At 43.0% G+C, this 144,179-nt stretch overlaps 1 protein-coding gene across 1 annotated transcript; it reads right to left on the bottom strand.

The window, feature by feature from the left end:
- Positions 1–47,650: 47,650 nt before the first annotated feature.
- LOC137334464 (cadherin-related family member 3-like) lies at positions 47,651–138,683 on the bottom strand. Its single transcript, XM_067999144.1, has 19 exons — positions 138,637–138,683; positions 92,833–93,029; positions 82,781–82,946; positions 79,296–79,387; positions 78,071–78,168; positions 77,858–77,962; positions 76,532–76,680; positions 75,173–75,362; positions 68,874–69,039; positions 65,605–65,707; positions 64,564–64,662; positions 61,589–61,827; positions 59,884–60,055; positions 57,827–58,074; positions 56,349–56,524; positions 53,236–53,249; positions 53,094–53,134; positions 51,361–51,409; positions 47,651–48,650 (listed from the first exon to the last, which is right to left on the bottom strand). Exons 2-19 carry the CDS (start codon positions 92,851–92,853, stop codon positions 48,337–48,339), a joined length of 2,442 nt encoding a protein of 813 aa, XP_067855245.1. The 5' UTR covers positions 92,854–93,029; positions 138,637–138,683; the 3' UTR covers positions 47,651–48,336.
- Between the last annotated feature and the right edge of the window lie 5,496 nt (positions 138,684–144,179).

The following is a 144,179-nucleotide window of genomic DNA, read 5'->3' as shown; positions in this document are numbered from 1 at the left end:
GGACCTGATTTCTCCTCGTGCTGTTAGACATGAGTGCTTCTGAAGTAAGTTAAGTTTTAACTTCTGTTCTGTACACTCACTGTAATAATTGTAACTTATTGTGGTACTATCTTGATTTTTGGCTTTGATGTGGAGCAGACATGTTTAACCATAAAATACATGAAGTATCCTAGCAGCAGCAGCAGTGGTCAGGGTGATGTTGAATGGTATATACCAAGCATCTGGCTGATATGTTTTGTGATGATGTGGTGCATTGGACAATGGGCTGTAGATTTAAATATAAAAGTAATTGTTAGAAAACAGCACATTACTTCATATGATCTTCAGATAGTATCTGCCAGCTTGCCTGTATTTTGCTTTTCATCAGTTTGACTACCTTTCTGGTTGTAGTGTAAATAAAAGCTCCAGTATTTACCTTTATTGTGAAAAATGTTTGCCAACTCTTCACAGATTAACTTGACTCTTGTTTACCTCAACCCACCTTTGCACTGCCCAGAATATTCTACTGTGTTTAGTACAGGCAAATTGTCATGCAAGGTGATTTGCTAGGTTACAAAGCAGTGGAGATGTTACAAATGATGTGGCAGGTGATGAATGACTGTAGTTGTAGTTATATTTGTAACACATAAAAATTAACATGAGAAAACAAAAACTGCATTACAAATGCTTGTGTCACGACAGATATGCCATCTGTTTTGGTGTCACCTTTTCCCTGATGGTAAACGTGGTGCTAAGTTTGTGAAGCAAACTTTGCCAGGAACTAAGTTTCCCCAACCGCAAACAAATGAGATGATCGTTTTTAAAATGCAAATATGTGGTGCATGAAGACGAATGAGTTGATAGTTCTTTAAATGTAGCATTGCGTTCAGCTTGAGAGCTTAACACCTCAGTCAACAGAATGTATAGCAGCAGACCACTGAATATCTGAAGTATTGAACAAGTGACCTGACTGCAAACTCGTACATGACAAAATTCTGAGTGTTGTGCAGTAATTATTAATTGTCACCCATTTAGCCATTGAAGGGTTAGCACCCCAGTTCCGTTCATGCCATTGAAGCAGAATATCACCACAGACTATTGGTGTATTTCAAGAATGTTTTACATGTAGTTGTTTGGCTGCTTGCTCGGTGCAGACTGAGTTGTGATGCCTGATTTGGACTGATGAATCAGGGGTCTGGCATTTGACGTAGAATAGTCATGGTGTTCCAGTTTCCTTCATCTAACTTAAGTGACAGCTGTTTACATTAATGGTGCTTACTTGCCCCTCAGAATCCGATGCATTTAAAAAGGAGAGGGTTAATTACCATCAAAGTGCCTCACCCGAAGTGCTCTAAAGTAGAGCTTCAACTGGGAAGTCGTATGTTCCCACTTTACAGGCTCCACATTAACAGTGATGTAACCTAATGCTTTGTTTTGGCTTTAAAACCAAAATTCATTGATTTTTTTAAAATTCAAAATACTAGAATAGCAACTTGGGGCATCACCTTGTAAAGTATTATAATATTGTTAGATCACAATTAGGAACAGCATTGACCTCCTTATCCTTTGCTCTTTATATTTTCACCCTATTCCCTCCACATAGCCACTCATCTAAGGGGGTGGGGTGGGGTGGTGCTGGGGTTCTGAACAATGTGTTTGCCTCATTAGCTGTTATCAGTGACACTGCGTAATTGAACAGCAAAAAACATAGTTAAAGAACTTGCATTTATATAGCACTTTTCACCAGGACATCCCAAAGCACTTCACAGACAACGTAGCAGCCAATTTGTGCACAACATGATCCCACAACCAACACTAAGAGGAATGACCAGATAATCTGTTTGAGTGATGTTGGTTGAGGGATAAATACTGGCCAGGACACTGGGAGAACTCCCCTGCTCTTCCTCTTTGAATAGTAATTTTAGGTCCACCTGAGAGGACAGACAGGGCCTCAGTTTAACATCTCATCCAAAATACAGCACCTCCAACAGTACAGCACTCTCTAAGTGCTGCACTGAAGCGTCAACCTAGGTTATGACTTCACAACCCTGGAGAAGGGCTTGAACCCACGACCTTGTGACTCAACGCAAGAGTGGTACCAATAAGCCAAGACTGACTCCTTGGATTGATATGCTTCCTCGCCCAGGATGAAATGACTTCAACACCATCCAACAGCCTAGCCCAGCATTCATGATGCTTGTCCATGGGGATTAAATGAGCTGATGAGGAGGCAGCTCAGTGGCTTGCAGTCCTTTGATTGAGAGCTTAGGGTATATCACTTCATTTCTGTGATGGAGTAAACTATTTTAGGACAATGCACCTCTGGTAGCCGTCTGGTAAAAATGTTATTTGCATAATGCTAAATAATTTCACCCAAACCCCAAAGTTACAGGATTAGAATCTACAACTGTGGCAAATTTATAAAAAAGTGATCAGTTCTTAAATCTGAGTACCAATGCAAGCAATAAATATATTCGAAAAATGAGTTGCAATTCATAAAATGTTGACATCTGATCATAAAGCAATTCCTGACAGAATGACTGCTGCACTTTTGTCTGCTATCAGCACTATTAGGTGCACAATGGGTGAGTGCAGTGGATGTGGGAGGGTTTGTAAAATGTCCAACAGGAGATTGCCTTGTAATATTTGTTTTACTTTTACCGTGCAGTATATTGTGTGCTTGTAGGAAGCTCATTAGCAAATGCAAACATTCTGTCATTTAAATACTTTTTGGCAGATTATCAACTCTCCTTACAGAAACTGTCAGAGGCTGTCCATGGCTGTTGGCGATGCAGCTCTGAATATAGGCTTGTGTTGACTCAGCAGTGCAGTAGAAAAGAAATTCTGGACTCAACATAGGCAGATAGTTTTGCCCAAGAATTCTTCCCTTCTTACGTATATCCTCGTACAAAGCAGTGATTTTTCACTTCCGCTATGTGGGGGATGCTCTGCAATTAATGCCCCCAGGGCCCCCTTGTTAATGACTTGGAGAAAATGGTGACAGCTACACAAAAGGAAAACAGCGGCTATCATTTGCCGAAAACATTAAAAAGAAAAACAGAAATAACTTGCTAGTAAATCAACAAAATACTGAAACCTGATGACCAATGGACAGAACGCTGCTGGTCTTGTGGATCTCCAGAATCCACTCACAGGCCGCACGAGTCTAGGGACCCAACTTTGACTTAAAGTCTCTGATTTTTTTAAAGGCCCATCTCCTTACTTTATGTGGAAGTGTGTAATCGTTGGTGTCAAATAGCTTTGATTCATTAACCTTTAAGGACCTCCATTCCCGCGAGACAAGCATTTATAAAGACATTTTGGGGGAGCGTTGGGGAAAGAGGCATTAACCATTCCATAAAATAAAGAGGACAAACATGTTGCCCTCAATCTGGCCAGTGATTGTGCCTATGATCCATTCCAAGCACGTGGAACAACTGAGTCAGTAACAACAAGTAATGTGCTACATATCTGTTACTGCTCCCCCTCCCTTTCAAAACTGCTGTCATCACCCTTCCATAACCCTTCTGTCCTCATTAACTACTGCCCCATCTCTAATCTTCCTTTCCACTCAAATCCTTGAACATCTTGCCTCCTAATTCCATGCTCATATTTCTTTCAATTCCGTATTTGAATTTTAGCAACATAGAAATGGTCCTAACCTAGGTCAATTTTTGCGAGTGTGACCATGGTGCACTATCTCTCCTCAACCTCTCTGCAGCCTCCAACACAGTTGACCACACCAGCCTCCTGCAATGCCTTACCTCAGTTGTTCAGCTCGGTGAGACTGCCCTCTATTACTCAATACTCTTACCTATATGATCCTAGCCAGAGCAACCCCAGTATTGCTTCTCTTCTCACCCCACACCACCACCTTGAAAGTCCCCCAATGATCCATCATTGGGCCCTTCCTCTTCCTCATTTACTTTCTGCTTCTTGGCGATATAATCCACAGACATGGACATTGCTTCCATAGGTACATTGATGACACCCAGCTCTACCTCTTTGCCAACTCTCTTGGCCCCTCCACTGCCTTTGTGGTGTCTGACTGGTTGTCCAACTTTCAGTCTTGGATGGGCCACAATTTCCTCCAGCTAAACACTGGGAAGACCAAAGTCATTATCTTTGATCCTTGCCACAAATTCTGTACCTTTGCCTCAAACTTTATCCCCCTCCCTGCCACTCTTGGCCTGAACTAATCTGCTTGACACTGAGCTGAGTTTCTAACCCCATTTCCTCTCGATCACAAACACTGCCTACTTCCATCTCCATAATGTTGCAGGCCTCAGCCCATCTGCTGCTGAAACCCTCACTCATGTTTCTGTCACCTTCTGGCTTGATTACTCCAATGCTCTCCAGACTGGCCAGCCTCCCATTGTCCACCCTCCAAAACTTTGCTGCCTCTATCTTATCCCACATCAAGTTCTGCTCGCCCATAAAACTTTGCCCCCACCCCGTCCTCGCTGACATACACTAGTTCCTAGGTCTATTGTTCTGGACAAGGTGGAACAGCTTGTCTTGGTCTACATTACCTGTGCCCCTTTTTAGAATCCTAAAAATAACAGTTCAATCACCTCTAAACCTTCTCTTTCCCAGTGAGAACATGCCCAATTTATGTAATCGCTCATCATAACTAATCCCTCCACCCCTTCCATCGTTCCGGTTGTGCTCTGCTGTATCCTCTCAATAGCTGCAATATCCTTTCTGTACTGCGACGACCAAAACTGTACACAGTATTCCAAGTGCGGTCGCACCAATGACTTATAAAGTAGCAGAGATTACCTCACCATTTTGGCTCAGTATTGACCTTTTTAATACATCCCAACATCGCATTTGCTTTACTCACTGCCACCGAGCAATGTTGCGATAGCTTCAATTTATTGTCAATCAGCACCCCCAGATCGATTTCATTTTCATAATCAATGAATGAAAAACTACCATACAATTGTTTGCACCCTGACAGTACATGGCCTCATTTCCAAACTCTTCAGTACTTTACAAAAAAAAATAGCAACACAAGAACCAAGCCTCTTGCAAGCTGCACCAAAGCAGGCGTTTGTAGCAGAGCGTTCTAGCTGAGTGTTATTATGTGCCGACGCAGAAAAATAACACAAACAGCAGTGCCAAATCCACTGGGTGCTGTGAAGAAAGCATGAACGGAACTTCTGGAATGTGCTGAGGCAGGATGCTTAGAAGTCGAGTAAATCTACTTGCAGGCTTTTTGAGGGTAGACACAGTTGGGAGTCAATTTGGTTGAAGAATATAAAAGCAGGGCTAATCACCTTGGGTCCCGTTAGGGACTGACTCAGACTGTAGGTGAAATGTCTCCAAATTGAAGTGTCTTTTAAACCAGTAGAATGCAGCAGCTGTGATTATTGCAATATGTCAAGTCTAAACAATAAGGAAATATGAATTTCTCCCCAATTTCACGGAATGGATTTTTATTTCATTGAATGTACTGGTTGTAGTTTCATCAACTATACATCTTAATTACATAAAAAAATAAGTTCAGTAATAATGGGGCAGAATTTGCTCTCGAAATAACAGAGGAGCTCAACAGTACGCTCTGTTTTCAATGGCGAATCAAAGGAGCACGTCCCTGCACTTCCACATGCGCACGAAAATGCGGAAATGGTGAACTTGCTCCTATCAGTTGGCCGGCGATTTTACAGCTGCAAATTAAAGGACCATCGCACGCTACAATAATTAAAATCACTGAAAAATCACAAATTTGTTCATCTGCCCAGCTGGAAAGTAACTAATTAGGCCACCAAAAGGTACACTTAAAAATACCAGGTCTAAACTAAACTAAAATTGCAGTTAGTCTTAATGACTGCCAAAAAACTAAAAATTAACTTTGAAAAATGTGGAGTCTTATTTTACTCCTTTATTTTAATAGCTTTTGGTCATTTGTAACCTCATGGCCCGGCATATTCCTCACTCCACCATTACCAACAACCCTGGTTCAATGAGGAGTGTAGAAGAGCATGCCAGGAGCAGCACCAGGCGTACCTAATAATGAGGTGCCAACCTGGTGAAGCTACAACTCAGGACTACATGCATGCTAAACAGCGGAAGCAACATGCTATAGACAGAGCTAAGCGATTCCACAACCAACGGATCAGATCAAAGCTCTGCAGTCCTGCCACATCCAGTCGTGAATGGTGGTGGACAATTAAACAACTAACGGGAGGAGGAGGCTCTGCAAACATCCCCATCCTCAATGATGGCAGAATCCAGCACGTGAGTGCAAAAGACAAGGCTGAAGCGTTTGCAACCATCTTCAGCCAGAAGATATCCCCACTATCACAGAAGCCAGTCTTCAGCCAATTCGATTCACTCCACATGATATCAAGAAACGGCTGAGTGCACTGGATACAGCAAAGGCTATGGGCCCCGACAACATCCCGGCTGTAGTGCTGATGATTTGTGCTCCAGAACTAGCTGCGCCTCTAGTCAAACTGTTCCTGTACAGCTACAACACTGGCATCTAGCCGACAATGTGGAAAATTGCCCAGGTATGTCCTGTCCACAAAAAGCAGGACAAATCCAATCCGGCCAATTACCGCCCCATCAGTCTACTCTCAATCATCAGCAAAGTGATGGAAGGTGTCGTCGGCAGTGCTATCAAGCAGCACTTACTCACCAATAACCTGCTCACCGATGCTCAGTTTGGGTTCCGCCAGGACCACTCGGCTCCAGACCTCATTACAGCTTTGGTCCAAACATGGACAAAAGAGCTGAATTCCAGAGGCTGAGGTGAGAGTGACTGCCCTTGACTTCAAGGCAGCATTTGACCAAGTGTGGCACCAAGGAGCTCTAGTAAAATTGAAGTCAATGGGAATCAGGGGGAAAACGCTCCAGTGGCTGGAGTCGTACCTAGCACAAAGGAAGATGGTAGTGGTTGTTGGTGGCCAACCATCTTAGTTCCAGGACATTGCTGCAGGAGTTCCTCAAGGCAGTGTCCTAGGCCCAACCATCTTCAGCTGCTTCATCAGTGACCTTCCTTCCATCATAAGGTCAGAAGTGGGGATGTTCGCTGGTGATTGCACAGTGTTCACTTCCATTCGCAACCCCTCAGATAAGTAGCAAGTAACAATTGCGCCACACATGTGTCAGGCAATGACCTTCTCCAACAAGAGAGAGTCTGACAACCTCCCCTTGACATTTAACGGCATTACCATCGCCGAATCCCCCACCATCAACATCCTGGGAGTCACTATTGACCAAAAATTTAACTGGACCAGCCATATAAATATTGTGGCTACAAGAGCAGGTCAGAGGCTGGGTATTCTGCGGCGAGTGACTCACCTCCTGACTCCCCAAGGCCTTTCCACCATCTACAAGGCACAAGTCAGGAGTGTGATGGAATACTGTCCACTTGCCTGGATGAGTGCAGCTCCAACAACACTCGAGACCATCCAGGACAAAGCAGCCCGCTTGATTGGCACCCCATCAACCTCCCTAAACATTCACTCCCTTCACCACCGGCACACCGTGGCTGCAGTGTGTACCATCCACAGGATGCACTGCAACAACTCGCCAAGGCTCCTTCAACAGCACCTCCCAAACCCGTGACCTCTACCACCTAGAAGGACAAGAGCAGCAGGCACATGGGAACAACACCACCTGCACGTTCCCCTCCAAGTCACACACCATCCCGACTTGGAAATATATCTTCTCAAGGGCAATTAGGGATGGGCAATAAATGCTGGCCTTGCCAGCGATGCCCACATCCCATGAATGAATTTTTAAAAAATTAAATTTAAATTAAAAAAATTATTATTTTTAACTTTTCCTTTCTGTCTTTTTTTAATTTAATTCAATTATTTCTTTGGCTTTTTGCAAAAAAAAATTAAAATTTTTATCTGCAATGATTTCCAGAATACTAGCTTTTTAAATGAATGAAGTCTGCTTGCCTGCTTGTGGGTGTGACTTCTCTTCCTGACAGATCTTGTGGGCTTGTCTTGTATTCTCACAGACTGTCCCTTGCGCGTCAACTCACGCTGCTCAGAGGCTTTGTTGATTGTGCACAATTTTTTTAAAGTTCATTATCAAGCAAGTCGATGACACAGAGCCCGCAGTGAGTACGTTGGTTAATTTAATTTGCAGGAGCTGCAGGGAGCGTTGCCTCACCGCTCTGCACATGTTCTGGCCGAATGTGTCCTTAAACTCTTGTTCTGTGTCACTTACCACTTGGTTATAATAACTTGACGGAACTGAAACGTCCAAACTATTTAAATGACAACACAATACATCCAATCACTTTCATAGCAAAGTAGGCATTTTTATATATAATCTGCTAAAACTAACATTTTAGCATACTCTAGTGTACTAGTACTTTATATTTCCTGACCACTGCTTGTAGTGATCATTCAGCCATATGCATCAAATTTAATTTTCCAAAACCATTTACCATTTGCATTTGTGTTTTTTGCTCTTGGTTGTAACAATCAGCACGAGTTCAGTTGTAAGGATCAGGTTCGAAATGCTTTTTCAATAGCTCATGGGAATGTCTCTTAGATTAGAACCAATTAGTACTATTGACCTGCTTTGGTGATTAAAATGGGTTGATTTGTATTTTGAATCTTTTTTTTCCTCTGCCTGCTTTCCACAGGGTTCCTTTCCAAATTAAATGTCTGGCAGAATTTACTCTGCGCTTCCTTTACTATCTATCCTATCCATTACTATGCTTATTTCTACCACTGTTGCATTCCCCCCCATCCACCCTACCTTGTGCCCCTGAAACCCTTATCCAAGTCTCCTCACTCGGGTCCCATTCATAAACTGCAACTAGTTCAAATCTCTGCCGTCTGTATCATGTCCCACACTAAGACCTGGTTGGCCATCATTTCCATCCCTGCTGACCTACACTGGCTCTCTATCCCCCAACCCATTCAATTTTAAATCCTCATTGTGGTCTACAGATCCCATCATGGCCTCTCATTACCCTGTCTCTGCAACTTCCTATAGCCTTATTTCCCCTCTCATGCTCTGTTCTTCCAACTCTGACCTTATATGCATTACCCCCTTCTCCCCATCATTGGTGACAGAGTTTTCAGTCTCCTCAGCCCTTCTCTCGGGACCTCCCTCCCTAAATATCTTTGTCTCTGCACCTCTCCACTTTTTAAACATTACCTCAAACCCTATCTTTTTGACCAGTTTTTGGTCACCCCTTTTAACCTCTCCTTTCTACCTCAACATTGTTTCCTAACTGACGTCTATTTATGAAATGCAGTGGGATTTTTTTTAAACATTAAAGGTGCTATTTTTTTAATTCAGTCATGGGATGTGGGCGTCGCTGGCGAGGTCAGCATTTATTGCCCATCTCTAATTACCCTTGAGAAGGTGGTGGTGACGCAAGTTGTTGTTGATTATGAAGAAGAAGCATGGTGGACATTGTGCAAGGCTCTGAGGCAATCCTGAAGATTAACCAAAGAGACTTGGTGAAAACACTTTTTTTAAATCCTGCAATCTAACCGAATAACGAACCAAGAGAAAATCATTCTGATGAGTCGACCAGAAACATTAACTTGCCTTTTCTCTTTACACATACTGAATGATCTGTGTATCTCCAGCATTTTCTGTTCTTGTTCAGGGCTGAAATTGTGAATGACAGGCTGGCCAATTGGAACCTGGATTGCCAACATACACATGATGGTAGACCCAAGTGCTCAGATTGCCGACCTTTTGCTGGACAGGGCCAGCCTTATCCCCTGGTGTTTGGCCGAGTGGTCTGCTGCTCATACAGAAGCAAACTTTCTCACACCAACGGGTAAGTTGAATTTCACAGCTACAGAAGCCTGGTTTAGTCACTGGAAAACGTGGAATGACATTGTGTTCAGGTAGATTGAAAAGCTAATGCTATGGGCTTCTGATAAGTGAGGTTTTGTCAACCTTTTCATGTGAGTTCAATAAAGAGTTTTTGATTGTTACTGTTTGTAATAGACCCTGTGACTGTTCTACAAAGTTGTTTTAAATCAGCTGGATGTCTGATGTGCAGAAACCCATATCATATTTAAGAGTCCAAATAAGTAGAGGTTCTGTTCGTCCGTATGGAGTACATACCCTATACTTATAAGGAGACACTTACTTGAATCCAGAGAATTTACGTGCAGCTTTTTAAGAGCCAAGACGTAGGGATCCCAAGTGTGAATTGGGATATTGCTGGAGTTTAACCAGCTAAAATTGCGCAGCTTACCAACCTGGAGCACATATAAGCTTCCTACTGCTTATCCAGCTAGAAGATGAATAGAAAGAATCCTAGACCCCACCCCATGACATATTTACCCCTCCAGATCCCATTAATCAACTAGGCTGGTGGAACAGTTATTGAGCACCAACAGGTATCAGATTACCAAGTTTATTGAGCTTGGCTCAGGTATCAAATTACCAAGTCTGCCACTGAACGTTGACTTGCTTTCAATATCCCAATACCAGGATTGTGGAATTATGAAGTAGTTCGAACACCGGTTATGAAAGATCTTATGGCCGAGATCATTACACCTTCTCTCTTGGTGGATTCAGGTGCTCTGTGAAAATAAGTAGTGTCTGTGGGAAGAAAATTAAGATGCGCTGGTTGATAAGATACACTTTCTAAACTTTGCGGGTCCCTTTCATTTTAATTAAGACTGAGCATCTTGCATTAGCAAGGTATTAGCCGTTGGTAGTTCTTGCATTTGCATGGTCTGTACACCAGTGATTCTTGCCTTCATGCTGATTCTTTGGATAATACATCTTCATTTTCTTCTGACAGACATTGTTCATTCTCACAGAGCCCAGTGGAGTCGGAGTGCAATGGATTATGTCCTTCATTCCTGGTATTGCGTTGAGTTCTCTTGCAAGAGAAAGTGAGGCGTAACACTTTCATATTCCACAGGCAGCTTATGAAGAAAAATACAAGAGAGAAAGGCAGAAGATATTAATAGCCACTGCAGTGTTCTGTAGGCCCGATGATGGGTATGAGATAATGTCTGAAATGGAAGATTTCACACTGAGTTTTTATCCCATTTGTAGCTGTGTTTATATTGGTATCAGTGCAATGTTTGTGCCACCAGTTCTCGAAGCACAGGCCTCGGGATGCTTAGTGGCAATGCCAATGTTAAACCAACTAGATCCACTAAGGTCTTTTTTACTAGGTCTTGTAGGTTTACAACAGAGTTCTCAGCAGTTGTTGTTGGACCTGTGCTTCAGGAACCAAGAGTGCAAACCCTCAACTGAAACCAATACCAACATCACCAAAAACAGATATATTTCATGTACTTCATGGCTGTTTGTGGGACCTTGCTGTGTGCAAATTGGCTACTGCGTTTCCTACATTACAGCAGTGAAAAAACTTCAAAAGTACTTCATTGGCTGTGAAGCACTTTAGGATATCCTGCGAAAGCATGGACATTTCTTCGAAGTTCTGTACAAGGCAGTCATTTACATTTTCCCCTTCGGTTTGCAGCTTTTTCTCACTAGCGGATCTCCTGGACTGGTTTTGATCGCTTGAGGAAATTTACAGAGTATTTTTTTCCCTTATTGGCCCTGTGTTTTTTTTCTCTTTTTTGCCTCTCCCAGGAGATTACATGGCTGTGGGCGTGGGGGGAAGAAGTGTTTAGCCATGATGGCCCGGTCATCATAGTGTGGGGCAGGCTTGATGGACCAGCTGGCCTTTTCTTGCCTGTCAATTTTGTATGTTCATACGTCCATAGCTGTTGGATTGTGGAATGATCTGGTCCATGAATGTCTCGTCACTGCTGCATTCATTGCCTGCAATTGGCTGTCAGGAGTGTCATCTGGTGATTCTTATCCAACCTGGCCTGTGACAGCACTTACATGAAGCACTTTAATGGACCGAGAATTGACTGAGCTTGCCTGTCTGAGGCAATTGGACAAATGCCAAGAAATCATGGCCTTACACTTTGTGCTTCAGCAGATGGGTTCTCCTGCTTGCATTGCTGGGCTACTGGTGGAGCACAGTTTATATAGTGTCATTTCATTGAAGTTTGGCAAGATATTTTTCACTCTTGCCTGAAGAAATGCAAACACCTTTTTTTTTGACCTAGAAAAGTTTAATTCAATAGCTCACTCATAAATGGAACATTAAACTGCTCCAATGTACATCATGACTTCCCAAGTTCAGCTGTGCCATGAGAAGAACAGAGATTGAGCTCTTCCCTGCAGGGAGGGAGGGAGGGAACAGAAATGGCAGCGAAAGAAGTGGATGAGCAACGAACCTTCCAGTAACTGGATCCAGAGGTCCATTAATAGAGGCCTCAACCTGCTTAAAACAGGTTTTACCACATCGTTCACCTGAGGAAGGAGGTAGCCTCCGAAAGCTTGTGAATTTAAAATAAAATTGCTGGACTATAACTTGGTGTTGTAAAATTGTTTACAATTGTCAACCCCAGTCCATCACCGGCATCTCCACATCATGCTTAAAACAGGTTTGACATCTCAAATCGTGCTATATAGTCCTGTACACAGCACCACTCCATTGCAGTGATGTTCTCATGTCTGGAATGGTTGCAAGAAGATAAAACATTGGTGTCTTCCCAGTGGTGACAAAATATTGTTACAAACTTGATTTCTTCAACACAACAGCACCAGGGCGCAAATAAACTATTGTAATTTGCCTTTTTAAATAGGGGAGGGTAAAAGTTCAATTTCAATTGTATTATTAAATGGCTGATTTAGCTAAAACATAGTCCCTGAAATGACCCCATCAAATATTAGTTTATGAATGCTCAATGGGTTCGTCTGAAATTGCTCTCTGCTATCTTTAGCGGAGGCAGTTAACCTTGTACAATAACTGGATTATAGCCCCCAATTTTACATTTGGTACTTCGCAACAAAATTTCAGGGTCTTTTGAGTTTCAGAATTTCAGAGTACCCTTTGAGAAACTATTTGTGGAAATCTGCACAAAAAGCTGATGAAGATTTCCCTGGGGGCTGGGTGTGTGCCACATGGTGTAGAAGAGAGCCCTGCTCACCAGTGCCTGGAATTTCTACAGGCCTTCTCCCAATCTATTGTCATAATTTTGGTGGAAGATTACCGGACCCCCCGGTAAAACGGCGTGAGGGACTAACAGTGGCCGTTTATGCTGCTTCTTCCAAGGTCCAGCCGATCTTCTGCTGAAGTTATGGCAGTAGATCAAGAGAAAGTTGGTGGAAATTGTCCCCCACCCCCCACAACCAGCCTTCAATACTAGGGCCCATAAATATAAACAGTCAACACTAAATCCAATATGGAATTCAGGCAAAACTTCTTTTACCCATGGTTAGAATGTGGAACTTGTTACCACAAGGAGTAGTTAAGGTGAATAGCAATAATGCATTTTAGGGGAAGTTAGATAAGTACATGAGGGAAAAAGGAATAGAAGGTTATGCTGATAGGGTTAGATTAAATAGGGTGGGAGGAGGCTTGCATGGGCCAGTTGGGCTGAATGGCCTGTTTCTGTGCTGTAAATTCCATGTAGTTCTATGATCTTTGTGCAGTCCCCACCGCTTACAGTGGGCACATTGGTGTCGATGCGATTTGCCCGCTACACGCGGGAGCGCTGTAATCGAGGAAGCCCGTGCGAAAGTGTCGGGGCTGGGGTCCTCGAGTCCTGACAACTGAGATCCTGGAGCTGGTGGGCAACACAGCCTGAGACAACAAGAAGTTGTGCATCATCCCCCACAATGACGAGGAGCTCGACAAGCCGGCAAGGAGGCCTGGCTGGAATTCTAGAGGTCCCGGGGGGGGGGGAGGGGAGGGAGGGGGGGAGGGGGGGAGGGGAGGGAGGGGGGGAGGAGAGGGAGGGGGGGATCCAGAGGTGGCGGGGCTGCTGTTGCATATTTTAATTGGTACAAGCAGTTCCGATTACAGTCAGAGGGCGAGTTAATCGGGCCGAGTCCACACACTCACCTTTGGCACTGGTAACAGAAATGTTTGTCATGTGTCCATTTTAAACCCAATTGCAAAACAGAGCCTGGAATTTGTGACAGGAAATAGGGAATAACCGGAATGGTAAAGAGGTTGGGCAAACAGCTGCTCGAACTGCCCAAAATAGACGGTGCGCTTAACACAATTCAAGCGGCCCCTTTGTAATTGGCGCCAATGGTGATGGTGCCATTTGCCCGATATAAGCGGGGGATGGAGTAAATTGTTGGGAATGTACATACAAACTGTACTGCTGTAGCATGGACATCAATGGAAGTTGCACTCTGTACTACTTTTACAATTTACATTGCACAGAGTATTTTAGCTTGCACTTTAAAAAAATGACAACAGAGCAGATGTATAAGAACAGAATAGAAACTGAAAGTAATCAACACAGAATTTCAAAACATGATTTTTTTATTGTTATTGTTAAATAAGGATGCATGGTCTGTGCCAAGTTATCTGATCTCAGATGGTGAGAGAGTTGGGACACTATATTGATCCCATTGTGCCTAAACTGGGTGGGGGGATGGGGGGAAATCAGTCCTTTCTGATTCTCAGTGATCCCTGAAGAAAAATGTGTATAAGAATGAGATGAGGACAGGAATGACCCAGTATGTGGTGCTCCCCATAGTTAAATAGCATGCTGACACAAGAATGGGCTCTTGAGGGAGGTACCAGGACGGCTGCTGATACCAGTGGAACTACACCCACTGTGAATCAATGCCTTCTGAGGAGATGGGGAGAAATGAGAGGAAGAAAAAAAATGATACCTTCCCTTAGTGTCCAGTGTCTTTGTTAAGCTCTCATTTTAATTAGAATTGTTTTTGCTGCAATGTGGTTGTATATTATAGCACTGATCTGAGAACCAATGGATGTTGACAAACTTATCTTACTACTGGCATGAAGATTGGGCAGCACTTTGCGAGACCAATAGGAGGTTTCTCACACCAGAGGGCAGTGTGTGTTTCCGGGCCTTGAACACTTGCTTCTACAATTAGAGCCTCAGAGAGGCACAGGTTTGACCGGCCTAGCCAAGAAAAGTAGGAACCGTTCTTATCTACTGTATCTGCTGAAAAGTAAACAGTGTGGAGAAATAAACTGGGAGTGGGATGGAATAGCCAGAGAATAATAAAAGGAAACCTCTGTCAATTTGTGTTACATCCCAGGATATTCATTGAGGTGTCTGATGTTATGAAGTAACGGAGAGACTGAGGGGAAGAATCCCGGTCTGTACAGCATAACTGAAACCCCTGAATGTTTGTTCCCACGGCTGTGTCATCTGAAAGTCTCAAGGAATAAGACCTTGCCTGACAGTCAGATGGTTCATTATTGGCTGGAAATATATCAAATATGATCTGGAACAGAAGAGCATTCAGTGAGAATCTGTATTGCTTGCTGTAACTTTGTGAAAGACTGCTTGCATCTAAAGAGCATACTCAAGTTTGTCAAACTATTCAAATATTCTGGGACCAATTGCCAGCTGTGCTTTATATTACTCCTGTTGACAGCGATGGTAGTTTCAGCGCTGGTGGGACTTTTAGTGCATTGGACTAAGAATGTTTGAATTAGTCAGTGCATGGTTACTCAAAAGACCAATTAAACCATATTCGAGGGAGCAGATCTCATCTGAATTAAGCAAACTACCATTTTCCATATCTAAAGAATGTCCTAAAAGTCAGATTTGAAGCAAATTTTAAACTCTCTGTGTGTTGGTCTAATTCTCTCTTATTATTCTAAGTTTTGAATGTATCAAAATGCATGATCGATTTATGGTGAAGTTGCATACTTTCTGATGTATGTGAAATGTATTAACTACTATAATAAGCATGGTCTTATATGCACCGTAATGGAAATTGTATACCTTACTATTATATTTACGATTTACTTTTAACAAGGAGCACAAAGCATACTAATATCAACCCGCATCATAAGAAAACGAGGACTCAGAGCAAGTATGCTGGAAATAAAAATGAAAGTGCTCAACAGTCATCGCCCAACAGGACCTTTTTGCCTAACTCTGAAGTAACAAGTTCTCCTTCATTGAAGGGAAAGAACATAAGAAATAGGAGCAGGAAAAGACCATATGGCACCTCGAGCCTGCTCCGCCATTCACTAAGATCATGGCTGATCTTCTACCTCAACTCCACTTTCCTACCCTATCCCCATATCCCTTGATTCCCCTAGAGTCCAAATATCTATCGCTGTCAGTTTTGAATATACTCAACAACAGAGCATCCACAGTCCTCTTGGGTAGAGAATTCCATAGATTCACAAACCTCTGAATAAAGAAATTTCTCCTCATCTCAGTCCTAAACGGCCGATCCTATATCCTGAAACTATGACCCCTAGTTATAAACTCTCCAGCCAGAGGAAACAGCCTCTCAGAATCTACTATGTCAAGCCTTCTAAGAATTTTATACGTTTCAATAAGATAACCTCTCATCGAAACTCCAGAGAATATAGGCCCATTCTACTCATCTCTCCTCATAGGATGACCCTCTCATCCCAGGAATCCCAGCAGGAAAAATGGTAAAAAGTCAAAATTAAAGGCTCTTTATCTGAATGCATGGAGCATTCGTAACAAGATAGATGAATTAACGCACAAATAGAGATAAAAGGGTTTGACCTAATAGTCATTACAGAGACATGGTTCCAAAATGACCACAGTTGGGAACTAAATATTCCAGTGTACAGGGTACATGATACTTACAAAAGACAGGCAGAATGGAAAAGGAGGGGGTGTAGCCCTAATAATAGGATCTTGGCTCAGAAGATCAGGAAGTAGAATCAATATGGGTGGAAATTAGAAATAACAAGGGGCAGAAAACACTGGTGGGAGTCATTTATAGGCCCCTTAATTGTAGCAATACCGTTGGACAGAGTATTTAATCATGAAATAATGGGAACTTGTAACAAAGGAAATGCAGTCATCATGGGGGACTTTAATCTGCATATAGACTGGGCAAATCAAATTGGCAAAGGTAGTTTGGATGGTTTCTTAGAGCAATACATCATGGAACCAACCAGGGAACAGGCTGTTTTAGATCTTGTATTATGTAATGAGATAGGGTTAAATAGTAATCGAGTAATAAAAGAACTCTTGGGGAAGAGTGATCATGATATAATAGAACTTCACATTCAGTTTGAAAGTAACATACTTAAGTCAGAAACTAAAGACTTAAACTTAAATAAAGCCATTTACATAGGTATGAGGGGCAAGTTATCAAAGGTAGATTGGGAAATTAAATTGAAGGGTTTGACAGTTGAAAAGCCACGACAAACATTTAAAGAAATATTTCAATATTCTCAACAAATATACATTCCATTGAGAAATAAAAACTCCATGGGAAAAGTGATCCACCTGTGGCTAACTAAAGAAGTTAAGGAGAGTATTAGATTGAAAGAAGAGGCCTATAATGTTGCCAAGAAGAGTAATAAGCCTGGGGATTGGGAGAGTTTTAGAAACCAACAAAGGATGACCAAAAATTTGATAAAAAGGGAGAAAATAGAATATGAAAGTAAACTAGCCAGAAATATAAAAACGGATTGTAAGAGCTTCTACAAGTATGTAAAAAGGAAGAGATTAGCAAAAGTAAATGTTGGTCCCTTAGAGGCTGAGACAGGAGAAATTATAATGGGGAATCAGAAAATGGCAGAGACGCTAAACAAATATTTTTTATCTGCCTTCACAGTAGAAGACACAAAAAGCATACAAAAAATAATGGGGAACCAAGGGGCTAATGAGAGTGAGGAACTTAAAACCATCAATATCAGTAGAGAAAAAGTACTGGACAAACTAATGGGACTAAAAGCCAACAAATCTCCTGGACCTGATGGCCTCCATCCTAGAAAAGAGGTGGCTGCAGAGATAGCAGATGCATTGGTTATGATCTTCTAAAATTTTCTAGATTCTGGAACGGTCCCAGGTTGCAAATGTTACCCCATTATTCAAGAAGGGAGGGAGAGAGAAAACAGGGAACTACAGGCCAGTTAGCCTGACATTGGTCATCGGGAAAATGCTGGAATCCATTATTAAGGAAGTGGTAACAGGGCACTTAGAAAATCATAATATGATGAGGCAGAGTCAACATGGTTTTATGAAAGGGAAATAGTGTTTGACAAATCTGTTAGAGTTTTTAAGAATGAAACCAGCAGGGTAGATAAAGGGGAACCAGTAGATTTAGTATATTTGGATTTTCAAAAGGCATTCGATAAGGTGCCACATAAAAGGTTGTTACACAAGATAAGGGCTCATGGAGTTGGGATAATATATTAGCATGGATAGAGGATTGGTTAAAGGACAGAAAACAGAGAATAGGGATAAACAGGTCATTCTCAGGTTGGCAGGCTGTAACTAGTGGGGTGCCGCAAGGATCGGTGCTTGGGCCTCAGCTATTTATAATCTATATTAATGACTTAGATGAAGGGACTGAGTGTAATGTATCCAAGTTTGCTGATGATACAAAGCTAGGTGGGAAAGTAAGCTGTGAGGAGGACACAAAGAGTTTGCAAAGGGATATAGACAGATTAAGTGAGTGGGTAAGAAGGTGGCAGATGGAGTATAATGTGGGGAAATGTGAAGTTGTTCACTTTGGTAGGAAGAATAGAAAAACAGAATATTTTAAAATGTTGAGAAACTATTAAATGTTGGTGTTCAGAGAGACTTGGGTGTCCTCGTACAAGAAACACAAAAATTTGGTACGCAGGTACAGCAGACAATTAGGAAAGCAAATGGCATGTTGGCCTTTATTACAAGGGGATTGGAATACAAGAGTAAGGAAGTCTTACTACAGTTGTACAGGGCTTTAATGAGACCTCATCTGGACTACTGCGTACAGTTTGGTCTCCTTATCTAAGGAAGGATATACTTGCCTTGGAGGCGGTACAACGAAGGTTCACTAGATTAATTCCTGGGATGAGAGGGTTGTCCTATGAGGAGAGGTTGAGTAGAATGGGTCTATTCTCTCTGGAGTTTAGAAGAATGAGAGGTGATCTCATTGAAACATATATTAGGGGGCTTGACAGGGTAGATGCTGAGAGATTGTTTCCCCTGGCTAGAGAGTCTAGAACTAGGGGGCATAGTTGCGGGATAAGGGATCGGCCATTCAAGACTGAGTTGAGGAGAAATTTCTTCACGCAGAGGGTTGTGAATCTTTGGAATTCTCTACCACAGAGGGCTGTGGATGCTGAGTCATTGAATGTATTCAAGGCTGAGATGGATAGATTTTTGGACTCTAGTGGAATCAAGGGATATGGGATCGGGTGAGAAAGTGGAGTTGAGGTCAAAGATCAGCCATGATCTTATTGAATGGTGGAGGAGGCTCGAGGGACCGTATGGCCTACTCCTGCTCTTATATCTTATGTTCTTATGAATCAATCTAGTGAGCCTTTGTTGGACTGCCTCTAAGGCAAGTATATCCTTCCTTGGATAAGGAGACCAAAACTGTACACAGTACTCGAAGTGTGGTCTCACCAAAGCCGTATATAATTTCAGCAAGACTTCCTTACTTTTATACTCCAACCCTCTTGCAATAAAGGCTAACATACCATTTGTTTTCCTAAGGGCCTAGATGAAGAACATCAAGAACAGGGGTAGGCCATTCAGCCCCTTGAGCCTCTTCTGCCATTCAATTAGATCACGGCTGATCTGTACCTCAACTCTATTTACCCGCATTGGTGAAAGAGTTTTAGCAACTCTTCTTTGACAAATATAAAATGTCTGTCACTGGATTGTTTATTTTAAATTTATATTTTTAAAATTCATGAAGGTTGACCTTTGGGAAGTATAATCATTGAAAGGAAGTGGGATGCTGCTGCCACAGTCCTTCTGCTCACCCCCCAGCCTTTGCCGTTACTAATGCTGATGGCACTGTATTCCCTCCCTTCGGTCCCTGATGACACTGCCCTCCCAATCACCAATGCCGTAGGATTAGTGATAGCGATGCAATTACTGCAAATTTAATTACAGTGACTAGATATTTTCTTCTTCACAATTTTATGTAAACCTCCCATTGTGCAAACCAATTTACGTAAGGTCGATAGAGAAAACTAATGACTCGGCAAATCCTCATTAGTAAAAATGAGCTAGCCTTGTAAAATCTCATGCGGTCAGCTCTCTGTGTTACTTGTCCAGCTTGCACGTGATTGCTCCACTCCCAGAAGGATTGTGGTGGGACCGAATAATTAGCCCTGCAATGTCAACAGTATTCACTGTTTCAATAAAAGTGTGCAAAATAAGAAATCAAAAGATAAAAGGTGTTACTGGCAGGATATTTCTCCAGCCATCAGTTCAAAATATAAGCAACATTCGAACAGACTTGTCGGTCGGGTGGTGAGCCTGTGAATGGCTACACTCTGGGATTATGAATACTGCCCCATGGAAAATCTACTCAGTGAATATTTACGAACTCAACACGTTTGCCAGTGTTGCTTGCAGCGAGGTAGCACCTATCCTTTAAATTTCTTAAGTGCGTGGCTCTGCTTTAACTGCAAGCAGTTGCCCTTTAATAGCTACTGACTCTTAAAAGGCTGCTGCTCATGGTTGGAGTAGGAAAACATGTTCAATTTGGGCAGTGACACATTTTACTGGCAGAGACGTGCTAGTGCCGTCCCTGAAGAAAATGGAGCCTTCTGTGTATCTCAGGTCTTTGTACCCGAGGAACCAGTTACAGCAGCCATAGCAACTTTACAGCACCAGCACCTCCAACAACCTGCTCTCTTGGGATATACTGTGCCGCCTACACCATATTGTGTAGTCCTTGTATAATGGGTTCGTAAAAATAACCATTAAGACCGTAAGAAATACAAAGTATTTCAGAACAGCAGAATTGTTCGAACTAATCTCTGCAGAAATGAACAAATAGCTTTCCCCAGGAAACAGCAATGCTTCTGACTAGCCATGAAGCAAGTGTTGATGAAGCAAGACATTGGTTTACACTCCACCGCTTGGGCAAACATGACAGATAGTCAACACATTCAACTGCTCCTCTCCTCTGGTACTTTATTTCTGATATAGGTTATTGCCATTCATCAGTCTGGGCTTCAACCTCTGTTACCAGTCCTCCACCTATGGTCCCTTTGGTCACCTGCTAACCGGACCACCCTGTCCACTAACCCCTCCTACCTCCACCATCAGCACCACTGGGAAAGTGTCCTTGTACACAAATCACAGAAAGTTAACATGCAGGTGCAGCAAGCAATTAGGAAGGCAAATGGTATGTTGGCCTTTATTGCAAGGGGGTTGGAGTATAAGAGTAAGGAGGTCTTGCTGCAATTATATAGGGCTCTGATGAGGCCGCACTTGGAGTACTGTGTACAACTTTGGTCTCCTTACCTAAGGAAGGATATACTTGCCTTAGAGCGGGTCCAATGAAGGTTCACTAGATTGATTTCTGGGATGAGAATTTTATCCTTTGAGGAGAGATTGAGTAGAATGGGCCTGTATTCTCTGGAGTTTAGAAGAATGAGAGGTGATCTTATTGAAATGTATAAAATTCTTAGAGGGCTTGACAGGGTAGATGCTGAGAGGTTCTTCCCCCTGGCTGGAGAATCTGGAACTAGGGGTCTAATCTAAAGATAGGAGGTCGGCCGTTTAGGACCGAGATGAGGGAGAATTTCTTCACTCGGAGGTTTGTGAATCTTTGGAATTCTCTACCCCGGAGGGCTGTGGATGCTCAGTTGTTGAGAATACTCAAGATTGAGATCAATAGATTTTTGGACATTAAGGGAATCAAGGGATATGGGGATAGGGCAGGAAAGTGGAGTTGAAGTAGAAGATCAGCCATGATCTTATTGAACGGCGGAGCAGGCTCGAGGGGCCATATGGCCTATTCCTTCTCCTATTTCTCATGTTCTTATGTAGATCAGCAATGAGCAGAGTGTGTATCAAAGTAGTGTCATCTCATTCTGTAGCACTGAGCAATAGAATCATAGAAAGTTCAGTACAGGAAGTGGCAATCAGCCTATTATGACTGTATCAGTTCCACATCAGAGCTATCTAGTGCGATCCCATTTCCCTGTGTTTTTTTTCCCTGCACCTTCAGTACTTTTCCTCTCCAACTGTTTAATTCCCTCATAAATGCTGCAAGTGGGTCAGCTTATAATTGCCACTTGATGCCGTGGATTCTATATTCTACATGAAAAAAATCTCCTAACCTTTATGCTGTCAGTATTAATGTTGAGTTTATGCCCTTTGTTACTGATACAGCAAGCAGTGGAAATAATCTTGCTCTATTTATCCCCTCAAACTTTTGGAAACCTTGGACATTTCCATGAGATCCTCCTTAACCTTCTGATTGCTAATGAATACAGCGATAGTTATTCAAGTCTCTCATCATCCTCTCATCCCTAGTATCCTATTAAATCCACATTGTACCATTTCCATGGCTCCAATATCCTCCCTGCTTTGTTTTAATTCTCCACTATTTTATAATGGTAAGTGAGGACTTGCAGGAATACAGTAACGTAAGAGAATACATTGCAGCTGAGTAAAGCACTTAACCGTTGCAAGTTCTGAAACACTGAAAATGGGAGGAAATTTATTTACAGGAATGGTTGTAATATATACACCCTCACAATATCCAGGAAGAAAATAAATCATACAGAAATAGTTGCATTAATTAATAATTCACTGACACTAACGATTATATTGTCACTAATGTAATAATGCAGAAGACTCTGAAATTCCCTTTCATACACTTGGAAGAAATCACAAAACCAAAGACTAAAATTCACTTCCTTCCTTGGTCAATCGGTAGCCCATCAAGAGAACTGGTAATGCAAATGAAATATTACAACTTAACCAGTTGTGGCATGTTAATTGGAACGTTCCGCACACAGTAAAGGTGGCACTGATCTAACTGGTCAAATGATATTGCACGTAGTATCACATACTGCTTCACCTCAAGAAGAATCAGGTGCCTATCAACCAATAAAGCACTTTTGAAATGCAGTCACTTGTAATGTAGGAAAGGCAGCAGCCAATTTACAGACAGCAAGATCCCACAAACAGCAATGAGATGATAATCGGATATTTTCGTGATGTTAGTTGAGGGATAAATATTGGCCATTAGAGAGAAATCCTCTGCTCTTCTTTGAAAGAGTGCCATGGGATGTTATTCGTCCAACTGAGAGGGCAGACAGGGCCTCCAGCTTAATGTCTCTGGAGTGGGACTTGAACCCACAACCTTCTGACTTTGAGGTAAGAGTGCTACCACTGAACCAAGGCTGGCACTTAAATGACGTGGCCAAGATTAAAAGTACGTTTATATAGTACCTTATCACATCCTCAGGGCATCTCAAAGCACTTCACAACCAATGGATTGCTTTTGAAATGCAGTTGTTACATGGGCAAAAGCAGCAACCAATTTGCACACAGCCAAGCCCCAGTGAATGAATGAATGAACAGATAATCTGTCTTTGGTTGAGGGAGGAATGTTGACCAGGACACCAGGAGAACTCCCTACTCCTACTCTCCTTCAAGGAGAGGATTCTTTTCAACGTCCATCTGAGTAAGCAGACAGTGCCTCGATCTGACGTCTCATCTGAAAGATGGGACTCCCTCAGTATTGCACTGAAACATCAGCCTGGATTATGTGTTTAGTTCTGTAGTGGAGCTTGAACTCAGCCTTCTGATTCAGAGAGGAGAGTGCCACCAACTGAGCCAAGCTGACCCTCCCTGTTGGACATCTGGGTACAAACCCATGAAGGGAGCAAACACGGTACTTTGGTGCCCTAACATTTTGCACCATCATGGTGACTCCAATCTTTAACTTTTTTTTAAACCACTGATGCTGATTTGTATGAAAAGCCAGTGTCATTTGTATTCATTCTAATTCTGTTGGTTTTGAGAGAGCCCCTGAAGCGATGCAATAATCTGCACAGGATATTTAAAGGACTCATTTTGACCAGAAAATGCTTGGTATTATTTTTGATTTTGTGATGGGGGATAAGAACCAGTAGTGGTGGGGTTTGCTATTGTTGGGATTTATATCTTCGTGCTATGTAAACAAATGGGGAGAAGAAAAAATTATTTTTTTTATTTATCGTTCATGGGATGTGGGCGTCGCTGACGAGGCCGGCATTTATTGCCCATCCCTAATTGCCCTTGAGAAGGTGGTGGTGAGCCGCCTTCTTGAACCGCTGCAGTCCGTGTGGTGAAGGTTCTCCCACAGTGCTGTTAGGAAGGGAGTTCCAGGATTTTGACCCAGCGACCATGAAGGAACGGCGATATATTTCCGAGTCGGGATGGTGTGTGACTTGGAGGGGAACGTGCAGATGGTGTTGTTCCCATGTACCTGCTGCTCTTGTCCTTCTAGGTGGTAGAGGTCACGGGTTTGGGAGGTGCTGTCGAAGAAGCCTTGGCGAGTTGCTGCAGTGCATCCTGTAGATGGTACACACTGCAGGAATGGTGCGCAGGTGGTGAAGGGAGTGAATGTTTAGGGTGGTGGATGGGGTGCCAATCAAGCGAGCTGCTTTGTCCTGGATGGTGTCGAGCTTCTTGAGTGTTGTTGGAGCTGCACTCATCCAGGCAAGTGGAGAGTATTCCATCACACTCCTGACTTGTGCCTTGTAGATGTTGGAAAGGCTTTGGGGAGTCAGGAGGTGAGTCACTCGCCGCAGAATATCCAGCCTCTGACCTGCTCTAGTAGCCACAGTATTTATATGGCTGGTCCAGTAAGTTTCTGGTCAATGGTGAACCCCAGGATGTTGATGGTGGGGGATTCGGCGATGGTAATGCCGTTGAATGTCAAGGGGAGGTGGTTAGACTGTCTCTTGTTGGAGATGGTCATTGCCTGGCACTTGTCTGGTGCGACAAAAATTGCCTCTTTTTCTTGGATACTGTGAGAGAAAGCCCACTCGACGTTTTATATTTGAAAGCAGCAACCGTCACATACGGCAACCAGGACCTCCCGACCCCACCAAGCTGCCAGCACACACTCGATTTTAACCCCCCTCGCCCAATAGGAACGGTGTGCCCAGCAGGCCGAGTCGACTTACTGGCTTCAGGTCGCTGCGTTCTCGTCCGACGTTAGTTGTAAAAAATTACTTCTGCCAGAACTCCTTGTGGGCCAGGAGGAGCAGGAGTGCTCCCCCTCACTCCACCCCCCAACCCCACAAAGAGTTCTTGGGCCTCCCCAGGCCCGGCCTCCCCATGATCATGGTGGGAACATCCACCCTGATCGCCCCCAGACCCCTCCTCCCACTGACTCCCAAGGACAGTGCCCAAGGATCACCGGCTGCAGCCTTCTGCTGCCAAATGCCTGCTCCTGCCCACCGGCCAGGTAGTGGATCTGGCCCAGTGTTGGACAGGACTCCGGAAACTTTGTGGTAATAAGTCCCAACTGTTAAGATTGGCAGAGCCTCCACATCCCCGGACTCTCTGGGTGCACCGCCCGCTTCTAAAATCAGGGGCCAGAGAATCGAGACTGTAGTGCATCTGTGACTGAGGCTGTGTCTAAATCATTGTGTAACAGCTCACTTTACTGAACATACCTGTATACTTGGGGGGGTTTTCACTGAGGTCTTCCACAATGATTGTTACTGTGGTCCTGTCTGTGCAGCCTCCGACAGGCCTGTTTCAAACATCTATGTCTAATTTCACCATTCCATCCCACGAGGATTTTTAAAAAATCAATGAAGTTTTTAACAGTTCTGCTTAGAGCCAGTGATGTAAGCACTTTTTGATTGGTTTCTGAAAAATAAATAGTGTTTTCCTTACCAACTGCAGCTCAATACATACAATTACATAGTTTCACAATTCAGAAACAAGCCATTCGGCCCAACAGGTCTAAACGGTGTTTATGCTCCACACGAACCTCCTCCCATCTTACTTCATCTAATCCTATTGACATATCCTCTATTCCTTTCTCCCTCATGTGTTTATCTAGCTTCCCCATAAATGCATCTATGCGATTCGCCTCAACTACTCCTGTGGTAGCAAGTTCCACATTCTAATCACTCTCTGGGTAATATTCCATTATTAGTCCTCTCCTTCCCCCTATCCCTCTTTGCCAACCCATGTCTATGAAGCAGCAAAAATACCTGAAAATAGTTTTCCTATTGAACCTTACCTGAAAAAAAATTCAAAAGTTCATGCTCTAGCTTCTTTTGAAATCATTTGACTCAAAAATCAAAGATAAAGATGTTGGGCTGGAAAACAGTTAATTTCAGTTGGATGAAATGGGATCTAATCCAAGTTAATTGTTTGGAAAAAGTGGCAGATCAAACAAGGACCAGCAGTGGGAGATATTTAGAAATGGAATTGGGCCAAAGAACTGGAGGGTGGTGGATTTTAAAGAAAAAAAAACCTAAAAAATTAGTTCTGGAGTCCATTATATGAGATTAAATTAACAAACACTTAGAAAGGCATGAACAGTCAATATTGATTTGCAGGTGGCATGTCTGCTTGATTAATTTTATTGAATTTTTTTGAGGAAATCAGATTGTATAGATGAAGGGAATGCAGTGAATGTTGTGTATATGGATTTTCAGAAGACAGTTGATAAGGTGCCATGAAATAAGTTTGTTACAAAAATTAAAGCACTTTATTAAAGGGAAGGTAGTTGCACAGATAGAATGGTAGCGCAGGGACAGAAAGCAGAGCGGTGGTAAATGGATGTTTTTTGGATCAGTGGGATGTGTTTAATGAAGTGCTCCAGGGATCTGTACTGGGACCTCTTTTTTTTTTGTTTTCCATTTATATAAATGATTTGAACATCGGCACAAAAGGAATGATATTGAAGTTTGCTAATGATACTGAATTGAGGGGCATAGCAAATGGTGAGGAAGAATACAAGACACAGACAGACTACCAGAGTGGACAAATAGTTGGCAGACACAGCTCAACACAGAGAAATGCGACATCGTATGTTTTGGGGAAAAGGACAGTGAATAGAAGTATACCCTAGATAGTAAAAGAAGAGAATTCTCGGGTTGCAGATACATAGACCTTCAAAGGTGGGGGTGTAGGTAGAAAAGGCCAGAACAAAGGCAAATGAGATTCTGGGATATATAGGGATATTAAATATAAAACCAAGACATTGATTTAGGCCATGGTTGGAGCATTGCACGTAATTCCAGGAATCCTATTATAAAAAGTATATTAGACTATAAAAAGACTGCAGTGAAGATTCACAGGAATGATATCAAGAATGAGAGATTATAGTTATGAAGAAAGACTCAAAAAATTGGTGCTTTTTCCACTGGAACAGAGAAGGTTAATGGAGGAGCTAATAGAGCTTTTCAAAATTATAACAGGTCTTGGGAAAGATTTGAGATAGATTGCTTCTGCTGGTACGTGAATTGGTAACAAGGGAGCATAAATTCCGGATTATCACTGGAAGAATGAAGAGTGAAATTAGAAGATTATTTTCACACAGAGGGTTATTAGAACATGGAATGCTTTACCACATGTGCATAGGTTATTGGTGCATAGGATATAACATAATTTAAAAGCTAATTGGATAAGTATTTTGAAAAGAAAGAATGCGGGGAATTTCAGGGAAATGGGATTCGAATAATTAGCTCCAGTTGAAGAGTTAGAACTGGCACATGCACGATGGACCAAATGGCCGCCTTCTGTGCTGGAATTTCTATGACTCTATGCATTAGCAAGTGCTTAGAGAATGAAGTTTTGTGTTGTGTCTTGGAGGAAGCAACAACGGTAGAAGTAAATTTGCAATACTTAAAGACTAAAGATGGGTGGGTTGTCATTCATATTGAGTGTGATAACTCTAAGAGTGCCAACAACAGCCTCACTGTTGAGATGTGGTTGTGAAAAAAATACAAAACATCCATGTATCTTACACATTTATTAGATTAAAGCATCTGAATTATTAATCAAGGGTAAGCTATCTGTACCTGTGTTCAGATTCTTTCTCCTAATCGATCATCTGAGCAGGTCAGAGGCTGGGTATTCTGCGGCAAGTGACTCAGCTCCTGACTTCCCAAAGCCTTTCCACCATCTGCAAGGCACAAGTCAGGAGTGTGATGGAATACCCTCCACTTGCCTGGATGAGTGCAGCTCCAACAACACTCAAGAAGCTCGACACCATCCAGGACAAGGTGGCCTGTTTGATTGGCACCCCTTCCACCACCCTAAACATTCACTCCCTTCACCACCGGCGCACCGTGGCTGCAGTGTGTACCATCCACAGGATGCACTGCAGCAACTCGCCAAGGCTTCTTCAACAGCACCTCCCAAACCCGCGACCTCTACCACCTAGAAGGACAAGGGCAGCAGGCACATGGGAGCAACACCATCTGTACGTTCCCCTCCGAGTCACACACCATTCCGACTTGGAAATATATCGCCGTTTCTTCATTGTCACTGGGACAAAATCCTGGAACTCCCTACCTAACAGCACTGTGGGAGAACCTTCACCACACGGACTGCAGCAGTTCAAGAAGGCGGCTCACCACCACCTTCTCAAGGGCAATTAGGGATGGGCAATAAATGCCGGCCTTGCCAGCGACGCCCACATCCCATCAACAAATATTTTAAAAATCTGTGTTAAATGAATTATCCTACAATGAGTAATATCAAGCAATAATGTAGAGTTGACTGAAAACAAAGGGGAAAAGAAGAAACGTATTGTGTTGTAATGCACTGACATTTAAAAAAACAACTTGAGGGTTAAGAAAATAAAAGATCACAAGATCAAACCTGTAGCCAATTTAGGGTCAACATAACCTAAATGTTTGGTACTCCAAATTACTGGGGTATAAAGATAATGAGAGCCAGCTTTCTTCAGAGTGTTACAAAACTGTTAGCACGAGATTGAGGTTTTGTTGCAAATTGCTGCCCAAGCAGTATGTCAACATAATCTCAACTAGTCTGTTCTGATGAAATTTCAATGTCCAAAATGTTAACTTACCTTTTCCCTTTCAAATGCTGATCAATTGTTGTGCATTTTCCAGTGTTTTCTGGCTTTTTAAAAGCCTATTTACATTTGACTAGTGAAGTTAAGCCTTGTATTGTGAGACCCTTGCACACCTTCACTTGTATGATATTGGTGCAGTTTAGTTCTGACTGTGTGCCCTCTGCTGCTATCTCAGTGCATCACTTTTCATTGGTTACTTTAGACCCTCTGGATTCTCCTTTGGAGCTGTTGAAAAATCAGGCACTTATACTTGTGTAAATGATCAACTGCTAAATTCTCTGGAATTAAAATACTTGCAACTGTGAGGAAACACAATCCAAGATTATGTGAGAATGAATCTGCATATCAACAAGTGAAAGCTCTAAACAATTGCTTTTGGCCCTCACAATAAATTCTGTTCCCCTGCCATTGACTCCATTCTCCCTTTTGGCTGCATGGTCAGGCTGAACCAGACAATGAAACTTGGCATTATGCTTCAAACCCCACATCCTATCCATCGTTTACTTCCACCGACCCAACATTTTTCTCCCATGGCCCTAGTTCAGCCCCACTATAACTGACACCTTCAACAATGCATTTGTCACCTCCAGACTCAACTTTTCCAATGTTCTCATTGCTAGCTTTCCATCTTCCTCCCTTCATAAAGTCCAACTTATCCAAAACTCGTCCATTTGTATCCTGTTCCATACTAAGTCCCGAAAATCCATCATCCCACTGACCTACATTGGCTCTCTGGCCCCCATGGATTGAATTTAAATCCTCACCCTCATCTTCCAATCCGTCCACATCCTCGTCTCACCCTATCACTGCAACCATCTTTAGGCTTACATCCTTGCAACACCATTCGGTCCTCAGACTTTGGCCGGTTATGCCTTCACCCAATCTTTAGAGGGATAGGCTTTGGCCGCCTCAACCCTATTCTCCAAAACTCACTTCCTCAATCTCTCCATCTCTCAGTCTACTGTCGCCACCTTTAAAAACGTTCTGAAAATCCATTTTGTTGACCAAGTTTTTATACTCTCCTAGTGACAAGTGGATTAATCATTTAAAACATTTTGAAAAAAAAATTGAAAACAGACAACGATGCGCTTTTCTTTGTGACTCACTGTACACTTCTATAAAATCAAGGTATCATGACTGTTACCTGGGAAGTGGGCATTCACGTGCATGATGCTATTTTGATGGTCACAGACAATCTCCATGATGGTGGCATAATCAGTCCATGCAGTTCATGAAGGCACATGAGTGCTGCCAATGATGTTCTGGATTTTGGGAGTGGGGAAGTGGAGAGGGGAAATTGCGGTGCCCTCTCATTCTGCTGACAGTTGCCCAGGGGAAAAATTATATTGTTTCCCCAGTGAACAACATCTCAATCACCTGATTGACACATCTGCCAACTGTAGATTGGCTGATATATCTGTGACAGCTTGAAATGAACCAGAACCATAAAAGGTCATGGCTGTGGTGACCTTGACAGCTGCTGGCAGTGTCATTTCTGTGGTGGGTTTGGCGGGAGGTCAGTTTTGCAGTAGACAGCAGAACTCTGTCACTGCCTTCCAAGTGAAGCACAGCCTGTGGAGGCCAGATTCCTCTCTGACCTGCCAAGATACATGTGCCTTTGCCTATCGATAAAAGTCCATGGGTAACGGTCGATATGGACAGTCCATCTCAGGCATAGCCTCGCTTGCCTGGTATCTCTCCTTTCCTTTTCATCTTCTAAATAACATGGAAACAATGGAATTCCCATTGGAGTGCCCATATTGTAAATTATAATTGCAACTAAAAATATCTTGGCTTAAAACATTTAAAAATAATCTTGCAAAAAAAAATGCTGCCAAAATAACCGGTACCATAAATCCATAAAGATAGCAGTTTAAATGTTCAGCAATTTGTATCCCTTTAAATGCTGACTTCCTGTCACTGCAGAATGGCCCTTCCTCGAATACCTGCTTTATATTGGCAAGATTAGCACACTGCTTTATTATTGAGAATCATGGGCAATTATGCATGCGCTTATCTGCATCTTATTGGACCTGATTTTAACGTGGTATTGAAGCTCTTGCCTGCTTCAATAGCTTCAATACCAATCTCTTGAGTGATTTTAATCGTATTTAGCTCCTCCCCCCGTAACAGGGGGGAGGAGCTAAATACGATTAAAATCACTCAAGAGATGGTACTCAGTAAAATAATGGGACTCAAGGCGGATAAATCCCCTGGACCTGATGGCTTCCATCCTAGGGTCTTGAGGGAAGTGGCAGTAGGGATTGTGGATGCTTTGGTGATAGTTTTCCAAAATTCCCTGGACTCAGGAGAGGTCCCGGCAGATTGGAAAACTGCTAATGTAACACCGTTATTTAAAAAGGGTATACAGGCAGGAAGTGAATGGGTGACCACCAGGAAGAGTAAGAGATGCAGGCAGGTAGTGCAGGGGTCCCCTGTGGCCATCCCCCTCTCAAACAGATATGCCACTTTGGATGCTGTTGGGGGGGATGACTTATCAGGGGAAGGCAGCAGCAGCCAACTTCCTGGCACCACGGGTAGCTCTGCTGCACAGGCTGGGAGGAAAAAGAGTGGCAGAGCTATAGTGATAGGGGACTCAATTGTAAGGGGAATAGACAGGCGTTTCTGCGGCCGCAACCGAGACTCCAGGATGGTGTGTTGCCTCCCTGGTGCAAGGATCAAGGATGTCTCGGAGCGGCTACAGAACATTTTGGAGGGGGAGGGCGAACAGCCAGCTGTCGTGGTGCACATAGGCACCAATGATATAGGTAAAAAAGGGGATGAGGTCCTAAAAGCAGAATATAGGGAGTTAGGAGGTAAATTAAAAAATAGGACCTCAAAGGTAGTAATCTCAGGATTGCTGCCAGTGCCACGTGCTAGTCAGAGTAGAAATAGGAGGATATTTCAAATGAATACGTGGCTAGAGGAATGGTGCAAGGGGGAGGGATTCAAATTCCTGGGACACTGGAAACGGTTCTGGGGGAGGTGGGACCAGTACAAACCGGACGGTCTGCACCTGGGCAGGGCCGGGACCGCTGTCCTAGGAGGAGTGTTTGCTAGTGCTGTTGGGGAGGGTTTAAACTAAAGTGGCAGGGGGTTGGGAACCTGAGCAGGGAGAGAGAGGAAAGCGTAACAGGAAGGGACAGAAGGTATGGAGTAATAGGTAAAGTGTTAAAAAAGGAAAAAGCAGGAACTAAGCGTCACAAAACAGATTTGAAAGTTCTTTATCTGAATGCACGTAGCATTCGTAATAAAATGGACGAGTTAACGGCACAAATAACTACGTATGGGTATGATCTTGTGGCCATTACAGAAACATGGCTGCAGGGTGACAACGACTGGGAATTAAATATGCCAGGGTATTTAACAATCAGGAAGGACAGGCAGGAAGGAAGGGGAGGTGGGGTGGCTATGTTAATAAAGGAAGGAATCACTGTAATACAGAGAAATGATATTGGGACAAAGCATCAAGATAATGAAACAGTTTGGGTGGAGATAAGGAATAATAAGGGAAAAAAAACATTAGTGGGCGTAGTATATAGGCCTCCTAATAGTTGCAACTCTGCTGGAAGAAGTATTAATCAGGAGATAGTCGGGGCATGTAATAAGGGAACAGCCATAATTATGGGGGATTTTAATTATCATATTAACTGGACAAATCAAATTGGGCAGAGCAGCCTTGAGGACGAGTTCATTGAGTGCATCAGGGATGGATTTCTTGAGCAGTATGTAACTGATCCTACAAGGGGGCAGGCAACCTTGGACCTGGTCCTGTGTAATGAGTCAGGATTAATTAATAATGTCCTAGTTAAGGATCCCCTTGGAACGAGCGACCACAACATGGTTGAATTCCATATCCAATTAGAGGGTGAGAAGGTTGATTCTCAAACAAGCGTACTGAGCTTGAATAAAGGAGACTATGATGGTATGAGAGCGGAATTGATTAAAGTGGACTGGGAAAATAGATTAAAGGGTAAGACGGTACATGAGCAGTGGTGTTCATTTAGGGAGTTATTTTACAACTTTCAAAATAAATATATTCCACTGAGGAAAAAAGGGTGTAAAAGAAATGACAGCCACCCGTGGCTAAGTAAAGAAATCAAGGATAGTATCCGACTAAAAACAAGGACATATAAGGTAGCCAAACTTAGTGGGAGGATAGAAGATTGGGAATTCTTCAAAAGACAGCAAAAAGTAACTAAAGGATTGATTAAGAAAGGGAAGTTAGATTATGAAAAGAAATTAGCAAAAAATATAAAAACAGATAGCAAGAGTTTCTATAGTTATATAAAAAGAAAAAGGGTGGCTAAGGCAAACATAGGTCCCTTAGAGGATGAGACCGGGAAATTAATGGTGGGAAACATGGAGATGGCAAAAATGCTGAACAAATATTTTGTTTCAGTCTTTACAGTAGAGGACACTAAGAATATCCCAACACTGGACAAACAGGGGACTCTCGGGGGGGAGGAGCTAAATACGATTAAAATCACTCAAGAGATGGTACTCAGTAAAATAATGGGACTCAAGGCGGATAAATCCCCTGGACCTGATGGCTTCCATCCTAGGGTCTTGAGGGAAGTGGCAGTAGGGATTGTGGATGCTTTGGTGATAGTTTTCCAAAATTCCCTGGACTCAGGAGAGGTCCCGGCAGATTGGAAAACTGCTAATGTAACACCGTTATTTAAAAAGGGTAGTAGGCAGAAGGCTGGAAATTATAGGCCAGTTAGCTTAACATCTGTGGTGGGTAAAATTTTGGAGTCTATTATTAAGGAGACAGTAACGGAACATTTAGATAAGCATAATTTAATAGGACAAAGTCAGCATGGCTTTATGAAGGGGAAGTCATGTCTGACAAATTTGCTTGAGTTCTTCGAGGATATAACGTATAGGGTGGATAAAGGGGAACCAGTGGACGTAGTGTATTTAGACTTCCAGAAGGCATTCGACAAGGTGCCACATAAAAGATTATTACTTAAGATAAAAAATCACGGGATTGGGGGTAATATTCTGGCATGGGTGGAGGATTGGTTATCAAACAGGAAGCAGAGAGTTGGGATAAATGGTTCATTTTCGGACTGGCAACCAGTAACCAGTGGTGTTCCACAGGGGTCGGTGCTGGGTCCCCAACTCTTTACAATCTATATTAACGATTTGGAGGAGGGGACCGAGTGCAACATATCAAAATTTGCAGATGATACAAAGATGGGAGGGAAAGTAGAGAGTGAGGAGGACATAAAAAACCTGCAAGGGGATATAGACAGGCTGGGTGAGTGGGCGGAGATTTGGCAGATGCAATATAATATTGGAAAATGTGAGGTTATGCACTTTGGCAGGAAAAATCAGAGAGCAAGTTATTTTCTTAATGGCGAGAGACTGGAAAGTACTGCAGTACAAAGGGATCTGGGGGTCCTAGTGCAAGAAAATCAAAAAGTTGGTATGCAGGTGCAGCAGGTGATCAAGAAAGCCAACGGAATGTTGGCTTTTATTGCTAGGGGGATAGAATATAAAAACAGGGAGGTATTGCTGCAGTTATATAGGGTATTGGTGAGACCGCACCTGGAATACTGCATACAGTTTTGGTCTCCATACTTAAGAAAAGACATACTTGCTCTCGAGGCAGTACAAAGAAGGTTCACTCGGTTAATCCCGGGGATGAGGGGGCGGACATATGAGGAGAGGTTGAGTAGATTGGGACTCTACTCATTGGAGTTCAGAAGAATGAGAGGCGATCTTATTGAAACATATAAGATTGTGAAGGATCTTGATCGGGTGGATGCAGTAAGGATGTTCCCAAAGATGGGTGAAACTAGAACTAGGGGGCATAATCTTAGAATAAGGGGCTGCTCTTTCAAAACTGAGATGAGGAGAAACTTCTTCACTCAGAGGGTGGTAGGTCTGTGGAATTTGCTGCCCCAGGAAGCTGTGGAAGCTACATCATTAGATAAATTTAAAACAGAAATAGACAGTTTCCTAGAAGTAAAGGGAATTAGGGGTTATGGGGAGCGGGCAGGAAATTGGACATGAAGCTGAGTTCGGATCGGTCAATGCCCTGTGGGTGGCGGAGAGGGCCCAGGGGCTATGTGGCCGGGTCCTGCTCCGACTTCTTGTGTTCTTTAGATTTGTGGTTGGGATCAAATCAGCCATGATCTTATTGAATGGCGGAGCAGGCTCGAGGGGCCGATTGGCCTACTCCTGCTCCAATTTCTTATGTTCTTATGTTCTTTAGTGAGAGTTTTCTCTGTTTATCTTACAACTCCCCTCCCCACAGTAATGTCTTGTGCTTCATTATGGGCGGAGGCCTAACAATCGAGTTTGTCGCCCATTTTCCTAACCCTCTCCTCCGCCATTTCTGTGCCACCACTGGCATTTGCAAACAATAAATTATATGCTGCTGTCTCGACTTCTGACATGGCTGAGCAGGACTCACTAATAATTCGTGAGCTGTGATTTCCTGCTCCCTGTGATTCCACTGATCATTAATGTCATTGGCTGGATCCATTTCTTTGTCGCGTGTGGTTTCGTAAAAGTAGTGCCATGTGATTATGGACCCTTGTGGATTCTTTTTATGGAGAAAAATGGCTAACAATGCAGGTAACCAAGATTAAAAAGACTAAGGGAAGATGAGGCAAGTTGGTGACATCAAGCTTGCATTTATAGAAAAACTAAAGATTGGAAGAGGAAGGAAAGAGAAAGGGGTTTAAGGAGCTCCACAGTTTTGAAGTCCCAGTTGAAATCTGGAATTCTCTCCCCCAAAAGGCTGTGGATGCTGGAACAATTGGAGCTTTCAAGAATGAGATAGAAAGATTTTTGTTAGGTAAAGATATCAAGGGACATGGAGCAAAGGTGGGTAAAAGGAGTTGAGGTACAAGTCAGCCATGATCTAATTGCATGGTGGAGCAAGCTTGATAGGCTGAATGGCCTACTCTCGGTACTATGTTACTGGGAAAGAATAAGTTAAAGTAGAAGACAATCAGAGAATCAGAGAATCATACAGCACAGAAGGAGGCCACTTGGCCCATCATGCCTGTGCCTGTCCTTTGAAAGTGCTATCCAATTAGACCCACTCCGCTGCTCTTTCCCCATAGCCCTGCAAATGTTTCCTTTTCAAGTATTTATCCAGTTCTCTTTCGAAAGTTATCATTGAATTTGCTTCCACCTCCCTTTCGGGCAGTGCATTTCAGATCATGACAACTTGCTGCGTAAAAATATTTCTCCTCATCGCCCATCTGGTTCTTTTGCAAATTATCTTAAATCTGCATCCATTGGTTACCGACCCTCCTGCCAGTGTTTCTCCCTATCCACTATATCAAAACCTCTCATAATTTTGAACACCTCTATTAAATCTCCACTTAACCTTCTGTGCTCTGAGGAGAACAACCCCAGCTTCTTTAATCTCTCCACATAACTGAAATACCCCATCCCTGGTACCATCCTGGTAAATCTCTGCACCCTCTCTAAGGCCTTGACATCCTTCATAAAGTGTGGTGCCCAGAATTGGACACAATACTCCAGCTGAGGCCTAACCGGTGATTTATAAAGGTTTAGCATAACTTTCTTGATTTTGTACTCTATGCCTCTATTAATAAAGCCCAGGATCCTGTTTGCTTTTTTAATAGCCTTATCAACTTGTCCTAAACAATGTTTAGAGTCTTTCAGAAAATCACGGGCATGCTGTTGTGTTTTTCCGCCCTTTTGAAATCGATGTTCCCTGCCATCCATGCACACTCAGAAAATGACCAACTGATCTCCATACAGTGAAGACGCAGGAAAGGCCATGTAAGATTTTGGTGACCCGGCACCTTGCAAGATCCCACATTAGAACTCAGTGTTTTTCAGCAGGTTTCTTGGGGTTCCTAACCAATCAAGGACAGAGTGTGAAATGAGCCCACAATCAGTTTGGTTGAAAGTGATAATGTGACTTAAATTACAATACAATGAGAGTAACGTCTTTCTTCAAAAAACAGATCAAATGTCTATTCTCAGCAATAACTTGAGTCAAACCTGTGGTCAGGCTGGTAAAGGACCGGGAGATAGGTTTAGCATGTTCAATGCTAACTGAAAACACTTCACTTTTATAAAAGATTCAAATAAGTAGACCAATCACGCAGTTGTTTTATTTAAAGTTTAAATAAGTTTGTACATAAATTTCTAATTACCTGAGGTAAGCAAAGAGTTCTGAATAGAAAAGAGACATGAACCCCCATTACTACTGTCTTATCAATTTGATATTTATTTCCAATTTGTTTACAGTTGCCCTCATTTCAAAAAGCACAACATACTTATAAAACCATTGATAAGAAAATATCAACCAAGCAACACTTAATTCACTATTTTGATCTTAATCTAGGTGATTAAACTCAGTGCCTGGATTATGCTGAAAAATATACAGCAAATGATGGGCGGTCCTGTCACAATAAAACACCAACAACTTGATCTATAAAGCAACATCATGTAAAAGAAAACTTCTCTGTGTTTAATAAGGCAGGAATGGTGAACATTAAAAGGGTGAAAAAGAAAAATTTAAGACAGAAGAGTTAGGGGATAGAAAGCTTTTGGAAACAGGGATGCAGGAAAAGAAAGAACATGCATTTATATAACACCTTTCACTAACTCAGGACAAAAATGTTTCACAGCCACGGGAACAGAGCGGGGAAGCAGTTAAAATGGAGTGGCTCTGTCTCCCACTTCATTCCCATTTTGATGCTTCTGGTTTTGGCGGTGCATGAGACTCCCACTGGGTTCTGCTGGGGCCTCATTAATAAATGTGAATCGGGGTTCCATTGTCGTACATGGGATGGTAACCGACTCCTGAGCAGAGCGCTCACCCCGCCAGATAAAGCAGTCGAGAAGCCAGCGAGACCTGCTAGGGTTAGTTGGGCCAGGAGGAACAAGAGTGCTCCTCCAGGGTCCACAAGGAAACTCCGAGTTCCTGGCACCCCGGGCTTACTCGCCATCCCCCAAATCACGGGACCCTTTCAACACCTCCCATCCGGGACATAAGTTATAGCCAGCAGCGCTTTTCCCACTGACGGTGGGCAGCCTGTAGACCGCCCAATCGTGGTCTCCCCCCGCCCCCCGCAGCCCCCGCGGGCCTTCTTTCAATCCCGCCAGTCAGCTGCCGCTTTCCGCCAGAAAGGCCCAAGCAGCTGATTGGCAGGATTGAAACAAGGCCTGCAGTTCAAATCTGCTGAACCTCTGACCTGATCTTTGATCTGTTTAATACTGAAGACTATGGGTTATACTTAGCTGACGCGAGGACTTGCAAGCATCTGCCAGACAGCCCAGAAATCTTTCACATCATGTAGAGAAACTGTAAGATCTGCACTTCCATGGACATCTTTAATATAAATTGATTGCTTTGAGTTTAAAAATTCAGGACAGCTCGAACTCTGACCATAACCTAAAATATTAAAATAGTTTTAATCATCTATTTAATAGATGTAATCATCAGTTTGGAAATTTTAAACAGATTCTTAACATTAAATGGACAGTAAAAAGCTATGTTAGTAAATAACTCCAGCAGTGATTCAGGGAAAAGAATTGTGACATTATCATGCCCAAAACTTAGAAGGTTTTGCTTCTGATAAAAATGAAAGGAAGTAACATGGAGTGAAACCTACTTGTAAAATCAGGCAGGCTACGTAATAAAGAATGTACAATTTAAAATGGCAAAATTTAAATTAACTTTCAGAAATTGTGACCTTAAAAGCAGTTAGTCACTGGACTAGGGTGGTGACCTATTAAAACGTGTACAGTATGTATTCCTGAGAGGTTAAAGAATGAGGTGTTTTAATTTTAGTCCATTGAAGGGATTCGCAAAATTTCACATGTCCCCCACCCCGCCGAAGATTTTATTGGAGTTATTAAAGAAACCCTGGTGTGACTGTGTTTTTAAAAAATCCAGGATCTTTCAAAATGGCTGCGGTCAGACTCATGGCCTAAAAAAAAGCCTGCAGCATTTCTCTAACAACTTGGCAGGCTTCGTGTCTCAGACAGGTTTCCTTGCACAATGCAGGTGCATTCAAGCCCTGAGGCAAGCCATCAACATGGCCGGCCAACACATCAAAATTCAAGCAGGAAGTGATCGCAGGACAAAAGGTGAACCATCAAGGTACATTCGGAACAATGGTAAAGCAGTTATGGAACAGATCGATACAGGAACCGGCCATTATGTAAATGGGCCAGAAATGAGGTCCTTTGTCTTAAAGCAGTTATGAAACTCAGCAATACAGGAACCGGCCATTAATGTAAATGGGCCAGAGATGGGGTCCTTTGTCTTACGTTTCGTGCTTAAATCAAACAATGAAGCAAGCTGATGAGGTACGAAAAAAACCTGTTACCAAGAGGGTATAACTGGGCCTCCCAGTATCTCTCTCTCCTCTCTTCTCTCTTCGCCTGGTGGCCGGTGGTCCTGTCTGCTTGCTCGCAACCAAGAAGGAAGGCCATCCAAAAACCTCGCAACCACATGTCGACGGCAGCAGCAGGGAACAGAGGCCAGGCCTTTTCATCTGTTTCACCGGTGAGCATTAATTTTCTGGCCGCCACAAGACAACCTATCTAGGTATAAGGGTGGGGGTTAAAGGGATATTGCTAAAATTGTGATTTTAGAATTTTCCCTCGATGTGTCCGTTTCTTCCACCCCGATAAGTGTAAGACTGTATTGTATCTATAGCGATTTCTTTATCTTCTGTATAATACTGTTTACCTTGTAGTTTTTAGTTTTCTTATTAATAAACATTGGTTTTCCTTGTACCAATCCACTGGTCTGTTAGTCTGTCTTTGTTACCGCCCGATAAGTCCTCAGCTCAGAATCAGGAAGGGGTAAGCGATTCGCAACCGCACTGCGGGAAGGGCAGCTCAGGAAAGCATAACTGGCTGACCTATTATAAGCCCGAGAAACAGTAATAAAAACCCCTTACACCATTGACTGATACTGCTGGTTGGTTGATTGCACCCTTTTGTTAACAAAGCAAGTGCCAGCATTGTCAATCATGGTGGTGTTGTCTTTCTCTGCTGGCTCCACGATCGCCTGGAAGGACTTAACATAGACCGACTGACACCACCACTTACATCATTAGTGGGTTTTTTTGAGAGCTTGTTGTCCTCTTTCTCCCGATTGTTCTTCACTTGTTCCCTTTCTCCCACCTTGGGCCTGCTGCGTTGTTTGAGAGGACCAGGCCCTGGGCAAAGCTGCTGTGGCTGTCGAGGGATGTGGGACAATTGCTCATTTGACATTTCTCATCCCATTTTTAGTTTTCTTTTCTCTGTCATCAAAGCCCAAGACCTCAGGAGGACGGGAGTCAACTGTCCCGGCTAACATCAACCAATTCCGCACAGATTCGATCCAACCCGCAACATTCCTGCTCTGTGTAATCCAGCCACAAACTACATAAACCTGCTGAACCACTTTTCTGGCCAACAGACAATGGGGTAATTTTGACTTTGGGGGATATGTAGAACGGGTGATAACGAGTCAGCAGCCCGTTTTACATCACATTGAAGTCAAGAAAATCGAGAGAGATGTGAAACGGGCTGCAGATTCACAATCACCCATTTTACACTATCCCACAAAGTCAAGGTCTACCCCAGTAAATAATTGGCCTCAAAGTCCATTTAATATTGCCCAACACAGCTTGCCCAACAGTACAATGGATAGTGAGGAAATTCAGGGCCAAGAAGCTTTAAAATGAACCCATTTTATTGTTTTGAAGTCTGGGGGAGTGAAGTTGACCGAGCTTGAAACAGGCTCATAGCAAATCGGCAGCTCTATGAGCACGTATTGCACTGCTGACCTAGACTAGTTTCACCCCCTACGTTTGCAGGACTGTGTTATATCGGGGCCAATTCCATAAAGTAAACCATTCATAAAGGGAATGATTGGCTCCCATTTAGTTTATGGAATTATCCTCTATATGGTACCAGCAATGGTGTTGAGTTATATACACAATGCATATGCTGCTTTTCTTAACTCACTGCTTTCCTGTGTATTTATAACTGTAGCAGTGACCAGTGTTTTCAATTCAGAATCAGTTAAAGATTTACACAAGCAATCATGCATGTGACTGACTGATTAAATATTTGATTCTCCTACACCCCCCAGTGGCTCTTTCTAAGAATGTTACAAAGAAGTCTTTTTAAAAAGTATATATATATATATATTTTACAAGTATGTGGATTCCTTAAGCATCTCTTCACACTCTGGAATGAGGTGGGGTTGGGGGGAGACTACTGTATTTGTGGTGGGTGTTTAAAATAAGGGGGGCCACAAGGCATTGTCTCTTCTGGACAACTACGTATTGTCCATATGATTGGGTAAATTAAGGGGCACATTGGGGAAAATACCTGATTGGATGTGTTTTGCCGCAGTTCTGTTCTTTTGTGGCATAACTGGAGGGGCCTGAGACTTTGTTAGTGTAGAAGCAAGAGGAACGAGAAGCAGACACACCTTCTACCCAGAATGGAACGGATAATATATAATTCTTGTTCTGTACTGTTGACTACTGCTTAGACACACGCATGTGTTGATCCTTGTATGAAGTTAATAAAGTTTCACCAAATCCAATTGGGGTCAAGTCCAATCATTCTGACACCTTCCATACAATATTGCTGGTGTTTCCATGGTGCTGAAGTGTGGCATTTTCACCCGCGTCACACATCATTTCAGCAGATAACCAATATGCAGTAACCAAGGAAGGAAAACGCACGTAATGATCAGAAACAACTGCACACTTTGCTTTCCGTCTTACCATTTTACCAACAAACGCACAAAAATGTTAAAGTACACATGCATACGCAATTGAGATCACATGCCTCACGATGGTGTCTATTACTCATTTTTCATTTACTAATCAGTGCTGAAAAATTCAGCTCCTTGAGGGTTTAAGCAAAACCTGTTTCCACCTTTTACCTTCTAGTGGAAAGAGATAGCTGGGCTGTTTACTGAATAGGCCAACTATATTGGATGTTCTATCATACCCTTCATCTTGTAATGGGATGTGTTTTAGCATTTTTTTGTTTTCAATTGTCATAAATGTCACTCCGCTTCTTTCATCATCAGAAACATACATGTAAACCGTTTCATCCCCAAACCTCAGCATCTTACCAAAAGAATTAAGGATGGGAGCGGGAGTACGCATAAGAAGCAAAGTTCACAGAAGTACGAGTTGAAAGATTGCTTGAATTTTCCTGGTTTGACAACATTACCCATATTCAAAGAATAATGATCACAAGGACAACTAAATAGTTCATCTTTCGATAACAACGTACATTTATATATCGCCTTTAACAAAGTAAAACATCCCAAGATGCTTCACAGGAGTGTAATCAGACAAAAATTAACACCGAGCCAAAGAAGGAGGCATTTGGACAGGTGACCAAAAGCTTGGTTAAAGAGGTAGGTTTTAAGGAGGGTCTTAAAGGCGGAGAGGTATGGTGAGGGAATTCCAGAGCTTAGGGCCTAGACAGGATGACCACAAATGGTGGGGTGAAAGAAGTGGGGGATGCACAAGAGGCCAGAGATGGAGGAACACAGAGTTCTCAGAGGGTGGTAGGGCTGGAGGAGGTTATAGAGATTGGGAGGATCGAGGCCATAAAGGGATTTGAACATCATTAATACAGAAATGGCACACTGAACTGGATTCTCCAATCCATAGGCAAGGTGAAAGACCCATGGTGATTCCTTTGATGCCAGCTGCAACCAAATTTAAATGTCGAAATTTTTACCCAGTAGACAACTGTAAGGAAATATAGATTTCACACAAATGTGCGAGGAATTCAAAGGGTTAGACTTAACGGGGTTATGAGTGAGAAACAACAGGAACCAGCCTTCGTGCAGAAATACTCTTGGTTAAAAACATACAACCGTGCTATCTGAGGCAAAAACAGTGACACAAAGGATGAGTCTGTATGTCCGAACATGTTGCTAAGCAACTATATTCCAGAATCAAGGAAGAACGATTGATGGGCTCCTAAAAGTGCTGGTAAAGGGACCATCTATAAGTGGCTTATATTTGCTGCAGTGAAAAGGGGAGCAAGGGGTTAACTCGATGCATAAGTAGCCAGTCCTTACTCAGAATCAGGGTAGAAGACAGGAAAAGAAAGTACCAGGCGGGTAAACGAGAACAAGAATACGTGCATGAAGGAACGGGGAACGAGGTCGCGGCTTCTACCCAAAGGACAACGCGGTAATATAATTCCCAATTTTGCTTTGTAAACTACTGCTTAAATACTGTAAGGTATTGATTCTTACTTGTGCTAAATAAAGTCATGTGGTTACTAACCATTATGGTGTCAGTCTCAAACATTGAACAGAAAGTCAAAATTGACTACACATTGCATGTTATGGTGATCACTCTTTTACAATTGCCGCCACGGAGCACTTGGCAGGAAGTCCACACAAAACAGTAAGTGGGACATTTTCTTTCAATTTATTTCTCTTGGCCCCATTGACTGCCATTGAAATTCATCCAGACTATTTCGCTGTAATTTGGGACCTTCAACAAAGGGTGGACTGTGATGTTATATGTGTGACATTGCATGCTTTTAAAGAATTCATTACCAACAAACTCCTAACTTGTGCAGTATATTACTGACATTTCAACAAATTCATGGGCTTTAATTTTATTTGGTGTTTCCACGTCTAGTTGCAGCAATACCACTTGGGCATAATTTGGCCCCAGCCCGAGTTGTACCCCCCTGAGATCACTGAGCTTTCTGTAGAAAGTGAGGGAGGGGCTGAGCGACAATAGCAATGTGTGGCCATGTGCCCTTTATTTGTCTGATGTAAATTATATGTTAAAGCTCAGTAATTTTATGGACATGCCAATCACAGATTGTATTATAAACATTGATGTTGGTTTTCTGCAAAACTCTTAATATGTAAATATGATCCTATGTTGTAAAACTGGTTGCCTTTTTATAACCAGCAATCACAATTTACCCACCTCCTCTAAAATCTGAAAGATGATTGCTGTACCTCTACCAATTCCTAGGCTAAATTATCTCATTTTTAGACATTCATTGATTGAGGTTGTATGTTTTCAAGCTTTTCTTTGAATATGTAAGGCACATGTAAAGGGGAGTATTTTGGGGCTGAAGAGTGTTCCAGAACCTCTTATTGGGAATTTCCCTTAAATCTGCAGCTCGCTAATAAAGCTGGTTAAAATCTATAGTAACAACAAACAATGACCAGGTCAGGTTCAGGTAGTACTCAGTATTACTGACCATCAGCAATTGAGGTATGTTGAAAAAGAAAAATAAACAGATATTGTAATGTGTGCCTGCTGATTACTAATCAATAGTAATTTTTATTTTAATTGGCTCTCGAACTAATCCCAGTTTAAATAAGATCTATAAAAAGTGATTATCTGGAATATATTAAGACTAATGAATTACAGAAAGAAACACAAAGCCTATTTAAAGCCCACAGAAAAGCAGAGTTCCAGACCATGTTTTAAAATTCCATCTATGTTTGTTCCATTCACGAAGAAGGTCTTCGCAAATCCTCATTGTTTGAGTAACAAATGTAACAACAACTTGCATTTATACAGCACTTTTAACGTAGTGAAACGATCCAAGGCATTTCACAGGAGTGTTAACAGACAAAAGTTGACACTGAGCCACATAAGGAGACATTAGGATAAGTGGTCAAACAGGTAGGTTTTAAGGAGTGTCTTAAAGGAGGAGAGAGCGGTAGAGAGGCAGAGGTGTTTAGGGATAATTACACAACTCACTTCAACAATGAATAAAAATCACAGCTTAAAATGTTCTCCATCAATGTTTTTTGTTGCTGCAATTACATAACTAGCGGTGATTTTTAATTCACTAGTGACATTTCACTCGGTTAACATGCTTTTCAGAACTCATAGAAACGTCAGTTCACAATTGGCGTACTGCCAGATCGATTATGGTGACTTGATCAAATGAATTCACATCATCTAGTGATCCAGCTCCCAAGATGAACCCCCAGCAATTAGCAGAGCTATTTACCACAAATTAAAACTTCAGTTATTTGTTCATCCAGGGTCTCGACATGAACCCGTTTGTTTATTTTTTAACCTCTTTGTTAAAATAGTGGGGAAAAAATTAATACAAATATTTTAATGTGTTCATTATAATATAACATCACAAAGCACAATTTTGACAACAGGTCTCCAAATGCTATTCCATCATTCATTTCAGTGTAGCACCAAGGTGCATATAAAATTATTGAAAATGGATTTTATTGTTAAAAAAAGTACTAAGGGCAAGCATTCTCTAGTTTAAAAAACCCAACAGTTGAAACTAATTCAAAAAGCTGCTTTAAATACAATTTGTAATCAAGTGAAGAACTCAAGCATTTACATCTCTGCTTTTGTACAGCAGATAATTTATCGTAAAGAAGTGTGCAACTAAAACTGAATTTACCTCTTCCTCCAAGAATTGTAACTATGAACAGCACTTTCAAAGGATTAATCATTCCATGTGTGTCGATGCTGTAGAACTCCAGTTGCCAGTTTCTGGGTTATGTCTCTGGTTGATGTAAAGTACCTAAAGTTCTAAGTACAACGATTTCAAAAACAAATCCTAGTTTATCATGTTTCTCATATCTTTAATCATTAACCGTGAAATTTATTAACTGGACACCTTTTAAATCAGTGCATGCTGTGATAAGGTAACTACACAATACAGCACTGGATGGCATTCCCAGGTCAAGTCTTTTGTCCCATGTTATCAGCCAGTATAATACTGCTAGCTGGTGCATTAGTGCCCTGCTTTCACCTCTTTTAGTAAACCCATTGGAGCACTGAGGTGTCTGCCCCATGTTAATCATTTTACTCTGATATAAATCTTTGTGATTCTATGAACCTCTTTAAAATTGATGGCTAGTTGGCCAGGCAATCCTTAGCCAATAAGGGCCAGTTACAAGAAGTACTTTACAGTACTCCATTATTTTATCAATGCAACAGTGGCAGTGAATCAGCAAAGTATAATATTAAACATCTCTTCCTTCTCTAACTTGTGCCAGCATCATTGCCACATCAGCGCCTGAACAATTAGAAGGTCGCCTTTAGTTCCTCTTCCAAGAACCTGCTCAGCTGCTTAAATAGGAAAATTTCACCCTTGCTCTGACCCCCTTCCCGAATTTTGGAAGTCTTCTTTCATCAGGGAAGGTGCTATCAACTATTGGTATTGATTACTGGAATAAGGCGATTGGATTGCCTTCACTTGTTCACTGCCCTGGAAATTCCTGGCGCCCTGATCTGCCAACGTTAAGAGTGGAACTTATGCCGGGCGAAATTGGAGGAGGCTTGTCCAGTCAGAAATTCTGGGGTCAGCTGATTTAAATAATGCTGGCAGGACAAGGGCAGGCGTTCCAGCAACAGGGGGCTAAATAAGCAGGGGGAGCCCAAAAAATTCAGGAAGGGGGCAGAGCAAGGGCAAAATTTTCCTATTTAAACGGCTGAGCAGGTTCTTGGAAGAGGAAGTGAAATGGCTGGAGCTAAAGGCGAGCTTCTAATTGTTCAGAGGCTGATGTGGCAATGCTGCTGGCACAAATTAGAGAAGAGATGCCATTATTGGAAAATCAGGGAAGATGATTATGGGGTCTCCCATCAAATCGATGGATGAATCATAGCTGTTGTGGGTGCGCTGATGGGAGATGATGTACATATACGGCTACACATATCATGGTGGAAGCCAGATGGGGTGGATAGATGGGTTGCCTTGCATGCCAGACACTTAGCAGCCAGATCTCGAAAGCTCATGGCCTCATTCATTCAAATCAACCCGGGAGAGCAACAGCATGTCCAATATGGAAGGTGGTGGTTGTGGCTGCAAGTGGGATCTCCATAACCTGTAGAAACGCCTTGCAGTGTCAGAAGAAATTTAGTGACCTCACAATGGCTGTTAGTCATCTGAAGACACTCTTACCTCACACAACTTGCAACAACTGGTATATGTTTGCACTGTTTGTTATAAAATGAAAGAAATCATTGCACAATTTGCACAATACTGCAGCTCGATTATGTGCACATTGTAAGTACTCCAGAGTATCTGTCTTTTCACAGTAACTATACTTGTACAATCAGCCATGTCAGAAGTCCCTAGTACCCAGCCCTACCTTGGACGGTTACCATCATTAGGGATTTTGTGAAGCAGACTAAGTTGTTGAAATGTCAGGCCATGGACAATTTTGTTCCAATTCCAAAATGGCTCCATAATTGCATGCAGCAGAATTGAATTTACATCTTGCAGACAATGCTGAAGTAAAGATGACATCCAAGCTGTCCAAGATGTCCTACGATGAGTTGAGTACCTCTCGCATGCTGGCGCACAGTAAACTCCACCGCCATCCCAGTCATGGCCATGGACAATTTTGTTCCAATTCCAATATGGCTCCATAATTGTGTGCTTCACATGACTAACAGGGCACATAACTGAATCACCAGAGAGGCATATGGGTATTCTCTAAGCACAATAGTCAAGAACTCCCAAAGGATGCAGATGTGGAAATGAAACCAGATGTTGTTGAGTGGAGGTGTAAGACATGTCAACCATGGATGATGATCTCACAGCTCCTGCCATGAAGAGAAGGATGCTAGCAGAGCATTAGACACATATGGAGGTTTTGCGTGGCCTCTCCCAATGTGTATATTAAATGGCTGGGATGGCGGTGGAGCTTGCTGTGCACCAGCATGTGAGAGGTGCTCAACTCATTGTAGGACAGCTTGGATGTCATCTTGCCTTTACTTCAGCCTTGTATGCATAGTTCATGTCTATCTCTGTTTCCCACAAAGAGTAGTTTGGAATGCTATAGCAATTGTGTCAGACCTATAAATGCAGTTGTGGATTCCGTATGAAACTTTTGTTTGTGTGATTGATTATAAAATGCCTCGAGAAAAGCAAATGAGGGACTTTTTCTGAAGAATCAATGGAGATTAATAACCCAGAAGACTTAAATAATGTCAAGAAATGCAATAAATAAAGTGTTCCTGCAAAGTCACAGTAAATCTTTTAATATGTACACTGAATACTATTCAGAAGTCATGAAACCGAAGAGTTTCTCAACTTTGTTAATGCTAAATTGTTACATAAACATTCTGTTCGATTTCTGAAGAGCACATTTTGACACATGCAAGGCATTTACAATAATCAGTCCTACGTGTTTAAACATTTTAAACTCTGTAACCATAGCCAGGAGACAATGTGAAACTGAGTTTCACTTCAAACAAATTTCACTGTACAACTGAAATAAATGTACATTATTTTTGGTCTGTTGCTTATGCAACATTGACATCAAAATTGCTGTTTTGTATTGGATGGATTCCTCTGAAATAACTACTGAAGGAAGACCCTCTACAACATTATTTTATTAAGCATGAGATTATAATATATATTGCTGGGGGAGGTGGGGCTGGGGCGAACAGCCAGCCCGCATGCCAGTGATACAGGAGGCCCCAGAGAGATTTTAGTTCCAGGGCTACATTTTAATATGGAAGGTCGGGCAACCAAGCAAAGATAGCCACACAATTTTAATTTAATTTGCAAAATACTATATTAATTTTACTCTCATTTCAGCAAAACTTATACATTAGCCAAAGAATTTTGAGCTTGAGGTGGCTCTGGTATTTGTGGTGCAACTTTGGTCTGTTTTCCAAGCTTTGAAGGAGTTTTTGGAGGAGTTTGGTCATTGGGTGTCTTCTGCTGTGCATTCTGGGCCGCATCGACATCCTTCAGGTGACTGTTTTGAGTCAAAGTTGTCCCGTTGATTTTGTCGGTACTGGGTCTAAAATTCAGAGTTTCAGCAGCAGCATTCCCGTAATCATTCAGGGGCAACTTTGTATCCTTCCAACGTCTAGCTCCAGAGTTTGTACTATATTGATATACATTGCCTGTGACTGAAACATTAAGTAAATATTCAATATCAACAGGTTTTTAAAAAGGCCACGAATACTGTTGAGTGCATGAATTCGTTTTTGTGGGTTGTGCACTAAAACCAAATAACTCCTTAAACTTTCATCTGATTCTAATTTACCTGGTTTGAAAATATTGGGTCATGGCGGCGGGAAGTGAGCGGGTGGGATGGATTTGTGGGTGTGAAACCCGGAAGGTAAGTGGGCGAGTCACGGAGGCCAATCAATGGCGCTTCCGAGTTTCGCGCACGCCAGCCAGCCTGGTAGCCTGTCGGCAATGAGAGGAACTGCACATCAGAGAGGGGGGCGGGAGAAAAAGAGAGAGAGATCACCGGGCTTTGGGAAACATTGGAGATCGGAGGGGGAAAGTGAAGGGGGGGGGGTTGTCTTCCAGCCGACATCGGTGGGGGGAGGTGTCGTCCAGCTGACATCAGAGATCAGGCGCTCCAGGCAGCATTGGTTTTAAGATTTTATGTTTGTTAACTTTTTTTAGCATGGAAAATGTCATTTTATTTAATTTATTTACTGTATTGTTCATTGATCCCGTCCTTCCCATCTGCTTTCACCTGGTGTGAATCTGAAATGATGGGAATCTCAAACAGGTAAGGTTAAAATCATTTTAAGTGCCCAATACACAAAATATAAAGTATTTTAAGTATCTCAATTAGATACATTGCCCCTTTAAGTATCGGCCCACCGGATTTAAGTGGGGACCGGACTTCCTGGTGACTGCTGTGCACACGTACACAGATCTGCCTGGGTCTAATGCAAAAATGGGCGGGTTGGAGCCGGGATATCTGCCCGCTTCTAAAAACATCGATTTTGTTTGCCCCCCGCCCCCCGCCCCCCGCCCCCAACCCACCTGATCTTGAGGGCTAAAATCATGCCTTTTATGTCAATTTTTTTTTTATTATTCGTTCTCAGGATGTGAGCGTCACTGGCAAGGCTGGCATTTATTGCGCATCCCCAGTTGCCCTGAGATGATAGTGGTGGGCCGCCTTCTTGAGGTTTGATACGACTGAGTGGCTTACAAGGCCCCTTCAGAATATCAGTTAAGAGTCAACCACATTGATGTGGGACTTGTTCTGCAACCATGTCAATCTTCCTTGAACTGATTTTTAATTCAGGCACACAAATCATCAGGATTAAATAATATTTATGAAAGGTGGTGAAATGGGCCTCCAGATTTCAAATAATAATATCGGAGGACATTTTCAGAAAGTCAGACATAAAGGCTCATCACCTGCTGAAATAGGCCAGGATTCCTGTTCCAATTATTGTTCCTGCCTGGACAATAAGCTTTTAAATTTGAATGTTACACTTTACTGTCGGTGGTATTTAGCCACCTTGAAATCTGAAATAAGGAGCACTGCTAACAGAAAGGTTAAGTAGAATTATCAGATCCAGCATATGAATCTGGCCTGGATGCAATTTAAAAATAAAGATCTTGCCTCAGATTCTGCCAAATCCAGCTGGAGGGAATTATTGCTCCCTTCATTGGGCATCAAAATAGTTTTAAGTTGCTCCAGTCACCACTTCACTTTGTAATTCTGAAAATCATTGGAAGCAGATGGAAATTACAGAACTCCCACTGCCCCCTCCCCCCATATAAACCTGAACAATTAGCAGGAACAGCAAGGAATTGCCCCACCTGTAGGCATGTTGTTGAAAATCTCACTCGGGAAAAGGACAGACACACCTGGTTGAACTTCAAGCAGTAAGTAATCCAACAGTCTGAAAATTCTCTTCCAAGGGCCCAAAATGACAAGGAGTGATGTTTAATTCTGTGACAACTGTGTTGTTTGATTTTTTTTCCCCTTACTAAACATCTTCAAAGGTCAACATTTTCAGAAGGAAAGTGACATAATTTGGATTTGTTTAGTTGTCTGAAAAGTATGATGGTGGAAGGCAGGTAAAATATGGGGTAATACAGCCTTAATGTCAAGTAAGCAGTCCTGCAGTGAGAGAGAGCAAGATGTTCCTCACACCACTGAAGGGCATGGAGTAGGTCATGATTCAGCGATTGCACTGAGAAGAATTGAGACTGTGTGTATTTTTAAAATGTTTTTCATGGGATGTGGGCGTCGCTGATGAGGCCGGCATTTATTGCCCATCCCTAATTGCCCTTGAGAAGGTGGTGGTGAGCCGCCTTCTTGAACCGCTGCAGTCCGTGTGGTGAAGGTTCTCCCAAAGTGCTGTTAGGAAGGGAGCTCCAGGATTTTGACCCAGCGACGATGAAGGAACGGCGATATATTTCCAAGTTGGGATGGTGTGTGACATGAAGTGGAATGTGCAGGTGGAGTTGTTCCCATGTACCATGTAGGGAGGGAGTGAGACTTGAAGGAAGTCAAATGTTGATTAAGTCCATGCCAGGCTTTGCTTTCATGCTTGTGGAGAATAGTTTGAAGGGGGAGTCTTGCAACGAGAGAGAGAAATAGAAGGCCTGATTTGAGGGAAAGGTTCTCTGAGGAGACTATCAATGGCAAGAGTTGCTTGGATTGAAGGCTGAAACAGTAATAAGAGAAGCAATGAGCAGAATGAAAGCAGAGGGACAGTACAAGAAACCAAGATGGGTCCCAACATAAAAAGGAAAAGAAAGGCAGGGAGGAAACTAGCAGCTGATATTTTACCCAGAAAAATACCATGGCCCATGTACATTTATAACCGTGAAAAAGTATTAAAGATGTCCATTTACCTGGATCCACAGCTTCTCCATCAAAGATTGTATTGCATGTGATCATTTCCTGAAATGCACAGAACATTCAGTGGGCTGACATTTTATGTGTTAGTCTCTCATGCTGCAGCCTGTGGTAAGCACAGGATTTGAGAACATGGTGATCGGGGACAGGGGTAGGGAGGCTGTGAAAATGTATGTCTCTACTCGCCACCATTTATATTAAAAATATGGCAAGTTATACCCTCCATAGGAAAGTCTGAGGCAAGGGTTTCCACATAGGTTTGTACCATGGAACCTCAGGGCTACGTATAAAGTTCAAATCCATATACCTATCAATTTACATATATTTAATGATACATCTCATTAATTTGCATAGATGTAACAAATCTTGGTGTTCTGACTTAGTATTTATCTGCCAATGAAACAACTGCTCAAAAATAGCCTTTTCCAAACTTCTAAGCCTACAAAATGAAAACAGGACAAACTATCAAATAACAAATATGTGCACTAATAGGACTGACTTTGCTTGGGCTTCCATGAGCTGACTGCCAGGATTCAGGGGCTACAGATGGTCCTGGAGCTGCAGGTTGGAGAGCTCTGGTCGAGGGGTGTGTCTCCTATAAACAAGTTTCACAACACAACCACATCTTCTGGCGTTGTTTTTTCTTTAAAGGTCATTTAGCTGTGGCTCAGTGGTAGCACTCTCGCCTCTGAGTCAGAAAATTCAAGTCCCACCTCAGGAACTTGAGCACAACATCGAGGCTGACACTTCAGAGCAGTACTGAGAGAGTACTGCACTGTCGGAGGTGCTATCTTCCGGATGAGACATTAAACCCAGGCCCCCTCAGGTGGAAGTAAAAGATCCCATGGCACTATTCGAAGGAGAGCAGGGGAGTTCTCCCTGGTGTCCTGGCCAATATTTATCCCTCAACCAACTTCATTAAAAAGAGATTATCTGGTCACTTATTGTTTGTGGGACCTTGCTGTGTGCAAATTGGCTACCGCAATTCCTACATTACAACAGTGACGACATTTCAAAACTACTTCATTGGCTGTAAAGCACTATAGGACACCCTGAAGTTGTGAAAGGTGCTGTATAAATGCAAGTTCTTTTTAAAATTTCTTTTAGCAGCAGGAGAATGGGAATCAGTGGAATAGTGTTCGTTAAGGATCATTGCAGAGATGACTGCAATGCTATGTGGAGAGGGTACAGAATGTTGCAGTACATGCTCAAAGCCTTTGGGAAACAGAATTTAGAAATCGAGTCATAAATGCTCCAAGATTTTATTGTGATCTGGGTAAAACCCTAACAAAGGAAAGTTGTGCAATGTGCAGTGTTTTGCCTGGTTTCACTGGCACTTGTCTGCACTTATCTGCAAACTGGAAAGGGTGGGGGGGAGGGGGAGAAGGAGAAGGGAGGTGGATATATTAGGCACAGATTTGGAAGCAGAGCCTTGTGGCTACTTGGCATCCACTTGAGTTCGTCCAGGTTTCAGACTTGTGTTGGTAAATTCACAGTCCTGTTGGAGTTCATTATGTTTCAGCTTCGAAAGGACCTTGGAAACAAAATACTGAGTGTCAGACTTCTAGAGTGAATTTGGTGTAATTAGCAAATCAAATTATCATTTGGAGCTCTAAACCAGCCAAGAGATTCCCAGAGGAGATGGTCACATGAGGAAGTGTAAAGCAGCCAGATTTTTGAATACCATGTGCAAAAAATATTGTTATCTGCTGGTCATTTGGAAACTCACCACAATCACACTGTGCTTCTTCTTCTTCTTCTTCTTGGGTTCTATATTTAACAAAGGAAAAGTTCACTTACTCCATTGCAATGAGAAAAAACTATAAGTTCCAATCACACTGAAAAACATCGAGAAAGTTGGAAGCACTCACCTTGTTCTTCTATCCTGGAACAAGAAAGGGGAAAAAAATGATTGAATTAACTTCTACCATTTTCAAAGATTTCATCAATAGAATTTTAAGGCAAACATTCAGTTTATTTTTGGTCTATTCTGTTTAAATTGGGTAACAAAATCTGGTGCAATTACCTCTTTTTAGTAATTATTTTTCCAGTCTGTTAAACGATGGTAAGTTAAAATTCGTACAAATATATGAAACAATTGACTTTCCCATAAAATCTTCCAGTGCAAATTAAATTGCCACAACTTGTACAGACAAATTTCTTAGGAATTCACAGGGTGATATTCTTAATAGTGTGTGACAAATGATGAAAGTTGACTGATACAGTGAAAGAATGCGCCTGTTCTAAAACCACTTCACAGTTTGACATAACTTATCTACAGTTCAACCCTTTTAATGCGATGCCATCCTTATCCAACTGTTTACATTAACCAAACGCTGCAGAAGGTGTGGATTATATTGTGGCTGAAATTGTTCAGCATTCATTTCTGAATGTATTCTTTTAGTATAAAAATAGAGGCCCTTTAACTTGTCTATGCAGATCCATCCAAGTTGATCCCACTCCATATTCAGCAATGTGATTTGTTGCAGTGAAACAAAGAGCAATATTTACATGGTAATTAGTTATGTATCAATATTTTCTCTGTTAAAGTATAAATACATTTTTACTATGTTTCGCTCTTTGAAAGCATCTCTGTGGCCCAACAAATTTCTGACTTTTGACATTATTTTATGCCTCCATATGTACTTTAGGGCTGTATTTCCTGCCTCAGCACACTTTACCTCAAGAACATAAGAAGGAGGCCATACGGCCCCTCGAGCCTGCTCCGGCATTCAATAAGATCATGGCTGATCTTCTACCTCAACTCCACTTTCCCACCCTATCCCTTGATTCTCCTAGTGTCCAAAAATCTATCGATCTCAGTCTTGAATATACTCAACAACTGAGCATCCACAGCCCTCTGGGGTAGAGAATTCCAAAGATTCACAACCCTCTGAGTGAAGACATTTTTCCTCATCTCTGTCCGAAATGGCCGACCTTGAGACCATGACCCCCAGTTTTAAACTCTCCAGCCAGCGGAAACAGCCTCTCAGCATCTACCCTGTCAAGCCCTTTAAGAATTTTACGTGTTTCAATGCGATCATCTCTCATTCTTCTTAGCTCCAGAGAATATAGGCCCATTCTACTCAATCTCTCCTCATAGGACAACCCTCTCATCCCAGAAATCAATCCAGTGAACCTTCGTTGGACTGCTTCTAAGGCAAGTATATCCTTCCTTAGGGAAGGAGACCAAAACTGGTAGTCCAGGTGTGGTCTCACCAGAGCCCCATATAATTGCAGCAAGACCTCCTTACTCTTATACTCCAACCCCCTTGCAATAAAGGCTAACATACCATTTGCCTTCCTAATTACTTGCTGGTTAACTTTCTGTGATTCGTGTACTAGGACACCAAAATCCCTATGAGTACCAACATTTCTTAGTCTCTCACCTTTTAAAAAATATTCTGCTTTTCTATTCTTCCTACCAAAGTGGATAATTTCACATTTTCCCACATTATACTCCATCTGCCACCTTTTTGCCCACTCACTTAACCTGTCTATATCCCTTTGCAGACTCTTTACGTCCTCCTCACAGTTTACTTTCCCACCTAGCTTTGTATCGTCAACAAACTTGGATACATTACACTCGGTCCCCTCATCTAAATCATTAATATATATTGTAAACAGCTGAGGCCCAAGCACTGATCCTTGTGGCAACTCACTAGTTATAACCTGCCAACCCAAAAATTACCCATTTATTCCTACTCTCTGTTTTCTGTCTGTTAACTAATCCTCAATCCATGCTAACATATTACCCCCAATCCCATGAGTCCTAATCTTGTGTGGCACCTTATTGAATGCCTTTGAAAAACCTCAAAGCATATTGGAACAGAATTGAGCTCTATATGTGGCATTGTTGGCGAAGTATGTGGCAAACAAGTCATTTGCTTAAGAGTGGTTCTCCAAATGCAGGAACTGAATTGTACACATGTACCATAACTTATAATGTTCAAATATATATTTCAATAGACAGGGAATGTCTGTTTACATGATGCTGGTGTCTGTTGTGCAACACAAAAGAATGTATGGCTCCATATTCCTGATTTGTAATTTGAGAAAGAGCAGGCCCCACATTAAGGGGAACTGTTGTGAAATCTGCCTGCAGGTTAAGATATCCTGTGATGTTATGCACTACCAGTTAAACAACCAGACATTTGTAATAAGACAATGAGAGGTGATTTATCATCTACCTTTGTAAATTATTGCATTTGTTAAGAATTTAAAAATAACGAAACCTTCACTTTGAACGCTCAGCATGAGCATTAAGCATTCTTGCGTCAAGTATAACCAGATTTAGGCACAGCAACAAGTCCCTTCTATTCTCTCCCAGCAAGTCTCAACCCCAACTTTAGATGGATATCTTGGACCATTGCCATTTCCCACACCAGCAGGGGAAAAAAAAGCTTTTTAGCCATCGTCTCAGCTGGAATCTAACACAATGCAACCTGACTAGAGAAATGGGAAGGTTGCATGATATTAGTAATCAATTTGTTAACATGTTTGTCTGAAATTTCTTTGTCTGGTATTTTAACAAAGGCCTTTGGCTGTGAAAAGATTTCCGCGTTAGTGCTTCATTAATAACATTGCACAGCATGACTTCAACATGCCCATGTAGACCTAAGGAGGCCTTCTCCCTTTTATAACCGGATAAAAGCATGGCTAATTAAGATGGCTTCGTGTAAACTATTTAATTTTACCCTTACTAACTTCAACAGAATTTTGTGGAACCGTGGGATTTTAGACTAAGGGGCTCCTTTTGTGTGCTGTTCAACGGTTACCAACCACTTTACAGTCGTGTGTGAAAGACTTTTAAATAAACGTGTTAAATAAACGTGCGCTACCAGAGAAAATTAAACCCATAGGAGTGTAAATAAACTGCTGTCAAAGGATGAGTTGTAAGTGGATTACTGAAATAAGATGTAAAGAATACTTGGATTGACTGGAATGAACCGGTCTGATGAGCAGAGTGATGATTGTAACTTACAGTGGCTTTTTCTTGATTTTTGACTTTGGCATGGAGCGGATATATTTAGCCAAAAGATGCGTTAAATATCCCAGCATTCCGAGCAGCAATAAACAACACAAGGTGATAAGGAATGGTATGTACCAAGCATCTGCTTGATAGGTGTTCTGAGATAGCCTGATATATGTTATATTGGGCTGTGAACAAACAGAAATGAAACTCTTAGTGAGAAACCACTGATGACTTGAAATAAATGGTTTGTTTATTCTCATTGTTTTTGCATCCTTCGTGTTCAGTATGAGATTGTCGCCATGGTAATTAAATGGAACACAGGTAAGCATTGAAGCAGGAGCTAAAAGTTTCCTAAGAAGCAAGAATATTCTAGGGAGGAGTGTTATAATTTAAGTGAGAGGATCTGTTTGCACCAATCACCAGTGTGAATCTGACCATTAAGTTGTAGGTTCTTTTCAGATACTTTCAGTTTCATTTGATTGATTTCAGGTTTGTGTTGGGGTCAATCAACAACCAAATTCTGAAACTGCTGTAAAAACAGAAAATGCCAGAAATACACAGCAGGTCCCTCAGCATCTGATGAAGATCTCTTACTGAAATGCTAACCCATCGTTTCTCTTTTTTTTAGATGATGATGAATCTGCTGTGCATTTTATTTTAAATTTCTAGTATTTGAATTGTGAATAGACATTCTAAGATTAATTGTGCAATACAAATACAATATGTATGAGTTTAATTCAGTTGGTAGTATTTTCTGTGGCAAAAAGATCAGGTTGCTTGATCCTGATATTTTAACTCCCCCACCTCCCCTGACCTTCTCCTACCCGTCAGGTGGCGGGGGGGGGGGGGCGGAGGGATGGTTAAAATCGAGGCCGTTAACTCTATTTCTCTCTGCACAGATGCTGCCTTATCTGCTGAGTGTTTTCAGCGTTTTCTGTTTTTATTTCAGGTTTCCAGCATCTGCAGTATTTGCTTCTGTTTAAATGTATTTTTCTGATTTACTTCACTGGAAAAGGGAAATACTTATTTTCTACAAACCAATCCAAAGCATTGACTTCATATTCCCAGGGCAGTTCTCTTACAAACATCTTTCTAAATCCATTCAGTGAAGGCACGCACCCTACCTCCACTTGCACACCCCAGCATCTCCTTACATCAATGTAATGGTCAACTCACTGTGACCAACATCATTGCAGATCTGCTAGTATAGCAATGTAAACTAGTGGAAAAAATTCCAGTGTTCTAATTAGTCGAATAACTGAACATGGACACGTCTGTGGTTCTAAAATTACATCCCACTGAGAGCAGGAAATTTAAACACTAACTTTTCATTGTTTGAATAGTTGGAGCAAGGAGCTGGGATTCTGAATCAGAGACAGATTCATGACTAAAGGAAGAATAACTGTTTTTAGAGGCTTTATTTTGTTTTGCTATTGATGCTTCACTCCCATAAGGTATATCGCCTGTGGATACTCTGATGTACTTACTGTTGTGGTTGTTTCTTGAGTACTGGGTGTAGGGATAATAACTCTGATGTTGATCCTTACTCTCCCTGTTTGTATGACCTTCCTCTCTGTGCTCCCAGTCAGTAGGTTGTCATCAGTTATTTGAACAATGAGTTTATAATCTGTGACTTTGTCAACACCATGAGTATAATCAAAAGGAAGTGCAAGTATCAGCTTAGTGATGTTGGATCCAGCATTGGGAGAAAGTCTGAAGTGGTTGTTGATATTACCTGATACAGAAAGTGACCTGATTAAAGTCGTTTACTGACAAACAACAATTACAAAAACTCTTTTAAGGCCTTGTATTCCAAAAGGTAACTCATCCTACACTTTTAAGTTGCACATTTATGATTATGGTTCACATAATCGAAAATGGTTATTTTCTATCATTTTTTTCAATCAGTACTTCAGACACCGTTTAAGGTTTTAAACAGAAAAGCCAACAGCTAGCTCTTCTCATTGCAAAACAACATTAAAAACTCGATGCTTTTGACAGCCATTATTCTGAAGGAGTTGGCATAATGCTACTAGGGTTGGGATAGGATTCATTGCTCCTAACTTTGCCTTTGATGTTGTACAGACATGTGAGCATTTGTTTTCAACATTTTTGAAAACATAGACGAGCAGACACAAGCCCAAAATTAAATGTTAGAATGTCGAAATTGTGCTACCCGAAAACGATGAATTGATCGATCACTCTACTTGTACAGAATTAGCTTATTAAAAATTCACGATCTATCTCAACATCAGCTATTGATGTCATTGCCATTAGCAAGACTATAGTAACCCCATCAAACAGAGTGGATCAGCAAAGAAGCATGTATGGTGCAATTCTTCTGTACTAAGACTTTTGAAAGGCCTGACAGGCCATTCTACCTTTCAGGCTCCTTTATGATTGTATTAATCTGTGCAAAGCTGGCACCAGGATCTGCACTTTAGATCATCAAAGATAATTGGTTGATCTTTTCGGGTTTCAGCCTTCAGTTTGGAGGTCCTAAAATTTTACATATTCATTGTCAAAAGCTTGATATCAATCCCCTTAACTTAGGGCCAAGTGTAAGCAAGGTGACCACGTTCTCTCTTCCTGTCATTTAAATCACCAAGGAACAAATACAAACTTAATGACTGGAAATGTAGTAAACATTGAGGAGGATAGTAGCTGATTTCAGATGGCATAGACAGACTGGTGAAATGGGCAGACACATAGCAGATGAAATTTAATGCAGAGAAGTGTGGTAAGAAGAATGAGGAGAGGAATTATAAACTAAATGGTACAATTTTAAAGGGTGTGCAGGAACAGACAGACCTGGAGGTGTACGTACACAAGTCTTTGAAGGTGGCAGGACAAGTTGAGAAGGCTGTTAAAAAGGCCTATGCGATCCTTGGCTTTATAAATAGTGGCATAAAGTATAAAAACAAGGAAGTTACGCTAAGTCTTTATAAAACATTAGGCCCCAGCTGGAGTAATGTGTCCAATTCTGGGCACCACACTTTAGGAAGGATGTCAAGGCCGTAGAGGAGATTTACTAGAATGGTACCAGGGTTGAAAGACTTCAGTTACGTGGAGGGACGAGAGAATCTGGGATTGTTCTCCTTAGAACAGAGAAGGTTAAGAGGAGATTTGATAGAGGTGTTCAAAATCATGAATGGTTTTGATAGAGTAAATAAAGAAAAACTGTTTCCAGTGGCAGAAGGGTCGGTAACCAGAGGACACAGATTTAAGGTAATTGGCAAAAGAACCAGATGCGATTTTTACGCAATGAGTTGTTATGATCTGGAATGCGCTATTTGAAAGGGCGATGAAAGCAGATTCAATAATAACTTTCGAAAGGGAACTGGATAAATACTTAAAGGGGAAAAATTTTCAGGGGAGTGGGACTAATTGAATAGCTCTTTCAAAGAGCTGGCACAGGCACGATTAGCTGAATGGCCTCCTTCTGTGCTGTATCATTCTATGATTTTAAGTACACCTTGAAGAGACGTGTCCAAATCAAGATAGAAAAACAAGAATGGTTCCACCAGGCTATTCATTGACGTACCTAAAGTTATGGAGTAACGGAGAGACTGAGGGGAAGAATCCCGGTCTGTACAGGATAACTGAAACCCCTGAATGTTTGTTCCCACAGCTATGTCATCAAAAATCACCAGTGAATAAAACTTTGGCTGACATTCAGGTGGTTCATCATTGGTTGGAAGAATACTGACTGTGACCTAGAACAGAACAGTATCTAATTAGCAAGAAAATACATGGTTTCCTGAATTACCTCAAATATCGATCCCCTTTGTCCTAAGCTGCCTCGTGCTTAGGTACAGTGCCAAGGGATCAAGTGCCCTCCAGTAACCCACCCACGTGGCTGTTCATCTTTGAATTTAGACCGTAAATGTCTCTTTGATGGGAATTCATCAAAGCTAACCCCCGATCTTGTCCTCACGCACTGTCTACCATGTAAGCTTTCTGGTAAGGAGTCACTACGTTGCAATCAGGAGTGGGGAACCCTTACTGAATTTTTAGCCTTCTCTCCAGCCCAGGGAAATTAAGTCAATGTAGCACCCCTACCAGTGCCGTGGCCAAGATCATTCAACTTAGCACACGACAGAGATCGAACTGGGACATTCCTTTTTGATATGGTTCATGCTGAATTACCTGGTCAGCCACAGGGACAACAATTATTTCCTCCATTAATTGAAATACCAGATGAAAGTGCACTTTTACAAAAGACTGCACACCCTTCAAAAAGTTCATGAAACATGGGTACAAATTTCCGTGGGGGTTCTCCTGTTTACGCTGTTTCTCCGAGGTTTCCACAGCTCCCCCACTGTAGTTACAGGAGGATCCTGCAAATATTCACCCCCTGTAGTGTTTAATTTAGTGGGTTAATTTTCTTCCCTTATCTATTCAATTACTTTGGATGTTGGAAGGAAGATTTTCAATGGAAGTAGTTGAGAATTATTACAGCAGGTTTTGTGCCTGCTGCTTTAACCAAACACTGACTGCATGGCATAGTGCAGTGATCAGCTGATTTTAAACCAACTCTATTTAGGCGAGTTCCTAAAGAAAGATTTGCATTTATATAGCGCCTTTTGTGACCTCCGGATGTCCCAAAGCGCTTTACAGCCAATGAAGTACTTTTTGAGTGTAGTCACTGTTATAATGGAGGAAATGCGGCAGCCAGTTTTCACACAGCAAGGTCCCACAATCAGCAATGAGTAGCTTATATCGGTGAGGGAAAGGGTGGAAAATCGTGCAAGAAAACAAGGGCTGCTGGATCAGGGAGAGATGGGAAGTGACTTGTCAATGTCATTCCTTTATAGCCCTGTAGGAGTTGTATGATTTGGATAGCTACCCCCCTCTGGCAGTGCAGCATTCTGGCTCCACCACGTGTTTCATCTCGCAATTTGATCAAGAATTTGTATTGCAAATATGCCAGGCAAATTCCTGTGGTGTGTTAAACTTAACTTCCTCAATTAATGCCTTCACAATGTCAGCCAATGTCAATGGTGAAACGAGAGGTGTTTTAAAATTGCATGGCTCAGTAACTGAGTACAAAATTGTCTTCCTGGTACTGAGAGAAAATTGTAAACCCAGCAGTGAAAGAGTTTAAAAAATATATATATTCTGCTGAATATTTCAGCGTTGGATTAATTTTCTTGTTAAAATTCAAAACCATGACCCCGATATCTAGTTAATGTTTATTGCAACATGTCTCGCAGGTGAACGAACCTTTAGTATTAGAAACTACTTACAGTAGTTGTAGCAGCTTTTGGATCATCAGGATCTATTTCAACAGCCTGCACTGTAAGGAAATATTGGGCAGTTGCCTCATAGTCTGGTTGGGCCACAAGGTGTATTTCCCCTGAGGTTGGGTTAATCCAAAACAACTGACTGTAGCTCAGTGTGCTTCCCCCTCCTATAAGTGAGTAAATGAGTTCAAGGACAGGAAAATCTTTGTCTTCTGCAAGCACTTGTCCAACCTTTGTTCCTACTGGAAAGGAAAGAACAGAGAAGCAGTTATTAGATAACATTGTACAGTTACACTATTGTGCTGGCACTGTTGCTAATTTCACTACATTCAATCTGCCTATCTCTATACCTCTTCCAACCCTGCAACTTTCCGAGAAATCTGCGTTTCGCCAACCCTGACCTCCTGTCCACCCCCCACTCCCTTCGCCCCACCATTGGCAGCCATGCCTTCAGCCGTCTAGGCCTTAGACTCTGGAATTCCCTCCCCAAACCTCTCTGCCTCTCCACCTCTCTCTCCTCCTTTTAAGGCGTTCCTTAAAACACACCTCTTCGACCAAGCTTTTGGTCACCTGTCCTAATGTCTGATTATACTCCTGTGAAGTGCCTTGAGATGTTTTACTACGTTAAAGACATTATATAAATGCAAGTTGTTGATCTCCTTTGAAATGCGCATCGGCAGTGCTTCCGGGAATAGTTAATGATGCCCCAAGAAAATGTGGAATATCACAATGGAGAAGGCATGTTACTTCCATTTTTTTTCATTTCTGAAGATTTTCCCAATCTGGGTCTTTCACAGTTGATTGAGCAGTCATTATTCACCATACCAGTCTGTTACATTGTGTACAATCATGTCATTTTCTGTTTGAAGGTTTCTATGCTCCCAATTTTTCCATTTTCATATGTGTGCACTCAGTGCAACATGACACAAATTGTTAACATGGAGTGTTGTAATCATGTTGTGCTAAAATCAACGTTAACTTATTCGTTTTACAAATTCCATTTCTCCATTCTAAGAGGACCGGAAAATATCAGCCATTGAAGGAGATCTACAGATCAAGATCAGATCAATAACAAATTGCAATTTTTCCTCTAGGGACTATTATAATGGCAGCAAAAATTTGGTTCAAATATAACAACATTCTCTTTTATTTAAACTAATATAATCGTTCTGATACTTTGCGTTAACTTATTGCCGGTTTTTAACATATTAGTCAGCTGATTGGTTACAAAACCAAACCACCCAATGAAATAGTTAGAACTAAGACATCCAGCAGCTTGGGATATTGTGAATGTAAATGAGACACTTCTCCATTTCCAAGATAAATTGGAAACGAGAGAGAACCTTATCTAATAAAATTAAATTCTTACAATGTTCATTTGGTTACTGTGCGCTGATAAATGATTTTATGCTTGGGTGTTGTTAGATCAGTTTTTGGATCAGTTAAGGATCAAAAGTGGTTAGACTGGATCTGTGTGATGGAGTGAGCAGGATGGCATTTCTTTGTTCCTTGTATTCTAATGTCTTTTAGCTATGGGTTGCAAACTATAAACAAATGATGAGCTTCACCATGAATTCCTTGAGATAGTAAGTCATGGTTGACCACATGCTGCTTTTTACCTTGGGGTCTAATGAGGCACGTAATTGTCTGAATGGTAATGATAAGAGAGCCCAGGTTTGCTGAAGATAAACTGTGTACAACACCACATGGAGATTTGTTAGAATGGCCTGGAATTTCCTGGAGTGTAAGAGCTATGCTGCGCCATTTTCATCCCGACGAAATTCACGTGTAACTGATTTATGATGGTTTCATGCCAAACCGGGGAATGAGCTCAAATGGTAGAGCGCTCGTTTAGCATTTTTGTTAGGCAAGGGCATTAAGGGTTACGGAACTAAAGCGAGTAGATGGAGTTAAAATACAGATCAGCCGTGATCTAATTGAATGGCAATTGTAAACAATTTTACAACACCAAGTTATAGTCCAGCAATTTTATTTGAAATTCACAAGCTTTCGGAGGCTTCCTCCTTCCTCTGGTGAATGCCGTGGAAATGACAGATAACATTTGTTCGCTGGTGGGGTAACGTGTAGCGTGACATGAACCCAAGATCCTGGTTGAGGCCGTCCTCATGGGTGCGGAACTTGGTTATCAATTTCTGCTTGACGATTTTGCGTTGTCTTGTGTCTCGAAGGCCGCCTTGGAGTACGCTTACCCGAAGGTCGGTGGCTGAATGTCCTTGACTGCTGAAGTGTTCCCCGACTGGGAGGGAACCCTCCTGTCTGGCGATTGTTGCGCGGTGTCCGTTCATCCGTTGTCGCAGCGTCTGCATGGTCTTGCCAATGTACCATGCTCTGGGGCATCCTTTCCTGCTGAATGGCCTACTCCTATTCCTATGAACTGCGAATTTGCGCCCCTCTCTAATTACATCCACCCAAACCCCACTTGGCTCATTAACGTAGTCCCGGCCCATGCAAAAGGTCAGAGAATGCGAGTTTCCTGCATTGATGCCAATTTACCAATTTTGTCTAAATTTATGCCCAAAATTTTGGGGACCCAAAGTCACTATTTCTAGCATATTGTAGCACTTCTTTATTTCTCCTTATTGAATCCTGCACTCTGTTTTCTATATATTTGAATGCTTTTTTTATGGCATCAGAATCTGTTGCATTAAAAAGAGAAAAGCTTCCACAATTGTATTTTCTTAAACATTTTGTGCTTAATGTGCATAAATGATGGTTTGATTGTTTCAAACTTTAATTTGCATCACAAAAAGATAAAGAGGGACCTTAAAGAAGGAAGGTGGCTTGTGTCCCACTCTTTCCTCAGGCCCCGATTTGATTTCGCTGATTTTCTGCTTGTTTTACGCCAATTTTTATCACTGGGCTGTTTAAGCAATGTCTTGTGCTCACTTGAACCTTAACCAGAAAAGGAATAACTGAACGAGATGGTTTTACCTCAGTGCCGTTGGAGGTTTACTTACTTTCACTGAATTCGGATATGTTGAAAGTATAAGACGTCTGGGTGAAGGATGGACGAAATTCGTTTACTGGCATGACTGTGATGTACACAGTCACTGTATCTAGATGAGGTAAATTAGACACACGTCATGTCACTTGGAAAATGACCATTCGATTAATAGTTTCCTATGTAATATTTCATCAGAAAGTGCATTGGCTCTTTATGGTCAAACTCTGCTTAATGTTATTGTTTCAGTAAAGCAGATAACTTTAAGAACATTTTTGTCTTTAATTTTGTTATTACTGTAATGTTTGCTTCTAATAATAATATACCTAGAAAACCAACATTAAAAGAAACCAAAAAGACTTGGCTGGAAATCACTTAAATCTAAATATTTTCTTTAGTTCCTAAAATATAAAATTAAAAATTCTTTTCCCTACCAATAATATTGAATGAATGAATCACTAACACGATCAGATGAGTTCCCAGCCAAAAGGTAATTTGAAAAAAAAATTCTTAAAAATGAATTGAAAGGATAACATACATGAGTAATTGATTTCTAACCACATTCTACAGTTTTATTTTAAGTCAATCTGCTTCTACCACCCTTTCAGGCAATGCATTCCAGATCATATCAACTCGTTACATAAACAAATGTCTCCTCATCTCCCCTCTGATTCTATTGCCAATTATCTTAAATTTGTGTCCTCTAGTTACCAACCCTCCTGCCAGTGGAAATAGTTTCTCCTTATTTACTCTATCAAAACCCCTCTATTAAATCTTCCCTTCTCCTTCTCTACTCTACTCTAAGGAGAACAATCCCAGCTTCTCTAGTCTCACCACATAAAAAATAACTTTTCAAAAAAATTTCTAACCCTGTAAATCAGAATTGTAGATGTGTACAGAATTGTTGAAACTCAATAAACTCACCTTACTGGAATTTCTTTCCTAAACTGTGAAATTAATATTTCAATATTTAAAGGCTTCAAAGAGAAAACAAAGTCCTTTTTTAACTCAGAAAATGAAACTTGTTCCTTTTTGAATCCTTAAGGTAGTCATTTACCTTGGTAATGTGGTGGTGCAATATCAGTGACAACTACTGACATCACATAGACATTGTCATCATCAAGAGTAGTAACAGCTTCAAAGTCCAGGTCTCCAATAACCTACCAGAACAGAAGGGTGCTTTAGTTGTAATGGTGACATCAGCACCACCAAGAAATAGCTGAACAACTAAATAGAAGTGCCTTGTGCTTGAATTTTTGAGTTTGATATACTGTACATACTGTTCAAAAATGTTATCTTCATGAACTTCCTGTTTACAAAACCTTGAGTCCTGTCATTTTTTGTCACATTTTTGTGTCAATACTTATATCCACATTGGAACTAATGATCAGCACCAGATAGTAGGCACGAGATAATGTAAACCATGGCAAACTATTCCACCTTGTTCAGAACAGTAGAACCAGAGGACACAGCCTGCGCTTGAAGGGGATAAATTCAAATAATCCGCAGAAACAACGGCCCCGATATTTGCGGGGAGGGAGCGCAACTTGTAGCGGCCGGGGAATGCGGAGGTCCTGCCGAATTTAACAGCAGGACCTCATTTGAATTTTCTTTTCTCTGTTTCCCGGCCAGCAGCTGGCCAGATTGAGAGACTGACTGGCTGGCTGTTGGGTGGGTAGGCCTACGGCACAAGGCTTGGGAGAGTAGGGAGGGAGAGATGCGGGGGGGTGGGGGGAGGGAGAGATGAGGGGGGGGCAGAAAGAGATTGTGGGGTAGGGGGAGAGATCGTGGGCCGGCATCGGATATTGGATTAAGGGGAGGTGCATAGAGATCGCGGTGGGGGTTGGATCGAATTGTGGGGGGCGGGCGGGGCGGGGGGTGGATTGGAGCAAGGGAGGTTGGATCGGGGGGGGGGGGATAGCACGACAGGTTAGCTTGGGGGGGGTCTGGGGGGAAGCATTCCTGCTCCTTCTGGCCCACAAGCAGTGCTATAAAAAGCACTTACCTGCTGGATCTGGCAGTTCTCTCTCCCCTTCAGCTACCAGGTTCCCCGAGTCCTGGGAAGCCCAGCCTGCAGCCGTTAAATCTAAACGGCTGCTAAAATCTGAGGCACACAGTCTCACTAACATGTTTAAATTACTGATCCGCCTCTCGAGAGCAGGTTACTCGCCCGCCCTCCAACCCGCCCCAGTTAAACCAGAAGTAAACGCTTTCGCAGCAGGTTGGGGTCAGGTTTCACATTTTCAAGGGAGTGCTTTGTCATTTCAGGATCCAGAACCAGGTGTAATAAAATTTTAAATGTTGCACAAGGTCTATTCCACCTTTTCAAAGCTATGTATGTTTGTCTTTATAAGGGAAAGCAATGCTGGGAAGAAAATAGAACCCGATCCCATCTGACAGCATACTGCCCCCCCAATAAAAGTATCCTGGAAAAGAACCCCTTGGTCATACCTTCAGAATGTGGCCTTTGGCCATTTCTCTTCCCAAATATGAAAGCAGATATATTCTTGCAGCTTGGCAATTTCCAGAATAGTGTGTTGGTGGTTGATCTAATCGAGGTGTTTAAATGATAAAAGGATTCGATAGGGTAGCTACAGAGAAACTATTTCACTGGTGGGGGAATCTAGAACCAGGGGCATAATTTTAAAATTAGAGCTAGGCCATTTGGGAGTGAAATTGGGGAACAGTTTTTTCTGGAACTCAAAAGGCTTTGGATACCGGATCAATTGAAATTTGCAAGACAGGGATCGATATATTTTTGTGAAGTAAGGGTATCAAGAGATATGGAGCAAAGGCGGGTAAATAGAGTTGAGGTACAGATCAGCCATGATCTAACTGAATGGTGGAACAGGCTCAAGGGACTGAATGGCCAAAGGCCACCATTCTGAAGGTATAACCAAGGGGTTCTTTTCCAGGATACCTTTGTTGGGGGGCAGTGTGCTGTCAGATGGGATCAGGTTCTATTCTCTTCTCAGCAGTGCTTTCCCTTATAAAGACAAACACACATAGCTTTGAAAAAGTGGAATATGTCTCGGGCATTGGTGGGAGTTTGAACTGTTCCCATAAACTAATGGATCTCTTGGGCTGCAGAAAGAATGTCCTGGTAAAAAGCTACTTTCTCTCGAAAGGAAAATGTGCCACCATTAACAAGATGATTTGTTCCATACTGGAGCAGAGTTGATTGGAGCAGTTCACTCCCACAGCATTGAACGAGGGTTCTTACAACCATAGTATGTAATGGACCCACCTACTTCTTGAGTATGTCCTCTTGCAACACTTGAAGAGGGAGAAGGAGGCTTTTAGTTTAAGCGTATGATTTTGTTCAATATGTTTCTTCACTTTTTTTTTAATTAGAATATTAAATAGGGTGGGCTCGTGTTGCAGTGTGTTGTTACAGTGGATGTCAGCACTGCAGTGCGGCAGTGGTGTTTTTAGTCTTGGTTGTTCCAGGAACTGATCCTACGCACAACTTTTTCATTGAGGTAATAAACTGATTATTATAGTGTGTTTTTAAAAAACAAACCATACCCTTCATTGTAGTAAGAAGATAATCTATCCCGAGAGAAAACCACTTGACCTTTCAACCTGCCCATCCGATTATTCTTTCTTTCTTTTCAACTTCACTTGTCGAAAACAAAAGATATGCTTAAAGCTATTTTAGTTTTTTGTTGGTTTTTTTTCTCCCTCGATTCCTCTTTGCTGGGGTATGGTTGCACAGGTGCCTGCACCCCCATGGTACCTTGCCCAGGTGGCACGTGAGAGCCAAGACAATGGGGGGGGGGGTCATAATAACCAAATCCAATCAGATCTTCACCTCGTGTGGTAGATCTTGACTTTGTATGAAGTGTAAAAGTGAAGTCAATGGAAATAATGGGGAGAGGTGTAAAATGGGCTGCCGACTCGCTATCACCTGTTTTACATTATCGCACAAAGTCAAGATCTACCTCCATGTCCTGAAATGCATCCATTCATATTCTCTGCTGAAACAGTGATCAGGAGCAGGAACTCCAGCTGATTTTCACCCCTCCCCCCACCGCCCTTCCCCAAGTCGGTGGACACTGATGCCAAATGTAGTGCTCCTACCTCTGTCTTGGTTGAAACTCACTAAGGCAGAATATACCTTTCCCGCGGACCGTGGATCAGTAACACACCATGCGGTGCCTTTACCAGTGAGCCATCAGGCAAGCTTTGCTGGGTTGTCACAGAAATAGATCTGGTTTTTTTTTGAAGGATCATTTTTCCTATAAAGTCATTATTTACTAACTTGATAGAATGGCTGATTTGGAATTTATTTAGTATGAATGCTGAAAAGTGAAACTCTCATACCACAATAGTACTATTATTCTTCCCATCCAAAGCAAATCTTACACCAGTTTTGAGACCAGGTTGAAGTGAGATAGTGAACTGGCTGTTTGCAAGATCCACATCATTGTCTTTGCAGGATATGGTAACAATCGTTGTACCCTTTTCAATTGTTTCTGGTACCTGAATACTAAACAAAGGACAAAATGAGCAGTTGTCGTTTTCAGAAATTCTAATTTTAAGATCCTTATGAATTTCCTTGATTTATATCTTATCTCTGATATTACTAACCTTGAATAATAGTTTTTGTATAGTGGATGGCATTAAAAACGAGGCGCAGCCAGACACAAACGAACATGGACAGGCATTTCACAAAATGGACCCGAGCGATCAAAGGAACTTGCAAAAACACTTGCAGAGATTGTACTGGAGTACAAGGGCCATCAGATTTTCCATAGCATATTGCATGTTCCAGTTCACAAGTAATGGTTAACTCTGCATATAAGAGAATGGAATTCCAGGCAAAAATACTGTCTGGGACAGAATTCAAAGGCCGAGATGTGAAATTTCGCTGATGGCCTTTTGGTTCGATGTTTGGATTAATATTGAAAGTTGAGGTGCTGGTGTAGCAGACCTTTCAGTTATGGCATATATTTGAGAGTCTAACAACAGTTCTGGCAACTTTTATGGAGCTGCAGTCATGATCTTGGAAAGAACTGACAGCCTGCCGTGTCTCTTGATGGGGGGCCAATAATGAGGTCCCATAGTGCGGTTGGTGAGACTGCTGCTCTTTCAGTCCTTTATGTTCCTACAGCGCTTTTAGCTGACATCCCACTAGAAAGTGAGTTCAGCAAGTTAACATAATTTAGCAGTGTTCCTGGCACACATCCAATGGTGCGCTCAGAGTAAAGACGTGGGCTATCCGAAGTCAGTAGCTGTAAAAGGGCCCTTGCCCTAATCTTGGCTCGCACCAAGTCCCAATCATCCATCACCCCTGTGCTTGCTGACCTACATTGGCTCCTGGTCCAGCAATGCCTCAAACTTAACATTCTAATCCTTCAAATCCCTCCATGGACTCACCCCTCCCCACCTCAGTAACCTCCTCCAGCCCTACAAACCTTCAAGAACTCCAATTCTGGCCTCTTTAGCATGCCTGATTTCCTTCACCCATCTATTGGCAACCGTGCCTTTAGCCTTCTAGGCCCTAAGCTCTGGAATTCCCTCCCTAAATCTCTCATGCCCCCCTCCCCCCTTTAATACACTTCTTAAAAACTACCTCCGTCACCTGCCCTAATATCTTATGTGGCTCGGTGTCAAATTTTGTTTCATAATCGCTCCTGTGAAACGCCTTGGGACATTTTACTATGTTAAAGGCGCTATGTAAATGCAAACTGCTGTTATTGTTGTAGTAGACTTTTAAGCTGTCCTGCTATTGAAGATGGAGAAATGGCTCCACCAAAGGAGCAGTGCTTTTTTTGAAGATGTAGTCTTGGAGGTTCTGCTGCAGGTGGTCCTCCTGCAGAGGAGTGTTACTATTTGGAGTGGAGGGACCTTCTCAAATCACATCAGTTCAGCCTGGATGGAGGTTACAGAAAGGGTGAATGTAGCCTCCAATATGCTCCATTGTGGGATCACTTGAAGAAATTTTCAGACCTCTGAAAGATTGCCAAGGTAAGTGTGCTCGTATTTGCCTGATTTACAATATTACCTTACAATGCATGCCAGCAGTGCTACCCTGTTAGGTTGCCGCAGCATCACATAGGAATCGTAAACTCGAATCTGGCAACTGTTCATCTGCTTTCCAAATGCACAGGCATGCCAGTGTTTTTGCAGGATACTCTGTATTGCTGCCATACAAATACACCTGCACTGCTGCCTGTTAAATCTTGCAAGCTACAGACATGAGGCAAGCTGCTGGCATGTTGCATGTTCATAGACTCTCATAAGGTGGCTGGTGGGTTGTGCAACTTGAGTGACAGACACACCTGCTCTTATATTCCTTACACTAACATCTGTCCCTTTTCTATCTAAGAACAAGGAAAAGCTGCAAATTTGAAATAAAAACTGAAACTGTTGGAAATACGCAGGGGGTCAGTCAGCATGTGAGAAGAGAAAAGACTGGGTATGACTTTACTAGTAAGGAGCCTACATCGATTCTGATGAAGGATACACATATTATAATCTCATAACCTGTCTTTTCCCATTACGAATGTGCTATATACTTCTAGTATTTTCTGCTTTTATTTCTCTTTTTTAAAAATCCTCTTGTAAAAGGGAAGTGCATATAACAGGTGCCAGCAAATGTGAAATGAAGGGATCCTGCACACTTAAGATTTCTGGCTGCTTATGAGGAGAGGAGACTCCAGATTCTGGACCTGTAGACAATAGTGAGAGTAGTGGAGGTAGAAGGCCTCCGAACCTCACATTAGTACCATTATTTACTTTTTATTCTTGATCTTACCTACTCAAGGTGTCGGCCTTGGCTCAGAGGTAGCACTCTCATCTCTGAGTCAGAAGGTTGTGGGTTCAAGTCCCACGCGAGAGAGTTGAGCACATAATCTAGGCTGACACTTTAGTGAAGTATTGAGGGAGTGCTGCACTGTCAGAGGTGCCATCTTTGAGGTGGACGTAAAAGATCCCACGATGCTATTCAAAGAAGAGCTAGTGAATTCTCCCCGGTGTCCTAGCTATTATTTATCCCTCAACCAACATCACTAAAAACACTATGAATGCCTTGACTGGAGTTACAGAAACATTGGACTCCAACCTTGACCATGTTGGGGAATCAGAGTTAGACAGCCGTAACACAGGGCTTCAACAACCTCACGGTTACACAGCAACTACTCTCTGGACATGCTGAGGGACTTCCCAGCAGCAACAAAATACTGGAGCTTGCAAGATAATAATGTCTCTCGGGATGATGTCACATCTATACCACAAAACCACCCTGCTCCAATGACTCCAGATGTGTCAGATAGCTCATGGACAGTAAAGACAAAAGTACCCATGGTGCCTAAAGTATTCGACTGACCCAGCACAAAAAGGTACTGGGCCACTGCCACCCCTAGAGGTAAAGACCAACACCCAGCAGACATCCATCTTACTTCCTGCTCCCACTGGCAAAAACTTTGAAGAAGCGAGTGGTTAGAAAGTAGAAGACATGTACCCTCCGCTTCCACAATGAGGAAGCAGCAAGATAAAATAGACGTATTCTAATGAAAGGTCATCGACCTGAAATGTTAACTCTTTCTTTCTCCACTGATGCTGCCTGACTTGCTGAGTATTTCCAGCATTTTCTGTTATATAAAATACACTATACTGATTAAAGTATCTATTAACACATATTATTAATGTGTTGCATCATTTAGGGGGTGATTTTAAACCCCAAGAACCGGTCGGTTGGGGGCGGGTGGGAGTTGAAAATAGTTGTTTTTTTGGGTCGCGACTGCAACATTTTCAGACTTTGCATTCCCAGTGGGAAGCCTGTACATTTAAACCCGGAAATAAAGCCGGGTTGCGGTCGCGGCCCAAAAAACTAATATTTCCAACTTCCACCCGCCCCCAACCCACCCATTCTTAGGGTTTAAAATCAACACCTTAGTTCGATTTGAGGCAAAATAAGGTAGGTGTGGAGAAATGCATTGCTTTTCATGATCCTGACAGTGTATTGGACACATATGCAATGACTGTTGTTTTTTGGATAATGCAGCCCTTAATTAAGGTTATTATCTGTTAAAGTCTGCCTTAAAAGTTTTTATCTTGACTCTACAAACATCTCAACATCCTCTTCTGCCACTGGCTCACCTTTTCTACTCGTTTCATGGAAATGTCCCTTTGCAGGATGAAATTGTGGAAGGTATAAATGGCTGATAATCTTGGATGTCTTTATTGGGCTGCATTGCAAGACTCCCCAGCCCACTGATCGGCCAAAACTTTGGAACCTTTGCTTTAACATCCTGATGCTCTGCTCCACCATGTACCTCACTATGTCTCTTTTCAGGTCTTGTCTATGGGTGCCTTAAAAGGTCAGAGGATAGCTTTGGACTCCTAGACCTTTGAAATAATGGTAGCGCCGTTGATTGTCATAAAATAAGAGTCATGATAGCTGTCAGATTAGTGGGCATTAATGTACATGATTCTGTACCAATGGTCACAGACCAGCTGCATGTTCATGAAATGGAAACGTTCTTTATCCCATAAGGCCCATATGGCTACATGCATGCAATCATTAATGCCTTTCACTGCTGGCTGTGAGACTTAACTGATATTCTCCTGTTACGTGGAAAGAATGAGTGGCAAAAAATGCAACCCAACTGCCACCTGGACAGCCACTAACAGAGCTAGCTCTCATTCAAATAGAGTCAAAGTCTGGCTCCAGGTGAGTACAAAGTTCTGTAAGTGCTTCCCTTCTGAATCATGGTCTCCGCATGCAGATTCCCTTGGAAATGTCCAGGTACAATTGGCTTGGCTAGTATTTGGGGCGGCAGAGTAAGGATACTACTTCTTGAGCACTTAGGATGTGAATGCATCTGCCTTGCTTGCTACCTCCATCGCCACCACCTCTTCCTCCAGGACCAGCAGACGGATTGTTATGCCAGGTTGGATACCCATGGATGCTATTGAGGCTCTGGATAATTAGGGTTTCATTGCCAGCCATTCAGAGATGGGAGATAGGGTGCAACTTCAATGAACTTCAGTGGCAAAACCTAAAAGGGCAGCACATAAGTTGGCATTGCTGTCCCTTTTTGAGGACCCAATGTAGCTGAACAGGCCATCAGCCAATGCCCATTTTATATGGGCACTAAGCGATTGGAGCATTGTTCAGATGCTGAGGGCATTGTGTGGTTTTATTTGAATAATATCTGTGGCCTTCATGAGCCTAGCGCACAGAAGGTGCACAGGTCCTCAACAACACATGATGCCACGCTAAGAGGCACAGAACAAGCCTGAGCGTCCAATAATCTGGGTGACTTGCCCAATGTGCATCCACATTGCTAGTGTGCCCATGGTATGATACTAGCTCAATGTACTATGGTATTTTTGAAAAGTACTTTGTATGCATTTAAATTTGAAGGGTGTGTGTGTTTTTCACTTTTTTTGATGTCCCTGTGCCACACATCATATGCCAGGTTGGCAGGTGATCCAGTCACAGGCTTCCACCAATGTTGTTCTTTATCTAGCCACTGGGAAACATTGTGGGCTGGCACATCTCTTCCCTGCAGAGTTTCACTCTCTCCTTGTGGAGAATTGCTTGTATTTTGCTCTATGCAACAACAGAAACCGGGAGATTATGCTTGAGGGAATCGTGGGCAGTCTAGGCTGTTTAGAGTATGGGCCAGAATTTTCTGTCACAATAACGGCAAGGGCTAATGGCGTTCTCCGTTATTTATGGGTAAATGGTACAGCAACTTCAGGCCTAGAGCAGATGCACGGTTAAATGTGAATATCCAATAGTTGCTGTCCGAGTTGCGCCACTCCGCTGTTAGCTTTGCAAAAATGATATCTCGTCCTTGGCCCTCCTGTTTCTTTTTAGGAACTTGCTGTATTTGCCTATTAATTGCCCACTAAACTTGCCACAGAAAGTTAAGTCTTATCATTACAAGCATAAGTACCCTTTTATCGATGTGGTAAGTGTTAATGACTGCCAATTAACCCCTCCTAGCATCAAAAATTAATTCTTACAAGTGTGGAGTCTCATTCCTTCAGGTTTTGAATTTTTCGGGGAGATTTTAAAAATGTCATTTTTTTTTTAAAAAAATGTTCTTTTCTGTCTCTTTCTCTCCTAATCCAACCTTCTTTCCCCCTCTTTATTTCTTTTTCTCTATTTGATTTGATATTGAATTCAGCCTCCTTCTGTCCTTCCTGTGTTTATTTCCCAATCCTTAAATCTCACTGGTTAAGGTGATGCCCTGTTCACTCAGGCACCTGATGCCCTTTTACTCTCGCTGTGCTGTTACCAGCTCGCGCTTTCAGCAACTTTGTGGGCAACGCATTTTTGAGCTGAAGGGTGTAGGGGCAAGTCTAACTAACAGCAGGTGCTGTTAGGGCCAGAATTCGCTGTAGCAGGGCATCTATGTTTTGCAGACATCAATTTTTTGCACCCTTGTAATTTGGTTAGCAGATCATAAAGATTTCCTGTGTATAATGTGTAGCAAAATCATAAAATAGCTTTTTTTGTATGTCTCCAGATATGCCACACATAGCACACAGAACAAATCTCCAACGTAAATGGCCAGTTTCTCATTGTGCAATGGGATCTACTATCACCTAACTGAATCCTTTACCAACATTTGCAGCAACAAAAGAATTAATTCACAAGGTACCTGTGTGTATGTGGGAAACAGAAGGGCTGGTTATCGTTGACGTCTCTTATGATGATTTTCACTGTAACCCAGGCCGTATGCCCTCCAGAAGGGCTGTCTTTAGCAGCGACTTCAAACTCTTGAGTTGGAACATCCCTGAAAGGTCTGTTATCTCTGTCAATTATTGCTGATACAATCAGCTCACCTGTAACTGCAGTAGAAAACCACCACACTGCACTTAGAATAATATTTCGCTTTAAACACTTCTAAATATTTTTGGGAATAGAGTATTGTTAAAATTTAGAAGACCGATCCCTGCTGGAAACCATTGTAGCGTCAGGTGAGGAAAGGATCCAACTCGACTGTAACTCCATTGCCCCCTCCACCATTCCAGAGTCAGAATAGCCTGCTATCACTCACACACGAACAAGGGCCAGTTGGTTACAGGAAGACTACTACCATCTGTGAACCACTCTCCAGCAAGGAGGCAACCCCTCCAGAGAGGAGAGGCGAAAATGAACAAGAAAGGCAAGTGTTAATAAAGAAGGGAATGTTGAGTTCTTCCCGCGGCCCAGTGTTATTTTTGCTAATCTGTTGTGGCATGTTTGGAATTATATCAACATTTTAAAAGAATCTATTTAATTTAGTAACCTGCAATCGAATAATAGAGCAGAGAAGGGGCCATTCGGCCCAACGTGCCTGTGTCAGCTCTTTGAAAGAGCTATCCAATTAATCCTACTCCCCTCCTCTTTCCCCATAGCCCTGGAACAGATAAGAGTGAGTAACAACTGAAGTCTTCTAATACTCTTCTGTTATTTATGTAATGCATAAGGATTGCAAAAGCCTTTTCTGTGCCACAGGACCCTGTTAATTACACTAATCTTGCATTGTAGAATCACCATGTGACAATTGCTTTGTTTTGCATGTGTACCAATGTTATCAATACAGATTCTTCAGTGTGATTTGAAGATTATAAACCGATCTCAGCCTTAATATGATATACTTTTTCTGTCTCATGTAGTTACAGAAGATCCCAAGCTCCCCATTCGTTACAGCATTGTAACCCCTTCACTAATATATCGTTCTCAATCACAAAATGGAAGACATACAATTGTATTTATTGCACCAAAAAAATACCAGACTAAGAAGTGAAAATCCAGGGATCGATTAATAGATTGTTGGAAGTATTTATTCAGAGTTACACATGCCTTTTAGCTGGTGAATAACATGTGTAGACTTTGTGCTTTGTAATGTAGGATTCCTCCTGTCAGGCGTTTGGTGTCTGTGCACAGCTGTAATCCCCAAATAGTTGGTACATTTTAAATGACAAGCTCTGGTTATATTTCAGCGGAGGTTGTTTTTGGCTTGTATTTCACGTACCTGAGTCAATGGTGAAGAACCGGTTTGCAGTATTCATAACGTAAATCAAGCTGCTTGATGTACCATTGTCATCGGCATCGTAGGCTGTAACCTTTCCAATTACTGAATTTGGTGGCTTTTCTTCCGAAATGTCAAATGTCATTTTATTTCTGCAACAGATACATGGGATCAAGAATATAACACGATAACACGGCAGCTGCCACGAAGTGCCAATTCAGCAAAACCAATTAATTTATTTGTTTGAGGTTATAACCAAAGCACAAGATAAAACATGAACCCTTATACATTTTCTAAAGTAATTTCCCTGAAAAAATAACAAAAAGAAAAGTTGTGAATGGGGCACGGTAGTGTAGTTATGTTACTGGACTAATAATCCAGAGAACACGAGCTCAAATCCCAAGATGGCAGTTTGAGAATTTGAATTCAGTTTTTTTTTTAAAAGGTGGAAATAAAAAGCTGGTATTAGAAAAAGTGACCGTGAAGCAGGCAGATTGTTGTAAAAACCCAAGTGATTCCCAAGAAGGGAACGTGACATGCTTACTCAGTTCCACAACAAATGGTTGACTCTTAACTGCCCTCTGAAGTGCTCTTGCAAGCCTCTTCGTTGTATCAAAACTGCTACCAGTCATTCAAGAAGGCAGCCCACCACCACTTTCTTAGGGAACCTAAGGAGGGGCAATAAATGCCAGCTTTGCCAGTGACATTCCAAGAATGAATAATTTTTTTTAAATGATGGAAATCTGAAATGAAATCGGTGGAAATATACAGCAGATCAGCCAGATCAATTTGAAGGAAAAAGCAAGGTTGATATTTTAAGTCATGATGTGGAGATGCCGGTGATGGACTGGGGTTGACAATTGTAAACAATTTTACAACACCAAGTTATAGTCCAGCAATTTTATTTTAAATTCACAAGCTTTCGGAGGCTACCTCCTTCCTCAGGTGAACGATGTGGAAAAATTTATTGCCCCTCCTTTTTTCCACATCGTTCACCTGAGGAAGGAGGTAGCCTCCGAAAGCTTGTGAATTTAAAATAAAATTGCTGGACTATAACTTGGTGTTGTAAAATTGTTTACAATTGATATTTTAAGTGTCACTCTTCATCAGAACTGACCCTTCAGAACCAGCTAACGTTACCCCTTTTACAGACACTGATCAACCTATGCATATCCAGCATTTTCTTGTTTTATTATGGAACAGGGCAGTAGTTTTTAATCTTTTATTTTCATTGTTCTCTTTCCTACAGCTGCATCTGCCCAGACACGGGTTTTCGGCAAACTTTAACATTCATCGAGTTAGGAAGAAACACTTTTTTTTTGCACTTACTGCTTAAAGACAGGCCAGTTGTCATTCACGTTAATTAAATTGACCACCACAATCCCAGTGACGTTATTACCTGCTGCATCCTTTACTGTCACTAACACACTGAAGCTGCAAAAATATAAAGCAGTAATCTAGGTATTCTGAAGTTATCAGTGTGTAAAACACAAATGAATTAACAAAATAAGACAATTTTGAAAGGGAAAGAAGAATTGTTACCTGTGAAAATCTTTCTCATAGTCAAACGTTTTTGCTGCAAGAATCACCCCATTTTTCCCATTGGGATTAATAGTAACCAGAGGAGAGTTGACTGAATACTGAAATAAAGCCAAAGCACTTGGTTACTTTCTCAAATGAACCAGTTCTTTTCTACATTTTTTCACAAAAATATAAAGATATGATGTTTGAAATCTGTAAGGATTCATTATTTTTAAGTTTCCTTTCTTTTTATTTGGTTGTTATTTAGTTAACGCCTCAACACATTTTCACTCACTCACTCAATGCAAACCAGCGCACTTAAGAAATAGAGCCTTTTCTGAGCTGCTTTGCATTGTGGTACTTTCCTATCTCCATTGCTGCCTCTCAATGCAATTTACTGACTGTTCCGGGACTTCAGCTACTGGATTTCAACATTGCCAGTTCGCATTTTAAATTTGAAAACTGGCAAAAAAAAAATGCGAAATTGCAACAGGTATACCCACCTATATTACAGGAAAATAGGAAGGTAGCAATTTAAACACTCTCATTTGGTTATTGGATGTATCTCACATTTCAATTTTCTTAAGTCAAATAAAACCTAATAGCAACCCTAAATCAAATAATCTTTTGAACAGTAAAATAAGGTGTTGCTTGGTTTCTATGTTGCCAACTTGCTCCGACAGATTAATTGTTGACTAGCAGGTTTTCCTGATATATAAGGTACACTGGTGAAGCATATTGTGATGTGAACTTCTGAACTTGAGATTGGCTGAATTGTGTTTTTTTTTTGATAAATGCTAAATTGTGGAGCTCCCCCCTATATCACAGCAGGCAAAAGCACTCTGCAATGAGGTGCTGAATCTTATAGCCCAGGGAGAGCTCAGGCTTTGTGCTGAGTTTGCTGATCTTAGCTGGATTAGCAGTGATACAATTAGCCTCCGTGTTCTTGGCTGCAGAGTGTGGGTGGAAAAATCAGCTAGTGTTCCTTCTCGTCGCTATCCAGCAACCCCGACTGCGAAACGAGCATGCGAGGAAGTTAGACGAGGGCAGGGTGAAGTCTGACTGTGACGCCCTTTCCTCCCCACGCCACTATAAATTACAAGTAAAGGATTGTCACACGGATGAGGCAATCTAGGACTGCAGGTACATCTTTATCCCAACATGAGTCACCACCTTCAGGAAAAAGTGGGAAGAAAAAAAGGTCAGTTTTGAGAATTTGTGTTGACCTGTTTTGGAAATCACTTACTGAGAGAACGTCAGCCCTGTCAGGATCAGTTGCTTGAACTTCGTAGATCATCGCATCAACTGCTAAATTCTCCAGAAAGTCCACATATACAGCTGTGAAGTAACACAGGATAAATGAGCACATTGATGGGCTATTGTGGATACATTTATTCATGGATCAATTAGTATAATCCTCTTGATTGATCAAAAGACTTTAATGTAAGGAAGATATTCAATAGGATGATGACTGGGTCAGAATGTTGCAAGAGAGTAGACAGTTTTTTTTGATGTCATCTGGATCTCGATGTCCGTTGCATCATTGTAACACACACCAACTTGCATTCTTTTTAATTTAAGTGCTGGGTTTCTTTAAATTCCATTTGCAGTGGGCTCTATATTTTGTTGGTGGCAAGTACAATGGCAGAGAGGGACATGATCTGAACTGAAGTGACAATATTTTAAAATTTCAAAATATACTTTATTTCATAAAATTTTAAGATACGCACAGTTCCATGTAAAAAGACACTTTCAAGCAATATAGTTCAAACCAATACAATGCAGATCATACACACTATGATCTCATCCCTACAATTCAAAATATAGTGCATATCTTCTAATACATTCTGCACAATACAAAGTGGAGTGGCTTTACACGGTGGCCTTTCCCCACAGAGCCTTTGCGTAGGCTGCACCTCGCTTCAGTGCGTCCCACAGCACGTACTTCTGGACCTTGGAGTGTGCCAGTCGGCAACACTCTGTCGTGGACAGCTCCTTCAGCTGGAAAACCAACAGGTTTTGGGCGGATCAGAGGGCCTCCCTCACCGAGTTGATGTACCATGCTGCCAATTTGTATGGAGAAATACTACAAAATGCTGCAGTACAGAGGGATCTGGGTGTCCTCGTTCATGAAATACAAAAAGTCAACATACAGGTGGCAGCCATGTTTTCTTGTATGTTTCAAAAAGATCTCCTCTCATTCTTCTAAACTCCAATGAGTATAGACCCAACTTGTTCAATCTTTCCTCATGAGACAACCCTTCCATACCCATAATCAACCCAGTGAAACCTTCTCTGAACTGCCTCCAATGCAAGTATGTCCTTCCTTAAATAAGGGCACCGGAACTGTACGCAGTACTCCAGGTGTGGTCTCACCAGCACCCTGTACAGTTGTAGCATGACTTCCCTGCTTTTATACTCCATCCCCCTAGAAATAAAGGCCAATATTCCATTCTCCTTCCGGATTACCTGCTGCACCTGTATGTTGACTTTTTGTATTTCATGAACGAGGACACCCAGATCCCTCTGTACTGCAGCATTTTGTAGTATTTCTCCATTCAAATAATATTTTGCTTTTTTATTTTTCCTCCCAAAGTGGGTGACTTCACATTTTCCCACATTATATTCCATCTGCCAAATTTTTGCCCATTCGCTTAACCTGTCAATATCCCTTTGCAGACACTTTGTGTCCTCATCGCAACTTGCTTTTCCACCTATCTTTGTATCATCAGCAAATTTGGCCATAAGACACTCTGTTCCTTCATCCAAGTCATTGATATATATTGTAAATAGTTGAGGCCCCAGCACTGAGCCCTGCAGCACCCCACTAGTTACAGATTGCCATTTTGACAATGACCCTTTTATCCCGACTCTTTCTTCTGTTAGTTAGCCAATCCTCTATCCATGCCAGTATATTACCCCCAACACCATGAGCTCTTATCTTGTGCAGTAATCTTTTATGTGGCACCTTATCGAACGCCTTTTGGAAATCCAAATATACTGCATCCTTTGGTTCCCCTTTATCCACCCTGCCCATTACACAGGAACAATGCAGGGCTGAGTTATTTCTTTCGTTGACCTCTGCTTTAAACATCCGCAGCAAGAAAAAGCCATTTGGCCCATCGAACTTGCTCCATCCAGAGTCCACATATGATTAATTATCATGGTCTTTCCCTTTGGCTCCTGCTATCATGATCACAACCTGTTAACTCCCTACTTTAAGGAACACTAGGGGGTGAAATTCAACTATAGGAAACAGGTGGTAGTGGATCTGCTCCCATTATACACCCCACCCATTGACTTCAATCGGTGGGGTGTATAACTGGCGGCCAATCTACTACCGCCCATTGCGCACACCTGCCGAAGTTCATTTTCACCCCCACTAACTACCTTCCCTGAAAAAGCAACCAGTGCTATTCAGATTCCTATAAACCTTCATCCCTGCACTCCCCCCCCCCCCCCCACCCCCCCCCCCCCACCCCCCCCCACCTTTCTTTTCATTAGCATATTTTCTACCCAAACATCTGCCTGGATACACAATTTCTATCTGCCCCCCCGCCCCCCGATAGATTATGTGTAGCAATTAAATTAGGTCAAAGTGGCTGTGGTCATTTTAGAGAAATGACACATGTTTGCAATTTTCTCTTGAGAATCTCAGCAACTGTGTTAGTAGTTCGTTGCCTGTTTAAAGTCGAAGCTCCCCACAGAAATCAAAGGAACAATGGTGAATATAATGCCTGCCCCATTGCACGTCTTTTATGTTGGAAATAACAGGAAGTTACAGCACGATTTGAACAGTTTTATCACTTAAAATTCACTCTGAACAAATATTAGCTGCCAAGCGACTGAGTGTGACCCAAGTGGTAATGGCCTCAAAATGGGGTTGTTAGCCTTACCGCCCCCGTTAACCCAAACAATCAGCCCACTGTGACTGTCACAGGGGGCTACTGCTTGGCGGCCGAAGTTCCTGCCTGTTTCAAGCAGTAAGCCCCCTTTTTAATACACAAATTGGGGTGCTATGACGTACATAGAACCCCGATTGCCATTGTAGGATAGAATTGGTCAGAGCCCCGCTAAAATACGATGGGCTCCTGTTGGCCAGGGCTTGATCTTGCTTTGCTCCCCCCCAGGACCTCCCTGAAACTTTCCCCCCTCCTTCTTCACCCCCCACTCCCACCAAGTGTCACAGCTGGTCCATATTCCTATGGTCCAAAACCGATGAGCTGACTCGGGACACCTGTTTGGCATCCGCTTGCTCACCAGTCAGATTCAATTGAGGCCCGGGCCTCATGGCCAGCTCGTTTCACTGGTCAACTGCTCAAAAGAGATGGGGCATTCTCCCTGGTGTCCTGGCCAATATTTATCCCTCAACCAACATCACCAAAACAGATTATCTGGCCATTATCACATTGCAGTTTGTGGGAACTTGCTGTGCACAAATTGGCAGCCATGTTTTCTACATTACAACAATGACAAAACTTCAAAAGTACTTCATTGGCTGTAAAGCACTTTGGGATGTCCTGAAGTTGTGACAGGTGTTATATAAATGCAAATTTCAAAAGTCAAAATCTATCCCAGTCTGTCCAAGAGTGTATTTTTTAATTTGTGCTTGTAAAGAGGGTGAAAATAACAGTCTGTTATAATAATGTCTGTACAATGCCAACCATGAAAACTCTGCTCATGCTCTTTTTTGAGAAATGTACATTTTGCTCAGGCTACACTGATCCTTACCTCCATTTGCTAGATTATCCAGGAATCTCGGGGGTTCGTTGACATCGCTTAACAAAACTGTAAGTGTTTGAAAGTCTGTATTCCCCTTATTATCTACAACGTAGATTAACAGGGCGTAATTGGATTGAGTTTCGTAATCCAGTCTGGGGTTTTCTGAGACAGTCACCTGAAATAAGAAAATGGGAAGTTTATTTTGGACATACATGCAACATGTATGTTGCGAGAGTTGTAATACTTCAAACTAAGAAGAAGAGAATCACTCTCTATGTGAAGCTATGTTGACCGTTTTTGCACAGATGCTGAATGCCTACTTGGAAGATAGTCGTAGTGTGCTGGTTATTATATATATCATACATTATTCCATTCAATTTACAACCAATTTGCAATTACAAGGATTTCTTTTATGTGGAAGTAGGTAAACTAATAGGAGAGATGATCTGATATCAAGTGTAAGGGCTAAAATAACAATGAAGTTGTTAGATTTTTGGGACCTTTACAGATGTCGAAGCTAAATGGGACTGAGTCTCAAACTGTCTTCAAGTGAAAACTCAGGAATTTATAACCTGCACATAATTGTATGCAAATACATTGATCACAAAGCAAGGATGGGCCACTACCCGCCTAACAGTTGCTGGAACAATCTAAATGCTACTGAGCTGTAACGGTCCCCTTTGAAGTGACAGTACAAAGCAAGCAAGTAAACAGTTACAATTCTTAAAATTCTTTCTTGGGATGTGGGCATCACTGGCAAGATTGGCATTTATTGCCCATCTCTAGTTGCTCTGAGAAGGTGAGTCACTTCAGACAGCAATTAAGAATCAAGCACATTGGTGTAGGACTGGAGTGACATAAAGGCCAAACCACATAAGGGTGGCAGGTTCCCTTTACCCAGTTGGGTTTTTACAACAACCTGATAGCTTCATGGTCACTTTAACTGATAGCAGTTTTTTATTTACAGATTTGCTTTAACTGAATTCAAATTCTCAAACTGCCATGGTGGGATCTGAACTCACATTCTCTGGATTATTAGTCCAGGCCTCTGGATTACTAGTCCAGTACACTACCGTACCCATTTTAAGCCATTTACTTAATAATATCACTCTGATACCTACAACAGATATCATCTATTCCTGGACTGTTGTGCATCAAACAGAATGGGTTATTTTCTTGTAAGTAAATCATATTTTAACCTTGAATCGACCAGGAAAAAAGATAGAAACAAAAAAAAACAGAGACAAAGCACTTCAAACTGTCACAGGCACATTTCTTCTGAAAATGCCCGAGACTTCCATTTAAGCTGTGGCAGGATATTTGTTTGAATTTGCTGGTGAAATTCTCATCTTTCTGGTGAAAATCCTGCTTTAGTATCTTGGACCAAAATGTTTGTTCCTTTGGAGTTGGGGCGGGGGGGTTGGAACAAGTGAAAACGCAGGTGCAAAAGCAAGTATGAATCCAACTCAAACAAACATACAGAATGCTGGAAACACTCAGCAGGTCAGGCACCATCTGTGGAGAGAGAAATAGAGGAGTTTAACATTTTAGGTGTGAACACTTCATCAACGCATCTGTTCTCTCCACAGATGCTGCCTAACCTGTCAAGTGTTTCCTGCATTTTCCATTTTTGTTTGATTTCCAGCATCTGTACTTTTTTTGCTTTTCATTAATAATTCCACCTTAAATTTCCTCTGCACGCAAATGCTAAATGTTCCTGAAGACTCATTCCATTTCCATCCCACTAGTGGAAAGAATCCTTTTTGTTTAAAACAAAAAGTATGCAGTATAGAGGTGACACCTAAAACTGCTCTTGCCTGAGCGCTGACCATGGAGGACGTAGATTGCCTCAGTGTGGAGGCCTACCCTGATGCAATCCACCCTCCCTCTCTACTTATCTTTCTCAATAGCTTCCCAGCATTGGGCCATGTAAAGGGGAGCAGATGGATTAATAGTGTTTGTCCTTTGATTTGTAATACTGACAAGCTTCTGACATTTGCCTTGTGGCAATGCTATTGTCGTTAATAGTAAATAAAATAATAACGCAAACATACGAAAATGACAGGCAGGAAAAGACCATCTGGTCCATCAAGCATGCTCCACACAATCGTCATCTACGAAGCATCATGGTTAGACATCCCCTACCCACCAGCAGCCATGTAATCTCCCATGGACAATTAGGGGGAAAAAAATTTGGACAATTCCTCTGACCCCTTTAGCGATCAAAAACCACTCCAGGAGGTCACATTGGTCATGCTATATTACCTGGTATTCACCTACCTTTTACAAGATGTGATCACTGCCCCAGACAGAAACTGGTTCAGCTCTCTTTTGAAGGTTTACAGAGAGTCAGCGCTCACCGCACGAGCCGGCAACTTGCTCCAAAGGTCTACTATCCTCTGGCAAGAGAAGAACCGACTAATATCCAACCTACTCTGTGTGTAACTTATAAGCATGACCCCTGGTCTTCCCCAATGTATTAAATTGAAATAATCTATCAATGGGAATAGAATCTATTCTTTTAACTATTTTGTATACCTCTATCAAATTAACCCTTAGTCTTGTGAGAGTCCATTGTGAGAGTCCAATAGGAGTCCATTAAATATGAAGTCCGTTGTAAATGAGTTAAGAACTAAAAAGATTAGGTGACAGAACCAGGCACTGGGCAAAATATAATGAAAACTATCGACCTTTCTAAAATAACAATGCAGTCAGATAATAGGAAAGCTGTAAACACTTTAGAAACTGCTACAATAGGTTGTTTGATGGACCTTACTCAAACATTGTAGCAGCCACAGGGTGACCTTTTGCACTTCCCTTTTCTTAGCCCCTCCCATGCCACATGCAAGACAGTACGCAGAACTGTACATTCCTCAGGTAGGAATAGGGTATTAAAAAGCTTGGCTTTCAGCCATCAGGTTTGCAGTCGGAACCGAGACCAGGCTAGATACCTCCAGGGGATGTGAATGCTGGCTGGAGCCTAACCCTGTGTAGCCTAGGGAGCTGCAGCTGGGGAGAACCCAGTCCCTCGCCAACTGAGCGGGTAATATGTTCGCCGACTTGGGTTGTTAGTTACTGCTTAGCTATCATTGTATTGCAAATCAATCTATTAATTTAATAAATCTGTTCTTCACCAATATGGAGTAAAGTCGAATCATTGGATAAAGAAGGGATATTCTCCTCGGGGAAATACACTTCTCACAAATTGGCGACCGTGGTAGGACTTGACCAGAGGAACAGTTAACAGATTGACCTTGGGTCAGAGCGATTGATCAACGTGTCCAACTAAGGAGGGAACCCAATAGGGAGTGAGACCTAAGGGACTCTCCAGTGACAAAGACAGGGACATGGCGCAGATAGGAGGAGGGTCAGATGAGTTACCGGGAAAGGGACTCGGGTCAACCAAGTATAATAAACCGATCGCTCGCCTCATGGGAGGAGACAGACTGTCATACAGTAAAGGATGTAATTTAATTGTGGAAGATCTGGATAAGAAAAAGGTAAAAGACAAAGTGCCAAAGAAACAATTTTGTGCTCGCTTCTGGGCAAGCTGGAGTGAGGAAAAGGAGAAGGCGCAGGAGAAAGAGGTGGAGGAGTTAAAGGAACAGCTAAAAGAGGAGATGGTCAAACGGGAGAGAGTCGACAGTGAGATTCAGGAACCAGTGCTGCCAGCGCAGCAGCAGCAAAACAGCTCGTGTAATGCGACGGCACCAGCACTCAGGAATTGGAAGATAGCAGAGTAAAATTGGAGAAACAAAATACAAACCTGGCCAAAGAATGGGCAGACACCAGGGGAGCCCTAAGGGAAGCCGATCGCACCCAGTGTACACTGAAGATTGTGAATTACAGGGGAATCTGGGTCACCAGGGTGCCGCCATGACTGGACAACAGGCAAACTGGGACAGTGATAATGAGGAGGAGGCCGCAGGCTAGTGCAAGACTGAGCATGGGCCAAGTCCAGATAGGGCAAGGCAGGTCCCACCTGTCAGTGATCACATGGAAGACCAGGCGGGACACCAACTATGTAGTGCAGGCTCGGTTGACTTACAATCGGGGCCTGACCGCTGACCAACTCGGACCTATAAATAATGAGGACAGTCCTGTCGTCGTGGCTCAGGCTCGGGGCGATTTCAAACGAGCCCACCCCGAGTTAGAGGACCTGAAAAGAGTCCTTCCACGCACCCTGGCGGGGTCCATCAAGGCCTGCCTGGTGCGGCGGCGCTCGCCATTAATAATCCAGATGTCGTGCTGACGGAGGTTCTGGACCTCATGGGCTGACAGGTTTGGAATCTCATGGAGATGTGGGCCGAGACATCGCAGGGCCCAAATGAACACCCCACGGTCTTCAGTAACCATCTGTTCGACCTTTACCAGCGAGCACAGCCGACAGTCCCGAATCGCCGGGATGATCGGATGTACAAACACATGTTCCTAAAACAGGGAGATAGATAGCTTTTTGACAACCAAAGGTATTAAGGGATATGGGCCAAAGGCAGGTATATGGAGTTAGATCACAGATCAGCCATGATCTTATCAAATGGCGGAGCAGGCACGAGGGGCTGAATGGCCTACTCCTGTTCCTATATTCCTATGTTCCTAGGTACACCCCCGAGTGAGGGCCGCCATGGGAATGACTGCACCACCGGGGACCCCCCGGGCTCGGGCCCAACTCCGTGCCATAGTGGCATGGGATTCAGTGAAAGACATCATTAACCCCAAAGGGAAAGGGCAGGTATCGGTAGTAGAGAGTCCTTACCCCCCATTCCCAGATTCCAACAGAGACCCGCCAAGGGATCCACCCGCTATAGCTGCAGGAACACAGGTCATTTCACCCGGGAACGTGGAGATCCGAGCCGAGGGCTACAGGGGCCACCACGGCGGGGAGGGCCGCCGTGAGACGAGCTGGCTGAATTGGACAGAAATGGGGAAGCTACAGGTTATGAATAAAATGATGTGTGAAGACATGGTCGACCGAGAAGTCACTGGAAGGGCGCCGGAAAACAGGGAGGGCTAGGTGGCCGTTATAAGCCAGGCCTTGGTTTCACCGCTGGGAGATCCGTCCCTCTCCTGAAGGTATGGGCCCCCAGGGGGATGACCAGTACCCCTAACATTGGATAGACCGAGATGACCCACCGTTAAGGCAGTTGTAGGAGGGGGCTGGCAACAAATTATGGTAGTAGACACTGGATCGTCCGTGACTATCATCCACAGGCACTCTCCATGTGGAGGGGGCTATGATGGAACTTACAGGCTTTACTGGAGGGGTCTCCAGTTCATCTTTTCAAAGCTTTACCCCCATCATGTTAAGACTGGGCGATGCATTAATGCAAGTTTTGGGTCCTATATTTATGAGCATATATGACCACTGTGGTATACTGGGATCCGACACGTTACGATTCCACCGTTATGATTGTTGACTGTGAATCAATGTATATGGTATTACATGGGACGAGACAGAGGGGCGTGGGAGGGGAGTGCGTGTGTTAGCGCCGCCCCAGAGTGCCAATCCTGCGGTAATGGCCATTATTGAACCAATGTTAGAGGTGTTCGCGACCCATAAGCATGACTGCAGAAGAATGAAGGGGGAGGAGTCTATTAATGAGCCCCCTCACCCATTTGCCAAGCAGTACCCGATACGGTAGTGAGTGATCCGTATGTGGAGGCCACCGCTGAAGCATTGTTAAAACAGGGTGTTATCCACCTGGGCACGTACACAACAAATTCTCCAATCTGGCCCGTTAGAAAGCTGGATGATAGCTGGCGGCTCACCATTGGTTACTGGAAACCAAATTCAGTTACCCCCGCTTGTTCACCGGTGGTACAGGAGATGCCCACGTTGTTGTCCCAGATACCTGTGCAGAGCAGGTGCTTTTCAACCCTAGACATTGGTTTCGGGAGCGTACCTGTCTGACCCTGGAGTGTAGGAGGTTAAGGGGTGATCTTTTTGAAGTCTATAAAATAATGAGGGGCATAGATAAGGTAGATAGTCAAAATCTTTTCCCCAAAGGTAGGGGAGTCTATAACGAGGGGACATAGATTTAAGGTGAGAGGGGAGAGATACAAAAGGGTCCAGAGGGGCAATTTTTTCACTCAAAGGGTGGTGAGTGTCTGGAACGAGCTGCCAGAGGCAGTAGTAGAGGCGGGTACAATTTTGTCTTTTAAAAAGCATTTGGACAGTTACATGGGTAAGATGGGTATAGAGGGATATGGGCCAAGTGCAGGCAATTGGGACTAGCTTAGTGGTATAAACTGGGCGACATGGACATGTTGGGCCGAAGGGCCTGTTTCCATGTTGTAAACTTCTATGATTCTATGACAAGAGGACCAGTATAAGTTTGCCTTCACCTTTGGGGAACAGGGTTATACTTGGACATGCTTACCTCAGGGGTTCCAATGCCCCTACCATCTTCCACAAACGGATGGCTAAGGCAATTAAAGCCTTCTCACGGCCACCACGCGTGTTGCAATACGTGGATGATCTGTTGCTCGTGACGGGGGTGGGGGGAAGTGGAACACGTCACACTCTTAAAAGAACTGATGGGGTTATTGAAGGAGGTGGGATTAAAAATTAATCCTCGGAAAGTCCAATTACTGCAGGAACAGGTCACCTTCTTGGGTGTTTCCACAGGGAAAGACGGGCTAACTCCAGACCAGCATATGGTCGACATTATCCAGAGACTGCTCCTGCCAACATCAAAGACAGCCTTATGATTGTTTTTGGGCCTGGTGGGTTACCAGCGATCATTCGTTCCTCGCTTTGCGGACCTGGTGAAACCTTTGTACGAACTATTGAAAGGACAGTCTGATGAGTTCCAGGGAATGTGGGCTCCCAAACATACTAGCGCTGTAGACAAACTGAAACAGGCTGTCACGCAGGCAACTTGTTTAATCAGACCCGACCTAGAGAAGGACTTCCACCTGGAGGTGGGAGCCACGGACCAGAGTCTAGCTGCCAGGAGGTACAGGGAAAGTTGTTACCAATTGCCCATGCCTCACGAATACTGACGGGAGTGGAATTAAATACACCCCCTGTGAGAGACACTTGTTGGCCACCTTCTGGGCGCTTAAGCATTTCACCTACATTGTGGGCCTCAACAAAACTATTCTGTACAGCCCCCACACACCCCTCAACTTCTTGATAAAGCTGGGAGATACACTGGTACCCTCTGCTAGGCTGAGCCACTGGACATTGTTACTCAGCCAACGACCTATGGAGATCAGTCCAAGACAAACCACCTTACTCCCACAGCTTTTGCTGTATGAAGGAGAACCACATCAGTGTCCACTGCCTCTGCTAAACTTCGCTCAGCACCCTGTATCTAGACAACTCCTTACAGATGCAACTGATATCTACATCGATGGATCATCCTTTCATGAACATAGCAAACCCCCGACAGGTTTTTCCGTGCTCCTCCCCTCTAAGATAATGTAGCACAAGTGTGTGCCCCACTCTGCCCGATATGCAAACGTAGCTGCCCTCCTGACCGCTGCTATTGAAACATCTGACGAACCTGTGAATATTTGGTCTGATAGTGCCTATACAATTAACACCATGTTAGCACTGCCCTTGTATCATAAGAATAAGTATTGCACTTCCGACAGGAAACCTCTTTTAAATGGGGATCTGTTCAGCAATCGTTGGGACGCCCTTCTATGGGAGACACATATATGGATGGTTAGGGCACACACAAGAAAGGACCCGCACAGCGTGGGGATTTCATAGGCGGATAAAGCGGCTAAGGAGGTGGCACATACCGGGGAAGGTGACCAAAGAGGTCAGGGCCATAACACCAGGCACTCGGGTGGACCCACAGTCCTTGCAAGCTACCCACCCCCCATACCGCCAGGTTATCCACTGGCACCAAACAGGGAAACCTCTCCCCCAACCCATAGCTTGGGACCACTTGACAGGTTTGGCCCCGGGCAACGACCCACCACTACTGTTCTACCAACAGGGGGCCAGAGAGATGCCTACCGTTTGCCTTTCCCCAGCATTCTGCGAAGAAATGTTCAATTTGTATCATAGCCACCCAACGGGAGGACATACATCTCTACCGAAACTACCTACGCTAAGATGGCTAGGGTAGCCTGATGGCCAGCCCAGAGACCGGAGCGAACAGCTCACTGTCTGACCAGTCTACAGGTAAATCCACCCGCCGGTGCCAATTGGGCACTGCTACAAGCCACACCTTCCCCAGAGGAACCCTGGACCCACCTCCAGATCAACTTTATAGGACCCTTACCCAAGGGCCCCACTGGCCACCTGCACTGTCTAGTCATAGTAGATAGGTTCACCAAATGGATGGAGGCATTCCCCTGTCGCAGCAACACCGCCATGACGGCCGCACGCCTCCTACTGAGTGAGGTCTTCTGCAGGTGGGGAGTGCCCATACAGATTGAAAGTGATCAGGGTTCCCACTTCACCAGTAAAATTTTCTCAGAACTATGGAAACTCCTGAAAATAGAGCATAAGTTGCACATTCCATATCACCCTCAGTCTTCGGGAACAGTGGAACAGGGCAATCGTACCCTGAAAATCATGCCAACTGAGTTTTGTGCAGATCACGCCACTCAATGAGCTAACATGCTGCCCATGTGTCTAATGGCCATTCGCTCCACCCCCCACCTCATAGTGCTACCGGGATTTCCTCGAATCAGGCGATGACAGGTCGCATAATGTGCACACCAGGCCACCTGCTCATACCGACAGTAGGACCATTGAACATGGAGCCGTCAACCAGCCTTGTTACCAATCGCCAATGCCTCACGAATACTGATGGGAGTGGAAGTTAAATATATTCCCTGTGAGAGACACTTGTTGGCCACCTTCTGGGAGGTTAAGCATTTCACCTGCATTGTGGGTCTCAACAGAACTATTCTGCACAGCCCCCACACGCCCCTCAACCTCTTGATACCCAGGTGGACTTACAGTCCTTGCAAGCCACCCACCCCCCCCCGTACCGCCAGGTTATCCACTGGCACCAAACAGGGAAACCCCTGCCCCAACCCATGGCTTGGACCCATTTGCAGGATTGTATGTTCCTCAGGTAGGAATGGGGTATAAAAAGCTTATCAGGTTTGCAGTTGGAACCGAGACCAGGCTAGATACTTCCAGGGGACGTGAATGCTGGCTGGAGCCTAACCCTGTGTAGCCTAGGGAGCTGCAGCTGGGGAGAACCCAGTCCCTCTCCCCTTGCGCCGGCTGACCAACTGAGCGGGTAATATATTTGCCTACTTGGGTTGTTAGTTACTGCTTAGCTATCATTGTATTGCAAATCAGTCTGTTAATTTAATAAATCTGTTCTTCACCAATAGTCAAATCGAATAATTGGATAAAGAAAGGGTATTCTACTAGGGGAAATACACTTTTCACACAGTCTACACGTCTCTAAAGTGAATAAACCCAGCTTTTTAAGTCTCTCTGAATAACTAAGTTTTATAAGTTGGGAATCATTATTGTAGCCCTAATTTGAACTTTTCCAATAGCCTCTGTCACTCACCATGTGAAGGGACCAAAATTGGACAGAGTATTCTAAATATGGTCCAACTAAGGTTTTGTACAAGGACAAGATGGTGAACTTTGCTTTATATTCAATAGTCCTCTTAATACAACCTAATAGCCGATTTTCACTGGCTACGGCTTCTCCACATTGGTCGTGAACCTTTAGTAAATTATGGCTTATAACACCAAGATCCTTTCCTCTCTCAACCGATTTCAGTTCTGTTCCATGTAAATTGTAGGTATACGGTGTTGGTTTTCCCCAAATACACTCCTCTTGATTCAATACCATTTCCCAGAGTTTGACCCTTTCTCCCAGCGCATCTAAATCTGTTGGCAGAGATTTGCTCTCCTCCACAATCCTAAAATTGCACAAATCCCGGATAATTCCCCCAACACCACAGTAAAAAAAAAAGCAAGGTAAGAAATGGTCGCAATTTATGGTGCAATTCGGTACCAGGGATGGAAGATTAGTATAATAGATTTGCACCATCCTTACCCGCACCCACAGCATTAATTGAAAATCCTTTAGAAGCACTATCATTTTATAAAATGCTCTTACCTCCAAGTCTAGTCCGCGCATAACAGAGACAGCGAAAAAGTTGTTGACCGGATTGGTATCTGCTATTTTAGGAGTGACTGTTATCTCATCAATTGTTGACACCACTGAAAAGGCAAAGACGGAATCTCCTGCAGGAGTATTTTCTTTTATTGTAACAGTAGCTGGTAGACCTTGAATCTTTATAAATCCATTGACCCCTTAATGGAAAATGAGAAAAACATTTCACATTACTTTGAAAATTGTACCTCCCCCCCCCTGCCCATTGGCCCTATGTACAGGCATAATGGATTTTGCTGTACTTGTTACATTAACTGGTCCATCAGGCTTTTAAACAGTTTATTATGATGTGCTAACCAGCACATTAACCAGTGAAGCATCACTTGGCTCAGAGGAACATTGAAAATATTATCATAGAATCTAACAGCAAGAAGACCATTTGGCCTTTGAAGCCTATGCCAGCTCCCTGAAACTGCTCATTCCGCACACCCTTTGCATTTTTTCCCTAATATTTATACATTTGCCTTTTTTTGTTTTAAAAAAAAAAATTATGGATCCTGTTGCTGTCACCAGAAATGTAAGCTCAAGGGGATATGATTGAGGTTTTTTAAATTATGAAAGGATTGGATGTAGTGGATTTTTATAAGATAGTTGAAATAGATAGTGCTAATAGATTAGAGGACATGGCTAAAAAATACATAGGCAAAGAGTCAGCTTGAAAGGCAGAAAGTATTTCTTTTCACAGAGGCTTGTCATCCTTTAGAATAGGCAACCAGTGGTATGTATGGGTATACCTCAGCAGTAGGTTTAAACTTTACAGTGCGGGGGCTCTTGCAAATATCAGTGCATTTGAGGGGACCACCTGGCCTGATTTCCAAAAGACAGTGTCAGTAACACAGAGGAAAATTGTGCTGTAATTGCAGAAAGCATTTTTATTAGTATACAGCAACGGAAGTAACATTTTTGAATTCTTGGGATATGGGTGATGTTAGCAAGGCCAGCATTTATGGCCCGTCCCTAATTGCCCTTATGGAGGTGAAGGTACTCCCACAATGCTGTTGGATAGGGAGTTCCAGGATTTTGACCCAGCGACGATGAAGGAACGGCGATATATTTCCGAGTCGGGATGGTGTGTGACTTGGAGGTGTGTTCCCATGCGCTCACTGTCCTTGTCCTCCTAATTGTAAACAATTTTACAACACCAAGTTATAGTCCAACGATTTTATTTTTAATCCCACAAGCTTTCGGGGGCTTTCCCCTTCCTCAGGCGGTGTGCTCCACACCGCCTGAGGAAGGGGAAAGCCCCCGAAAGCTTATGGGATTAAAAATAAAATCGTTGGACTATAACTTGGTGTTGTAAAATTGTTTACAATAGTTAACCCCAGTCCATCACCGGCATCTCCACATCTTGTCCTCCTAGGTGGTGGTCATGGGTTTGAGAGGTGCTAACAAAGAACGAGAATAAAAAGTGTGGAATACACAATTCTCAAGGTTACATGCTCGCAGCATGTGGTATAACTGCCCCTGACGGACAGAATTCCAACCTCGCAGATCCCTTGGGATCACCATGGACCCCAGTTTGAAAACAGTGTGTTACACTCTTTTTAAGAAGGGAACATAAGCAGTTGCTGAGTGAGGAGGACAATTCAGCATGTTGGGGGAGGTGGCTTTAGACATCATAGAAAATTTAAGGCATAGACGGAAGCTATTCGGCCCATCGTATCTGCGCCGGCTGAAAATGAGCCACCCAGCCTAATCCTACTTTCCAGCACTTGGTCTAGAGCCTTGTAGGTTATGGCACTTCAAGTGCATATCCAAGTATTTTTTAAATGCAATGAGGGTTTTTGCCTCTAACACCCTTTCAGGCAGTGAGTTCCAGATCCCCACCACCCTCTGGGTGAACAAATTTTTCCTCGGCTCCCCTCTAATCCTTCTACTAATCACTTTAAATCTATGCCCCCTGGTTATTGACCTCTCTGCTAAAGGAAATAGGTCCTTCCTGTCCACTCTATCTAGGCCCCTCATAATTTTATACACCTCAATTAAATCACCCTTCAGCCTCCTCTGTTCCAATGAAAACAACCCCAGCCTATCCAATTTTTCCTCATAGCTAAAATTCTCCAGTCCTGGCAACATCCTCGTAAATCTCCTTCTGTACCCTCTCCAGTGCATTAACATCCTTCCTGTAATGTGACCAGAACTGTACGCAGTACTCAAGCTGTGGCCTGACTAGTATTTTATACAGTTCCAGCATAGCCTCCCTGCTCTTATATTCTATGCCTCGGCTAATAAAGGAAAGTATCCCATATGCCTTTTTAACCACTTTATCTACCTGTCCTGCTACCTTCAGGGATCTGGTAAGTTTGCCGAGTGATACCATGGTTACGCATGCCGTGGTCCTGGAGCTTGATTGCTTATTGGTATAGTGAGGAATTTCCCTTAGATTTCCTGAAATTGGCCACAGTTTTACTTGCCTGTGTTTTTTTTTCCCCCTTTCCCCAGAGGTTAACATTACTGTTGCTTGGGATGCAGTGCATGAGGTTGCTCTGTCTAGTGGGTGAGGTGAGCACTGATGGGTCTAATGGTCTTTTCTCGCCCTTCTTTTCATATTTGTAAGAGGGTATCTCAGTGGTCATGCTGACCGACTATCTATTTCCCCTTTGGTTGTGTGGCTGTGCTTTTGGCAGGATCATTAGGAGCTGTCCTTTTCTTCAGTGCAGCGTTGGACAAAAGTTTAATCAGTTGGTTCAGTCAGTGTCCTGAAATCTATGACTAGGATATTTATGCTGTGAATAAACTGTCAGTTGGAGGTCAGACTGGACCTGGAATTGGAGAAATGTGCCCTATAAAAGCACGCTTTATGCATGACGATTTATGGGTTCTGAATCCATGCCAGTATGAATAGAAGTTTGCTCTGGAGGTTGGTTTATGTACTAATTGGCATGGTTAGTATAACCTACTGTTAGCTACAGTAAAGATAAATTGACTCTCCCCTCCCCTCTCAAACCCACCACATCTGTAGTGCACTGCCATGTACACCGCAGCTAGCTTGTTGATATTGTTCATACTTTAAAAATTTTACAAGTTATCAAACTGTTTTCTGTATGAAAACGTGTAGTCCATGCCAATGTAGGGGGGAGGGGGAATATTTCTGCTTTGAAGCTGTCTTCCACGAGCAAACAGTGAGGGGCTGCTCCATTTGAATTTTCCTCAGGAGTTCCACACTGAGTTCAGTATAAAAACATCCCAAGGCGCTTCACGAGTGTTATCAGACATAATTTGACACTGAGCCACGAGAAGAGATATTAGGACAGGTGACTAAAAGCTTGCTCAAAGAGATAGGTTTTAAGGAGTATCTTAAAGGAGGAGAGAGGGGTTTAGGGAGGGAATTCCAAAGCTTAGATCCTAGGCAGCAAAAGGCACAGCCGCCAATAGCGGTGCGATGAAAAGTGGGGATGCACAAGAGGCGAGAATTGGAGGAGTGCAGAGATCTCGGGGGGTGGGAGGGCTGGAGGTTACACAGATAGGGAGGGGCGAGGCCATGGAGAGATTTGAAAACTAGGATGAGAATTTTTAAATCGAGGCATTGCTGGACTGGGAGTCAATGTAGGTCAGTGAGCACAGGGGTGATTGGTGAATGGGACTTGGCGATGTATTCACATGAAAATAAACCTATCCTGTCACTACATTCAGTGAAACGAACAGCATGAAACTCTACCATTTGGGTTTGATCACACTAATTATTTTTATAAACGTATGAATAGGACAATTGTATACAGATCTTCATATCATACTCATTTTTATCAGGTTTTTAAACTATCAGTAGTTTTCTAACTTTGTCTCCCAACATTTTGTTAAAAAAATATAATTTAGTTCACAAATTACATCTTTGGAAAGCAAAATATCAGAATTGTCCTAAGATATAATGTAACAAAGCACCTTTGCCCTAAGATGTAACATAACAAAGTGCACAAAATCATTATATTATGAAACGTATTATTAAAAAAATGACAGTGAATTATACAGTAAACTGAATATCTTTTGGTTAAAAACACAGTAGAACCCTTAAGCATTTAAGAGAAAAGAAAAGAAAATCACAGCTTTAATTAAAATGAGCAGTCGCAGCACTTGTAAAGGAACTTACCAGGTACTCCACCTCGAAAAAAGTTGACAATGAGGAACAATTTAAGGATATTACCAAGTGTGTCCATGGTTATTATTCACACACCTGCAGTCCTTGTTGCCGTGCCCTGAGTCAGTGTTGGAGATGGTTGCTCTGAAGCGCTGTACACGAGCAAGCCAGACCATTTATGGTTTGTGCTGACTACTTGGCCAGTTTATTTGACCTGGATTGTGTAATGGGCAAGCCCAGAGAACCACATCATGACACCATCAGGGAGTCAGCTCACCATGGCCCTGGCCCCTTTTCAATTTCTTTGTGTTACCTTTTTCTTATCAATCACACTTGTTTTATTCAACCATTGTTAATATGCCTGTTCTTAAAAGTGATGTTTGTGTTCCAAGAGATTATTTTGCGTAATGTACATAACAGTAAGGTGTGGGTCATTGCCATGAAGCTACTCTCTTCTAAATATCTTGATTCACTCTATTTTAGAAATGGTGCACTCTCATTTCCATTGTGGATTTCTTTGGTGAGAAGTTTCATGGTTGAATCTCCAGCACACTTGGGTGTTTGTTTTCATGATTTTTCAAACTGAATTTCCCTATCTCAGTCGTGCTGTTACAGAGAAACATGTGGGCAGGATTAGCTGTAAATGCAGTGGGGCCACACTTCCTCCTGCCAGTCTGCCCTGGTGTTAACTCCAGCCAGCTCTCTGCAGCAGCCTAAATAGCATATCTGTGCGGGCTCCGGGAGGAGTTAGGAGCCTGGAGAGGGGCAGAGGGGAGCGGAATAGTGCAGCTACTACAGGATTGGCTCACCTGCAGCAGCTTAAAGGGCCTGCCTGCTCCTCTTCCTAAACAATAGGTGGGGTAGGGGAGCCTTTCAGGAACGTGATAATCTTAGAATAAGGGGCTGCTCTTTCAAAACTGAGATGAGGAGAAACTTCTTCACTCAGAGGGTAGTAGGTCTGTGGAATTTGCTGCCCCAGGAAGCTGTGGAAGCTACATCATTGAATAAATTTAAAACAGAAATAGACAGTTTCCTAGAAGTAAAGGGAATTAGGGGTTACGGGGAGCGGGCAGGAAATTGGACATGAATTTAGATTTGAGGTTAGGATCAGATCAGCCATGATCTTATTGAATGGTGGAGCAGGCTCGAGGGGCTGATTGGCCTACTCCTGCTCCTATTTCTTATGTTCTTATGATAATTGGAAAGATCCTCCCGTGAAGGTCATTTAAAATGTAAGTGTCTTTTGTCAGAACTAGAAATGCTGGATTGCAGTAATGTACTGGCATTACTTACGTCCCCATTGTTATGGCAGTAATGGGGGAAAGTGTGATCAATGATGTCACTCCGCCATTACCGTCTAATATTAATACACCCGCCAGCATTTGGCCAAATGTTTCTGACATCTGCAAGAAGTGATGCCACAAGATTAATGCAAGCACACAATAAAGAATTGTTTTTCTTTAGTTCATTTACTTTCTGAAAGTTAACGCAAGTGATGCCTAGGAGACTGTCGATACTTGCAGCGAGTCCTCCAGGCAGAAAAGTTTTAAAACGAACGGTATATTCGTTTTCTTGGCTGTCTAACTACTTGCATTCAAGCAATAATTGTGCTTTTTACCCTCCATTCATTTTGATGAGCTGCTAAATAACATAAATCTATTTGGTAAATTGGGTAGAAAGAGGGCTGTGCTCGGAGGTACGTTTTTACAAGGTTCTGTGCTGTCATGGGAGCCCTCAAGGAGCAGACGAGGATTGAGAAATTGTGAGCAGTGCGCCCATTATTTTGTGATTCATTGCCCACTGCATGTGAGGCTCCACCACTGTGTGGTCTTGCAAAATTTACCCTTGTATATCGTGGAAAGTATGCCTGATGTTCCATTTACTTTACACTGTCCCAAGCACTAAACTGCAACATGATGCTGAACCATTTAATGTAACAGTTCCACAATTAAATTTTGATGTGGTTAGACTTAAATGTAGGGGGCATGATTAAAAAGTTTGCAAATGATACAAAAATTGGTCGTGTGGTTGATAGGAGGAAATCTGTAGACTGCAGGAAGATATCAATGGACTGGTCAGGTGGGCAGAAAAGTGGCAAATGGAATTCCATCAGGAGAAGTGTGAGGTAATGCATTTAGGGAGGTCAAAAAAGGCAAGGGAGTACACAATAAATGGGAGGATACTGAGGTGTAGAGGAACAGAGGGACCTTGGAGTGCATGTCCACAGATCCCTGAACGTAGATAAGGTGGTTAAGAAGGCATACGGGATACTTTCCTTTATTAGCTAAGGCATTGAATATAAGAGCAGGGAGGTTATGCTGGAACTGTATAAAACACTAGTTAGGCCACAGCTAGAGTACTGCGTACAGTTCTGGTCACCACATTACAGGAAAGATGTGATTGCACTGGAGAGGGTTCAGAGGAGATTTACAAGGATGTTGCCAGGACTGGAGAATTTTAGCCATGAGGAAAGATTGGATAGGCTGGGGTTGTTTTCTTTGGAACAGAGGAGGCTGAGGGGTGATTTAGTTGAGGTGTATAAAATTGAGGAGCCGAGACAGAGTGGCTAGGAAGGACCTATTTCCCTTAGCGAGGTCAATAACCAGGGGGCATATCTTTAAAGTAATTGGTAGAAGGAAACACTGCATCAGGAAAAGTACTTTTTAAAATATAACGACTGCCTGTTTAAAAATAGCTGGCTATTGTGTCACAAGGTTACAGTGTATTCAGGAGCGTTCTAGGCTAATTGCTCTGTTTCTGAGTTGACCTTGTCATAACCCTATTGTAACGCTGTAAAATGTCTCCCCTTTTTGTTACTTGACTCAAAATTGCTTGGAAATCCTGGGCAGTTAGCTGGGGTAAGGGAAGGGATGGGCTTTTGTAAATCCCCAACAGAAAAGTTCTGAAAATGTTTAAGAAAATCGCAATGCAGGCACTATAACACTACTTAAATATGCGTTCCAGACTGAGCAGCTTTGGATGACTTTTTAAACCCCCTGTTCTTTACTGTTGTGATTTCTGATATCTGAACCAGTAGAATTTGTTGCAGTTCTATAACACGTTCCCAGTCATTGCTTATTCTCCACACAATGCACTCAGGGTTTCAGTTTAATTTTCTTTTCCTAATCAATTTTCTCCCCTGCCTTTCTTTCCAGAAGATGCTGACACATTGATGAGGACTAGACACCTGTGCCCTTTACTTTTTGTGGCTTAGGTCTCTACATTTCTCTTGTGCAGTGATTAATATGTAGTTTATGTTGGGTCATAATTATTTTTCTGTTTAAATGTTAAACATTTACACTAATTTAATATCAATATCCCTATATAGTGCAGTAAGAAAAAAGAAATGTTTTAATATTTGTTCTTAACTGACATTACCACCTTGCAGAACATGCAATTGGTAAAATTCTCTTATAGGTACCTCGGTTTAGTCTTTAATGACAGATGGCATGTAGGAAGGAGAACTCGGCACCACACGTGTTCGGTGAATGGTGGTAAAATAACGAAGGGTGAAACTGAATGGGACCCATGAGTCATAATAGACTCCGTAAACTTCAGTTCATCCAAAACTCGGCTGCTCGTATCCTAACTCGCACCAAGTCCTGTTCACCCACCACCCCTGTGCTCACTGACTTACATCGGCTCCTGGTCCGGCAACGCCTCGATTTTAAAATTCTCATCCTTGTTTTCAAAAACCTCCACAGCCTTGACCCTTCCTATCTCTGTAACCTCCTCCAGCCCTACAACCCTCCGAGATCTCTCGCGCATCACCAATTTCCTTCGCTTCAACATTGGCGGCCGTGCCTTTAGCTGCCTAGGCCCTAAGCTCTGGAATTCCCTCCCTCCCTCCCTCCCTCCCTCCCTCCGTCCCTCTCTCTCTCTTTTTCTTTCTCTCTCTCTCTCTCTCTCTCTCTCTCTCTGTGTCTCTCTCTCTCTCTCTCTCTCTGTCTCTCTGTCTCTGTCTCTCTGTCTCTCTCTCTCTCTCTCTGTCTCTCTCCCTGTCTGCCTGTCTCTCTCCCTGTCTGCCTGTCTCTCTCCCTGTCTGCCTGTCTCTCTCCCTGTCTGCCTGTCTCTCTCCCTGTCTGCCTGTCTCTCTCCCTGTCTGCCTGTCTCTCTCCCTGTCTGCCTGTCTCTCTCCCTGTCTGCCTGTCTCTCTCCCTGTCTGCCTGTCTCTCTCCCTGTCTGCCTGTCTCTCTCCCTGTCTGCCTGTCTCTCTCCCTGTCTGCCTGTCTCTCTCCCTGTCTGCCTGTCTCTCTCCCTGTCTGCCTGTCTCTCTCCCTGTCTGCCTGTCTCTCTCCCTGTCTGCCTGTCTCTCTCCCTGTCTGCCTGTCTCTCTCCCTGTCTGCCTGTCTCTCTCCCTGTCTGCCTGTCTCTCTCCCTGTCTGCCTGTCTCTCTCCCTGTCTGCCTGTCTCTCTCCCTGTCTGCCTGTCTCTCTCCCTGTCTGCCTGTCTCTCTCCCTGTCTGCCTGTCTCTCTCCCTGTCTGCCTGTCTCTCTCCCTGTCTGCCTGTCTCTCTCCCTGTCTGCCTGTCTCTCTCCCTGTCTGCCTGTCTCTCTCCCTGTCTGCCTGTCTCTCTCCCTGTCTGCCTGTCTCTCTCCCTGTCTGCCTGTCTCTCTCCCTGTCTGCCTGTCTCTCTCCCTGTCTGCCTGTCTCTCTCCCTGTCTGCCTGTCTCTCTCCCTGTCTGCCTGTCTCTCTCCCTGTCTGCCTGTCTCTCTCCCTGTCTGCCTGTCTCTCTCCCTGTCTGCCTGTCTCTCTCCCTGTCTGCCTGTCTCTCTCCCTGTCTGCCTGTCTCTCTCCCTGTCTGCCTGTCTCTCTCCCTGTCTGCCTGTCTCTCTCCCTGTCTGCCTGTCTCTCTCCCTGTCTGCCTGTCTCTCTCCCTGTCTGCCTGTCTCTCTCCCTGTCTGCCTGTCTCTCTCCCTGTCTGCCTGTCTCTCTCCCTGTCTGCCTGTCTCTCTCCCTGTCTGCCTGTCTCTCTCCCTGTCTGCCTGTCTCTCTCCCTGTCTGCCTGTCTCTCTCCCTGTCTGCCTGTCTCTCTCCCTGTCTGCCTGTCTCTCTCCCTGTCTGCCTGTCTCTCTCCCTGTCTGCCTGTCTCTCTCCCTGTCTGCCTGTCTCTCTCCCTGTCTGCCTGTCTCTCTCCCTGTCTGCCTGTCTCTCTCCCTGTCTGCCTGTCTCTCTCCCTGTCTGCCTGTCTCTCTCCCTGTCTGCCTGTCTCTCTCCCTGTCTGCCTGTCTCTCTCCCTGTCTGCCTGTCTCTCTCCCTGTCTGCCTGTCTCTCTCCCTGTCTGCCTGTCTCTCTCCCTGTCTGCCTGTCTCTCTCCCTGTCTGCCTGTCTCTCTCCCTGTCTGCCTGTCTCTCTCCCTGTCTGCCTGTCTCTCTCCCTGTCTGCCTGTCTCTCTCCCTGTCTGCCTGTCTCTCTCCCTGTCTGCCTGTCTCTCTCCCTGTCTGCCTGTCTCTCTCCCTGTCTGCCTGTCTCTCTCCCTGTCTGCCTGTCTCTCTCCCTGTCTGCCTGTCTCTCTCCCTGTCTGCCTGTCTCTCTCCCTGTCTGCCTGTCTCTCTCCCTGTCTGCCTGTCTCTCTCCCTGTCTGCCTGTCTCTCTCCCTGTCTGCCTGTCTCTCTCCCTGTCTGCCTGTCTCTCTCCCTGTCTGCCTGTCTCTCTCCCTGTCTGCCTGTCTCTCTCCCTGTCTGCCTGTCTCTCTCCCTGTCTGCCTGTCTCTCTCCCTGTCTGCCTGTCTCTCTCCCTGTCTGCCTGTCTCTCTCCCTGTCTGCCTGTCTCTCTCCCTGTCTGCCTGTCTCTCTCCCTGTCTGCCTGTCTCTCTCCCTGTCTGCCTGTCTCTCTCCCTGTCTGCCTGTCTCTCTCCCTGTCTGCCTGTCTCTCTCCCTGTCTGCCTGTCTCTCTCCCTGTCTGCCTGTCTCTCTCCCTGTCTGCCTGTCTGCCTGTCTCTCTCCCTGTCTGCCTGTCTCTCTCCCTGTCTGCCTGTCTCTCTCCCTGTCTGCCTGTCTCTCTCCCTGTCTGCCTGTCTCTCTCCCTGTCTGCCTGTCTCTCTCCCTGTCTGCCTGTCTCTCTCCCTGTCTGCCTGTCTCTCTCCCTGTCTGCCTGTCTCTCTCCCTGTCTGCCTGTCTCTCTCCCTGTCTGCCTGTCTCTCTCCCTGTCTGCCTGTCTCTCTCCCTGTCTGCCTGTCTCTCTCCCTGTCTGCCTGTCTCTCTCCCTGTCTGCCTGTCTCTCTCCCTGTCTGCCTGTCTCTCTCCCTGTCTGCCTGTCTCTCTCCCTGTCTGCCTGTCTCTCTCCCTGTCTGCCTGTCTCTCTCCCTGTCTGCCTGTCTCTCTCCCTGTCTGCCTGTCTCTCTCCCTGTCTGCCTGTCTCTCTCCCTGTCTGCCTGTCTCTCTCCCTGTCTGCCTGTCTCTCTCCCTGTCTGCCTGTCTCTCTCCCTGTCTGCCTGTCTCTCTCCCTGTCTGCCTGTCTCTCTCCCTGTCTGCCTGTCTCTCTCCCTGTCTGCCTGTCTCTCTCCCTGTCTGCCTGTCTCTCTCCCTGTCTGCCTGTCTCTCTCCCTGTCTGCCTGTCTCTCTCCCTGTCTGCCTGTCTCTCTCCCTGTCTGCCTGTCTCTCTCCCTGTCTGCCTGTCTCTCTCCCTGTCTGCCTGTCTCTCTCCCTGTCTGCCTGTCTCTCTCCCTGTCTGCCTGTCTCTCTCCCTGTCTGCCTGTCTCTCTCCCTGTCTGCCTGTCTCTCTCCCTGTCTGCCTGTCTCTCTCCCTGTCTGCCTGTCTCTCTCCCTGTCTGCCTGTCTCTCTCCCTGTCTGCCTGTCTCTCTCCCTGTCTGCCTGTCTCTCTCCCTGTCTGCCTGTCTCTCTCCCTGTCTGCCTGTCTCTCTCCCTGTCTGCCTGTCTCTCTCCCTGTCTGCCTGTCTCTCTCCCTGTCTGCCTGTCTCTCTCCCTGTCTGCCTGTCTCTCTCCCTGTCTGCCTGTCTCTCTCCCTGTCTGCCTGTCTCTCTCCCTGTCTGCCTGTCTCTCTCCCTGTCTGCCTGTCTCTCTCCCTGTCTGCCTGTCTCTCTCCCTGTCTGCCTGTCTCTCTCCCTGTCTGCCTGTCTCTCTCCCTGTCTGCCTGTCTCTCTCCCTGTCTGCCTGTCTCTCTCCCTGTCTGCCTGTCTCTCTCCCTGTCTGCCTGTCTCTCTCCCTGTCTGCCTGTCTCTCTCCCTGTCTGCCTGTCTCTCTCCCTGTCTGCCTGTCTCTCTCCCTGTCTGCCTGTCTCTCTCCCTGTCTGCCTGTCTCTCTCCCTGTCTGCCTGTCTCTCTCCCTGTCTGCCTGTCTCTCTCCCTGTCTGCCTGTCTCTCTCCCTGTCTGCCTGTCTCTCTCCCTGTCTGCCTGTCTCTCTCCCTGTCTGCCTGTCTCTCTCCCTGTCTGCCTGTCTCTCTCCCTGTCTGCCTGTCTCTCTCCCTGTCTGCCTGTCTCTCTCCCTGTCTGCCTGTCTCTCTCCCTGTCCGCCTGTCTCTCTCTCTCTCTCTCATTCCACCCCCTCCTTTATAACGCTGCTTAAAACCTACCTCTGTGACCAAACTTTTGGTCACCTGTCCTAATATCTCCTTACGTGGCTCAGTGTCAAAATTTGTTTGATAATTGCTCCTGCTGGGATGTTTTACCACGTTAAAGGTGCTATATAAATGCAAATTGTTGTTGTTCTTGTAGACTCGCTGTTCAACATGTCCAACCATTGAAGGGCAGCAATCGAAGCCAGTCGAATGTTGAACAACATAGCCAAAAGAGCATAATACGTGTCAGTGGAAGTAGTGATCAAACAGTGTAGTGATTTGATCAGAATGCTCCCGTGTCCTGTTCTGGTCACCAAGACATAAATGAGATATTAAAGCTTTAGAGACAGTGCACAGAAGTGCCATGAGGCTGATCCCTAATGTCAAAGGTCTGAGTTATGAGGAAAGACTGGAGAGAGGTGGACTTTTCAGCCTGGAAAGAAGGCACCTGGGAGGTGGTTTTGTTGAGGGATATCAGATGGCTAATGGAATGGAGAAGGTCATTCTGAAATATTACATCAAATTAAATTGTGAAAGTAAGGCAAGAAGCCACAGGTTCAAACTAGCAAAAATAGGGCTTGTATCAGGATAATTCTTTTTCACACTTAAAGTAATCAATGTAAGGAATAGACTTCCAGATAGGGTGGTGGAGGCAAAAACCCTGGAGGCAATGAAGAAAATATTGGATGCTGCAATAGGGGGTCTTTAGGATCTTTCTGGATGGATTCACTAAGATGGGCCGAATGCCCTTCCTCCTCTGTAACTACCTTGTGATCTCATGGAGGCCAAAAGTCCACAGCCCTTCCAGCCCACTTCTTCCAAAATTCCTGCAGGAGTTTGACCCAAGAGCTACAAGTTAGACTGGGACCCAGATACCCTGGGTCCTGGCCCTATCCCAGAGTTTCCTATTGGCTTTGTGGGACGGAGCCTCCACCCACCCCAAACAAGGCCATTGACCTAGGAGGGGATGGGAGTTGCCATACATCCGGCCTAGGATCAGCTTGGTGCAAAATTGGCAGCCGGTATGCCAAGTGAAACCAGGTATACCAGCCAGCCAATTGCTGGTCATGGGGCCTAATTGGGGTCCAGGCCTGGGATGTGACCTAGACCCCTGAAGATTTTTTAAAAGTTTAATGATTATTCAGGCCCCCTTACAAATGGGGCTGATGGATAGGTAAACATTTCTTTTGGGGGTGTGGGGGGGGGAGTAGTTGGACTTCTGCCATAATTTCTGGCCTTCTGAGACAAGTAGGCACCCAAGATGTGTTCCTAATGGTGTAGATGCCCGCCAAAGCCATCAAAGTGAAGGGACCTTCACTGTAGTGGGGTCAGCACTGGAAGTCCTGAGGAGGCACATCCAAACACTGAGGTTGGAATGCAGCTTTCACGGATTGTTGGGCCTGTAATCTTTAAGGCCTGAGTTTTTTATATGTTGGCTTTAATGTGTTACATAGTATTTATAGCACAGAAACAGGCCATTCAGCCCAACAGCTCTCTTGAGCTATTTATGGTCCACAGGAGCCTCCTCCCTCCTTACTTCATCTAACCTTATCAGCATATCCTTCTATTCCTTTTTCCCTCATGTGCTTATCTAGCTTCCCTTTAAATACATCCAAGCTATTCACCTCAATTACTCCATGTGGTAGCGAGTTCCACATTCTCACCATTCTCTGGATAAAAAAAGTTTTTCCTGAATTCCTCAGTGGATTAATTAGTGATGATCTTATATTTATGGCCTCTAGTTTTGAACTCCCCCACAAGTGGAAACATCTTCTCTGCATCTACCCTATCAAACTGCTTCATTATTTTAAAGACCTCTATCAGGTCACCCTTCAGCCTTCTCTCTTCGAGAGAAAAAAGCCCCAGCCTGTTCAGTCTTTCCTGATTAATTTTATTTTTTTATTCATTCATGGAATGTAGGCATCACTGGCAAGGCCAGCATTTATTGCCCATCCCTAATTACCCTTGAGAAGGTGGTGTTGTTCCCATGTGACTGGTGCCCTTCTCCTTCTAGCTGGTAGAGGTCATGGGTTTGGGAGGTGCTGTTGAAGAAGCCTTGGCGAGTTGCTGCAGTGCATCTTGTAGATGGTACACACTGCAGCCACGGTGCACCGGTGGTGGATGGGGTGCCAATCTCATGGGCTGCTTTGTCCTGGATGGTGCCGAGCTTCTTGAGTGTTGTTGGAGCTGCACTCATCCAGACAAGTGGTGAGTATTCCATCACACTCCTGACTTGTGCCTTGTAGATGGTATAAAATATATAAAATTCTAACAGGACTAGACAGACAAGATGCAGGGAGGATGTTCCTGATGGCTGGGGGAGTCCAGAACCAGGGGTCACAGTCTCAGGATACGGGGTTTGCCATTTAGAACCGAGATGAGGAGAAATTTCTTCACTCAGGGTGGTGAACCTGTGGAATTCTCTACCACAGAAGGCAGTGGAGGCCAAGTCATTAGATGTATTCAAGAAGGAGATAGATATATTTCTTAATGCTAAAGGGATCAAGGGATATGGGGAAAAAGCGGGAACAGGGTACTGAGTTAGACGATCAGCCATGATCATTTTGAATGGCGGAGCAGGCCCGGAGGGCCGAATGGCCTACTCTTGCTCCTATTTTCTATGTTTCTATGAAAGGCTTTGGGGAGTCAGGAGGTGAGTCACTCACTGTAGAATACCCAGCATCTGACCTGCTCTTGTAGCCACATTATTTATGTGGCTGGTCCAGTTTAGTTTCTGGTCAATGGCAACCCCCATGATGTTGGTGGTAGGGGATTCGGCGATGGTAATGCCGTTGAATGTCAAGGGGAGGCGGTTCGACTTTCTCTTGTTGGAGATGGTCATTGCCTGGCACTTGTCTGGTGCGAATGTTACTTGCCACTTATCAGCCCAAGCCTGGATGTTGTCCAGGTCTTGCTTCATTATCTGTGGGGTTGTGAATGGAACTGAACACTGTGCAAACATCAGCGATCATCCCCACTTCTGACGTTATGAAGGAGGGAAGGTCATTGATGAAACAGCTGAAGATGTTTGGGCCGAGGAAACTGCCCTGAGGAACTCCTGCAGCGATGGCACAAAGATTGGTGGCATTGTAAGCAGCGTAGATGAAAACATAAAATTACAAAGCGATATTGATAGATTAGGTGAATGGGCAAAACTGTGGCAAATGGAATTCAATGTAGACAAATGTGAGGTCACCCACTTTGGATCAAAAAAGGATAGAACAGGGTACTTTCTAAATGGTAAAAAGTTAAAAATAGTGGATGTCCAAAGGGACTTAGGGGTTCAGGTACATAGATCATTGAAGTGTCATGAACAGGTGCAGAAAATAATCAAGAAGGCTAATGGAATGCTGGCCTTTATATCTAGAGGACTAGAGTACAAGGGGGCAGAAGTTATGCTGCAGCTATACAAAACCCTGATTAGACAGCACCTGGAGTACTGTGAGCAGTTCTGGGCACCGCACCTTCGGAAGGACATATTGGCCTTGGAGGGAGTGCAGCGTAGGTTTACTAGAATGATACCCGGACTTCAAGGGTTAAGTTACAAGGAGAGATTACACAAATTGGGGTTGTATTCTCTGGAGTTTCAAAGGTTAAGGGGTGATCTGATCGAAGTTTATAAGATATTAAGGGGAACAGATAGGGTGGATAGAGAGAAACTATTTCCGCTGGTTGGGGATTTTAGGAGTAGGGGGCACAGTCTAAAAATTAGAGCCAGACCTTTCAGGAGCGAGATTAGAAAACATTTCTACACACAAAGGGTTGTCGAAGTTTGGAACTCTCTTCCGCAAACGGCAATTGATACTAGCTCAATTGCTAAATTTAAATCTGATCTAGATAGCTTTTTGGCAATCAAAGGTATTAAGGGATATGGGTCAAAGGCAGGTTATATGGAGTTAGATCACAGATCAGCCACTATCTTATCAAATGTCGGAGCAGGCACGAGGGGCTGAATGGCCTACTCCTGTCCCTATGTTCCTATGTCTTGGGCTGAGATGATTGGCCTCCAACAACCACTACCATCTTCCTCAGATCTGGTATCACCCGCACAAATTTTTTTTGCACCTTTGCCAGTGCCTCTAGATGCTTTTTGTAATATGGAAACTGAAAAGTTGGGCACAATTGCCTAATGATCGCATCTAGTTTATTAATTTTTTGATGTATGCAGTGCTGTAAAAGTCACATGTAAATTTAGATGTGAGGCTCGTACTGTGTTGTAACTTGTCATCTTGGATGAAGCATTTAGGAGGCTATTACCCCTTCCTTAAACCCTTCTCTTCATTTGATTCTCTTCCCTCCCACTACCCCCACATGTTTATTTTGTTTTGAAGAGTGATATTCTACACATTTAAAGTCCAATGATTGTGGCACAGCAGAAGGGTAAACAACCCCAACCTGTGAAACAGAGCACTGCTGAAGCATCATCTGAACTCTGACATCTTTTCACAGCACTCTGAGAGTCTCTGCTTGTTGGAGAACAGATCCCACTAACACTTCCCTTCAAGGCAGTAGAAAGTTTGAAACTAAAATGTAGGACTTTTTTGTGAAAATACAAATCATATTTAGCACTCAAAATAAAACTATTTATAAAGCACAAATAAAACTAACCTCCATCCCACACGGACCTGTATGTACACTGTTCAATGATGCTGCTTTCCATGGTGGTAAATTAATAAAATTTGAATGAACACTGCATACGTGAATGTGATCATTTCTGCTGGTCCTTATCTTGAAAGACAATTCGAGGGGGGTCTCAAGCTGGGTTTGCTGAATACACACCTTTTACAGATCTTGCAAAATGATAACATTCAAGTCTTGACTAAATATTTGGTTCAATGAATGCCCATTTGCTTTGTAAACAATTCTTAAAATATCATGCCAATGTGTTATGTTTCTATTCTTTTAAATCCTGAAAGAAGCTGTAACTAGGTTGCATATGCAATAAACATTTGAAGGCTCATCTGACCTGTGACGCTGAACCAAATGTGGAGATTATGAGAAGTGCCTTCAGCTGTATCAGTTACCAAGTACTTCAGTTACATCTACACTGCTCTTTTTGGAAGCCATACAAAGATATGCTACAGTGAAGGTTGTGGCTTAAATTAGGGGTGCATCTTGTGACTTCTCTGTCAGTGAGCCATTAACAGTTTTTTTAAGTGTCAGTTGGTAACATTCTAGCCTCTGAGTGAGAAGGCTGTGAGTTCAGGCCCCACTCCAGGGACCTGAGCTCATAATCTTGTTTGGCATTTCAGTGCAGTACTGAGGGAGCGCTGCATTGTTGGAGGTGCCGTCTTTCAGCTGAGATGTTAAACCAAAGCCCTGTCTGCCATGTAAAAGATCCCGTGGCACCATGCAAAGAAGAGCAGGGATTTCTCCTAGCTTCCTGGCCAACATTCCTCCTTTAAGCAACAACTTGAAGAACAGATTCATTGGTCATTCATCGTATTTACCAATTGAGGGATCTTGCAACTTGTTGCACACATTTTTCTCTACCCTACTTCTTACCATGTGGTATGTAGTTATTTTGTATTGACAACAGTCTGCCCCTACTTTCAAAATGTTTAGTTCAATCTACCACTTAGCTTGCTCCTCATTCCCTCAAGATCCATTTTCTGAAAATCAAGAGTTTATGCAGTATCACCTCTCCTCCTGTAGTGTAAGACATTACACTCCACCATATTGTGCTCACTATTTCCAAATGCGCTCTCAATATAGTCTGCTCCAGCATCTCCTGGTTATTACTGTAGATGACTAAAATGAATGGAGATGTAATGATCCTAGTAAAACCCTTTCCAATCCAGTTCCTCCATGGGTTACTCTATGCCTAATTGTTTTACAGGTTTCTATTAAATATCTTTGAGTGTGCACGTTATGCTGCAGTGACATAAGCGATGACATTAATATGTAATCGCGATAATGTGATTTCTCTCAAATTAACTTTTCATGTCAGTTGTTCTTGTGCTACATTAGGAATCATTTTGCAGGTTCAGCCAAGTACCAGTTATGAGTAATGGCTTTGTCTTTACTGCAGTAGTCAATGGAAATATCTTGATTCTTAGTTTACTGAATAATCAGGAAAGACATACAATTACCACAAATATCTATTAATTTATTAATACATCTTGAAAACGAATGTACACATTTTCAAGATATGTAAAGTATATATACATTGAGAGAATGTAAGTAGAATGTATAAAATAAACTGATTAACGCCTCAATTAAAATAGAAGAGAGGAATTTGTCAAGGCTATTAAGCATTTGTGCGATAACATTGCCGACACTAATTTTTATCCTTATGTTAATTTTTCAGTCACTAAATACAAGAAGGCTTCAGACGAGTTCAATAAAACTAACTAAATTTAGAAATTATGTGCATTATAAAAAAAGAACTTGTATTTATACTGTGACAAGGCTGACACCTCAATTACTTGTGCATATAGTTTGTAAATTGAATGTAAAGAATTGTTGAAAAATCTTACTAAACAGTGCCAATTATATTTGCATTTTCTAAATTTACATTGAGCTCGAACAGCTTTGACTTTCACTATTAGGAGAGAAAATTATTGTGCAACTCAAGAATGTTATGCCAAAAGCTTCAAATATTTTGGGCTGGAGAAGACCATCCAAAACTCCAACAGGCGATTCCAGAACTAATAGTCCTGAATCCCATTTAAAGGCAAGGACTTGTATTTATATTGCGCCTTTCATGACCTCAGGATGTCGCAAAGCGCCTTACAGCCAATTTGAAATGTAGTCACTGTTGTAATGTCGGGAAATGCAGCAGCTGATTTGCGGACAGCAAGCTTCCGCGAACAGCAATCAGATAATATGTTTTAGTGATGTTGGTTGAGGGATAATTATTGGATAAGACACCAGGGGAACTCACTCCCCGGTTCTTTTTCAAATAGTGCCACCTAAGAGAGGGCAGACGGGGCCTCGGATTTACTAACAGGATTTCATCCAGTCTTTTTTTTAAACCGTGCTGTGCTCTCTCCCACATTTCAACCACTGGTCTCAATTTCTTATTTTCTCTTGACACCTTTAAATTTATACTACTTGCCCTGAAAGAAAAACTTTCTGGATTTAATTTCTCCATTCCATTGAAAATTTTAAAGACCTTAATCAAGTCCTGTTCTTCAGAGAATAAAGTTGCAGAGTAGGCAATCTTTCCTCATAGCACACACAAGTTAAGGAACCAAACTTGTAGCTCCCTTCTGAACTCCTAATAATTGAACATAGTACTCTAAATGCAGAATCTCCATGGCCAGCTACAATTTCAAAATGATCTCCTTTCAAAATTATCTCAAGTCACACCCTTGACTACCCAGGCCATCATTTTAATTTGCTTTCTCCACTGCCTACGAACACTGAACCAATGGTTTCCGTGACCTATCCATCAAAACACTCAGTTCGCGTTCCTTTTCTGTTGCTTCCAGGAGGTTGCTTTCTTGCTCCTTTTATCAAGTCTCATGACTTTAAAAAGGCAGTCAAATCAATTAAAGCTGAGCAAAAAATATTAGATGGCTGAGATATATGTGGATGTTGGGAAAAAAAAGTCATGCCTCAGACAATACAATGCAAATGTCACTTTTCAAAGCGCCAAATGTATTGAAGGAAAGAAAAAGAATGCCAGTCATTTTCCACTTATTTTTCTGACCTCAATGACCTGGGTTTACAAACAGCTGATAATCTACAGACACATCTTTCAACAATTAGCCTCTAATTGACCTTGCATGTACTAATTTAGTCCACTCCCTCAAAGGGAGTAACTGAACAGTGGCCTTGAAAAGATAGTATATCTTAAACTCAACAACATATTAGCAGCTAAACACCCAGACTACACTTGAGCAATGCCAAAGGAGATCCGCTAGAACACAGTTTGTGCTGATGTGAAGCAATTTTTGCTTTTACATTGCTTCAATTTGTACAGTTACTTGGATGTGACGTCACTCATTTCTAATTTAAAGGAGTAACGTGGGACCAGCTTCAGGGGGTATCTCGCATTGCTTCGACATCACTCCCAGTGCTGTGTAACGTGTAGCCAGTACAGAGAGTAGTTTATAAACCACTAGCCCTGTGGCATAAAGATGCCCTTAGGATATCAACGACATTAGTAATACTTTCGTTTTTATCCTTATAGGGCAGGGATGGCAATTGGTGACTCACAATCTGCAGGCTGCTCTTCCGTAGCTGAAGTGTGGCTGTTTGCTCGTCCTGGCAAAGGAGTAATCTGGAATGAATGGTGCCACTATCATCACCAGCACAAGCCTTCAATGCCTCAGAACTGCAGCAGAAAACAAGCCACCCGATGATCCATTTATCTGTCAGTTTATCATGAGATCCTTCGTGGCAACATGGACTTCACCGACAGCATCGTGTTTCAGTATAATAGTAGAGTCGAGATACCCAGCAGGTACTGAGAATCACTTCGAAGGTGGCCTACAGAATGCAGCCACTGATGGAGAAGTGGTGGAACTGAGGGAGAATGGAAGACCTATGAGAATTCAGCTTCTCATAAGCTCAGGCTGGAACCTTCCTCTGCCTCAGTTCCTATTTCCCTGCAGTAAAGAATGATGATTCCAGAGAATGAGTGAATTGTATCTTCAAAACTTCACATACTGAATAGAAGCAGAGAGAAATTGAACGAGAGGAGGGATGTCGAGAGAGGGAATAGACAGAGAAACAAGGGGAGATGGAATGAGAGCAAGAGAGACAGATGGAGAGCATGAGACAAACAAGAAGGGAGGCAGTGAATGAGGGAGACAGGGACGGAGGGAATGAGAAGAGTGAATGAAAGGAGAAGAAAAAAGGAATGAGAGCAACAGAAAGTGAATGAGAGCGGAAATGAGAAAGAAGCAAGTAGATAGCAGGAAAATGAATGAGAGTGATAGGGAGGAAAAAGAGACGATGACGGATGGAGGGAAAGAGAAGGAATCAGAGAAAGATTCAAGGGCAAGGGGAGTGAAAAAAAGAGGAAGGATTCAAGAATCAATGAGTGAGGAAAAGGGAATGCAAAAGAGACTAGAAGAGAGAATGATAGAGATGAGAAAAGAGTAAATGAGAGATTAAAATAAAATAGGTGAATCAAGGAATGAGAGAGAAAGAGGGTAAAATCCAGATTTCAAATAAACGTGTCAAAACTATGAGCTGGGTTTCAAAAGTATTTTAATATACTTGTAGTTAAAAATTCTGGCTCTGAATTGGTGTACAATATCTTTTTCCAACTCTTGAGCTTTGAAAGGTTATAGATTGATTTTGCTGAGTTGTCTATCAGCAGTGCTTTTACCCCCGCCATGATAAATATCCTCCACTCTTTTTTGTAGTACAGTGCTGCAATATATTAGTTTTACTTGTTGACTTAAGCTTCTGCGATTTCTCCCTTTTTCTTTAAAAGCCACATAAATCTTTTCAAAATGTCCTGAATACCTGTGAGACCTATTTAAAGTATCTTTTGTTCTTTCTACTTTTGCCTCATGATACGCACACAGTACTGTCATTTATTTACTCTGTTTAGTGTTACGGGGCCTTGTTGTTTAGATACAAGTACAGCAAAGGACCACAGACCTGCCCCTGCTTGTTCTGATTGCACATTCACTGGGCCAGATAAGGTTGTAATAAGAGTCATCTTATGGACGTGTCAGAAAGATTGATCGTAATGCTTTACTCCCTGAACTTAAAAGGTAAAGTTTCAATGTACTGTGCCAACATTTGGTCATTCTACTTTGGAGATTAAACCACATATAACAAAGCAGTAACAAAAAGAAGTAATGTAAGCTAAATATGTACCAAGTTAAAACAAATGGAAAGTTTTACTATGATATTTGATTTCAATGTAAAAGATTTGGGATGAAAAATAGTTACAACATGTGATTTGATTCCACATTTCATCTTGGATAAGTTCATGACACATTTAATTTTCTGCTAAACTCTTTAATTTGAGACTGATCGGTGTTCTACTTTTTCAACCTATTGTGCGGTAAAACGTTTCCAGATCAGGTGTACCACCAGTTTGATCTGGAGCAACGCTCACTGTACTCTGCCTCAAAAAGGTGTTTCAGCTCTAACTTAGGAATAACATCTCCTAATGCACCTGAATATTCCCATTTCCCACACCAAGCATTCTGTGGCCTCTGAGTTACATTTATGATTTATTACCTTCATTTCCTTGTCCTCAATGTTTTTCCTCCCATTATTCATCCTCTCCTAAAGGCAGCAACTTGTGCTTTGTATAGTTCCATAAATACAGCCCTTTGCTACAGTGCCCAACCAACCGTTCTTCACCGGTGAGCCTGAACAATGAATGGTAATAGGCTCTTCACCCTTGCAAGTAATCTCAAGCCTAAATATGTTCTTGCTCAACATTTACACACATGCATTTCCAGCAGACTTCCTTGGATGGCAATTACAAGTAGGAGAACAATACTGATCTAGTGAAAGTACATAAAGTGCCGACAGTGTCAGGGAGCAGTGCAGTCTGTGTGGTATATTGGACAAGTAAAGGGAATTGTGCACTGGTCGGCTGCCCATCCTGACGGCGAAGGGGTCCCCATGATTTTAATCCTGGCAGGCGAGCTGCGGGGTTCCAAACGAGCCTTCCAGTGCAGCTAGCCAGATTGAGGCCTCCAGATTGGGTCAGGTAAGTTGAGAGGGGGTGGGGGTGGAGGGTTCCCAGGCAGCGGTGGCACAGATTATTTTTGTGGGCCATGGTGGTGCATTCCTGCTTCTCCCACAAAAATAATTTAGCACTTGCCTTTAGTGTGCCCTTTGGCTCTGTGGCCCATGGAACTGATCGGAGCCTGCACTGCGCACATTTCAACCATTTCCGACAAAAAATGGCAGTCGGGGACCTATTTAGGTCATATTGCCTGAAACAGGCGTGCATTTTGGACACCCAGCAGTAGGCCCCTTTCAAAATGGTGCTGGCCGCATCGCCGGTATTAATTGTGTGGTAAGACGACCAACCCCATTTTGAGGCTATTGCCGTCCCGTTAACACCAAGAGAAAGATTTCCGTTTCCTTTCTTCTGAATTTAAGTCTTGCTTTCACGTGCTGGAGCTTCAAAAAGTCATGGATGAATTATTTCAAAATAACAGGCCAGACCTCGTGAAAATCCATGATTGTATTCAGGAAATAAAAGAATATGTAATGTTCAGCATAGTTGAAGCCAAAAATCAAGGAAAATCCAGCAGTTTTATATAAACCCCCCACGACAGCCTTTAACACCATCCTAGTTATGTCTTACTTCAAACATTAAACATTGAGTTACATCAAGTCTACTGCACAGAAACGGGCCATTCGGCCCAACTTGTTTATGCCAGCATTTATGCTCCACACTTCTCCCTAATTCATCTAACCCTATCAGCATACCCTTCTATTCCTTTCTACCTCATGTGTTTATCTAGCTTCCCCTTAAATGCATCTATGCTATTTACCTCAGCTACTCCTTGTGGTAACACGTTCCATATTCTAACCACTCTTTGGGTAAATAAGTTTCTCTTGAATTCCCTATTGGATTTATTGGTGACTATCTTATATTTATGACCTCTAGTTTTGGACTCTCCCCACAATTGGAAACATTTTCTCTACATCTACCCTATCAAACCCCTTCATTGTCTTAAAGACCTCCAACAGGTCACCCCTCAACCTTCTCTTTTTTAGAGAAAAGAGTCCCAGCCTTTTCAGCCTTTCCTGATCAATGTATCATCCTTGTGAATATTTCTTGCACCTTCTCCAATACATCTCTATCCTTTTTATAATATGGAGACCAGAACTGTTCACAGTATATTTATATTAATGATTTGGATGAGAATTTAGGAGGCATGGTTAGTAAGTTTGCAGATGACACCAAGATTGGTGGCATTGTGGACAGTGAAGAAGGTTATCTAGGATTGCAACGGGATCTTGATAAATTGGGCCAGTGGGCCGATGAATGGCAGATGGAGTTTAATTTAGATAAATGTGAGGTGATGCATTTTGGTAGATCGAATCGGGCCAGGACCTACTCCGTTAATGGTAGGGCGTTGGGGAGAGTTATAGAACAAAGAGATCTAGGAGTACAGATTCATAGCTCCTTGAAAGTGGAGTCACAGGTGGATGGGGTGGTGAAGAAGGCATTCAGCATGCTTGGTTTCATTGGTCAGAACATTGAATGCAGGAGTTGGGATGTCTTGTTGAAGTTGTACAGGGCATTGGTGAGGCCACACTTGGAGTACTGTGTACAGTTCTGGTCACCCTATTATAGAAAGGATATTATTAAACTAGAAAGAGTGCAGAAAAGATTTACTAGGATGCTACCGGGACTTGATGGTTTGACTTACAGGGAGAGGTTAGACAGACTGGGACTTTATTCCCTGGAGAGTAGGAGGTTAAGGGGTGATCTTATAGAAGTCTATAAAATAATGAGGGGCATAGATAAGGTCGATAGTCAAAATCTTTTCCCAAAGGTAGGGGAGTCTATAACGAGGGGGCACAGATTTAAGGTGAGAGGGGAGAGATACAAAAGGATCCAGAGGGGCAATTTTTTCACTCAAAGGGTGGTGAGTGTCTGGAACGAGCTGCCAGAGGCAGTAGTAGAGGCGGGTACAATTTTGTCTTTTAAAAAGCATTTGGACAGTTACATGGGGAAGATGGGTATCGAGGGATATGGGCCAAGTGCAGGCAATTGGGACTAGCTTAGTGGTATAAACTGGGCGACATGGACATGTTGGGCCGAAGGGCCTGTTTCCATGTTGTAACTTCTATGATTCCATGATTCTATGATTCTATACTCCAAGTGTGGTCTAACCAAAGTTCTTTATAAGTTTAACATAACTTCTTTTCAATTCTATGCCTCCAAAAATGAACGCCACTGTTTGGTTTGCTTTTTTTATGGCTTTATTAATCTGCATCGCTACTTTTAGTCATTTGTATATCTGTACTTCTAGATCCCTTTGCTCCTCTATCCCATTCAGACTCTTATTATCCAAGCAGTATGTGGCCTCCTTATTCTTCCTGCCAAAATGCACCACCTCACACTTATCTATATTGAAATTCATTTGCCAATTACATGTCCATTCTGCAAGTTTATTAATGTCTTCCTGTATTTTGTCACAGTCCTCCTCAGTATCAACTAAGCCCCCCCCCCACAAATTTGGCATCATCCGCAAATTTTGAAATTGTACTTCCGATTTCCGAATCCAAATCGTTTATGTAAATTGTAAACAACAGTGGTCCCAGCACCAATCCTAGTGGAACACCACTTCCCACCTTTTTCCAGTCTGAGTAGCTACCCTTAATCCTGACTCTCTGTTTTCTGTTTTGTAGCCAGCTTGCTACCCATTCTGCTACCTGTCCCCTGACTCCACATGCTCTGACATTAGCCATGAGTCTACAGTACAGTACCTGATCGAAGGCCTTTTGAAAATCCAAATATATTTGATCTACTGCATTACCCTTGTCTACTCTTTCTGTTACTTCTTCAAAGAATTCAATGATTGGTCAAGCATGACTTTCCCTTCTGACATCCGTGCTGACTATTCTTATTTTTGTTTTCTAGACGTTTTCCTATTACATTGTTGAGTAAAGATTCCATTATCCTGCCACCGATGTTAAGCTAACTGGTTTATAGTTTGCTGGATTTGTTCTATCTCCCTTTTTAAATATGGGAATAACATTAGCTGTCCGTCAGTCCTCTGGCACTATTCCCCTTCCTAATTAATTTTTATATGTAATAGTGCCTCTGCTATCTCTTCCGCAACTTCTTTTAATATGCATGGTGGCAATCTATTGGGACCAGGGATTTTATCCCCTCTAAGTTTGATTAGTTTATCAATTATCTCCCCCACGCCCCCCCACCCCCAACCATTTCTACCTTAAATATCTTTATATCTTTTTTGATCTCTTCTTCTGATATCATACCCACGTTGTTAGTCTCCCTGGTAAATAATGAGACAAAGTAACTATTCAATATTTCTGTTGTTTCGCTGTCATTACCTGTGAGTTTCTCTAGTGCATCCCTTATCCCTATCCTGATTTTTCTTTTGTGACTTATGTGTCTGTAGAATACTTTACTATTTCTTTTTATATTCCTTGATAATTTAATTTTGTAGTTTCTCTTTGCTTTCCTAATTGTTTTTTTGATTTCTTTCCTAACCTCTTCATATTCCCTTTTGTCATCCTCTCCTTTGTTGTCTATGTACTTAGAGAATGCCTTTTTTTTGTTTCAATTTTGCCCTTATCTCTTCATTCATCTGTGGTGTTTCATTATTGGCGAGTTTGTTCTTGTTTTTTCCAGGAATATATTAATCCTGAACTCTCTTGATCACCGTTTTAAATATTACCCACCACTGTTCTATCTCTTTGTCTGTCATTTTTTTTCCAGTTTACCTTCCCTAGTTCAATTCTCATCCCCTCAAAATTAGCTTTTTTCCAATCTATTACATTGGTCTTTGTCTTACTCATGCCTTTCTCAATGATTATTTTAAACCTTATTATGTTATGATCGCTATTGCCTGGATGTTCCTGTACGCTTACTTCTCTTATCTCTTCTGGTTCATTCCCCATTACGAGATCCAGCAGTAATTCCTCCCTTGTTGGGCTTCTCACATACTGGGTAAGAATGGAGTCATGTACACACTATTAAAACTCCATTCGCTTTTCTCCTTTCTCTACCCCTTCTTGCCAGTTTATTTGGGGATAGTTCAAATCTCCAATCATTATTATTTGATGTGTTTTACTCATTTCATAGATTTGTCTACATATTTCTTCCTCCACTTCCCTTCCACTATTGAGTGGTCTGTAGAATATACCGATTAACGTGATCGATCCCTTCTCATCCTTTGTTTCAATCCAGGTATGTCCTTTCCACAAAAAGCAGGACAAATCCAATCCGGCCAATTACCGCCCCATCAGTCTACTCTCAATCATCAGCAAAGTGATGGAAGGTGTCGTCGACAGTGCTAACAAGCGGCACTTACTCACCAATAACCTGTTCACCGAAGCTCAGTTTGGGGTCCGCCAGGACCACCCAGCTCCAGACCTCATTACAGCCTTAGTCCAAACATGGACAAAAGAACTGAATTCCAGAGGTGAGATGAGAGTGACTGCCCTTGACATCAAGGCAGCATTTGATCGAGTGTGGCACCAAGAAGCCCTAGTAAAATTGAAGTCAATGGGAATCAGGGAGAAAACTCTCCAATGGCTGGAATCGAACCGAGCACAAATGAAGATGGTAGTAGTTGTTGGAGGCCAATCATTTCAGCCCCAGGACATTGCTGCAGGAGTTCCTCAGGGCAGTGTCCTCGGCCTCATCATCTTCAGCTACTTCATCAATGATCTTCCCTCCATCATAAGGTCAGAAATGGGGATGTTTGCTGATGATTGCATAGTGATCAGTTCCATTTCCAACCCCTCAGATAATGCAGCAGTCTGTGCCCGCATGCAGCAAGACCTGGACAACATCCAGGCTTGGGCTGATAAGTGGCAAGTAACATTTGCGCCAGACAAGTGCCAGGCAATGACCATCTCCAACAAGAGAAAGTCGAACCACCTCCCCTTGACATTCAACGGCATTAGCATCGTTGAATCCCCCACCGTCAACATCCTGGGGGTCACCATTGACCTGAAACTTAACTGGACCAGCCACATAAATATTGTGGCTACAAGAGCAGGTCAGAGGCTGGGTATTCTGTGGCGAGTGACTCACCTCCTGACTCCCCAAAGCCTTTCCACCATCTACAAGGCACAAGTCAGGAGTGTGATGGAATACTCTCCACTTGCCTGGATGAGTGCAGCTCCAACAACACTCAAGAAGCTCGACACCATCCAGAACAAAGCAGCCCGCTTGATTGGCACACCATCCACCACCCTAAACATTCACTCCCTTCACCATCGGCACACCGTGGCTGCAGTGTGTACCATCCACAGGATGCACTGCAGCAACTCGCCAAGGCTTCTTCAACAGCACCTACCAAACCCGCGACCTCTACCACCTAGAAGGACAAGGGCAGCAGGCACATGGGAACAACACCACCTGCACGTTCCCCTCCAAGTCAAACACCATCCCGACTTGGAAATATATCGCCGTTCCTTCATCATCGCTGGGTCAAAATCCTGGAACTACCTACCTAACAGCACTGTGGGAGAACCTTCACCACACGGACTGCAGTGGTTCAAGAAGGCGGCTCACCACCACCTTCTCAAGGGCAATTAGGAATGGGCAATAAATGTTGTCCTTGCCAGTGATGCCCACATCCCATGAACGAATATATAAAAAAATATCCATATGGATTCTGTTTCTATCTTAATATTACTTATGTTCTTTTTTTCTATTGCCATTACGGTGTCTCTAATTAGTGCAGCTGCCCCCCACCCCCCACTTCTTCTTTCCCTAGCCTTTCTAAATATATTATATTCTGCAATATTTAACTGCCAGTCCTGTTCTTTATGTAGCCATGTTTCAGTTATCTACATCTGGCTCCTCGTTATGAATTATTGCCTCCCATTCCCTCATTTTGTTTTGGATGCTGTGCACATTGTTGTACAGGCAATTTAATTTGTTTTTAGTAATTGTTCCCCTGATTTTATTTTTAACAGTTATTTTGTACATATATTCTAGAACTGTGTTTGTTCCCTGACCAATTCTTTACCTTGATCTGACCTTTACTCTCCTCTCCTATTTCTTTTATGTTCAGACTTATGTTATTTTTACCAGATCCCTCCCCCTGTCTTACTAGTTTAAAGTCCTATCCACAGCCCTATTGATCCTTTCTGCCAGGACACTGGTCCCATTCCGGTTCAGGTGGAGCAGTACAGCTCCTTCCTATCCCAGTATTGGTGCCAGTGTCCCATAAAATGGAACCCCTACTTCCCACATCACTCTTTCAGCCACACATTCACCTTCCTGATCTGTCTATCCCTAAGCTAATTAGCAATTGATTCGGGTAGTAATCCTGAGATCACCACCCATGAGGTCCTATCTTTAATTTAGTTCCTAACTTCTGATATTCTCAGCACGACCTCGTCCTTTTTCTTCTCTGTCATTGATCCCAACATGGACCACAACAGCTGGATCTTCCCTTTCCCTTTCCAGGTTCCTCTCCAGTTGCTCAAAAATATCTTTTTCTCTTGCACCAGGTCGGCAACAGACCCTCCTGATCTCTCAGTCACAACTGCAGAGGACGCCATCTATCCCCCTAATTATTGAATTTCCTATGATTACAACCTTTCTATTCTGCTCCTCTTCCCCCCCCCGCCCCCCACACCCCCCACAACCATGGACTGCCTCCTGCTCCATGGTGCCATGTTTCGCATTCTGGCTGTCCAGCCCTCAGCCTACATCCTTATCCTCACAGGTAGCAAGTACATTGTACCTGTTGGATAGGATCAGTGTCTGTGGAACCTCCTTCTCTATCGCCACTTGGTTCTCCTTACCCTCCTGACTAACAGTCACACTCACCTCTTCCTGTGCCTGGGCTTTCCTCTGAGGTGTGACTGTGTACTTTGGAGAAAACTATCCAAAAATTCCTTCCTCTCCCTTATGTGTCAGAGTGTCTCTAACTGCACTCCAGCTCAAGGGCTCTGAGCTGAAATGTCTCAAGGCAGAGACATTTCCTGCAGATGTGGCAATCTGGGACAGTCTCACTGTCCACAGACTCCCACATATTACAATCCTGACACATAGCCATTTCTAGTCTTTATTCATTTATTACTAGTAACTTAATTCTAGATATAATGCAATTACTTGAGATCTAGATTATATTTAGTAGATGGATTTAGCTTGATTTCAGGTTATTTTGTACCTAATTAGTCTTGTTTTTTGTTTGATAACTTTTATTTTAGTATTGTAAGAATATTGGAAATAGAGAAAAATTGACATTTTTCTTAATGCTACTAACCATCATGCTCTGTAGGCTGTGCTGGGAATGTTGCTGAGTTTGCAGCTTATTTTGCTGAATTGTAAACTGTTAACCTTTGACTAGTGACTGACCCTTGTCACCCTCCTTGTGAGGCAAGGCAGCTACGTGATAAAAGAGGAAAAATGGCCCAAAAAGTGGAACAATAATCCAAAGATAGCAATAAGACCAGGACAATGATGAGCTAGCTAGATGAGTGCAGTCAAACAAATTGGCCTCCCTGTAAAACAACCTTGCAAAGGGTTAGATGAGTAATGTCAAATGCTGATCATCTTGAATTCTTTGAAAGACAACTTTCTTAATCTAAAGCGTTTTATAGTATTGTTCCATATATGGGGAGGACATAAAAACCCAACATCTTTTGAGCTCAGGGCAGAGGAATCAGTGAAGTCCACCCAGCTGTCCGAAGACTACCTCACTGTCGGGAAAATTTGAAATGACCACGTTGCCAACTTAATTACAATCTCTGCCCAGAACTTGCTTTTTATTTATATAACACAGATATTGTGATGCAAAATGATTTTTTAATCACAAGCCATTGAAGCAACAATAGATGATTTTTAAAAATTTTACTAATGGTCAGTCTGGGTACCACATATATGTAAAATGCTCTCCTTTCTTAGTAAGTCTGTGTGGTCTTATTCTTCTCCCCTAGTAACGAGAGGTAATTTTGACTTGTGCGATTGTGTAATACGGATGATCACGAATCGGCAGGCCGTTTTACATCTCTCCTGATTTTTATTTCCATTATAGTCAAAATTGGGAGAGATGTAAAACAGGCTGCTGATCCGCAATCACCCATTTTACATTATCGCACCACGTCAAAATCTACCCCAAGGAGTGTCGTGTTTGACCTTCAGACATAATTTCATCCCACACATTTCCTGCATAGAAAGTTGACCTGTTTCTAGCTACATTCCAGATTTGCCAGTGCAGTTCATTCTCAGTAACAAGCCTGTGTCAGGTAAACAATGTTATCCGGCAAGTACAACACTTCGATACAATTGAACACTGTGCAAAATGCAGCTTCACAGCATTAAGCTCTCTGTTAACAAGCTGATGCCTGGTACTGTGATACTCCTGTGGAGTAGAATTCATTTTCCACAATTTGTCGTTTGCTTAATATATTAAAGGTAATTTAGCTGTAATGTTAAAGCTGAAAGTTTGTTTACAACTGGGTCTAAGCCAAGTGACTGGGCACACAGACATACAGCAGCTTCTGTTAATACTGCCTGTTTGACTCCAGTTTTAAAAATTAATTTGTTGTTGGGGGATTAATTGAAAGGTAACAATTTATTGATTTTTATATAAATTATGCTGTTGAATACAAACTAATTTGGGATAATTAATTTTTTACAATCTAATGATTATGTTACTTATATCCGTGATACTCGTGTGTAGATCAACAATTAGCATATGAAGTGCTGACCATACGGTAGTAGACTGAAAAATTGTAAATTATAGAAAAGAACCATTTTTTTAAAACAAAAGCTGTATTATCTAATCTAGGCCTAAGCTGGTTCTATTTTAAAATCCAAAGAACATTGACTCATGCCTTCTAAGCAATGCTCCCTAACCATTGTAGACACTTTTTTCATTAAGAAAACAATATTTTGAGCAATCCCCTCAAGTGTCTGTCATTATACTTGTTCTGGGTCAGGAAATGAGTCAAACGTGGCAGAGAATTTACCATGTCAGCAAGATGATGAGTTTAATTGGGATGAATGGCCTTTCCTCAGCAACAAGCTGACTTTATTTCCTTTGTATACATCTCCTCAGGCATGTTTACTGAAGTGTCAACACAGCAGAGGAGGGCAAATGTTGAGCCACAGCTCTGGTGCTGGCTCAACATGGCGGATTATAAGTGCTCTGTAACTTTTCACTAAAGTTAAAGCTTAAAGTAAAAATATAGGCAATGACAATGTTTTTTTAGCCAATCCCAGGAGACTGTGTGGTTAAGGGGTGGGTCAATGGTGCACCATTACTGAACGTGATGGACTCGATAGGCTTTCGCCATCCTTTTCAAATGTTCATACGTTTATATTCTGTCTCTAAAATACAATCCAGGCTAAAAAATTCTTTACTGAAGAACATACTTCCAAAAAAAAGTCTAGTGACTGCAATTTTGTAAATAGTTTATTGATTTTTGCACTATTATTTTAATGTGTGATTCTGGTCAGTAAGGGTAAAAATTTGCAGAGGTACTGACCATAATCTTCCAATTGTCCTCAGATACGGGGATGGTACCTGAGGACTGGAGAATTGCAAATGTTACACCCTTGTTCAAAAAAGGGTGTAAGGATAAACCCAGCAACTACAGGCCAGTCAGTTTAACCTCGGTGGTGGGGAAACTGTTAGAAACGACAATCCGGGACAGAATTAACAGTCACTTGGACAAGTGTGGATTGATTAGGGAAAGCAAGCACGGATTTGTTAAAGGAAGTCATGTTTAACTAACCCGATTGAGTTTTATGCTGTAACAGAGTTGGTTGATGAGGGCAATGTGGTTGATGTGGCATACGGACTTACAAAAATTGTTCAATAAAATGTCACATAATCGGCTTATCAGCAAAGTTGAAGCCCATGGAATAAAGAGGCAGTGGCAGCATGGATACGAAATTGGCTAAGTGACAGGAAACAGAGCAGTGGTGAACGGTTGTTTTTCGGACTGGAGGGGAGCGTACAGTGGTGTTCCCCAGAGGGCGGTACTAGCATCACTGCTTTTTTTGATATATAGTAATGACTTGGACTTGGGTGTACAGGGCACAATTTCAAAATTGCAGATGACACCAAACTTGGAAGTGTAATGAACATTGAGGAGGAAAATGATAGACTTCAAGAGGACATAGCGGATGGGCGGACACATGGCAGATGAAATTTAATGCAGAGAAATGCAAAGTGATACATTTTGGAAGGAAGAACGACGAGAGGCAATATAAACTAAAGGGTACAATTCTAAGGGGGGTGCAGGAACTGCCTAGAGATCTGGGGGTATATGTATACAAATCGCTGAAGGTGGCAGGGCAAGTTGAGAAAACGGTTTAAAAAAAATACAGGATGCTGGGCTTTATAAATAGAGGCATAGAGTACAAAAACAAGGGAGTTATGATGAACCTTTATAAAACACTGGTTCAGCCACAACTGAAGAATTGGGCTCGATATTAGCACCCGCGATCGGGTGCGTTCCTGGCGGGGGGTCTCCGAAAATCAGGGATTCCCGGGGCGGGGCGGGAGCCCGGCTCCAACCCGCCCACTTCCGGGTTCCCCACAGACGCGCTGATGTGCGCGCGCAGCCCCCGCGTGTGGGACTCCTGCAGGCAATTAAAGCCGGCGGGGTGCCATTTGAGAGTATTTATGCTGGTATTTCAGGTCATTAACAGACCTGATTAAGGAGATATTTCAGGAGGGGTGGGATTTTTCAAAAAACTGGGACTGTTTCCCGTACTGGGGGAAACACTCCCAGTTGAAATGGACGTGTTGCAGCCATCAGCCTGTGGCAGCTGCAAAGGTCCATTTGACAGGTGGCGGGGGGAGACCCTCACTCATTGCAGGAGGCCACTCTGTCACTTTGGACAAAGTTTGGCCTCCACCACCCTCCTCCTAACAATCAAATTCACCAACTTGCACACTTACCCCGGGGTCCAGACGCATGTACCTACCTTGCGGACCCCCTCAGATGTACATCTTCCAGATGGGGGGCCTCCGTGGCTGCAGTCATGACCTCCTCGGAGGGCGAACAGCATCACCAGCCTCGCCGGCCACGCCGTCCACCTCTGACACGTGGAGCTCCACAACACAGTGCTGTGACACATCCACCTGCACAGCAGGAGGGAGGGCAAAGGCAGAGAGAGATGCGTCGCAGAGGGCACTACCCTCGCCACAGCTTTCCACAGACCGAGGCTCAGCTTCCTGGACCTCTCTGAGCAGCAGTGCACACGGAGGCTCAGAGTCACTCGACATGTAGTCGTGGACATCTGCAGCCTCCTTCATGCCGAGCTGCTCCCGGCTGGCCTGAGCACCATCTTCTTACCTGTCGCTGTCAAAGTCACCACTGCCCTCAACAACTTCTCCTCCGCATCCTTCCAGGGTGCCACCTGGGACATCGCCGACGTCTCTCAGTCGTCTGCACAAAAGAGCCCTGCAAATACACCTACACCCACTCTGCAGTGACACAATGGGTGGCATCAGGTGTGGGTCTTCATTGTGATCCTCAGGAAAGGGCATTATTGCACAAACTAGACAAGATTCGCAAAGACGTGGCAGTAGTGGTGACAATATAATATATGATGTGAGTTGGTCAGAAATTAAATACAAGTAAAAACCCTCAAACACCCTTGTGCATCCCCTTCATGCTCACAACACGTTTGCCTTACGCTGCCTACTGCACATATGTGATGCATGCCCTGTGGCTGCAGCACAGGTAGTGGCAGGTTGAGTGAGGCTGACCGTGAAAGAGATGCATGAGAGGGTGAGTATGAGATAGAGCCATGAGATTGTATGAGGATTGGGTTGAGTGGTAGTGGTGGGATGAGTACTGGCGAGGTGAGTAAGTGCAGGTAAGATGAGGATGAGCTTTGAGTGGGTGCGAGGGGTGATGTGACAGAGTAGTGTTGGCAGTGCAGAAGGAGGTGTGAGGTGGGGGCGGTGATGTGGCAGACGGAGTGTAGGGGAATGAGTAAGTGTACTCACTTTGGCTGACCTACTTAGGTGATTGAAGCGCCTCCTGCACTGTATGCAGGAGGGCGATATGTTGGTGGTGCTGGTGACCTCCTCTGCCACCTTGAGCCAGGCCTTCTTGGTGGCAGAGGCAGGCCGCTTCCTCCTGCCCGCCGGGGAGGTGATCTCTGTCCTCCCCCTCCTCCTCACCCCATCCAATGATACCTGGAGTGAGGCATCATTAAACCTGGGAGCAGCCTTCCCCTTGGGCTGCTCCATGCTGTAATTTTTCCTATTTCTTGCAGCATCAGTCAGTGGAGGACTGCCCCTTTAAATAGAGCTCCTCCAGCTGACAGACCTTACTGCGCATGCGCAGCCCGCCCGACGCGCAGCTCAGCAGCGGGGAACCCGGAAGACCAGGTCAGTGGATCCAATTAGCCTGAGATCGCACGTGGGGCAGACTGATTTCACCGGGCGTGTTACCCACACGCCCAATAGACCCCCCCCCGCCGCGAACCCGCCACCCTCCTAATATCGAGCCCATTGTGTCCAATTCTGGGAACCGCACTTTAGGAAAGATGTGAAGGCCTTGGAGACGGTGCAGAAAAGATTTCCCAGAATGGTTCCAGGGATGAGGGACTTCAGTCTCGTGGATCGACGGGAGAAGCTGGTGTTGTTCTCCTCAGAGCAGAGAAGGTTGAGAGGAGGTTTGATAGAGGTCAAAATCATGAGGGGTCGAGACAGAGTCGATAGAGAGAAGCTGTTCCCATTGGCAGAAGGGTCGAAAACCAGAGGACACAGGTTTAAGGTAATTGACAAAGGAACAAAAAGCGACATGAAGAAAAACCTTTTTACGCAGCGAATGGTTATGATCTGGAATGCACTGCCCAGGAGGAATGCACTGCCCAGGAGGAATGCACTGCCCAGGAGGAATGCACTGCCCAGGAGGAATGCACTGCCCAGGAGGAATGCACTGCCCAGGAGGAGGAGTCGGAGGAGTCGGAACTGGAACCGGTTTACACTGAACTGACGTAGAGTGAACAGCGCCACCTACTGGTGTGTGTTAGGTATTGATATGCAGAACTGAATCTGGCACATGTGTCCCTTCCCCAGACATCACACTTTGTTACAGATGCAAAATTATATTTGCAAGGAGAAAGAAAACCAGTCATTGACCTGGAGCCTAAAATTTACAAGCAATTACAAATATCTTTGATTGAAAGTACAAGTAGCTAAAATTGCTTGGATTTGCATATCTAGATCACTTCCCCAATTGAAGGACTTGAGCAGTAAAGGGACACTCCAGGCTCGCAGAGAAACATCACGACCGTGCTCGAAACCACATGCACCATGCCACAGGAGATCAGATAATAAGCTATTTAATTTATTCTTTCTCCTTGTCATCGAGTTCCCTTGCATAAGACACAGTTACTTAGACAAAAGGCTTTCAGGTGATTTGCCTTGTAAGTTGTGCTGTGCAAGAGGCTATGTGAGAGCAGGAAGGGTTAACAATTTTTTTCCCTCTTTCTCGGCAGAGAAATGTCCAGCCTGCACTCTCTCAATAGGAGATTAGGATCTCACCATATGGGGAATTACAAGTGGAAACTTGTGGTCTTGTCTCTTGTGACATCCCCCTCTACCCTTACTACTTTGTTGTGGAACTTGAACCATAACATTTGAGTGATGATCATAATACCTCCTTTGTATTATGATATTGCTTCACAAAAACTACCCTCCTTTCAGTGGCAGCTCCGTAAAAATAAATGAGGTGGCAAAATATACCCCTGGAGTTCGGGATTTTGTTTCTTGCCTCAGGAGGCAAAACACTGATGAAAACGAAGAAAAATGGCTGCCTCTGTTCCTTGTTTTGAGGTCTTCCATTTTTATTCTGGTGGTGTGTGGGGCCAGTGGTGCAGTCTTAACGTTGCTGGCATGTAGGACCTTCCTCCAAAATTGAGAAACATCCACAGTCAGAAGGTGAAATCACGAGTGCAACTCTTGTAGCAGCTGCACATTTAAGATTCCTTCATGTGCAGTTGCTTTAAAGTCACACTGGCATCTATAGTGGCCCTAGTCTCCAAAACTGCAGTATAAAATGCAGACTTTTTCTACCACTGTAAAAAAGATTGCATTGGAAGCAGTTCTTCAATATAAATGGGGCATCAATAAAGCTGGGCACTTAACTAGTTCACCATGCACTAATTAGTGATGTGTTAATTCCAGTTTAGGTACATCACAGCTGGTATGATCCTTCATTGTCCTCAGTAAGAAAATGAATGCTGCTTGTGTTCGAGGCAGAAACTATGTCAACGTTCAAGATTTGATTGGATAGGTGGATGTCAGAAAAGGGATATGGAAATAGGGTAAGTAAATGTGATTAGGACTATTTGCTTGCGTGGAGGATAAATGCTGACAAGGACTGCTTGGGCCGATTGGGCTGAAGCAGGGGTGGAGGTAGAAGTAGGCTGTTTTTGTGACGGAGAGAACATGGGGGTGAAGCTCAGCTCAGTCAAATAGGACACAGAGGTTGCAAACAGTCTAGTTCAGCCTGAGACAATGGCCAGGGAGGGAGATGGAGTTGGTGGCGAGACTTCAGTTTATGGTATGGTGCGAAAACTATGTCTTTGGTTGTCCCAATGTTTAGCTGTAGGAAATTGTGGCTCATCCACGACTGCATGTTGGACAAAGCAGCCTGACAGCAAAGAAACAGTGAAAATGCTGAGAGAGGTGGTGAAGAAGTAGAGCCGAGTGTCATCAGTGTATATGTGGAAACTGATTCCATGTCTGCAGACGATGTTGTCAAGGGACAGCATGTCGATGAGGAACAGGCACAGTCCAATCATGGATCCTTGAAGATTCAGTGAGGGTGGTGCTATCCATGGATTAATTCAGTGAGGGAAGTCCTGTTCACATACTGGTTCAAAGAGGGAACCTATTGCTGAACTGGATTGGTTTAGTGAGGTAGCATTGTCCCTTGATGGCTTTAGGCAATAAGGGATGCTCTGTTCCTGGAGTGGTTCAGTGATAGTCTTCTTAATTAATTGGTTGGATTTGGGAAGCCCTGTCTCTAGATTTATTCAGTGAAGCGTGCCCCTGTCCCAAGATTGTTTTATGAAGGGAGAGCTAGCACTGTCCTTGCAGGAGTTAGTGAAGGAGGCCCCTTGAGAAAGACCAAGGCTCAACATCTCTACGAGGCAAACCTTCCTGAAGATTTCCGGAGACCTCAGACTGACCAAGCTGTAGAATTTTTCATCAGAGACTAGTACGATTTTTAAAAAAGTACATGGATAAAAATGTAAACAATGTAAAAGTGTAAACCTGAGCAGATTTGTCAGTAATGAATGCCTTATCCCTGATTGGTTGGATGAAGGGGTACCCTGTGCCAGGATTGGTATAGTGAGGAGGAAACCCTGCCGCATAACTAATTGAGTGAAGCCCCATCAAACACTCCCAGGGCAGGTACAGCATGGGTTATATACAGAGTAAAGTTCCCGCTACAGTGTCCCATCCAACACTCCCAGGGCAGGTACAGCATGGGTTATATACAGAGTAAAGTTCCCGCTACACTGTCCCATCAAACACTCCCAGGGCAGGTACAGCATGGGTTAAATATAGGGTAAAACTCTGTACTTGCTTAAAAATTGTTAAATCTTCAACTTCTTCCAGTTTTGACGAAAGATCTTCGACCTGAAACGTTAACTGTTTCTTTCTCCACAGATGCTGCCTGAATTGCTGAGTGTTTTCCAGCATTTTCTGTTTTTATTTCAGATTTCCAGCATCTGCAGTATTTTGCTTTTGATTGAGTGATGCCTCGTCCTTGATTGGCTAAACCAGAGAATGGATTGGTTCACAGAAGACTCTGTGCTCCAATTGGTTCTGCGGGAGACGTTCGCTTCTCCGATTGGTTCGGTGGGAGAGCTTCTATCCTCCAATCCAATCCCGCTCCTTGTTGCTGATGAAGTTTATGAATCAAAAGCAAAATACTGAGGATAGAAACATAAAGAATCATAGAAAATTTACAGCACAGAGGAGGCCATTTGGCCTGTCGTGTCTGCGCCAGCTGAAAATGAGCTGCCCAGCCTAATCCCACTTTCCAGCATTTGGTCCGTAGCCTTGTTGGTCACGGCACTTCAGGTGCACATCCAGGTACTTTTTAAATGAGTTGAAGGTTTCTGCCTCTACCACCCTTTCAGGCAGTGAGTTCTGGACCCCCACCACCCTCTGGGTGAAAAAATGTTTCCTCAGCTCCCCTCTAATCCTTCTACCAATCACTTTAAATCTATGACCCCTGGTAAGGGAAATAGGTCCTTCCTTTACACTCTATCTAGGCCGCTCATAATTTTGTACACCTCAATTAAATCACCCCTCAGCCTCCTCTGTTCCAAAGATGACAACCCCAGCCTATCCAATCTTTCCTCATAGCTAAAATTCTCCATCCTGGCAACATCCTTGTAAATCTGCACTAGTGCAATCACATCTTTCCTGTAATGTGCTGACCTGAACTGTACACAGTACTCAAGCTGTGGCCTAATCAGTGTTTTATACAGTTCCATCATAACCTCCTGCTCTTATATTCTATGCCTCGGCTAATAAAGGAAAATATTCCATATGCCTTCTAAACCACCTTATCTACCTGTCCTGCTACCTTCAGGGATCTGTGGACATGCACTCCAACGTCCCTCACTTCCTCTGCACCTTTCAGTAGCCTCTCATTTATTGTGTATTCCCTCGCCTTGTTTGCCCTCCCCAAGTGCATTACACACACTTCTCCGGATTGAATTCCATTTGCCACTTTTCTGCCCACCTGACCAGTCCATTGATATCTTCCTGCAGTCTACAGCTTTCAACCACACGGCCAATTTTTGTATCATCTGCAAACTTCTTAATTATGCCTCCTACATTTAAATCCAAATGATTAATATATTTCACAAAGCAAGGGAGCTAATACTGAGCCCTGGGGAACCCCAGTGGAAACAGCCTTCCAGTCACAAAAACACCCTTCAACCAATACCCTTTGCTTCCTGCCACTGAGCCAATTTTGGATCCAACTTGCCACTCTCCCTTGGATCCCATGGGCTTGTACTTTGTTGACCAGTCTGCCATGTGGGACTTTGTCAAAAACCTTGCTAAAATCCATGTAGACTACATCAAATGCACTACCCTCATCAACCCTCCTTGTTACCTCCTCAAAAAATTCAATCAAGTTAGTCAGACACGACCTTCCCTTAACAACTCCATGCTGACTGTCCTTGATTACTCTGTGCCTTTCTAAGTGACGGTTTATCCTGTCCCTCAGAATTGATTCCAATAATTTGCCCACCACCGAGGTTAGACTGACTGGCCTGTAATTACTCGGTCAATCCCTCGCTCCCTTTTTAAACAAAGGTACAATGTGAGCAGTCCTCCAATCCTCTGGCATCACGCTTGTATCCAGTGAGGATTGGAAAATGATGGTCAGAGCATCCACTATTTCCTCCCTCGCTTCTTTTAACAGCCTGGGATACATTTCATCTGGCCCTGGTGATTTATCTAGTTTCAAAGATGCTAATCCCCTTAATACTTCCTCTCTCTCTAAGTTTATCCCATCCAATATTTCACACTCCTCCTCCTTAACTACAATGTCTGCATCGTCCCTCTCTTTTGTGAAGATAGACACAAAGTATTCACCAAGAACCAGACCAACATCTTCCGCCTCCACACATAGGTTACCTTTTTGGTTTCTAATAGGCCCTACTGTTTCCTTAGTTATCCTCTTGCTCTTAATGTATTTATAAATCATCTTTGGGTTTTCCTTGATTTTACTTGCCAATATTTTTTCATGCCCTCTCTTTGCTTTCCTAATTTCCTTTTTAATTTCACCCCTGGACTTTTTATACTCCTCTAGGCTTTCTGTAGTATTGAGCTCTCGGTGTCTGATATAAGCTTCCCTTTTTTGCCGTATCTTACCCTTGACATCCAGGGGGCTCTAGATTTGGCAGCCCCACCCTTTTTCTTTGTGGGAACATGTTTACTCTGCACCCCTTGTATCTACCCTTGAACGCCTCCCACTGCTCTGACATTGATTTACCTTCAAGAAGCTGTTTCCAGTCCACTTTTGATTATTACCTTCCTGTGAAGCACATTGAGATGGTTTCCTACATTAAAGGCACTATATAAATGCAAGTTGTTGCTGAGTGACAAAAAATATATTTTGAGCTACGTTGACAGAAGCAGCAAAAAGTAGCATATTCTATTGGTCAAAATCAAGTTAAAGCAGATAGCTGCATAAAGAGACTTGGATATTAACAACCGAGGAGAACCCAAAGTATGTTTGCTAATTCACTTATTCTGTTTGTTCAGATTTAGTAGAACGAAGGACCAACGCGGAAATACGAAAAGAAACTGAAATTTTCATAAGCCTAGATCAACTGAAACACCGGAATCAGTCAACAGCCATTTGCCTTTCAGAAAGGGGGCAGCTTTCACTGTACCATGTGTGGAAAGGGGTTTGGATGACCCAGCCATTTGGAAGCGCATCTGCGCATGCACACAGGAAAGAAACCATTTGAATGTTGTGTGTGTAAGAAGCGATTTTCTACATGGAATGAACTGAAAGTGCAACAGAGAACTCAGTGGAAAGAAACTGTTTTCATCTTCTCTGCGTGAAAAACTGTTTTGCCAATCCATTCAATTGATACAGCATCAGCAAATTCATATTGCAGAGAAGTGATTTAAATGTACAATGTGCAAAACGTGGGTTTTATATCTCTAGTTACTTGATCCAGCATGAAGGCACTTACACTGGAGCGAAGCCATTCGAATGTCCAGTGTGTAAAAAGCAATTTTGCAAGATCCATACCCTGAGAATCCACAAGAAAAATCACCTTGGAGAGAAACCATTTGAATATTCTGTGTGTACAAAACGATTTTTTCACTGATATTGGGATGAGAGAGTTCACACTGGAGAGAAACTATTTGAATGTTCAGTGTGTAAGAAGCGATTTAGTAGTTCCCAATACCTTTATGGTGATTCAAAGAATCCGCATTGGAGAGAAAGCGTTTGAATGTCCAGTGTGTACAACACAATACTGCACATCCCATTAATTGAGGCATGGTCAGCAAATTCACACTGGAGAGAAACTGTTTGAATGTGCTGTGTGTAAGAAGCGATTCAATAGACCTCAATACCTTGTAGTACATCAGAGAACTCACACCGGAGAGAAACCGTTCAAATGTTCTGTGTGTGCAAAGACATTTCGCCAATCCAGTCAACTGATGCAGCATCAGCAAATTCACACAGGAGAGAAACCATTTGAATGTACAGTGTGTAAACCGTGTTTTAGTCGATCCAGTAGCTTCACATGGCATCAGCAAATTCATCGTGGAGAGAAACAATTGAAAGTACGGTGTAAAAAGTGATTTAGTATTGCACTAAAAAAATCCACACTGGAGGGAAACTGTTTCAAGTGTACAGATGTGGAAATTTCATTGCAATGACACTAGGGACGAGAGGTTATAGTGGTCAAGAAACATTGGAAAAATTGGAGTGTTTTCACTGTAACACAGCAGGTTAAGAGAGATCTAAGTGGTTTTCCAAATCATGAAAGGTTTTCAGAGCTAAATAGTGAAAGATGGCTTCCACAGTTGGCCAATCAGTAACGTGGGGTCTTCGACAGGATTATCACCAGAAGAATGAAGGGGGCAGTTAGAAGAATTCTTTTTCACGCAGAGGGTTATCAAAACACAAAATGCTTTACTATAAATGGCTGTTGAGGCACAGACTACTGTAACTAATTTACAAGAGAATTACATATGCATTTGAAACAGAAGAAGATAAAAAGTTACCAGGAAAGGGCACGGGAATGGGATTAGAGTAGACAGCTGTAATTGAACATCTAACATTGGCACAGGTACGATCGTAGAGCTGAATGGTCTCCTTTTATGCTATAATTTCTGATTGCATGACACACTGTCAATTGACCGAATATCGGCAAATTCACACTGGAGAAAATATTGAATGCATTGGATTAGGTTGGAGACTCATGGCTGATCTGCATGATTTATTGTCTCTGATGGGTGGATTTCTCCAAAGTTTTCAGTGTTTTGATATCCTTTTGACTCTGGCCTTTTGTGCTTCCCTTCTCCCTTTGCCCCATGATTAGTGGCAGAGCTTTCAGCTGCCTCAGTCCTACTCTTTGGAATTCCTCCCAAAACCTCTCCAGCTCTGCATTGCTCTCTCCACCTCAAAATCCATCTAGTTTTTGTTAACCTCCCAATCTCTCCCTTGCTGGCTCAGTGTCTGTTTTAACTAAGCTCAGACATGAAGTGAGGAAAGCCCACCAGCGGTGGAACGCTTTGGGAACCATAGGTCCAAAATCACTTTGTTGTTCTTCCTCCCAAGCATACTACACTTAACCGATATCATGCCTCAAATTACTCATATACTGTATCTCAAAATATTATTTTCTGGATGAAATCTATCCAATTTGTATTTGAATAAATCAACATTATCAGCTTCCACCGACTCCCTAGGGAGTCCGTGCCATAGATTGACCAATCACACACGGAAATGTTTCTGCAGATTAGATTTGAATTTACCCCCTTTAAGATTAAAGTTACAAAGAATTGTCGTTATCTCTAAGCAAGAGTCTCAGCATCAGGGCTCCCTTTTAAAAATCAAATTTATAATGAATTATGATTAATCTTAATACCTATTTGTACTTTAAAAAAAATTGTAACTATTTTAGTCCTGACATCACTGGTGCTACTGGGTTGGCGGTTTGCTGATTGCAGCTGTGAAAGGAGCTGAATTCACATCAGTTGATATCACCATTAACCGTGGGTCCTTCAGCTTCAATTCTGTGTGCGTTAATCCAGTCTCCTCATAAGCTTCTTTCAAACTGGTAATGTACGATCAGTGATAGGCGTACAGTATTGCATCACTGACTGTACACTGTATTGAAATGCCAACAAACCAAATGTTCTAATAGCTTCCAAGAACCAACCGTTCATGGGTTTCGAGAGCAAAGGTTGGACATTGGGGGAGCAAGCACTTCTTTCCGACTGGCTCTCCCAAGAGGAACCAGCAGCCTGCTGATGCACCAACAAGAGGAGAGGTCAATGATCTCCCCCCACAACTGAATTTTCCTGCAGCGCCAACTGCTTATAATGTTGAACTCCTTTCGTCCTCCAACATAGTTCTCACATGTTGCTCCCCCCCTTTCTGTCATCAATACTGAAAAAAAATTGTTTTAATATATCTTTAACAGAAGGAAAAATCTTCTGTTTTTCCAATTTATCGTGACAAACCCCCGCCACCCCCTCCCCCCCGCCAACAAAACTAGGGACTTATAGTGACACTCAAACCTTCAATTCCATGAGTGCAAAGGACTGAGAGAGACTGAGAATGCACAACACTGTGCAGCTGTAAAATGTATAAATAAGATTAGGCCACTGTTGAAATAATAGCAGCTTGTGATTAACTTTCGGATTACCGTAAACTCCTGGTCCACTCATACAGGACATTTCTTTATAATTTTGTTTTCTTCTTCCAATTCTCCCCTGAAGATGCTGACTCTTGCTGAGGTACAGTTCCATGGGCACCGGCAGCCCTCTGGTGAATCTTGATAAGCTATTAGGTCACACAAGGCATCACAGCTGAGACTGATCCAATGAGCATACTGCACTTTTCACTGCATAGCAATCATGAGCAGGACCTCATCGGGTTTTATTCTTTTCAAAGCCAGGACTGCAGAGTTAGGATGTAGTAGAACATAAGAACATAAGAAATAGGAGAAGGAGTAGGCCAATCAGCCCCTCGAGCCTGCTCCGCCATTCAATAAAATCATGGCTGATCTGATTCTAACCTCAAATCTAAATTCATGTCCAATTTCCTGCCCGCTCCCCGTAACCCCTAATTCCCTTTACTTCTAGGAAACTGTCTATTTCTGTTTTAAATTTATTTAATGATGTAGCTTCCACAGCTTCCTGGGCCAGCAAATTCCACAGACCTACTGCCCTCTGAGTGAAGAAGTTTCTCCTCATCTCAGTTTTGAAAGAGCAACCCCTTGTTCTAAGATTATGCCCCCTATTCTAGTAAATTGTCCCAATTGCTTCCCTCATTGAGAAAGAAGAAAGACTTGCATTTATACAGTGCCTTTCACAACTTCAAGACGTCCCAAAGTGCTGAACAGCTAATGAAATACTTTTGAAGTGTGATCACTATTGTAGTGTAGGAAACAAGGCAGCCAATTTATGTACAAAGTCCTACAAACAGCAAGGTGATAATGGCCAGATAATGTTGAGGTCAGCTAACTCAGCACAGATCGGGATAGGAACCTGGGACTTCCAGACCTGTATGACTTAGTACTATACTGGGTGCCTTTACCCACTCGGCTGTTTGGAAAGTATTTAGAGTTTTAATTTATTGTCTCCCGACACCTCTTATTGCTGCTGTCATCTTTAAACAGGAATCTGCATTTTTGCTTTTGTATGATTTCCACACTACTGATTTAATGACAATATAGAATAGCTAAGTGTGCGTACCTTGGAGAGAAGAGGAATTGAAACATGCCACTTAAGACTACTTAAGATTGGTCAACAGGTGAAATAATTAATAGAACCTGCAATATAACCTCACTTGATCTGTGGCGTAAGTTCTGCTATATCAATGAGATCACAGTGACTCAGTGAATTAAGAGACAATTTACTCCAGTCCTGGCCTTTTAAAAACAACTTCCTATCAATAAATTTTTTGAAGAAAATAAATTGTATTCCTAGAATATTGAATGCCTCTCTGTGCTGTACCTGGTTATTTAGATACATTCAGTGTTGCAGTAAACGCCCTGTTAAGTGTTCATCACTTCAAGCATCCTGTTCCTGGTCAAGCCATCAGCTATGGAGTTTAAGAGGTTAAGGGGAAAGGGGAGGAAGAGACTTGTGAAATGTTCCAAACAAAGAATAATCATGTTCACCCTCTATTATTCCTTTACGATACAGCATTCTTTGAATTTTACAATTGTTCTTCTATTTAGAAAGCAACCTGTTATTTTTTCCTGAAAAGTTTACCTCAGGGAAAACCTCATGATGATACTACTTTGTGTTAAATGTGGATGATGCAGGCCTAGTCTTCTATCTGCCTTACCTTAATATGTATAATAGAACAAGAGGATGGCATGCCCAAGATGGAAATGATGAAAGGTCAATGACCTGAAACGTTAACTGTTTCTCTCTCCACTGATGCTGCCTGACCTGCTGAATGTTTTCCAGCATTTTCTGTTTCTATTTCAGATTGCTGGCATTTGCAGTATTTTACATATGAACAACGACAGTCCATCAGGCCTGTCCCACACAATTGTGATACCGACATTACACTCCTCACCCCAGCCCAAAACCATGTGATCTCCTGGGACAGGCGAAAAAACAGATTAAAAACCTAGGCCAATTTTGGAGGAAAAAATTCTGGGAAATCCTTCTCCGAACCCTTTGGAAATGAGAGTGTCTGTTTTTGTACAGCAGAAATGTAATTGTGCAAGGCCTCAATTATTCGCTTGTTACGCCAAGATTTGATGGTCATCTAACTCTGTTACGTTTTCACTTTTTAAATGGAAAAATAACTTTAATGCTACTTACTGTGTTGATGTTACTATCGCTGAAATCCCCTTGGGCTCTGTTTTCACATACAGGCAACAAAAAGGATCTGGTGTAATTCACATCGGAAACTCTCAGCTTGCACTGCTCACCAGTGAGTCAGCATTGCTTCCGTGAGGGAATCTCCAGATGTCACTGTCATCTGTAGGATATTTTTAACATGTTCATCTTTCCCTATCAACTAACTTTAGAAAGTTAATTTGGTTTTGACATTTAGATTTTACAAAGCAAAGAGTAGATACACAAAAGATATATTTTTCTAAATCACAGCCTTGAAATTGCTGCTCAATATCTGTTCTAACAAGTGGCTAACTGTTGTGCATTTCCTGTTGTTGAAGTGTGAAGCTGATGTTACAAAATTACGAACTGCAATGTCCGGGAGGCAGAAACAAAATTGTAAGCGTGTCAAGATTGCAGACATCACTAAAACAAGAACAACGGTGAGCAATGGAGATACAATTAACAATTTGCAAAAGAATTTAAATCAGTTTTGCAGAAGGTACTTATTAGCCCTTATGAAATAGAGGAGCTGCATTTGGTTACTTCATCAAATACTGACTTATTCTCATATATAGAATCGAATCAAAGCTCGAAAAGGATTCTGATATTGATAAACTGTTGAGTGAGAGCAAAGTAATCGAAGGCTTCATTAAAAAAAAATTCTGGAGGAAATTGCCATTTTTGTCAGTTCTTGGAGAAATGAATTGTGGTTGATTTGTAGAATATTCTAAGGCAGTTGGATATTATAAATCACTAAGACTTGAAGGAAAATCTCAACCTGTTGGACACAAAATAAAGATTTTATAAGAGTTCAAATATTTGACATTAAAGCATGAAGTGGAGTTATAGAGCAACCATTTGAGCTGGCTTGTGACTTTTTTCAACTTTTTATATGTGCTGATGACACCCAGCTTTTTCTCTCCACCACCCTCCTTGATTCCATCTCTGTTTTGACAGACTGACTATGTGACATCACCATGGACAAGCCAAAAGTTTCTTTAATTGAATTTTGGGAAAATCAAATCCATTTTATTTCCTTCCTCACAAAAACTCCTTACCCTAGTGCCCAACTCTATCCCGCCCCTCGGCCACTGGCTTAGGCTGTCTCAGACGGTGAACAAACTGGTGTCCTGTTTAACCCTGAGCTGCACTTCAAACCCCATATTCTATCATAACTAAGACCACTTACTTCCACCTCTGCAACATTTCCCATCTGTGCCCTTAACTTACCCCCACCACTGCTGAAAATCTTCATACTTTCCTTAGCTCAAGACTCCACTTTTTCTATGCTTTCTTTGTCAGCCTCCCAAGCTCCACCCGACACAAACTCCAACTTGTTCAAAACTCCACCACAAGCATTTGTCCTGTACTAGGTTTTGTTTCATTGGTTCTGTGTCCCCCAAAGTATTAAATTAAAAATTCTTGTGCTTGTTTACAAATCCTTTCATGGTCTCACCCCACTCTTCCTCTGCAACCTCTTCTGGGCCTATGTCCCAGGCCATTCCGTACAGTCCTCTGACTCTGGCCTTCTCTCCTCACTCCTCTCTTGGTGCTAGAGCTGGCAGCTACCCTCTGCAGCTCCCTCCCAAATTCTCTTCTCTCATTACCTTCAAAGGCTTCCTGGTCAATTTTTCCCACTCCACTTACCACTAAATCCCTTTTCTCCTTTACAAAGTGTCTTGAGACATTTTATTAAAAGTGCTATACAATTGTAGTTTGTTGTTCGAGGAAACTTTGAATTATAATTTGAACAACATAAAGGGATTAAATGATGCTGTTAGAAATTTCAGGTCTGCTCTAGATATTTACTCAGCTTCAGCATCATCTGTCACTCCCTTAAACAGCTCTGCAATCCCCGACAATCTGGAGTGTACCTTTACTGTCCAATACCTAGTTCAACAATAACATGACTTGGGCTGAAAAGTAACAGTCCTTGTTAGATGTGCTGGATATTGTGATCTTGCATGTGTTGCTGCGTGCATTTCTCCCATCTTTTGCACGGTACACTGATAAGCATTCTATTAAGAAGAGACCAATTGTGAACTGCATCTATTTCATGTCACTCCTTGTGCCATGGAAAATAACGAAGTATGTCACTGTATCTCTGTTAATGAGACAAGCTCACTTGACAGGATGGCAATCCCTGAACTAGTCAGCACTAACTTTTCCAATTAAAGGCTGCCATGCATGTATGCCTCAATCCAGAGTCTCTCAGCCTTTGGCTGAAAGAAAGTAAGATTGCTCTCTTCCCCCCCACCCCCCCCCCCCCCCCACCCCACTCTTTCCCTTTCTCTTGCGCGCTCTCTCTCTCTCTCTCTCTCTCAAACCCTGTTCCAGGCTCAAACCTCATCCAGACTGTCTCTTTTTCCACAGAGTAACCAAAAGCTTAACCTCGGCCCTTTTCAGCTCCCTGTCAAGGATTAACTTGCTGAGCCACCAATTAAAACTACCACCTAAAATGAAGAAACTCTTTCCCCCCACCTTTGGTGTGGGAGCCTTACACTGACATTGTCTATTTAGCTAGACCCCACTATGCTGATTGAATGGAAGCCATTCTAACATTATACATGCAAATATCTCGAAGGTGGTGGACGATCCCAATTCTTTCAAAGGAATCAGGTATGTTTTTTTTATTCGTTCATGGGATGTGGGCGTCGCTGGTGGGGCTGGCATTTATTGCCCATCCCTAATTGCCCTCGAGAAAGTGGTGGTGAGCCGCCTTCTTGAACCGCTGCAGTCCGTGTGGTGAAGGTTCTCCCACAGTGCTGTTAGGAAGGGAGTTCCAGGATTTTGACCCAGCGATGAGGAAGGAACAGCGATATATTTCCAAGTCAGGATGGTGTGTGACTTGGGGGGGAACGTGCAGGTGGTGTTGTTCCCTTGTGCCTGCTGCTCTTGTCCTTCTAGGTGGTAGAGGTCGAGGGTTTGGGAGGTGCTGTCGAAGAAGCCTTGGCGAGTTGCTGCAGTGCATCCTGTGGATGGTACACACTGCAGATACTGTGTGCCGGTGGTGAAGAGAGTGAATGTTTTGGGTGGTGGAAGGGGTGCTGAGTTGACCGGTATCCCAGCTAATTTTACTTAAGCAACATCCCAGATAGTTTCTGGGAGTTAAGCCCACTTGAACCAAATTTAACTTGACTATATTCTCGAAATATTTAAATCACCTGCAGGTAGGTGTAAAAATGTGCAAGGTATCCCTTGGCACTTTTAAAACCCAGTTTGACACTATTGGAGTTCACAGTGAAACTAAAGTTGTAGTGTTAACATGCTGCGATTTTTCACCAATTAAGTTTAACATTTTTGTCCTAATGTACAATTTACACACATATACTGTTTTTTCTTGGAAAAGAGTAAGGATGGATTACAATGATTAATAAAATATAAAAGTGAATGTAAAGAAAGTAATTAAACGCACCCTTTAATTATCAGCGGATGTCTCTGAAAATATATAAGGGTTCCAGTGATATTAGCATAGTACTCTTTTAAACTTTTACTGCTTTCGGGTTACCACAAAAACATGGTACCTGAAGTGAGTGAGTGAGGATGCCAATGTCTTTACTTACTTATTTCCCATGTTATACATGATTTTTACAAATATAATGTAACAATTTCTTTCTCATATTACATTCATTTTATATTTTATTAATCATTGTAATTCATCCTTTCTCTTTTCCAAAAAAAATCAGTATAAGCGTGTAAATTGTACACTAGTGCAAAAGTGTTAAACTTAATTGGGTGAAAAATCACAGCATGTCAACAATATTTTCAGTATTACTCATTTATTGTGTGTGAAATGGCAGGCTGGATTGATTTACTCCTTTTTGGAAATGTTTTGAATATTTTTTCCAATACATAAAGTAACAGGACAGAAAGGAAAGGATATGAAATTGATTTACGAGATCACACTGATGTGATGTAAACTGTCCATACAGCACAGAACAATTAGCAGTGAATGGTAGGATATTGAAAAATATTTCACTTAACGATGCCAAGAATTATTTAAGTGGGTTATTTATCTCTCTGATGGCATGAGATGAATTATCTTCTAATGCTTTATATGTTCACCACAATGCTGAAATATTCATCAAGATTTAGTGCGAAGAGTGGCTGAGATGTGCAAAATGGTTTGAAGATTCATTTGCAACAAAATCTTTTGCAATTTCCCTGAAGCTATGGAGATGATTACTGGTCTTTGTTGGTGTTCAGAAAGAAGAAACTTCTACTGTTGGTATTTTGGTAGGAGGAATAAGGAGGCCACATACTACTTGGAAAATAAGAGTCCAAATGGGGTAGAGGAACAAAGGGAAAGGGAAAAAATTTACAAATCATCAAAAGTAGCAAAGCAGGTTAACAAGGCCATAAGAATGCAAACAAAGCACTGGGGTTCGTTTCTACAATTGAAAGGCAGAGAGATTTTGTTCAACTTGTAAAGAACCTTGATGAGACCACACTTGGAATATTGTGCACAGTTCTGGTCTCCACATTATAAAGAGGATATAGAGGCATTGGAGTGGGTGCAAAAAAATTTACTCGGATGATACCAGAACTGAGGCTCATTCCATCAGGAAAGATTGAGCAGGCTGGGGGTATTTTCTCCAGAAAAGAGAAGAATGAGGGTTGACCTGATAGAGGTCTTTAAGATGAAGAAAGGGGAGATATAGAAAAGATGTTTCCACTTATGGGAAGACCAGAACTAGGGGCCATAAATATAAGATAGTCACTAATAAATCCAACAGGGAATGTAGGAGAAATGTCTTTACCCAGAGAGTGGTTAGAATGTGGAACTCACTACCACAAGAAGTAATTGAGGCGACTAGTATAGATGCATTTAAGGGGAAACTAGATAAATACATAAGGGAGAAAGGAATAGAAGGATATGCAGAAAAGTTTAGATGAAGTAGGGAGGGAGGAGGCTCGTGTGGAGCATAAACATTGGCATAGACCTGTTGGGCTGAATGGCCTGTTCCTGTGCTGCACATTCTTTGTAATTCTACAAATGGCATGGATGCATTTCTACATTCCTACCTTCCCCTCCCTCCCGACCTTGTCCTCCCTCCCTTCCCGTCTCTCTCCCTCCCTCCACTCTCTCTCCCCCCTCCACTCCATCCCTTCTCTCTCCCCACTCCTCTCCTCCATCTGCTCTCTCCCCTCCCACCACCCCTGTTCTGCCATGCTCCCCTCCCTCTTCCATCTTACTCCCACTCCCCTCCAAACTTCTCCTCTCCCCCCCCGCTCCCCCTTGCATTCTCATCTCCCCCTCCCCTCTTGTCTACCCTTCAATCCCGTCCCTCCTCTCACTATCCCCTTCTCCATCTGCCTCCCTCCTTAACCCACTCTCCCTCCCTGCTCTCTCCCCTTCCCCGCTTCCCTCCATCTGACGATTCCTCTTTCTCATTCGACAAATCTCTGTCCCTCACTGTCCACCCCTCACTCTCTGCCTGTCCCTTTCTTTCATTCCATCTCCCTCTCCCTCCCCTCCCTCTCTCTCGCCCTCCCCCCTCCCTCTCGATCCCTCTGTCTCTCAC

Source organism: Heptranchias perlo, chromosome 18 (assembly GCF_035084215.1).
Source record: "Heptranchias perlo isolate sHepPer1 chromosome 18, sHepPer1.hap1, whole genome shotgun sequence".
NCBI classification, from domain to species: domain Eukaryota; kingdom Metazoa; phylum Chordata; class Chondrichthyes; order Hexanchiformes; family Hexanchidae; genus Heptranchias; species Heptranchias perlo.
The sequence above is the reverse complement of the archived record's forward strand: the minus strand, read 5'-3'. Positions and strand labels throughout refer to the sequence as shown.

Excerpts from the sequence above, each read along its gene's own strand:
- LOC137334464 (XM_067999144.1), bottom strand. The coding sequence starts at position 92,853 with ATGCGCGGACTAGACTTGGAG. Across the intron at positions 75,363-76,531 it reads GTTCTTCACCATTGACTCAG|TTACAGGTGAGCTGATTGTA; the intron begins GTACGTGAAATA and ends TTTCTACTGCAG. Across the intron at positions 65,708-68,873 it reads AGAATAATAGTACTATTGTG|GTTATTGGAGACCTGGACTT; the intron begins GTATGAGAGTTT and ends CTGTTCTGGTAG.